Source organism: Gymnogyps californianus, chromosome 11 (genome assembly GCF_018139145.2).
Source record: "Gymnogyps californianus isolate 813 chromosome 11, ASM1813914v2, whole genome shotgun sequence".
NCBI classification, from domain to species: Eukaryota; Metazoa; Chordata; class Aves; order Accipitriformes; family Cathartidae; genus Gymnogyps; species Gymnogyps californianus.
In genome coordinates, this window is record NC_059481.1 from 2,410,097 (window position 1) to 2,531,021 (window position 120,925).

Genomic DNA, 120,925 nt, shown 5'->3' on the forward strand with positions numbered 1-120,925 from the left:
CCCGGTCCAGCCCAGTCCAGCCCGGCACGGCCGAGGGGACCCCGAGGAGGTGGGAGACGGCGCGGAGACACATCACCACAGCTACAGGCAAAGCACGCGCACACACACTATAAATATATATATATATTTCTACCCATACACCATACAGGATATATATGTTATATTTCTGTATTTATGTATATGCATATTATATATCATTCACACACATACTGTATGTATAGATACACACACACTATATATACACATCTATGCGGTATACACTCATTTTATATATACACATGCTATGTATACGCACAAATAATTGTTATATACACACACGATGCACACACATTTCGTAGGTACTCAGTCTGTACACACAATATAAATATACGTAAATACAGCATATGCATGAAAATATAATAAACCAAATACATACTCTGTAGACACACTCCCTATAAACTCACTATATAGAAAAATACAAACAATATTTTCCCCCTGCACATGCACACACACTCTCTACACACATACCAGTACTCATACACTATATGCATACATATGCAGTAAGAATACATACAATATATACATACAATTTATATAAGCTCTGTGTATCTATGCACACGCAATATGTATGCTCAATGTATGTACAAACACACGCTGAATACCCACACTACCCATGTATGCACATGCTCTTTCTCCGTGCACGCATACACCCGATGCTTGTCTCCTATACACACCCTGTACGTATGTACATACACGACTATATTCCCGGCACCGTGCCACCCCGCAGAGCTGTGCCGGGGACAGGACGGGGCTGCCTGGGCAGGGATTAGTGTCACCCCGGTCCCCAAGCGCTCCCAGCCCTGAGACTGGGGGTGCTAAGAAGGTGCCCGGTGGATTTACACCCCCCTCCCCAGCCCGGCCGGGAGCACTCTTCTCTCGTCCCGCTGATGATTTAAGCCTGCAATTACATGGCGAAGATTTAAGGTTGCCTTTGATTGCTTTTCTTATCTGGAGCTACAAAGCCACATGCCCTCCTTGTGTCCCTGCTTGAGAGGCGGTGTCCCGCCGTCGTCTGGGGATGGTCACCCACGGGTGGCCCCTGAGGCCCTGCTGATGTCCCTCACCTCCCCAAACGCAGCCTCCGCATCCCAGCAGAGCCCCCCCCTCAAGCAAACACTCATTTCTCCATCCTCCGGAGGACGGCTTTCTATTTTAAGTCCGGCCTCTGCATCTTTCTCCTGCAGCAGGGAGTGTGGGGGAGGCAAAGCAAAAAGGCGACAAAGCAGGTCGGCAAGCAAAGAGGCGGCGGGCAGGGGGGTGCCCACCCAAATCCACCAAATCCTGGGAATCTGAGGCAGCTCCGCAGCAGCCCAGGTGTTTGCTCCAGCTTTTAAAACCCCGTGCCAAGCAGAGACTCCCTCTTGTAGACAAATCCCCTTCTGCGGATACGCTTATAATTGAGTTTCACGCTTAGAAACATATAAGGAATAGAAAAAGAACAATCATTTCTGCCTCCGTTTAATTAGAGAGTAATAGATTTCCCTGCCTAACGTATCTACAGGGAATCTCGCCGTGATGAGCTACCTACCGACACTGGTTTGCGCTGAGATTTGCTCCTTTGCAGGAGGGCACTAATTAGCACCCGGTGCCCAAAGGCACAAGAAAGGGTCAGGGATGGAGCTCTGCATCCTCCCACCCCCTCCATGTCCAGGGGGGGCTGGAAAGAGTTTCTCCTGGAAAGGGTTAAAGCATCCCGGCAGGATGGCTCAGCCCCTCCTAAGGCATTAACCCTTCTGCAGAGCCTGTCACCAGCCGGGGGGAGTTGAGTGGGACGTGCCCACGCGTGACGGTGACAAGCTTGCGCCCACGCAGCCCGGGCTGTCACACACTTATGGTGTCACCTAAACTGTGGGAAGGCGTCTGGCACCCTTGGCGCAGGACAGCCCCAGAATAATGAAGCTTTCATCCCCGCCATCCCCAAATTATCTCTTATCCTAGATCAAAAAATCAAGGGAAAAGAGCATTGCCTGTTCCCAGCAGCACTACAGCCCTCACCCACTGCAGGGGTTGTGCCTCGGTGGGGTGACAGATGGAGCCTGAGGTCCCCGTAGAAGTGGTCAGAGCAGCATCTTTCATCTGCTCCGTGGGTGCGAGAGGGCAGAATTAGGCTTGGTCCTCTGCAGTCACTCCTGCTCTGCATCCTCCTCTGGTTCCGAGCCCCCGAACCCTTCTGGATGGGCTCTGAAGATGTTCAAGATGTGCTTCACAGCATGGGGGGCTGATGGACCATCCGCCTCCAGCCAGAGGCCAGCCTGCCCTGCTCTGGGGTGATGGGCACCGCCGATATCAACCCACGGGGGGTCAGGAAGCGACCCCCATGCTGGTCCTGTCCGTGAGAGCATCACACCCAAGAGGGGCAGTGACAGCCCCCACAAATGCCTTGCGAAGCAGATCCTGACCCCCATGGAGGAAACCCCTAGCTCACCCGGCACGCCAGCACGTCCCGCAGCAGCCATGCTGCGAGCCTGCCCGATGACCTGCTCTAGATTCAAAATAATCCCCTTCTCCCTTGCACGGCACTATTTTTAACCCTGAGCCTGTTCAGAGCCTGGCCTCAGCGACGGCTGCGTCAGCACAAGTGTGAAGACAGGGAGCTGTGGTTTGGGATACACGGAGCTGAAGCTCTCCTGGGGGGCTCCAGATGTTCCCCCCCCGCTCCACCTTCATCTTGCTCAGGGCCTTTTCCAAAGAAGATCTGGCTTGCTGCGGGGTGGAGGTCCTCGCACCTCTGCAGACACCTCGGTGCTTCCACGCTGAGGGCGATTCGCACCACGTTGCTCCAACCCCAGCACTGCAGCAGGCGGGTTTCCTACCAGAGATGCCCCAGTTTGACCAGTGGATGAGTATGGGAGGGCAGGGAGCATGGACCTGCTCAGCATCCCGATCCTGGATGCCCACCTCCACCTGAGTGGTCCTGCCAGACTGGAGGACAGCGGCTGCAGGATGAATGCCCTGTGATCTACTTTTAAAAGCTTTTATCAGTAGTTTATTGCAGGGCAGAGGAGACGGCTCCGGATGACCTCCCTGTACCTCAACGGCTCGTCCTCCTTCCTCCTGCCACCCTGATGCAGCCTCTGGGCACCCACCCACCCTCCTTCCCACCCTGCCCCAGCCCCACACAGCCCTACAGCGGGGGCATCCTGCCGCCCCCAAGACCCCAAAAACCTTTCCCCCCATCTCAGAGGCAACTCACCGGCCAGCAGCCTCCCCATGTCCTCCAGAAGCCTCTCACCCTCTGCCTTCTCCCTCCGATGTCCCCTGCAAGGAGGTGGGACGGGATGGACCCCGAGATAGGGGCTGGGGGGCAGAGGTTTGGATGCTCCCCCAGCTCCGGGGCAGAGGAGGGGGGACCGGGGGCGGCTGGGCTCCGGCAGCAGCTCCGGGGGGAGGCGGGCGGGCGAAGGAAGGGCCCCCGCAGTCGTTTTCCGACAGCGGGAGTGGGTCGGTGCCATGGAAAACAAAAAGGCCGGGGGACGGGGAGGGGAGGAGAAGCCCGACGAGGGCCGAGGGAACCGGCGGTCCCATTTTCCCCCGCTCCAGAGGAGCGAGGGCCACCGGGCTCCATCCCCTTGAAGCTGCCGGTGAAGGGGCAAGGAGGGACCGGGGAGGGGAGCGGGGGGGCCGGGGACCGGCGGGGAGTACCGGGGCCGGGGAGGGGGGGGTGGGGGGAACGGGCTGGCCGGGCCGGGCCGGGGAAGGAGGGAGGGAGGAAGGGCTGGATGGTTATTCACGGCTCTGGTATGCGGCGTGCGGGCCCTGCTCTCACCGCCCCCGGGCTGCCTCGGCCCGCCCCGGCCGCGGGGCAGCGAGAGAGGCGGCGGGGAGAGGTAACTGAGCCCCCGGGGGGGCCGCGCCGCCGGGCCCCCCTGGGGGGGGGGATGCTGGCGGTGGAGGGGGGTTTAGGATAGGAGAGAGCCGAGGTGGAGGGGTGCTCCGGGAGCTCAAGCGGTGCGGGAACCCCCCCCTCGGCGGGACACCCCCCCCCCGCCCCCCCGGTGCTGCCCTGGGGGTGCACCCCCAGGCCTGCTCCCCCTGCATCCCGCAGCGCGATGGTCGGGGTGATGGGGATCTGCCTCTGCAAGCCGGGACCAACACCTCGCTGGGCAGGTTGGGATGGGACAGATACGGGGCACCCCAAAATTACACCAGCCAGGGGCTATAAATGCATCAGCCAAGGGGAACCCCCCTGGCACTGCTGGGCTCTCACCCCTCCATCACCCCCAGAACCCTCGGGGCTCCTTCCCCATCCCTTGAATCCCAGCTCTGGTGTGGTCTATCCCTGCAGGATAGGACCCTTTGTGTCCCCTTTTGCCCCCCCCCCCCCCAGTTGTTGTGCAGATCTTATTCAGCCTCTCCATTGCCAATAAAATGTCTCTCCCCTCCTGCTCTAAATGACAGGGTTGGGGACTGGAAGGAGCAGCAAAACTTGCCTACAAGGCAGAGACAAAGGGGTCTCGCTGCCAGCTCCTCGCAGAGCCACAGTTAACCTCTTCCCTGGTGGGACACAGCTTCCAGACGCCGGGAACCGAACGTGTACAGTCCCCCTTTGCAAGGCAAGAAGAAGGGGAGTAAGGAGTTAGCTCAGAAATATTTCGTTCTAAAGACTTCCAGCGGCCAGGGACCCCACGCTCTCTTGCTGAGAAAAAGCACTTGAGAAGTTGTTTTTTTCCATGACATGGAAAAATATGGAGATGGGGGGTTGGTTTGAGGTCTGAAAGCGTGCTGAAAATCTCAACAACTGGATGGTTTAGGGGAAGGCTGCTTGTGAAAGAGCTGTAGTTGCTTCATTTCTCCTAATTCCGGCCTCAGCAGGGTAAACTCTGAACCCCCAGCTCCCATTTTTCATCCCAAAACCGGGGGAAACAGCATCCTGGGGGGTGGTATTTCATCAAAGATCAAAAAGAGGCATTTTCTAGTGCGGGAAGGAAAGGGTTTAGGGGGAAGTTCCCCGCTCACGTAGGTAGTCAAAGGCTCTGCTCTTGGCAAGGAAATGCCTTCTTCAGATTAGGGAATATTTCAAACAGCCTGCTGTTTGCTGGGGATAATCACATGGATGCTTCGCTCTTCTGCTGTTTCCTCTTAGTGTTTGGCAAGAAAAAGCAGATCCCCGTCTCGGCTAGTCCCGTCCCGTTCATTCCCCCCCGTCTCTGTTCCCAGGAGGAAGGATGAGGCCCCTGCTCTGCTGCCTGGGGCTGGCCGCACTCCTGGGGCCCTGCCTGGCCTGCCCCAGTGCCTGCTCCTGCTCCACCAAGAAGAACGGGCGGATGTTGGCCGAGTGCGCCTACAAGGATCTCCAGGAGGTACCCGAGGGGTTGTCCTCCAACGTGACCATCCTCACCTTGTCGGCCAACAGAATCAGCTGGTTGGGGCAGGGCTCCTTCGCTGAGGTTCCTGAAGTGCAGTCGCTGTGGCTGGGCTACAACCAGATCGGGGTGGTGGAACCGGGGGCTTTCGCCTTGTTGGTGCACCTGAAGAACCTGGACCTGAGCCACAACAAGATTGCAGATTTCCCCTGGCAGGACCTCCGTAACCTCAGCAGTCTGCAGATCCTGAAGATGAACAACAACCGCCTGGCCGGGCTGCCCCGGGACGCCTTCCGCTCCTTGAAGGACCTGCGCTCCCTCTGGCTCAACGACAACGAGTTGACCACCTTGGCCGAGGGTACCTTTGACAACCTGCCCTCCCTGTCCCAGCTGCAGATCTTCAACAACCCCTTCAACTGCTCCTGCAAGGTCTTCTGGCTGAAGAAGTGGACTGAGAACACCTCCGTCTCCATCACCAAGGGGGGGTCTACCCTGTGTGTGGCTCCCGGCAGGCTGAAGGGCAGGGCAGTGACGGACATCCCTGACCACCACTGCGTTGCCCCCTCCGTGCAGCTCACCTACCTCTCCAACCTGGACAACACCGTCACATACGATGGCCTCACCCTGACCCTACACTGCAGCGTGGCGGGCAGCCCGCTGCCGGAGATCAGGTGGAAGATCCAGACCTCCAGCCGCCGCGTCGAGATCAACGGGCCCAACGTGGCACGGGATGGAAACGTCAAGCAGAGCCAAGAGCGCTTCTTGGTCTTCAAGAACGGCACCATGGCCATCCCGAACTTCAGCAAGGAGGATGAAGGCATCTACACCTGCCTCGCTGTCAACGATGTGGGCACGCGGGATGTCTCGGTCAACGTGGCCTTGGCTGGGTCGGAGAATCCAGCTGAAGACCTGCTCCGAGATGACCCCCAAGCCAGCCACCTTGGGGGTCAGAGCTGCTACAAGGGGAATGAAATGGATCCCTCCGGTGCCGGAGAAAAGCTGGTGATCGTTTACCACATGCCGAGGGAGTCGAAGAGCAGGGCTGGAGCAGCGGTGCCCCAGGTCCACCTGGGGACCCTCCTGCTGGCTTTGGGCATCGTGCTCTGCTGTTAAAGGGGGGAGAAGGAAACGGTGCCTTGGGGGTTCCCCCTCTTTCTGTAGCATTTATCTTCACGTAGTGCCATGCCTTTGCTGAGCTTCTGGGAACTGTGGGTGGTCAGGAGTCAAAGGGGGCCAAGACTCAGGCCCAGGGCTGGTAGTTCAACCCCTCCTTAGATGGGGGTCAGGGCTGGGCTCCGTTAGTTGAGAGCTTCAAACAAGCTCGGGTGATGTAGGGCAGATCCTCACCGTGCTGCCGCTTTCCAGGCGTCCAAATCTGCCACCTCCTGACTTAACTCCCTCCTGAGACCAAAGTGCGGCTGCAGGATTAAAGTCCACCCTCAACAGGGCGGCCATCACCCATCCCCAGAGCCCACCACCACAAGCCCTCCTCCACCCGCAGCAGTGAGTTGTGACCAGGGAGGGGATCTCTCGCAAAGAGGATCCCATTGGTCCAGTGGCACCAAAGATGCCATCCCCACCGTGACCAGTGCCCAGGCCCTTGGCCGGGCACATCCTTCCTACCACCAACCTCACGTGAAGCACCAGGAGCAGAAGGACCAGTCTGAGAGTGGGGGAATAGCCTGGGCACGGGGTCCCAGGGCACGTGGCTCTGCGGGACAGAGATACGATGGTGCTTTGTAAGCAGGATGGGTACGGTAGGACACGTTGGATGGGGCCACGGGCTTGGATCGGGCCATTTTTGTGGAGCAGGAGAAGCTTTACCGCAGGCTTCATCCCTGCAGGAGCACAAAGAGCTCCCACTGACTGGGTGCTGGGAGCACCCAGGGTGCCTGCACCCTCCCTGCATATTGCAGGTTCAGGCCCTGCCACCCTCAGTGCCTCTCCCAGACGTGATGCAGATGATATTTCCCCCCCCTTCCCTTTCACCGCTGAAGCCTGCAGTCCAAAACGCTTGGCTGGGCTGGACCGACCGAGCTGCACTGCTCCGGCTCCGACCCCGGCGGGGAGGGATTGAGCCCAAAGAGACCAAAATAATTTCCCAGCGCTCCTCTTTGACGGGAAACCGAGCGGGGGCTGTATGATCAAGCGGGAGGAAGAAAGATTGGGAAAACCCAGACGACAGAGAGAAGCTGAGCTGACCTATAAGCCATAAACACATTCCTTAAGTGCTTTAGCATTCCCACGCCGGACATATATACCATACCCGGCTGCCCCAGGGTGCTGGAGAACCCCTTGTCTCATGGTGGGGGGCCGAGCATCTCCCCCACCCCTAGGCACGGGTGGTCCAGCTCTCGTGCCTTCTGCCAGCTCTCGCCTGCGGGAGCTGGACGGACCCCTGCAGCCACCCTCGCCTTATAACCAAAGCTGTACGGACAGCAATAAATACCTTTTTTTTTTAAACAAACTGGTGTGCGCTGCCTTTGTGCACCCCCAGATCCCCCAGACCCAACATCGTCTGGGGTACCCCAGCTCGTCACCAACCCTCTTTGCTCAGGGGGTACCCCCTTTCCCCCCGAGCTCCCCCAAAGCCCTCCCTGTGCTGTAGCATCCCCCCAGCTCCCACAAAGCCCTTCCAGTGCTGTGGCATCCCTCCACGGTGACCCTGGAAGGAGGATGCATTTATAGGGCACCCAAAACTCCCCCCATCGCTGCCTGCAGCAGGCAGGGGAAGGCAGCGACGCCAAAATCAGCTGAAAAGCAGCTATCCCGGAGCCTCAAGCCTCCACACAAGTTCTCCAGCCCCACGATTCGGTGTCCGGCCAGCTCGCAGGGTAAGGAAAGGGGCAGCCGAGGAGCTGCCATACGCCAACACCATCCGGGTACGGCGCCGAGGTCTCCGCAGGGTTCCCGAGGTAGAAACAGCCCAGAAACAGCCAGCGGCTCCTCGCACGAACGGCCTTTGATGCTAACAAGCAGGCGCATATTTTTTCCATTACTGGCAGAGAGGATGAAAAACATCACGGCCCCAACGAGAGTTTCGGTTTCAGTTTATAGGATACAAATTTTAACATCAATTTTATCCCAGCCGGCGTCCTCCCTTCTCTGCCTGCCTGGGAAGAGTGGGCTACAGGAGCTTATTCCTGCAGCCTCGGCTGGGAACTGGGTTTGGAGCCTGGGATAAGGATAAAAAATAAGATTTAGGCTCTCGGCAGCCCTCAGCCATGCCTGAAAGTCTCTGCCTGCCTTGCAGAGCTGCTGCTCCCCCTGGCTTTGCTGGTGCATGGCTGTTTTGTTGCCAGAAAGGTGAATTCCTCCACGTTCACCGAGTTTACTCATAGCTTTTATGGTAAATTATGAGCAATAGTAAGTGTCACTCATTCATAACAAACAGGGCACCCTGCCACATGGCTCCTGGGCTGGATGCTGCAGGTGATATCACACTTGGCATCACCATCCTGACCCACCATGGCCACTAGCCCGTGCAAGTCCAGGATGCCACAACCCCCATCAGCTCCTCACTGTCCCTCACGTTTGCAAAGCCATAGCATGACCCAGACCTGAATTTCTGTTCCCTCCATGGGTAATTTTTCATGAAGGGCTGTTTTCAGCCGGATCAGCTCCCTGAACCACCTCACCGTCAGTTCAGAGGTTGGGTGGAGAGGACTGTGGATGGGCAGAGCTATCCCATGGCCATACTGATGTCGGGAGTTTAGAGAAGAGGTGAGAAGCCACCATGAAGAAGAAGAGCTCAGTTCACCCCCAGGGCACCCTGCTTATGTCAAAGAAGGGAAAGAAAACAAGCAAATCAACAAAGCCACCTCCTGTCTTCCTCCAAGGGCTGTCATCTCTCACCTCAGCCCCAGCCTGCCGCCTGCCAAGACATCTCCAGGAAGCCTCGGGCAGGGCTATGTAAACAGACGCTGAAATCCAGCTCCACCCATGGCCCAGAGCTGCCAAAGATTTTAGGGATTACCAAGGCTGCCTTCAAAGCCCCAGGGCCTCAGAAGCTGGGGATGGGTTGGGATGGGCTGCAAGGGAAAGGCGCAGCCTTTGCTGGAGGCCATCCCTTCACCTGATAGGCGCAGGCCATCCAGCACCCACTGGCACCGCATCTCTCCGGTGCTCAGACGTGCAGACCCAAGCACGCACACCGCAAAGCCTTATAGAGCTGGGAAAGCAGCAGGAATTGCACCTTGGGCTCCTGCTGTCTTAAAATGAAAGCGACTCAGATCTGCCTCCGGTGCCACCCCTGTCACCCAGTTTGGTGACATTGTACTATGTGCCAGACAGTAATCAAATACGATTAAAACAGTGCTGGTTTAATCGTATTTGATTAGTGGGCAGTGGATGCAACGGGGTTTAGAGCATCCGAGCGCAGCGGGTGGCTGTTGGGGCAGCACATGCGGGCAGCAGACGAAGGCAGGGACCCCCCTCACTTAGCTGGGATTGAAAAAGAGGGGGCCAGGCTCCTGAGGAAAGGGACGGCTCCCACCCAGGGAGCTTCAGTGTTGTGGGGAGATGCCAGGACACTCCAGGCAACCCCCAAAGCACAGGGCTCAGCCTCACTCACCCCCAAACCACACCGGCGGTGCTGCAAGCACCCCAGCAAGAGGGCATGGGGTCCTTGAAAGCCTGCGAAGAGCAGGTCTGCTCACCTCCGAGGAGATCCCTGGGGCGAGGGGCTCAAACTCCGTTGAGCAGAGGGGATAGCCCAGCAGCCCTGCTCTGTGCAGGGTGGGCTGCAATGTCTCAGAGATGCCTGCTTTAGCAAGGCTGAGATGGTGTTGAGATGGAAGAGTAAGGAGCCACCAGTACAACCAGTACAAGAGCCCTGCTTGCTGCCTGCAATGGTGGGCTGACACCGGGCATCCTTCCAGGCAACGAAGGCAGGATTTTCAAGGGACACGTCATGGGAAGAGGTGATCCAGCAACACCTTGGACACCTACCTTCGGTGCTTTAGCCACAAAATGTCCTGTTTCAGTTCCCATCCTTCATGGGAGCTGTGGTTTAGGGGCCAAACGTTTTGATGGGAAAGCAAACTGATCAGCTTTGCATTAAAATTTCCCTAAGGTGGGGAGGGGGATCACAGATTTGGTCCCATCAGCCCCTAGTCAAGCAGATCTACCACAAAGCCTCTGCTGAGCAAGGTCAGTCCCAACCATCGCTCAGAGACACGGCTACGACGGTCCTCATGTCCCTCCTGCCAGGTCTGGCTTATTTGGGAACGGCCAAGAGACCAAGCACACCCTGAGCATAGGAATGAGGTATGTGATTTATTAACCTTCCCCGACTTGGCACGTCCAAGCGAGGTATAAAACTGCTTTCTATAGATTCAAGCTCAGCTCGCTCGGAGGGTCACCAGTCCTGGGGAACCGCTGGCTTTAAACAAAACAGGGGGTGGCAGCAAGAGGCACTGGGGGGCGAGGATGAGGGGTACAGGGAGCAGAAAACAAATGGCTCTGCAACCTCACAGCCCAGAGCAGGAGCAGAGAGGGATTTTAGCCTTCACAAAATTGCGGAAAAAAAAAAAAAGTCCCAGGGTTAGGTATGGTGCCCAAGGGGAGCCAGGATCAGACCTGAAAGGGAGAAGCTGGGGACGGGGTCGGCAGTGGGGACCTTCTCCGCAGAGAGACCACGCTGAGATGCAGGTAGTTCCTCCTGCTCAGTCTGGTTGAGGATCCCTCCACACACACAAACACACACCTTCTCCCTCTTTCCTTACTGCTCTGGTGCTGGGGACTTGTGCCTGCCTTGCCACGTGTCGGAAAGGCAACCGTTGAGAACTGGTGGGCTCATTGCAGGAGCCACTCCTAAGATGTTTCTGAGATGCCTGAAGGGTTTAACTTGGCTCATCAACCCCTCTTCCGTCCAGGTCAGGCTTGGAGGTGAGCCATTTGTCTTCACCTCTGGATCTTGGTAGTGGCTCAGCATGGACCTAGAGCTAAAAACCAGCCCTTGTCACCGCTGGAGAGGGACCGGAGGCTGGAGAGGGGCAAGAGGTGCCCAAGACTCCTGCCAGCACAGGAAGAGAGTCAATGGGAGACAGGGATGGGATGGGATGGGAGTGTGCGTGGGAGGCGGAGAGAGGTGGGGGGCTTCTCTGGAGGTCAGGGCTTGGGGGGGCTGAGCTGGGTGCCGTTGGCCGTGGGGTCGGAGAGGGCGGTTTTCCGGCAAGCAGTCAGCGAGGGGTTGTTGAGGAGCGTGTAGGCCAGCCACCAGCGCGCTCGGCTCTGCTTGAACCTGGCTCTGCTCGGAGGCATCTTCTTGGGCTGCATCAGCTGGATGCCTGAAAGGAGATGGAAGGTGGGGAACGATTTCAGCCCCAGCTCCCTGTCGCTGGGGCTGCCCAGATGTCATCTACACCCCGGGGCGAAAGCAGAGGAGCCCCGTCCTGCCCTTGCACGGACAGAGGAGCGGGAGCAGCTCCTGGCATGGAGATGATTACATGCCAAGCAGAGGTGGCATAAAAGTGGAGAGGGCACCAGAGCCACAACCCTCAATGGTCCCATTACCCCAAGGCACCACCAGCATCTCTAGAGGAGCAGCAAACCCGCAGAGGAGACCCCAATGCCACCCCACGGCGATGGCCGTGCATCCCCTTGGTTGGCCGTGGGAAGGTCTCACCTTCTTCCACGTTGTTGGCCCGCAGCCCCGGTGGCCCCTCCGGCCTGGCTAGCTGGAGGAGCAGCAAGCAAAAAGCTTTCATCACTGGGTGGGACTGGCTGACCTCGATTTTCAGATAGTGGCAGTAAGCGTGGTAGCCTGGGGGAACACAACCCACAGTAAATGCATCTGGTGGGGCCAGACTTCATGGTTCCCCCCCCTCCCTCCTGCCCTGGAGCAAAGGGGAGGGTTATTTGCCGGGCTTCATCTCTGCCCTGCCAGAGCTGCTCTGCCTTCAGAGCTGGGGAAGAGCTCCGCTCCCAAAATCCCAGCAGGAAAAGCAGAGGAAGGGCTGAGGTCTCCTCCCTGTTGCCTTTAGCGCAGGAGAGATGAGGGTCCGCTGCCTGTGGGAACGGGGTCTGGCCACTGATGAAGCCCAGGGGACCCCCAGAAGGGCATCACCTGCCCTTGGGGATGGATAGAAAAGGAGGACCAAGCAGGCATCAGGAGAAGCCACTTGCTCCAGTTGTCCCACCTGCCCATTTCTGAACGCAGGTAGTTTGAAGCCACCCTCAGTCCTGGCTGCTCCAGGTGATGGAAGAGCCCCAGGCCATGTCCCCCAGGAGCTCGGTGGTGGGAGAAGGGCCCCCATGTTCACCGAGGTGCTGCAGAGGGACCCCCTCCATGCCCTACCTGGGTCGAAGGTCTCCACGCCACGGTTCAGCAGGCTGATGTCCAGCTGGCAGAAGTGGATGGCATTATAAAGGCCAGAAATGACCATCCTCCACACCCCGGCCAGGACACCCACCAGGACGTTGATGGGGAAGAGCAGGTAGGTGACGATGTAGAGAGCTCGCCTGCGGGTGGAGGAGGAGGAGGAGTAAGGAGTAAGGAACACAAACACCATGGGACGGGAAGCACGGCCCTTCCCTGCCAGAGAAACCTCCTGCCAAAATAAGCCTCCCACCCTTCCCTCCCTCCTTGGCAGACACGGTCCCCATTTGAGGTGTCTCCGTCCCATGGAGAAAAGCAAACACCCTTCCCGACTCTTGGAGAGGAGACAGCCTGCTGCACTGTCTGGACTTCAAAGCTTGGCCTCCAGCACACATAGGGTCTCCATTTCTCCTTGAAGACTTAGAAACCAGCCAAAGCATGAGTCTGGTGGTTTGGGGTGGAGGACACCAGCTCCTGTGGAGGCCAGAAGATCCTACAGCAGCCTCCCCACAATGCTGGGCAAGTGATGGACGTGGTAGAAGTGCCTTGGCTGGACAGAGCAGGACACCTACATCCGTCACCCTGGTCTTCAGCGTAAGGAGGTAGCTCAGGCAGTGACACCATGCGTGAGCGAGGGACCACATCCATTGGCAGCATCTGAACCGACCCAGCCGATCCTGAAGGATCTGGGCTTCCTCTGAGGCTTGCAAATGGGGGTGGTGGAGCAGGGCACAGACCTCACCAGCTTCACCCCACTGAAATCAAGGCTGTAAATGGACCATGGCCCTCCAAAGCATCTAAAGAAACCTCTCTGGGAGCATGGAGCCACTTAAACCCCTCAAACCCACAGGCTTTCTCCCTTGAGCTCACGGCACAGAGGATGCCACGACATCAGGGGCACATGTAAACCCAACACAGTCGCGGGGTCTGGGACCTCGGGAGGGTCAGCTTTGCCCTGAAGGCCCCCCACATCCTCATACCTGTTGGTGAGCTCCTTCCGGAGGGGATGCTGCTCCAGGAATTGGTAGTGAGCTGCCAAATTTTGCACGATGACGGCAACAACCAGGGTCAACCAGAAGGGCCTGGGTGGGAGGGAAGAGGCAGGTTGGACACCAGAAGGGTCCCAAGCATGAGACACCACCCCAGGCAGCAGAAACCTCCAGCAAAGTTGAAAGAGCCCAAGATAGAGCCTCCCTTTGACAGAGTACCCCAAAACACACCATGGACATGGACATGGCACCCACTTGGGTCTTCCATCCCTCCCCGAGGGCTGCGAGTGCTCACCACATGTTCTGAATGATTTTGAAGAGGTGCGTATTTGTGCCGGACTGGAGTGGGATGACGAAGAAGAAGGTAAACCCCACCGAGCAGATGAAGAAAATCACTTGCTGGATGAGGAGGCCTGGGAGGGAGACACGGGGAGAGAAATTATGGCGGGGGAGGATGGAGAAGCGGTTCTTGTTCTTGCTCTTATTCCCCAAACCCGCGCTCGTTGCTGAGCATGTCTTTCATTTTAATCCCATAAAAAGCCTGTGAGATCCTTACCTGCCTCCCCCGCCCCGAACACAATGCTCTGCGCGGGATTTAATTACAAGTTCAGCCTTTCTTATCGCTCCCCACATTATCCCCGCCGAGAAGAGCCATCACTCGGGGCTGCAACTATGATGCCTCATCGTAAAAATCAGCCTGAGCTCTGATTTCTAATCATAAATCACACCGAGATCAGCAGCGGCTGTGGTTCCTTGTGCTTGAGCTTGTGCTTCACCTCCGCTGTTTTGCTTTAATGACTTGAAAACCAAGATTTTTAAGCATGAGGTAGATTCACGGCAGCACGGTGAGGTGCAGCCAGCTCTGCCAGGGATGCACCGAGTACTGGGTGGCCAAAGGAAGGCTGCTCCTCACTGGCAAAGGGGTGCAAGGAGCTCCTGGGGTGGTCCCCAGCTCCTACCTCCACACTAAACGCTGCAATTTGCCTGCAAAATAGGTCCGCTTTCCCGAGGGGTGGTCACCAACAGACCTGGTGGTCCCCCCTGTCCTTCCATTATGCCCCTGGACCCTCAGCTTGACTCTCCTGCGTAGCCTTGGGGTGCCGATATGGTTGGGTGTTGCACATGCATCACCGCAGACACTGCCCAGAGTCACCTCCCATGGGGCAGAGAGGCCATAAAATGTCTCCAAGCCATGGTGGGGTGAAGATTTCTACCCCCTTTGACATCCTCCACCCATCCAGGGGGTGGCCAGCCCTCCCAGCCAGGGAGACCCAGGCTGTGCTGGGGAAGATGCGCAGCGAGGAGCACCCGGGATGTGAAGATCGAGACCAGAGGAGACAGACAGTTCTTTGCACGAGATGCTGTGACAGCTTCTCAAATCAAAATATTTGGGCTTGAGCCAAAACAAGTCATCATGTGTGTCGTGTCCCCCCCCCCCCCTTTTTTTTCTTGCCGACCATTTGGTGTTCAGCATGGTCCTTCCCGCAGAAGGACAGATTGTGTTTGGGGCAAGAGGAACAAAAGCCTCGCAGCCGTCCCTTTGCAAAACGGGGCAAGAAAGGGGGAAGAGCTGCTTAAACCTGGGGTAGGCTGTGCAAGGTGGGGGTCCACCATCCATCCGCCCCCTCCTGCCCCCCAACATCCTTTACCCAGGCAGGCAAAAGCCGTCTGGAAGGCGGCAAAGCTCATCCAGCAGACGATGGCTTGTCGGGACGGGCGGAGGATATGGGCTTTGTAGAAAACATCCAGCACGGCCCCTTGGTAGAGCGCCTTCAGGTTGTTCCTGGGGAGAGAGACCAGCTGCATCCCGGCTCAGTGACAAGGTCAAGGCCAGAGGAGTGAGGACACCATACCTGTGCATCCCCAGCGTCCTCAGGAGCATGGCGCAGGTCAGCAGGCAGCACAGCACCAGCGAGCAGATGTAGCAGACTGTGGAGGAGCAGGGGGAGACGGCCGGGTCAGGGCTGCGGCCAGCCCCAGCAATGGGATTTTATTATAAAATGTTTCTCAGGAGCATTGGGGGGGGTTGAGTTACGGGGCTGCATGGATGTACCCCCCCCAGCAGGGCACTGTGCCTCAGTTTCCCTCCCTACCCCCTTTGCGATATAGGGATCTCCATCTCCCAGGCAGGCATGAGCTGATGAGACAGTGAAAGGGAAGGGGAAAGACAAGCAGCCAGGGGAAAGACAAGCAGTTAGGTTAGCTCAGTGCTGGAAAAATCATTGAGCAAGCCGTGATAAGCAGGCAGTGCGATGGAGAGAGCCTAGGAAGATGCTCTCAGAAAAGGGGATGGGGGGGGGGGGGAAGAAAGAGGGGGGAAGGAGGTCTGGCGGGAGGGATGGAGATGTCAGGAAAACAAAGAGGATGAGAGGGGCTTGGTGACTTGGCAAAAGCCATAAAAAGTCCCCCCTGGGTTGGTGGTACCCCAAGGTAGTGCCGTGGAGGGAGGGGGACACCCCTGCCATCCCCGCACCCCCCCATCCACGTCTTTCAATTATCCAGGGGGCAGGGGCCATCTGCTCGATTCCAGTACATATCAAAGCCCGCAGCCGAAGGGCAGCATCTGCGGAGCTGCCAGCTCTCCCTGCCTCGCCGTCTTGGCACACGGCAGCCGCTCGGAGATGCCTGGCACGGCACCAGGCTCACAGGGCCGCCTTTCATGTCCGCACGGCTACGGCTTCGGCAGCTGGTTTTTAAGTCCCCCTGGAAGCTGCCTCATCACCACCCAGTTTCCTGGACCATCCTCTGGGTTAGAAATCTCTCTGATAAGTTCTGAAATCCTCCGAAAATCACCTATGGATGCAGGACCTGGCTGGGAACCCACCTTCCAGCGACCACAGGTAGTACTTGACGGTGTTGAGCTCCTTCTCCATGTCACCCGGGACAGCCGGGCTCTCCGAGGGCACCAAGCCAAACTGGACCAACAACACCACGATGTCCTTCGTCATTCCCGCCCGCACGATCTGGATGGTGGGGATGACGGCTACCAGGAGCAGCAGGGCGACCTGCGAGGGAGCGGTGCCACGTGAGCCCCGGGTCACGGCATCCCACTGCTGAGCCATCGCCTTAGCTTAAAGACTTAAGGCTGGCTGAGCCCTGGAAGCACATGGCTGGTTGCTGCGGCTCAGCCGAGGGATGGTAATACTTTGAGGCGCGCTAATACCATCCCCGTAGCCAAAATTGTGGCGTGGCAATGACCTCTGGGCTCCTCTGCCTTGGGAGGACACAGCCAAGAAGGCAGGGAGGGGGCTCTGCTTGGCATTTAACCATCAGCATCACCTGGTAGACAGCGATCACGGCCGTGGTTATGGACAGGACGAGCTTCAGCGGGATCTGGAAACCTGTAAGGCAGAATCGGAGGGTTGTATTGGAGAGGAGCTGGGATGTGGGATCATGGGGGAAGAGTGGAGCAGGCTGCAGGTCCACCCAACCCAGCAGCCAAAGCAAACGCCCCAGGGGAGAGCGCTGGAACAGGGCGGTCAAATATTAATGGGGGTTTCCCCAGGGAAATCCTGCAAGGCTGTATAGCTGGGAGCGGTTTCTCTGTACGTCAGCTGGATGGGTTTCCTTCCTGTTGATCCCCCTTTCCCGCAAGCCCGTGAAACCTCCCGTGCCCACAGCACTGAGCCCCAGCAGCCGGGTGCCTGCTGCGTGGGGTGCCACGTCCCTTGGGGTGCCACCTCCCGGGACAGCCCGTGCTTCTTCCATGGGCAGAGGGGGCGAGGAGTAGTTCCCCTTTCCTGGGCTGTTAGGGATTTTATCCACTTACTGTAGATTTTATTCCCTTATCGTAGCCTTATCAAGCATCAGGCTGCAATATTAGCACAACCCATGCCTGAACCTCGCTGCCTCAGCCCACCCATGCCCCCACGGTGGTGGTGGCGGGGGGTCCAGCTCCCCACCCCGAACCGCAACAGTTTGTGCAAAGCCGAGGCGTCGCACGTGCGGCGGGTGGCAGCTGCCGTGGCACAGATGCTTTGGGGAAGGAGCCAAGAAAGGCATTTGCTCTCCCCGGGGAAGGGGAGGCAGCCTGTTTGCCGAGCTGCTGCTGCAGCCAAGAGCGCAGCCCGCGCCTGCCCGCAGCCTACCTTCCTCAGGAGCGTAGATGTAGGAGCATAAATACGTCTGGACCCTTGATAGGAGGCTCTCTTCTAACTTCGTGGAGCTGGAGGAGGAAGGAGAGGGTGAAAAGCATGTCCCTCGGGAGCAGGGACCCTCTCTGCCCCTGTTGCAGGCAGCGGGCTGCCAGGCAGGGCTGGCACAGGCTGATCAGGCAGAGCTGCGGGAAGGTGTCGTCCTTACCTCCCCTTCCGAGGGCGTTTGGACAGGACAGCCTTCAGGTACTTCTTGTAATAACCTCGCCCTGTAGCCTTAAGGAAAGCAGCAATAAGCTGCCTGATTTGAGCACAGGGATATGCTCAGGCACTCAGGGCAGGGAGAGGTGACTCTGCCTTTTGGGGGGCCAGAGCATCTGCATCCCACCCGGCAGCCGCCTTCTTGCTCCGCTACCCCCGGCCACCCACCCATCGCTAGCACGATGTCCCGCAGCACCCTCTGTATGGAATGTGGGTGATGGGCTCCCAGCACTCGTTTGGATAACGTGTTGGAGCGATGCTGGCAGCAAATCTTCCGGCACCGCAAAGGTGGAAATAAATCTGCCTTGTTCCCATCAACAAAGCAGCCCAAAACCAGGCGTACCGGTAGGACAGCTGAAAACCCTCGTTCCCATCAGCCAGCTCCCAGCAAGTGCCTGGGGGTCACTTCAGTCCACGCTTGGGCTGACTGCTTTTTTTTGAAGTAGGTTTTTCCTCCTCTCTTCCCAACAAAGCCCCGGCATTTCCCAAAGGGCCAGGGATTATTCAGCCTGCCGGGAAAACAAGGCGACCCCAGTCCCGGCCTGAATGGGACGCATTGATGCCTTAAGCCTCTTGTACTAAGGAGTTTACTCCAAAGATGGATTTTTCACTCCCTCTTCAAATCCAGCAAGATAAACAGAGCCATGACCCATTGCCGTCAGAGGGATGGAGGGGAGGCAGCTCTCAGTGCCGGAGCAAAGTGGGGAACACGTGCCCTCAGAGCACCCCAGTTCTCCTGGTCCCCAAGGCAGACAGACGGGCTGCGGGGCAGGAGAGCTCCCAAAACCATGCAGGTCCATCAAGGGCTTCTCCCATGCTACCATCTCCCGAGTCGCCTCATGGATCTTCATTACCTCCTTATCCGAGGTCTCCTCCTGCCTGGTGAAGCTCCTGATGAGCAGAGCTGGATACCAAAGGCTTAAGAGCACGAGGCAGAGGATGATGGGGATGTAAGAGAGCGTGGAGTAGTACCTGTATATCTGGGGAGGAGCAGAGATGTCACATGCCACACCACCCCAGCCTGGGGGCCTAGTGCCGGGCAGGTGACACCTTAATGTCACTTCAAGGAGGTGATGAGAAAGTCACCTCCAACCCTGGGCCACACCAGTCTCCTCGCTCCCTCCCCAGGCAGTGGGACACGTACCTTCGGCGACTGGGGACAATCCACCTTCTGCCAGATGTGGACGACGCAGTGGCACCAGGAGAGCAGGCAGCCCACGAGGTAGCTGGCCCTGTGCCGGACAGTGGCACAGGCGATCAGGGGGTAGTAGAAGGCAGGGTAGTAGAGCAAAGCCAGGATCTTCCAGTACTCTAGATGGGATGACGGGAAGAGAGGAGGAAGAGCAAAAGAGGCAAGAGAAGGCAGCGTTCTCAGTACGGACCAGGGTGAACAGGCTGCTCAGGGTGCCACCCAAAGCTGCACGCCTCCTGGGTGGGGAGGAGTGTGGTGCCCACAGGCCAGGAGGGTGCTCGCCTTACCCCGGGTGCTCTGGGAGGAGTGGGTGATGAGTGGCAGAGGGTCCCTGTCCAAGACCAGCACACACAGGGAGGAGAACAGGATGCCGAACACTGCAGCCGCCAGCCCTCGGTTGCCTTCCTCCTCCAGAAAGTTGACTGGGCTGCAAGCCAAGGAAGGAAGGAGCCGGTCACCAGATCATGGGCACCTTGTCCCCACCATCCTCTGCCCCAGAGCTGGGTTATCCCATCCTGCACCTCAGCATCCCTCCACCCGCTTGGCTGCAGGGTGACAGGGACCCTGGGGACCGGGGTGCAGGGCCAGGGTACCTGAGCAGTCCCGGGACGCCGTTCCAGCAGCTCCGGTGGAGACGCCTGCGTTTCACCAGCAAGGACAAGCCCACGAGCACGGCCAGCTGCCAGAAACCCAATCGAGGGAGCAATAAATACATGGGGGGGTGTCTGGGTGGGGGGCTCGGACATGCTGCTATGTGATGGGAGCCTCTACAGAGACACCATCTCCGCCCAACACCCTAAATCCAGCCGTGGTTGAAGCAGGGACAGGCACTTCTCGACCTGCTTTGATGAGTTACGGGCTCTAAATGCCTCAGAGGGACCATGCTGGGAAAAAGTAAAAATAAATCAAAGCCTTCCATTGACTACAGGCACGAAACAAAGTCTGGAGATGTGCGAGTCCCTTGTTAGAGCATCCCAGCTCAAACCTTGCTTGAGCTCAAGCTGAAGAGCTCAGACCTCCTATCTAGGAGTAGACGGGCATGACCCGAGGACAGCAAATACGACATCGGGGCAGATAACCCACCCCGCGGGACTTGGCGGGTACTTACGGAGACGGGTGCCATGCAGATGTGGTACAGTCTGGGAGAAATGGTGGGGTCGCAGTCTGGGATTACGCTGGGAAACATGCTAGAAAGAGGAGGGGGGGGGAGGAAAAATCACGTGTGGTTGTATTTAGTCCCAAAAGGGCAAAGCAAAGATGCTGGGGTAACGCCCACGTACACGGCGGCAGCGGAGATTTCAGTCTGATGCTGAGAAGGGGCAAACCTCCGAAGAGCTGGGTTACACAACCCGTCAATAACCAGGGATGAAGTCACCCTCACGAGATGACTTTATGATCAAGTGAGAGAGATAACACGCGGGAGCGACCCCGAGCTGAGCCCCGCAGGGGCTGGGTGACCTCCCTGCACGCACAGGGATGCCAAGGCTGAACAGGAGATCAGCAAGGAAGGACGAAGCCCCCCTTTACCTCTTTTACACCCGTATCCATTCCGGCTCTGTCTTTTCAAGGGATGCAGCCTGCAAAGCAGCAGTTCTCCTTGCTGCCTAAGGCAACGCACTTATTAAATGCCAGCTGGGAGGCTGAAGACCCCTTGTAGGGTGTTTTGATGCCTTTCCCACGGGAGAAGGACCAGCCCCAGAGCTGGGGGGATGGCGGAGGTGATGGCTGCCCAGGGTAGGTGCGTGCGGGACCCAGAGCCGCATCTCCCAGCCAGCCAAGGCCGGCCGAGCAGGCGTGCCAGGCTTTGCTTTATTTATTCCCTCTCTGGCTTCCATTACATCCCTTAATCTCTGCTTTGCCGCAGCCCTCCTCCTCTCCCCAAGGCCAGACGCGATCGTGCCCAGCCACCTTCACCCAACACTGGGCAGCAAATGCCAGGGAGCTGAACACCCCGAGCCCCGTAACTCGCAGGGGGGGACCCCCCTGAGCCCCGTAACTCGCAGGAGGGGAATCCACAAGAGCTCTCGTGCCCTCCCAAACCCCGCAGCGCTGGTGGGGCGGGCAGAGACAGGAGACTAGCTGCAGAGCTCCCATCAACAAGGCTGCAGGGAAGGGTCTGATAGTGAAATTAGGATTTCTCGGGCATATGTCCAAGGTTGTCACCAAACTGCCAGAAAAGGCTTTATAGGACCAGCTGCCGTTAGCAAAGCTCTGATTTCTGCCTTTTTTTCTCTGCCAACGGCTGGCCTTGGATAGACCAGAAAATTCCTGCTGTCCAAAAAATTTCCAGGCTCTGGAAATCCAGGGCACCCACCCGCAAGGTTAAGAGCACAGGGATACCAAAACCCTTTTTGGTATCACCAGGGCTTCAGCGTCTAAACCCAGAGCATCCAGGAGCTGTCAGATGGGCAAACCCCCCGGTGCTGCCTCCATCCCTTCACTGACCACGGCTTCCTGCAAAGGAGGACACCCAGAAAATACCCCAAAGGTTTCTAGCAGAGGTGTGGGTCATGCAGGAGGGGCTTCGCCTGCGGAAAAAGGGGCTGGGCAAGGAGATTTCAAAGGCTGTTTTGCAATGCAGAAGATTAAGGATGAGGAGGAACTCTTGGGGCTGGTCACTGCTGGGATCTCCTCCTGCTTGCCCTCAGGATTCGGTATCAGTCAACTGAGCGGTGTAAAACCCACCCGCAGAGGACTAAGTCAACAGAGGGACAATAGGTGCTGATAGACGGGCCTTGGGATGCCCAGCTTCGAGCCTTGTGGGACACCTTGGATAAATTGCCCCGCTACTCTGTGCCTCAGTTTCCCCTCCCTATAGCACTTCTCTTGTCCTTGGGAAAGGCACTCAGCTAGGAGGGCATGAAGTGCTGGGTCCTTGCTGCGAGGTTGGGCCCTGGGGTCCTGTCCCTGGGGCAAACACAGCACTGCTCTTGGGAGTATGCTCAGTTAAAGAGCGGAGCATCACGGATGGAGAGGTAATAGGCTGTACAAGACCCGCTGATTACACCAGTTTGGGGGGGAAAGGAAGACATCCATGCAAGCCCAGGGATGCTCAGCTCTATTTTGCAGGTAGGAAACCTGTTCAGGGTTGCCGTACCATGCAGGGACCCGGCCGAGCATCCCAGCCCTGCCTCCCTGCCGGTGGATCGGGGTATGCTGCCAACTCTCTTCACCCCTAGCCGAAAATCTGCACCGCTGCTTGCGGGGAGCTGGAGTGGGATTAAGGCAGGGGACCGATTTGCAAGGCTGTGTCATGAGGATGTCTTCAAAGCCAGAAGCATGGAGCCAGAGTAGCCCTCTCTAGGCCAGCAAAGGCTCTGGGGGCTTCAGAGGGGTCAGGGCAACAGGTTAACCCCACGCACTTGACTTTGCATGTTGGGGAAGGCTAAGCGAAAGGGAGCATAACTAGCAGAGATGCCCGCTGCAGGATTTACCTCAGCTCTTGCCAGAAGCAACCTAAAGAAATGATTTTTCTCTGATTTAGGGGGCCAAAATAAGCCTTTTTAATCACCTCCCGCTCACCGGGGAATAAATCCTGGCTCTGCTGCTCAGGGGACATTGCTCTCCAGAAAGGGGATAGAGCAGCCGGGCAGGAGGCTGGCAGCCACCCGGGGTGACCCCAGCAGGGACAGGGGGACACGTGGCACCCGCTAGCAGGGCTGGACACTTACTCATCCTGTGGCATGGCTGGCTCCATGGTTTCGTAGATGTACCAGTCAGAAACAAGATCGTCGGTGCCGGCGAAGCCATTGTCCAGCAGAGCATCATGCATCCCACCGGAGCCGTTGGCCGCCATGGCTGTCTCCTTCCTCCCTCCGCGGGCTGGAGAGAGATGGTGAGAGGCAGCCCGAGGCAGAAAGCAACCGGGCTTTCCCAAGGTGGGTCCTCCTGGGCTCTTGGAAATGCAGGGATGGAGGCACTGAGCCAAGAGGCTTTATCTTCTCAGGTCACTCCCGCAGCCGGGGAGGGGGGGGGACTGAGAGCTTTCAAAATCCAGCTGTGCCTCCAAGAATCCAGCTTTTATCTGGACTCAGAGGGAGGGAGAAGGGACGAACCCCCCTCCGCCGCACAACTCGAGCGCTCAGGGCACACCTAATCATCCCCCGGCCGCTCCCTGCCCGCCACGGGGTGCTGATAGACTCAGAGCCTTTGTTTGGGTTAACAGTTTTTACGCCAATGACTCGAAAACCAGTGCAAGGGTCAAGTTTTGGGCTCGGCGGCACATACTGGCCGGCAAAGTGGGGACGAGATCTCACCGCGGCTGGGGAGCCCGTGACCCGTGTCCCCAATGTCCCTCTGTGCCACCAGATGCCCCACACAGCATCCAGCCTCCCCCAGCCCCGGGAGGAAACCTCAGCCCCTCTCCCTTTGTAGCAATAAAAAAGAAGAAGGATTTGTCGCGGTGCCAGACTCAACAAGCTCTCGTTTCTCCTTCTCCCTATTATTTTTTGATGACTTTGGCCCAGACAGTCCCACACCCTCCGCTGCTGTCCCAGAGCTACATCGCACAAGCTGCAACGTGCCTCATTTACCATCGCTATCGGAAAGGCAGTGCCCAAAGACGTCCCCAAATGCCAGGCAACGATGCTCAGTGCAGCCTCCAAGGCCCAGGAACCAGCCCAGGACCTGGGGACGCCTCATCCCACAGCTCGGGGACGTCACCAAACCCCCCAGGGCTGCTCGGTGGCTCCGAGGGGATGGGTAGGAGACGGATGACTGAGCCAGCAGCTTTGCTCCGGGCTGCTGTTTGTACAGCTGGTGTTCGCCAGGGACCGTGATGGATATAGCATGCCAGCTTCAAAGAGATTCCCCAAACCAGGGCTGCAGCCCTGCAGGCAGCCCCTGTCTCTGGACAGACAAGTGGCACTCGCCACCACGACCACGCTGCCCCGTGGCCTGATGCTCTGTTGGATATCACGTCCCCAGCCAGGTTTTGGGTCCCCTTCAGGGACTCCCTCTAGGTCACGACATGAGACCTGGGACCTTCACCTCCCTTCCCAAAGGACCAAAACTCAGCTAGAAAGCAGGTCCCCCCCACCACAGCATTTGGTCCACGTCAAGGTGCCACCACCATCCCGCTCCCCACCAGCGCAGGCTCCAGCAGAGGAAGGATGGACCCCACCAGCCCCAGGCGAGCATCCAACTCAGACAGACCCCAGACCCCGTCCTCGACCCACCCAGCGCACGTCCCAGCCTCAAGGCATCGACTCTCCAGCCATCCCTTGGTTTCGCCTGCGCAGGGAAGCAGCTCTGACCTCATCTCCCAGGAATGTAGCACTCCGTAAAAAGGTAGAAGGAGCCTGTAAAGTTCATGGCAGTGCACACGCACATCTCCGAGCCCCTTTGCCCTCCCGTGGCATCACCGAAGGCTGGCAGGGCTTGGAAGTTGGGGCTGGGGTTCAGGCAGGTAAAGTGAGCCATGCCAGCCCTGGCATGAGGCAGCATCCTTCTGAGGATGCTGTTTCCCCCACCAAGCAGCATTCGGCCGAAGGCCCAGCTCCAAAAGCCACCGTGGGATTGCCCGTGCCCCTCTCACCTCCCCGTGGGCTCACCCAAAGAAGGGCAACCAGCAGCAAGCAAGATCTACCTACCCACCAGCCCAGCCAGGCAGCATTACCCCATATGATCCACCTCTGAACGAGCCAGCAGATGCCACCTTGCCAACGCCCTGACTTGCAGCCGCTCAGGGACACGGCGGCCACAGAAAAGCAGGAAGGAAAGGAAAGAAAGGCTCAGTGAGAGGCACGGTGCACGCAGCCGTCAGGGAGCCCCGCCGGGCAAGCCGCAGCCTGAATCCACGCCAGGCAGCAACATCACAAGACCAAGCTGACAAGCTCCCTGGGTGGCGTGTCAGCTCCCCTTCCAGCACATCCTTGCTCGGAGTATCATGCACCCCTGGACCCCGCCTCTGGCTGGGTATGGGACCGAGGTGGGCCAACACTGTCCCAGCACCAGGTGATCTTCAAGTCCTCCAGCCCAGCCTGCTCATCTTCACGAGATGGACGCAGTCCTGCTCCAGGGGAAGGTCTTCTCTTGTGATCCACCGAGCAGGGCGGCAACATCTTGGTTGCCATTCATGAATGGTCTGGAGAAATCAGGAGGTGCTTCAGAGCCTCCCACACGTCTGCTGGACACCATCGGGCAAGCCGTGGCAGCACAAGGCTGAATGAGCGATGGTGGGACATGGGGACATCCAAGCCTGGACCCCAATGGGTCTCATTGCCCTGGCCAACAGGGCCGGTGCTGTGCTGGAGGAGACACCTCGCTGGGGATGGGCATTTCAGCTGGGGAGAAGCATGCAATGAGGGTCTTCAGCCTCACCGCGGCAGAGGGAAGAGTTAACCCCCCCTGTTCCCGCACAGGCTGCAAATCCCGGTGTCCTGGAAGAGGAGGAGGAGAGGCAGGTGTGCCAAAACCTCAGCGGGATCAGCATCCCTAGCAGGGCAAAGCCACCGCTCTCCACCCTGCTCGGCGGGCGCTGGCTCCTCCGGCCGGGACCCAGCCAGGAGCTCGCTGGTTTTGCAGCCCCTCCGTGCCCTGGGTTTCCCCGAAACCTGATCTCTTTGCTCCTCTGCATAACCTCTGCCGAAACAGGCTGGGCCTTTGATTGCAGCAGCCTCGCCCGAGATTGATGGGTTCAATAAAGCTCTTTCATATTCTTCATTTCCCACTATCCATCACTCTCTGGGGAGCTTTTGCATCCCACCACTATGAATTAAACTTGGGGGGGGGGGGGTGGAAGAAGAGGGGAGCCATAAGGGAATTACCCCCCTTTCCCTCCTCCCATCCAGCCTAATGGTGATGCCTTGTGTACAGCTTTTAATAAAAATGATAAAGATCTCATTTCACAATTGTTCAGGGAGCCCTTGGGCGGGGGGGGGGGGAAGAGTTGTTTAAGTGAGATCTCCTCTAATTCAATTGCCATTCGGGAGCCATGCTGGTGGCTGCTGGGCTGGTCCCTGCAAAGCCAGGTGGCACAGGGATGGCTTTGGAGGACATCAAAGAGAGGACGGCCTTCCCAAAGGTGGATTTAGCAGCTTCAGCTGCTGCTCCCAGAGGCAAAGCCCAGTCTCACATCAGCACAAGCCGAGCCAGCCAACTTTGGCCCCAAAGTCCACCAAACTCAGTGTCCCAGCCCCAAAAAGAGATGAAAAAGTTTGGTTTGCAGCCACTTGTGCTCAGCTAGGAAGAGCAAGGGGACAGTCGGTCCCATCCCTTCCCTCCTCCGGTGACTTTGAAGCCCTCCAAGCACCAAAGATGCTCCGGCCAGCCCTTGCCCAGAGCTTTTTGAAGACTTTGATCATCTTTCTGGAAAAGCAGAGCTTTTTCCAGTGTGAAGATCCCTTGCTGTCCCCAAGTTCCCCAAAACAAAAGCACCGAGGAGCCCGCACACACCCTGGACCATCTAGCCGGAGGCTGGGACCTCCGGGAAGTCGCTGCCTGCCCTTGCCCCGGGACAGGCTCAGCCCCAGGGGATTGAGAACGCCAAACTCATTGCACTGGTGAGCTGATGCGGGAAGCCCAGTGGCTGGTGAACTCGCTGTGCCCCAGCCCACGGCTCTCCCCATCCCCTCGGGAAAGCCCCTTCCCGGGGCAGGGAAAGGTCCGGAGGAAGTTTTTCATCCCACCCAGCCATCCCGCTCTGACAGCGTTTTCCTCCCTCCTCCCAGCTCAGACACAGCGAGGCCGGTTCTCATCCGATCCAACCCCCCCTCTCCCCCAAATTCCTCCCGCACCCCGACCTCCACCACCCCGGGGAGAGTCGTGGAGCCGCTCCAGCTCTTCACAAACCCTTTCCTCTGCAGAGCTGGAGCCTGCAGATAATAAATCCACCACGGAAATCATAAACGTACTCACTAGAAAGCCGAAGAAGCCCCTTTCGCATTTTAAAAGCAAAGGCAGCTTAAACATTTAAGCCAAGGAGGCTGTTTAAGGTTATTTTTAGGCTCCTGATCCCCCCCTCCTTCGTTTCAAAGCAAAGGCAGCGGCACCTGCTGCTCACAAAGCCCCCCCGCAAGCCAGGGGAAAGGGAAAAGTTGGGAGTTTGCAGGATCGCACCGAAACCTGCTGACAAAGTCATCCGTCGGCGTGGAAAGCCGCGCTGGGGGGGGTTCAGGGCAGAGCACCCCATAACCTCTGCTCCTGCGATGCTGGCGGGGAGCGAGCATCTCCCAGGAAAAGCCCCCCTGGGATTGCTTCCCTAGAGGGAGGTGAAATCCCTGCTTAAGGGCAGAGCTGGGATTTTTGGGGGCTCCTGCACCCCCAGAGCAGGATTTGCCCCACCATAAGCAAACAGGCTGCAGATTGCAGCTCGCATTTACAACCTGGAGCAATCAACTCCGCGGGTTCGTTAAGCCCGGCTTCCCCCGCAGCACCAAGTTTGCAAGCAGCGACAACAAAAAGGAGGGGAATAAGGAAAGACAACAAAAAAAAAGTTACCTTCTTCCAACCAGCGACCTCCTTGCAAGGCACTCAGAGGCTTGGCTTGATGGGGGTCTCGGAAGAAGCGTGGCCTTGCTAAGCGGGGTCTAAAGCATCCGCTTGCGGGAGCCTGGCGCGGATGCGGCCATGCAAGCTTAAAGGCAAAGTTCAGAGCACCGGCGAGCGAGCGGAGGCTTGCGGTGGCTCAGGGAACTTTATCCCCTCCATCGCCAGGAGGCCTTGGCTGGGGGCCACCCTGGGGTTTAGAAAATTAAAAACAACCAACCCCGTGCTCCGCTCTCCTTTTGATTAGGCAGAGCTTTTCGGGAGAGGAGGCAGCTCGACCCAGCCCCCTTCTTCCCCAGCTCTCCACTGGCTCAGCTGGGTTTTGGCTGCTCCCTCCACCCCCCCTGTGCCGAGATTTAGAGGGAAGCCTAGGGACCGCGATGCTGCTGTGTCCCCGCCACGGGATGCAAACATCTCTGCTTCCTCCTGGGGTAAATCAAAGGGTCAGCTCCTTACTGGTGTAAATCGGTTGAGCGCAATCCTTTGCCCAAATCTTGCAGATTTATTTGGTTTTGCCCCTACCTAGTGCAACTTGGGAGGGGTGAGAACAGGGAAAGAAAGTTTTGGTTTGGTGCAAGCTTGGGGACAAATGTCCCTGATTTGGGGACACCACCACCAGAGCATCCTCCCCTCGGAGATGGCCGGATCCTGCCCAGGGCTCACACAGCAAGTGCCATGGGTGCAGAGTGACGGTCCCACAGCAGCGGGAAACAGCCTGGAGGAGGTGGGAAAGGGACGCGAAACATCTTGGGGCGCAAACCGGAGGATGCTTTGCCCCAGGGGGGAGGGCAGGAGTAACCAGCCCCCGTGGGCGCAGGCAGCCGGGAGGAACAGGCGGCTTTGCCACGCTGCCCTTCTCTGTCTGCTCCTCGGCCGACATGTCCTGCCCACCAGCTACACACAGTCCAGGAGACAGCAGCTTACAAAAAAAGAATATAATCTGGACAAATACACACACAGTCCACACGTGACAGCAAGTGAAGCAAAGGAAAATTAATCAAGGTTGAAGATTTAGCTTAATTTTTAGCCAAAACCTTGTGGCAATGCTGAACAAAATGACCCGCAGGTTTTTTTTTTCCCCCTTGCCTGGGATGGTTTTTAAATGAGAAATGCTACTGTTGGATCCCAAAGGTGCTGCCTGGGAAAGCTGAGGGACTGGGGAAAGGGCCAGCAGAGAGGGAAGGGGCTGAAATTCAGAGTCACGGGTTTGTTTTTTTTTCTCCGCCAGACAAAAATATTCCAGTGATGTCCATCCTGATCTTAGCAAAGCGATCCTTATACAGATCCACACCAACCCTGGAAGGGCTTTGTTGCTACCAAAACATCTCAAGGCACTCTAATGCCCTGCAAAAAGTTGGTATTCCAGCAGTTTGGCATTTTTGAGTCAAAATGTTGGGAGACCAGCCACAAGCCTTGGATGTGCGGTTCCCACCCAGGCTCTGATGGTACACCTTGCCGAGACTTGCTGCCCTCTTCTCAGGCAGCAGCAGTGCAGGCAGCAGGGACCAGGCTGGGAAGATCCCTGCAAGGTGCGGGTGAACCAGGAGCTCGGTGGCATCCCCAGATGCTGCTGCTTGCGCTGGATAAGCATGGAGACGGGATGGTTTTCCTGCTCCTTACACCTCTCCCAGTCCCGAGCAGCAGCTGCAGGGTGCAGGGACCCTCTGACACCACAAGCCCCTCACTACGTACATCCTTGGCCTCTGCCCCACACGATAAGGTCTCTCCCAAATCCCTTTTCTGCTTCTGGAGAAGCGTCCTCTCCTTGTATGCGTTGATATCCTGAGCCTGTTTTATCTTCTGACACTGGATAAGGTGCTGGAGCATTGAGATTCAGGTACAACCCAGCAGCCACGAGCAAATCACTGCCTCTCACCGTGCCTATGGGCACCCTTCCCTAAGGGAAAGGACTTTTGCATGGAAGAACAGAGCTAAGGACAGCAGGAACCCACCTTTGGCCAAAACATCCAGCTCTCATCACTATTACACAGCTTTCCAGACCCAAACCTCGAGCTCATTACACAGGCAGAGCTCCAGCCATCAAAGGCCACCTTTCATTTTACAGAACAAAAATCCACAGGCTGCCAAAATAAACAGACCTCACACCGTCCTATGAATCAACCTCGTTCCCAATAGAGCCATGGAAATTGGTATTTAGTTTGGGGGGGGCAAGGGAGGGTCTCAAGCCCAGGTTTGGCTGTGCCTGGTGCCACGTTCGCACGATGGAAGCGGCACCTCCAGACCTGCTGCACGCTGCACGTGCACCTCTGGTACAGCTGGGAAAATGCTGCGTGAATGAACTGTGCCTTAGATTAGATTATGGGAAAATTAGTCTTTGATGATGCTGTCATTAGCAGCGGCTCCATAATGTGTTTGCACAAGGGCAGGAAGGAAATTAAGCAGGCTAGTTAAGGATGAAATAGCTCCCATTTCCCCACATTAGAGCCTGGCAGGGTTTTAATTGAGGCAGAGTAAACTTTCAGAAGCGTTCGGGAGCTGAAGACCAGGGCACGATCCTTCACACAGACACCAATTTGATCACCACGATTACTCCTGCTGCTGTGCCCCAGGGAAGCAGAGCCCAGCTCAGCAGCACGGGGTCCCCACCATGGTATGGGGGTGCAAGGGGGGTTGGAGCAAGTCCCAGCTGCACATAAGCACGACAGTGACACCTCCAGATGAGACTAGCAGCCCAGATTGCCACGATTTTGTAGGTGAAACGGCTCAGAGCAGCATCACACACTCAGTTGAAACCGTACTTGGGCTCTCGGCTGGGAGAAGCCACCTTGCTCCAACGCAGCTCTGCTTTGGGAGCACCAAGCAGTCTCCAGCCATCAGGGGAAAGAACCACCAGTTCCTCTAACAGCATTAAAAGCGTTTATGCTCTCAGCCCTCTCAAGGAAGCAATCCAGCCGCCAGCATATCCAAGCACCCTGGAGACATCAGCACTCTTCCCGACAGGCTTGACTGGCGGGGGAATGACCCCCCTGCTCCATTTCACCAGCTCAAGCTTAGCGCCACACAGAGCACCCTTTTCTTCCCGTTAAACCCAACTCAGTGCCCAAAACCCCCTAAATTATGACCCATTTCCCTCCTGTCCTCATCCTGACCTCCGCAGCATCCTCACCATAGCAGGAGGTTAAATGCATCAGCCAAGGTTGTGTTCAGGATCAGTACCTCAAGACTTCAACCTGTATTTTTCTTTCCCAAATAGAAACTGAGGAAGGACCAGGAGGTACAACCAGCCTCCCTGGAAGCATCAGGGAGGTGCGGGAGACCAGGATTTATTTTCCGTGAGTCCATCCATGGCCCATGCACCCTGCCAAAGGGATTCTTGGAGGCAGTGATTTTGGTACAGGTCTTGGCTGGATGCCTTGCAGGTCCCTGAGCAGCTCCCATGCTAGAAAAAAGCAAAAGTCTTATGCCCCAGGGTCTCAGATGCTCTTTTATCCCCCAGCCCGCTCCCCCTGAGGATAATCTTGTTGTTTCAAGCTTGCACCAGCGTGAAGAGACAGGAATGTGGCTTTTTATATGGAGTGCGGAGCTGTCTTAGAGAAGGGCCACCTGCTAGCCCGGCTCCGGCTCACATTTCACTGGAAACATCCCGAAAGCTGTGGGAACGCACTATTCTCAGCAGCAATGGGGGAATGAGATATGACAGGGCAGGGGGCTCCTGGCGAGGATCAGACTGTGCCGTTCCAGCTCCTGCCCGCCCCAGATCATCAACCCCCTTGATGTCAGTCCCGAAATATCCTTGGTGGGACTAACCTCCGGATGCTCAGCTGGCTCGGCAGCAGGTTTAGCAGGCAGGGAGCTCAGCTCCAGTTGCACCAGCCAGTAACACGCGCTCCTGTGCAGGAAAGAGCAGCCCATGTAATGCTGAGCTGGAGGAAAGCAGACCTGGACCAAAACCCCTTTGCAGCCAGCTTTGACTCAGGACATCACCCCTGAAAGGCTCCTGACCTGCATGCAGGCACCCCACCGGCCCCAATTTCCCTTCTGCAGCCCAACCGTGACTCTCAGGACATCCCCAGCCCTCACTGCAGCAGCGAGACCCCAGCTCTGGGTCAATCCCTTGGTGCCCAAAGCCCAGCGAGCTCCCGGGCAGGCTGCGAATGCACGTCTCCAAGCCATGCACGCAAAGAACCATTTCAACTGGTTTTTTTTTGTAGAGATGCTTCAAGTCATGGGGCAGTTTCTGCCTTGGGCTTGTCTGCAAAGTTACCAGGCATTAGGATTAGGTGGGTGAATGCCCCCTGTCCCTTTTGGGAGCTGATCTAACAGCCAAGCACTGCTCCCCAGGCTCATCCTGTTCCTCTCCCTTGGCTTGCCTGACCCCGTGCCACAAGCAAACCCAGCTAAAAACTTGCCTTAGAGACAAACCAAAACATGGCTGCAGGCTTGGCTGCCTAGTCCCATCAGGAGGAGATCCAGCAAACAGCTCATGGGTGCTGGAGGAGCAGGATTGTCCCACGAGGGTCAGCAACACATGGGAGCAACTGGCATGGCTTGCACCATCCTCAACACCGGCATCTCCTGGAGGCTCTGCAACATCCAGCAACCCCCTTTGTGGTGAATATCCCAAGGAAAAGGGCTCGAGGAGCCATCAAATCCCCGCTGCAGGGATGCACACCCCCCCCAGCACACCCTGTATGCACACACGTGCCTGTGTTGCATCGCTCGGCACCACCCTGGATATCCCGGGCTGTTTGCTGGAAGGCAGCCACCGCTTCGCATCTAGTTACCTGGTTTCCCAGCAAACAAACTGGAGTTCAAAGCCCCTGTCCCTGCCATTGCACAGGGGCAGGAAAGCTCTCAGCATCTCCCTGCGGCACCGAAGGATGCTTTTTCAGGAACGGGGATTTCTTTTCCTTTTTTGCTGCCTTTGAAAGCTGCCTGCATAGATGTGAAGCCAACACATACCCAAAGGCACCCCCAGGCACTTTCCCCGCCGGAGAGGAGAAAGGGAGAGCGGCAGCAGAGCCCGCTTGGCTCAGAAACCTGCCCCAGGCTGCCCGGAGGGCTTGCTCTGGGGCAGAGACCTGCAAGGTCCTTGCTATCACGGAGGGTTCATCTCTAGATCCCACCTCTGCCCCCATGGCGAGCAAGGCAGGGGAGCCTCGCATCCCCCTGACCCTGCAGCGCTCCCGGCTGAAGGCTGAGGAGAAGACCTTGGACTTTGAGTTTGAGGTGGTCAGTGCCCAGTTTAACCAGCGGGGCCGCTACGCCCTGCGGCTCACCGTGGAGAACCCGCTGCTGCAAGGCTCCGGCGCTGGTGTCCGGCTCCGCATCAACAGCAAGGATGTCATCCAGAGCAGCACCGGCACCACCGACATCATCGAGCAGAGCGACCTCAACCAGATCTACTCCTTCCAGAGGAAAAAATTCACCTTCACCCTGCCCAGAGGTAAGAGGCTGGATGCCACGGGGATGGGCTGACAGGGGAGGTGACCCAGGAGCATGGCTCTGCAGCAGCACAACCTGTCTCAGGCTTGCAAACCACTGTATCGTGCTCACACCTTCAACCCTGCAGCAAAACCCTGAGCTGGAGTCAAAGCTGTCTGAGCTTAGTGGGGTGGATGGGGCAGGTCCAGCTTGGAGAGTGGGGCCAACGCCACCAACAATGCAAACACCCCCACCCACGATCTAGATGTATCCAGGCTGGATAACCCATTTGCCAGTGTTCACAGAGCAGAGCTAACCAGGGCTGCTGATGGATGAGCCCAGGAGATGCTCCTGGGACCACCAGCCTTCCTAAGCAAGACTTCACCCCCCACCACTCCCGGCAGGTTTCTGCAAGAACGACAAGAACCATGATGTGCGGCTCCGTATCGAGGCCCTGCACTTCCCCGGGAGGGCAGAGAGGATGAGGAGGAGCAGGCAGGTGGGCGAAGCCTTCTTTGCCATCTACCCCCGCACCAACCAGCCCCGGATGAAGCTCTCCGCCGGGAGGGACGAGGACTGGTATCGCTACAGCTCCGTGATGGCTTTGCTGCGGGTGGGCAGCGAGCAGCCGGCGATGCACTGCGGCCGACTGGCCTTCACCGCATCCCTGCACGAGCACCGGCCACCCACCACGCTGGCTTCAGCCCCACCACTCTCCCCCGGCACCCGGGAGGAGGACCAGCAAGCAGGAGGCACAGCCCCAGCATCCTCACCCCTGGACATCCCTGTCCCCAGCCGCTCGCTCCGTACACCCGAGTCCGCTTATCACTCGCTGCCCACCGAGGGCCGTGCCCGCTCCCCTGAGGTAGGAGAGCCCAGATTTGGGGGTCAGAGATCCCGTGCCCCAGCAAAACAAGAGCATACCAGTCTGCTTAGGACAGGATCTGGCCCTAGGCTAGCTAGGTGGCCCCACACAGGCACCAGCTGGAGTAAAAGCAAAAAGGGAGAGGTCTCTATGGCTTTCAGGGGAGTCTTTAGTAAACAGCACAGCCCTGCCTCAGTTTCCCCTCCCTCATTCCTCAGCATCGTTGGGTAGAAGCCTGGTGCCTGTCCCCTGCCTGCCACTAAAGTTAGGGACTCTCTTTGTCGGGGACAAGAGCAAGCTAGGACAAGCTCAAGATGCTGGCAGGGTCTTGGCGAGACAGCCACCACCCAAGCAAAGCCAGTAAAGAGGGTTCTGCAGTCAAACCACGCTCAGAGCTGTAGGGAAAGGTCCTTCATGGGGTAGTCACCCAGCTCTGCCCACCCCGCTATGTTCCAACACAGCGTTAACCATCCCCTACCAAGCACAAGACCTCCAGCTTGCCCCAGACCTCACCCACAGCACTTGCAGCAGGACCAGAGCCTTCAACCCCGCTGCTTAACCCACCCAAACTCCCCCTCACCTTCCTGGCTGGCGCAGGGCAGCCTCTCCGGCAGAGACCCCCAGGGAGGGTGTTCTTTTCTTTTTTTTCCTGAGGCGGTTGGGGCTGTGGAGGAGCAATCCTTAGGGATGCGTGGGGGGGGTGTGTGTGAGTGTCTCTAAGTCTAAAATAAATGTTGTTGGGGTGGTTATGGCTGGTTTAGGTGGCTTTTTTTTTTATTTCTTGCAAAAGTGCTGCCTTTGAAGGGTGAGGTCCTGAGCCCAAGTGTTAGAGGATGGAGCTGGGATGTGGGGGGAGATGGTATGGGGGACACCGGGGGGGACTGGGAAAGGAGTGCTGGACCCCAAAGCTGGGCTTTCAAACCCCTTCTCTTACTCCCAGGGGCTGCGGGCTGACCCTGTGCTCAGCTCCTCCCCGGAGCTCCCCGGTGACTCAGCAGACGAGCATCCTTCCTCCTCTTCCTCGGTGCCTGCCCCAAGCCGAGCGCTGAGCCGCAGCAGCTTCCACCTCTCCTCGCCAGGCTACAGCCCGGATCTGACCTCCTCGCCAGCACAGGTGAGTGTAGCCAGAGGAGAAGACACCATCCTAAATTAATAACAAAATGCTATTATTCATAGTAGCTTCCCATTAGAGCGTTGCGGTGCTGGAGAGGAGATGGAGGGGTGCAAGGGGACGTGGCCACCTCCATCCTGTCCCTGCTTCAGCCTGGGTACCAGTGCTCCTCCTGCTCCCAGGCCATCGCGTCCCCAGCCTGGTCGTGGGGCTGGGGGAACGAGACACCAAACTTTGCATTTCTAGTACCAAAAGGCAGCCCTGCAAGCTGACTGTCCTCAGGCAGCGGGTGGTGTCACCTAGAAGCTCTTAAAATGCTGACTGCGGGCATCTGGGGCTGACACTTCTTAAATATTTCATCTTTGCAGCTCAAATCTAGACTTCTAAAAACTGCAGAAACCATAGGGCAGGGCTAACGCACTCCGAGAGGCTGCATTTCTCTTTCCTTAGTTACGATAAAAGCTGTCTAAATAAAGGAAAAAAAGACAACCCTTACCCCAGGGGCTCCATTTCCTGCATCTTGCTGTAAGAATAACACGTCCGTTGATGAAGACGCTGTCTATGCTGCTTTCAGAGGTGTCTCATACATCTGTGAAAACATTGCTTGAGAAAGCTGAATTACAGCACCGGAGATGGGGGATTGATCTCACGAACCCTCCCCAGGCATCCTCTGGGCTCTCCTCTCCTTCCAGGGAGTCCCCTGTGTCCTCCAGCTGAGCTGGTGGGAGACTTGGGGATGGTGGGCTTGACGGCAAGGTCTTCTGCAGCCTCTGAGCCACCGGCAAATGCTGCTGGCTCAGGGATGGGGCTGGCAGCCCTTACTTAGCCCCCCAGCTAAGGGCTTCTGCGGTGGAGAGGTGACAAGGGACTCCACAGGTGGTGGCTTGTGTCTGGGGTGCAGTCACAAGGATGTCCTCAATGCTGGACATGGGTTTCTTGGTCCTGGTGACTACGCTGGTGTGGCTGTAGGGTAAAAATTGGGTTGGCATCCCTCTCCCCTGCGGTGCGCCCTGCACGGGGGCTACCTGCTGCTGCAGCGCTGCAGGACACCTTCGTGCCTCAGCTCATTCCCTTGTACAGGAGAAATGCGTTTGCTGATGGCTCTGAGGCACTTGATCCATGTATTTCACAGGAGTTATGAGGTGCCCGAGCCCTGCTGATCTGCCCAGCCCCTCTCCAGGGCAGCTGCCTGCTCCTTGCGCCGCAGGCAGGATGCTGAGCGTTGCAAACCCTCAGGACCCTGGAGCAACGCCTCGCCTTTCGCAGCACTTGGCCTCTCTTGAGTTTCAAGTGGATGTGCTATCCCCGCCCCGATCAGCCGAAAATTTACTGGCCAGAAACGCTTATTAGCGAGGCCTGATTGAGTTTGCTCAGCAAACGTCTAGACGGAAACTCTTTCGAGCTGCGGAAATCGATAGCAATCAGCTGGGATGCGGAGCGGGATGCGGAGCCGGGCCAGGGGCGTAAGGCGAGGCATTAGCAAATGCAATTTTGCTCCTGGGCCCCCGGAGGGAATGCAATAAATCACCTGCTGCTGATGTCACCCGGCAAGTATTTGCCAGGATGGTTTTTATTTAAAAATCAAAAGCTGAGAGGCAGCGGGGGGGGGGGGGTGGGGGGGGGTGGATGTTGGCTCCCCGCCCTCCTGGGAGGGCTGGAGTGATGGAAAACGTGTTGGAGGGTGGCTGAGCTGTGCTGGGTTATGGGGAAGGGGGGGTGGACCAGGTGGAGCTAGGAGGGAGTTTTAATCTCCAAAAGCACTCCTGGGCTACTGCAGCCCGGAGCAAGCTGAAGCTATGGGAGTTGCTTGTCAGTCTGGAGCAGTTTTGGCTCTTGGGGGTCCAAACCTGAGCATATCAAAGCATCACATGTTGATCCTGCAGTGCATGGTGAAGGTGAACCCTAAACTGAAGTTAGAGAGCCTAAATATCTTCCTAAAGTCAGGTGGGACTTGGGGGATCAATAGTTTGGGGAGTCAGTAATGCTGGGGCATGGAGAGGGGCAACTTCTGAGGGGCAAGGGGTCACATCGCAGGGCTGCTGCTTGGACTGGCGTCCTGAGAAATCTGGATGCCGGGATATCGCATCCATCTGTTTTGCTTTCCCAAATGGGAAAGACATGCGGGCGCATCCCAGTGGGGGACCAGCTCCTTGACGCTGCCTCCGTGCCGAGCATCTCATCTGCGGGACGGTGGGGGTGATGGATGGGTGCTGAGCTCCACCCGAAAGGCCAAGGCACAGGGATAATGATTTTTCTCATCTCACCGCAATCTGCAGATAATGTATTCCTAGGCACGAAGCGGGAGGCTCTGCTGGCTGTTCAAAGGCCTCGCGCATCTTGCGGAGCCAGACGGCTCCCTAATTGTCCCAGGACCTGGGCACGGCACCGAGCAGATCGATAACGTGCCATGGATGATCTCTCAGTCGCTGGGATGGCTGAGGTTGAGTCTTGGAGCTGTCAGCCCCAGGGATACCTCCTCCTTCAGCGTGGCAGGGATGGAGGCGAGGGGACTGGGCTCACCAGGACCCTTGGGGACTTTGCAGCAGAGCACAGGGCTCAGTTAAAGGGAATCAGCCCCCAGGTCAGCAGAAGTCGCTCCCTTCCTCCGGGAACCATTCCCATTTCACTTCCAGCAGGTCTACGTGGTGCTGGGGGGAAGGAGCCAGCTTTTGGAGATCTCCTTGGCAGTCGGACTTGGTTGCAAGCCCACAGAAGATGGTTTGTTTCCAGTCTCCCTGGACCAGCTGGCAGCGAGGCGCCCATCCCAAAACAGCAATCTGTTGCTGTCAGGGTACAAGGAATCGCAGCCTTTCCGCAGCAAACAAATGGGTTTGCACACAGCTTGGGTTCCCGCTCGCTCGCGCTTGTTTACCAGGCTGCAAGAGCGCGGGGGGACCAGGCAGCTGGGTGAGACGCAGCTGGTGCTTCCCCTGGTAAGCACGTCCCAGCCACGCCGTGCAAGGCCAGCTGTGACTTTCTTATGGAGCTCCAACAGGTCTGAAAAATGGGAGCAAAACCGCTCCTGGCTCCATTTACACTGTGCTTTATCCCTATGGATTCCCCGTGGAGATCAATAGGTTGCCTAGCAAAGCGCGCGCGGGTGCAAAGTGACTTGGTGTAACACAGATCACAGGGACGAGCAAAAAAGTTGCTCAGGAATAAAGCTCACCTTCATTTTTTAAGCAGGATACAGAAAGTAAAGCAGTGACTCCTCAAGCACGGAGTGCATTTCAGGCACAGGGCCCTGGGGGAGTCTGAGCCGCAGCTGGACTAATTTTGGCCCCTTTTTTGGGGGGGTGGGGATCAGGCTGGGGCTTCCTTAATGCATGCAGGGGGTATCTCAGGAGTCCCTTCCCCACCGGTCAAATGTGAACGACAGGCTGTGAACCGAATTCGTTTGCCAGCTCTGCTGCTTTTCGGTGGGGAGCAGAGCCCAGCCCTGGCCTCTCCTGAACGTTTCAAATCAAACCCTGACCCGATGGCAAGCCTGGCTCAACCATCCGGCTTTGCCGAGGGGCTGGGGGATGTTTTTGGGCTGAGAAGTTGCATTTCTGTCTGTCGGCGGTGGTAGGGGGAGCAGGGCTGCAGGGGCAGGGCAAGGATGCTTGCCCCCGGGATGCGGATGCCCTCGCGATGTGCCCCATCTCGCTGAGCGACGATGGGGGATAAAAGCTTCTGTCTTCCCATCACCGGAGCGGCAGGGCTGGGGCAGAGGTCTCTGTTAGCGGGTGATGGATGGCGTGTGTCTCCCGTCTGTCCCCCGGCCGGCTCATCCATCACTCATCCCGATGACAGCGGCCGTCACAGGGAAGGTGGCAGGGGTCCAGCCCTTCTCCCCAGCCTGCCGCCCTGACGGCGGGGTGAGGGGCTGGAGCTGCCTCGACTCACTGCAAGCCCAATGAGGCTGAAAAACAAACTTTGCCGGCAGGGCTCGCCCCGGGATGCGGGCGAGATGAATAACGCCGCTTCGGCGAGCAATTTGTAGGGCTTTGAAAAGCTGTCAGCCCAGGGAGGAGCGCGCCTTGACGGGTTCATCGGGGACTTCGCCTTCCTCCGGCAGCGCCCCGGCTCTCGGCATCCCTTGATCATCCCCGCTCCGTGCCGGAGGGAGCCGGGAGCAAAAGGAGACCTGAGGCAAATAGCTTTGAGGTGCTGCTTGCATGGCTCTGATTTACTGAAAGATGATTTTTTTGGGTGTGAAAATGCATGTTCCTAGTATTGCAAGGAAATGATATCCCCTATCATAACGCTGGGGAGCTGAGGCCGCCCTGCTTGGTCCAAAAGTCCCGTTCTCTGCATGCTTCTCCCTGCCCAGGTGGAGATCTGGCATGGAAACGGGCCAATGCAGTGTGGCAATTCACATTTTCTTAGCTAAAATGGAGAAAAATCTTCTCGGATGGAGAAGACAGATCCTCAAGAGGTTTTCCAGGCTGCTTCTTGATTTGCTTGTCCGTAAAGCACAAACTCTTTGGATGCTCGGAGGAAACGCAGGCAGGAAAGGAGCGGCTGCTAGCTCTAATTCCTGCAATTTAAGTCATCATGTCCCTTTTAAGTGTCAAATAACTGCCTTGATGAGAAAAGCAAATGGGGTTAAAAAGAGAAAATTGCTCCATTTTAAGAGGCGGGGGGGAGGAAATTGCACTGGTGCCACTGATAAATATAGAAAGTGTAAAACTCTCCTAATGGAGCAGACGAGGCGGTGCTGGGCTGCCGGCCCATTTAATTATTTGACAGGTGAATTGGGAGTTTTCTACATAAATGGAAGCAAAATGAATTTGGCAATTTTTAGCCCAAAGGGATTCCCGGCCGGCGGCAATGGGGTTCCCCAGGGAAATCGGCTCAGAGTCAGCATCCCTGCGTGCCGATGGGAGAGAGCATCCTCCCTCCCGGCGCCCCGAAACTGCCCTGTGATCTCTAATGAGCTCCCGCAGGGTCCCCTTGAGGAAACAACTTGCTTAAAAATAATAATAATAAGAATACATCAAGCTCAGCCAAAATCCAAGGAAAAAATCCCCCCCCCGTCCCAGCTGCTGACTGGGAAATGGGAGCAGAGCAGCGGTGTCCGCCTGCAGCAATGGGGGTTACTGGAGCAGCGGGGAGAGCTGAGGCTGGCAGGATGAAACGATGAATAAAACAGTGTTTGCTTTCCTGCATCGCTTTTCTTCCTCTCGCTTTTGTTTTGCCGGGGAGCTACTAAAGGGCTTTAACCACTTGAGTGTTTTTCCTTGGAGGGTGGTTTGAACCTGCTGCCGTGAAGGTGTTGGGAAATACCCCTTGTAATACAATTGGGTTTGCTTCAAAAACAAGCTTGGGCTGCCTGGGGCCATTGGTGGAGCTGAAGTTCTCCAACCGTATGGCTGTTTATCTTAGGGCTGTGTTTTGAGCTGCGCTTGCCAGAGTCTAGAGCCTTTGCAGGGGGGAGGAGACGCTTGCTAGCTCCTAGAAATGGAAACCATGTGCGCTCCGGCTCCTTTCATTTGGGAAGCTGCTGGTTGTTCCCCGCCTTGCGTGCCCACCTCTGTGTCATCCTAGAGGCTATTTTTCAAGGGCAAGAGCTTCTCTGTCAGATGCTAATTGTAGGTGTCATTACAGGGGGGCTGTGTTCTCCTCCCACCCCATGCCAAGCAGCTCCAAGGCATCGGGGAGGAAAACCTCAGCGGTGTCTGAGCAAAGAGGGAGAAAGCATCCGCGGCTGGACCCAGCAGGATAGCACCTTCCCCTGCTGCATCAGCAAACCGTGGATGAGCCCACGTGCCTTCCAGCGATGCGGGGAGACTGTGGCATCATGCAAAAGCCCTTTGCTTTGAAGGGGCAGCATCCCGCTGCAATTGCATCCCTGCTTGAAGGACCACGGTGCTGGGGATGCCCGTCGGTGCAGCTCGGTGCTCCCCTCCCACGAGCGGGAGCAGGGGTCGGAGGAAGAAGAGTGCTGATACTGTTTTAATCTTCCTTTTAACTGTAATTGCGTTTGGCCGGCTCCCCCGAGCTTGTTCCGGGAGATGCATTTTTCCCGGCTAGATTGCTTTCCTTGTTTTGCTCATTGGAGACAGGCCGGGGCCTGTGTCATGCCAGCTATGCATTAATAGAGCCTCAAATGAGATTTCACAGCCTCAAATCTGATTAGCGCCGAGGCTCCGGTTGCTTTGGAGAGCGGGGCAGACAGACAAGGAGCCGTGATGCTTGGGGGGGGGGTTGCAAACCCATACGGATGCGGGATGTCACCCTGTACCCCAACACCCCGGGCTTGCGGGGACCGACGCAGAGCCTGGGGATATGGGGACACCAGGACACGGGGCAGCCGGGGTGCAACGCATCTCCCACCTCCAGAAACCCATGAATTCAGGATGCTAAATTGTCCCTCGCGCAGCATGTTGGGAGAAGGCTGGTCTGGACGAAGCAGCTGCATCTGCTCACCCATCAGCCGCCGAGTCCTTGCTGTAAGCAATTATTTCACCCCGTTTTGCTGCCTGATGACACGTAAAATCCCCCTCCCTATCCCAGTTCCCCGGTTCCCGGAGGTGCGTGCTTGCTCGCTGCTGTGATGGAGCCGATGGGCCGTTAGCTGGCTGCTCGCCCCCGTTATCGGGAGATGCTCAGTGGTGTCCCGGGCGCTCTTGGTGTGCTCTTACATCCCAGAGCCCTGAGGTCCAGCCCTGAGAGGTGGCTGGATCTGCTAGGATGTCCCAAGGGACACCTGGGGACCCAGCATCCCCTCAGGCTGGCCTGGCTCCGGGATGTCCTGGCCTTGCTCCAGCCCTACCTTGTGTTCAGATCCCCCATGGCGCAGCGCTGGAGGTGTAACCTGTGGCCGGATCCTGCTGCTTGTTTAAAGCCAAGTGGCATTTTATTTCCCATCCTCTCGGCCGCCGGGGGAGAGGAAGCGGCTTGCCGGTGTTTAGCTGCCGTAAGGAGGCTTGAAAGGAGCCTGGGGAGACATCACATAGGAAAACTCACACCAGCCCCAGTCCATCTTCACTCATGGAGCCTACTATTATTTTATGAAGTCTCAGGAGGAGGATAAAGCTGACACGTTCCCAACAGCTGCTCATAAATTGCCAGGGGCAGGGAGGAGCTCGGGGCTGCGAATGCTCTCACCGTAGAGGAGCGGATCCCTGCTCCTGTGGCAGCATCGCTCCTGGCTTTAGCCGGGGCTGGGGGGCTTGTGGGGCTCGCTATGAAGGACCAGGAGGGTCTGGTGTCTTCTCCTGCAGAGCAGCGGTGCATCGTCCCAAGGAGGACTGGCAGGGTTGTTTTTGGGGTCGAAGAGGTGAATGCTGCAGGTGTACAGCCCCAGGCGCTCCCCTCTGGTCTTGTGTTGTCCGATGCACCGGAGAAATCAAAATTCAAGGAGCACCCTGCAAACACCCACCTTCTGCCAGGGGGAAAATGCAGCTGTGGCGTCCAGCTGTGGGCAGGGGCCAAGCTGGTACGGAGGAGCCCCCGCAGCGCCGTGCCTGGAGGTCCCTGCTGGCTCCCAGCCCGGGCTGCCCTCCCCAAACTAAACGCTGGGCTCTTGAGGCTATTTATGTCTTGTCAGCTCGCAGCCAGGAGCAATTTAATCTTGGCTGAGCGCTGCTATAGAGGAGCTGCCTGGGCCCCGATGCTTCTTTCGAGATGATAAAGAGTTGATAGAAAAACAAATTACGATGATGGCAGCTCAGGCACCGTTAATCAACCTCCCCGCAACACTGCAGTGTGAATAATTAATAATCATCGTTAAGGATGCTTTAAGGGTGGCTTGGGGTTAAGGTGCTGCGTGGGATCAGGGCAGGGGATTGCGTGAGATGCTTGAGATGCTCTGCAGGAGTCGGTGATGCTCCAAGGGACCTCAAAATGTTTTAAACATGTGGTGTCCCCAGCTGAGACCCTTGGGGACATGGGAACTTTATTTTTTCTCCGCCTCCGCAAGCTACAGGTTGCAAACTCCTGGGTGAGAGCGCTTGGCTTGGCAGGGACGGAGAAGTATTGCTTCCCGCTGTGTGAGAGAGCTGAAAAACAAGCGTGGGCTCTACCTGGAACTGCAGGCACGCTCCTTTCTGGAAGAAATACTGAGTTTCCTCCTGGCTTTTAATAGTGACTGGGGTTTTTTTTTTGGTAGTTAATCGCAGCCTTGCTGAGGGTTTCTGGTACCGGTTGCTTGCAAAGCCTGGCATTGTTCACGCCTGCTATTTTTAAATGGTTTGTTCTCCTGCTGAGTTTTACTTACCTTAACCGCTCGTGAATTTGCTATTAAAACCCCTCGCTAATTATCGTGGTGTAACCACTGCTAGCGGTAAAACCTACTTGCTTTTTTAGGGAGATGTAAATATAAGTGGTGGGTATGAAGATATGCGCTAAGAAACCTGCTTCTGTTATCTGGAATGGGAAAGAAAATAGGGAAAACATAGGAAAATGTCCCAAAATAGCCATCTGGAGCTGTAAATAAGGGTGTGGTGTGGGACATCCAGTCCAGCATCACAGCTTAGGTCCTGGGGTCCCCCAGAGCAGGGCTCCATCAGCGAGCTCGGAGGTGTCCGTGCAATTCAAAGCAAGGTTGTTTCCCAGCTCTGCCAGCTGGAATTCCTCTGGATTGGGTTTTTAGTGGGTATTTGGGGTGCAAATACTCACTTAAACTCCAGAGCCAGAGCCTGAGCAGATGCTTTCTTGAAAGGGGAGAGGGGTCTCCAGGGAGAGCATCCCTGCCTGCCCTGCCTGCACACCCATGCGTGCTTCCTGCCTGCAAATCCGGCACCCTGCCTCTTCGAAGCCCCCAGCCATTCTTTCCCTCCCTCAGTGATGCAGCTTGTGTTGATATAGCCCAGAGGTCTCAAACCCGAGTCTGTGCTTTCCCCCTCCATCCCGCAGTTTGACCTCTTTGCCGATGCTGGGATGGGGCAAAATCATGCTATTTTTTTTTAGGATGGTGTTTATGCTCTTCCACATCCCCCCCCCAGCTCCCCGCTTTTTCCTTCCTCTCTGGAAAAGCCTTGGGAAGGTGCCAGGGCTTGCCGTGCTCTGCTTTTGGGGGTGCAGGGAGAGCTGGGGTGCTCGGGCAGGGAGCGGAGCAGCTCTGGCTGCCAGCGGGGAGAGCTTGCGCCCGTGGGGGGAGACGCGATGGGTATCATCTCACATCAGGTCAAGAAACCCTGTAATTTCTCCTCTCCATCAACGTCGCTGGGTGGGGGGATAATTGCCATGGAGCTGCAGCCGGGGTGGGATAGGGATCCATCCCCCCCCATCCTCTCTGCAGGTCGGGGAATCCTCCCCAGCTTTGTGTTTCTGCTCCTTCGGTGCCGCTTTCTGGCTGTCACGGATGCCGAGCCTGTCCCCAGCACCCAGCCCCAAGCTCCAGCTGGCTTCTGAGCTGACAGCAATAAAAAAAGGGCGAGAAAAAGCTGATTTAAATATTTTTCGGGGGGCAGAGCACCCAGGTTTCCATCCCACAAGCGATCCTCAGGTTTGGGCTTGTTATCCCTCACGATGACGGGTCACCTCCCCGCTGCCAAGCCCATCACCGCTGCAGCCGGGCGGCCTCTGGAAAGACAAGGGAGAGGGCTTAGGACGAACCAGCCCCTCATTACAGAGTTTGGAGGCAAAGGCACGCGTCGGAGGGGATTTGGAGGCAGCGGCTTTGAGAAGCCCGCGGGGTGGTTGCTGGGCTGGAGCTCTTGCTTCAACCGCAGGAGGTCGGAAGGATGCACGCAGGGTTTGCTTTTCAGGGTCTGAAGGGGTGCGGGGTGGGTTTTAACCCCTTGTAGCCGCAGCAGTATGCAATATTAGACGCGTTAACGCTGCGCGCTGCCCAAGACGGTGGCACGGTGAGGATGCAGCCAGTGGGGGAAGGCGCCGTCTCTCGCTTGGACGGGGTGTGATGGGTGCGGGGACGGTCCCCCCGCGGGTGAGGAGCGGCAGCTTGCGGCTCTGCTGCTCCTTAGCACATCAGCTGGTGCGAATTAATGAGCTGGGGCGGGGGGAGCCGCCGCGCTCTCCCCTTTCCCCCTCGGATTGGGCTGAGATCCCAATTCCTGTGGAGTCCCTATAAATTGCAGAGATGCCTGGGCTGGCGAGAAGGGGGAGCAGGGGGATGGCAGGGGCCGGGGAGGGGTTGTTGGCAGGTCAGAGGGCCGTGGGGGAAATGGAGGTGCTTTAGATGGTTAATCCCTGTTTTGGTGACCTGGCTTGGGGTCTTCGGTTGGACCATGGTGTAGCTGGCCCCCATGGGATCACGCTGAGCGGGGATGCTGGGCTGGTTTCACCCCATGCAGGATGCTCTCATGCTGTTGGGTGTCCTCCCAGAGAGCCAGGCACCCGTTGTGGTCCTGCCGTGGCATGGTGGCATCCATGGTGCGGAGCCGCAGCTGGGCACTGGGGACAGGGAAGATGGGGAGGTGCCAGGGACACCACCTCCCCAGCTTGTTGTCCCTCATGTGGGCTCTCAGCATCAAACAAAGTCTTGGGGACCGGGCTGGGCGATGGAGATGTGCTGGGGACACCATCTCCCCAGCTTATTCTCCTCCATCCAGGCTTTCAGCATTAAACAGGGGTTGTGGGGACAAGTTTGGGTCACGGGGATGTGCTGGGGATGTCATCTGCCCCATCTGGGCTCTCAGCATAGAGCTGGGGCCATGGGGACGAGGTTGAGCGATGGGGACATGCCTGCAGCTTTGCAGGAGCAGCCAGCCCGCTCCCCACCTTGAAGTCTCTCCCGCTTGCTCCCGGCAGGTATCCAGGTCCCCCGCCGGGACGGAGGAGCCTGGGCATGCACCAGCGGCTGCCAGGGGACACGTGGCCCGCGTAGGGAAGGAAGCCATCGCCGTCACCCTCCATGGTGCCAGCAACCTGCCAGCCACACGGGAGGGCCGGGTGCCATGGCCGTACGTCGTTGTGTGAGTACCCAGCATCCACGAAGGGGGACAACGGAGATCATGGGGACACAGCGAAAGGGTTTAGGAGCTGTCACCCTGTTATTAACTCTTTGCAAGCCCCAGGGAAGGGGGAAACCTCTTTAGCAGCGACACACACAAGCACCACCTCTGTGGCATGCTCGGTGCGGGGAGAGGAGCCGGGACTCCTCGCTGAGATGGAGGAAGGCAGGGGACGAGGCATTTTGGCTCACTGGGAAGCCGGGAAGAAAGCGTTCCTAATATTGAAAGTATAAAATGATGTCAAAGAATCCACAGGGTAATGCTGCCTGGATTTCGAGATGATATCACAATAAATAAAAGAGTGTTTTAATAAATAAAACAGGATGCTTGGGTAAGGAGAACTTGGCTCCTCGTGCATTATGCATGTGCCAGGGGACTCAATTAGCCGGTCATGCTTTGGTCTGTGTTAAGAGGGAGGCCGCTCCGCTCGGTGCTGCTGCAGGGTGAGCCTGCGATCCCAAAGAGCCCTTCCAGGAAGCAGAGAGGCTTCGGCATCGCTTTCCTGGAAAAGGGGGGAGAAAGCGGCTGTCGGTGGCTTCGGAGCATCACATGGCTGCGGAGTTTGGTTTCTCTGGGGCATCTCTCCGGGGCAATGCTGGGCAGGCTGGTACGCAAGCGGGTGCATCAGTGCCAGGGAAGAGGGAAGCAGGGCCAGGACAATCAGCAGCCGGGGCTGTGAAAGCCTGGAAACATCTTCTCTGCAAGCATGCAGAGCAAACTGTTGCTTGCTGGGCATTTTCGAATGTAGAAACCCTAAACTCCATGGTGAAGGGGGCCCCAAGGTCCGTCGGCGTGGCACGGTGTGCCTTTTCTCCACAGTGCCCGGCGCCAGCCGCGTCGGACATCCCAGAGGCTCCCTGGGCAGGAGGGATGTGGCTCTCCATCGCGGGGACAGCGTCTGTTGGGTTTTCGGGGCTGGCTGCACCTGCAGCCCGGCAGGAGCCGGCTGGCACGTGGGCTGGCAGCCCCCACTGCCACCCCTCCATCACCCCTTCCCCTCTTTCCCACCCCTCCCCATGCCAAGGACCCACTCTCCGCCCTGACAGCCTGAGTAACTCCACCGCAGGAGTTGTCTCTATTTCCATAAACCAATTATACCCAGATAATCTCAAGAGATTTAAACATCAATATCCTAAATGATAGCACGAGGGTGGCGTGTGATTGTTGCGTCTCTCTTTACATTCTGGTGCTGCTCCATCACCGCATTGCCATGGTAACGGGGGAGTGATGGAGGGGAGGGGAGGGTGGTATTAGGGATGCAGGACACATGAGGGGCCTTTTAGTAACCATAGTGAGGGAGCCAAGGCAGAAAGAAATCAGTTATTGTTTTTCAGGGCACTTGCTTTTGAAGGAGAGTAGCATGTTGCAGTTAAAAGGTGGGTTTTTACGGATGGGAAGGAAAAGCGGTCAGTGGATGTGCCGGTGGGGACCTGGTGGCAGCCGATCCCCCCAGAGCAGCTGGGTACCACCAGCAGAGCCAGCTCGAGCTCAGACTGCCGGCACCCAGAGCATCTCCCCCAAAATCAGGAGTGGGATGGGAGGAGGGGAGCAATACCACTCACACCAGCCCTTTGTGGCTGTGCCCAGTTGCTCGTGCCCGGACTCAGCATCCCACAGCTCTCCAGAGTTGTGTGCATCGCTTCCAGCTCTTGGTGCAGAGGATCGGGGAGGGAAAGGCTTAGCAGAGTGAATCTGAAAGACCTCGAGCAGCAGGAGAGCCCACACAGGCATCCTGATGGGCTTTGGCTTATCCCTGCCCTGGAGAGGATGGGGCTTCTCCTCCGGGGATGCTCCGGGGACTTGGCAGAGGCTTGGCTCTGCTCCTCATCCTCTGAATGCTGAGCAAATCTCCCCTCCCTGCTTTCAGGGGCACCCGTGGATTTGCTCTGCATCTTCCTTTCACTCTCTCGTGTGCACAGATAAATTGCTCCCGGGCCGGCATGATGCAGGGATGACCTTGGCGCGCCGAAGCCGGTTGTGTTTGCAATTAACGGCACAAAGCGCCTGGCTCTGGCCGGCTTCTCCTCTCTATTGAGTACCGCGGGTGGGTGAAAGTACCTCCTCGCTTCTTCCTTTCTGCTCTTCTGCGCCGAGAGAAGAAACTCAAGGTCGCTGCTGAATGCGCCATCTGCTCCCAGCCTGGGGGATGGGGGCTCCCATGTCCCCCCGCCTGCGGGTTTGCCTGCGCAGGCAGCGGTCCCGGTTGTGGTGCGGATGGGATGCTCCACCTGGGAAGGGCTTAGGGCGTTCCTGCAAGCGAAGCCTTTTGGCTCTGCGAAATGCCGAAAAATAAACCAGGGACTCAGCTGATAACTCCAGAGCAAGGGGGTGAGGAATGTGGGACCAAGCGGGGTTTTTGGGGGTCCCCTCCTTGCCCCAGCACCCGGCTTAGGTCATGGTGGGATGAAGATGGACCGTCGCAGGGTTAGAGGGTCAGGAGCAATGTAAAAATTGGGGTTCTCAAAGGAGAGGAGAAATTATAATTCTTCCTTTCTCATTCTGAATCTTCAGAAATTGCTCTTACACCTCTGTGATTTATTTATCTGTATTTATTTACCCAAACTGCACCTGAGCCCCCCCAGGCTCAGCACCGAGCGCAGTGGGGCTGCGTGGTGGGGGGCAGCACTGCCTTCCCCAGGGCCGGATCCTGCAACCGCCGCCTAAGTAACACCCTGCCTGTCGGTCCTGCGAACCGTGGCCGTGCTGCACGGGATTCTTCTTCCCCGAGAAACGATGCGCCTGCACCACCGCGTTGCCTCTGCAGGGATGTCGACCCCGAGAAATAACTCACCCTGTAGAGATAATAACTTACAACGCCGGATAAATAAATATTTACAAGGGCTGGGCACAGCCCTGCCAAGCCCTTTGCTGGGTACCCGAGTGTCACACGCAGCGGGGTGGCTGCGTGATGCTGTCCCCAAGCGCTGTAGCCGAGACGCTGATGTGTAATAACTCCCCGGGGGCGGCCGTTTTTATCTTTTATCTTTATCTTTTATCGCAGCGGTGGGCGGCTGGTGCATCCCCGCACGGCAGAGCGAAGTGCCTGCCCCGGTGCAGGCGGGGAGGGATGTAAAGCATCAGAGGAGCATCTCTTGGTCCATCCCAACCTTGTCCTGCCCCAAGGCGTGCGATCCCATGGGCAGCTGTCTGCAGCGCCTGCTCACTGCAGACCCCATCTCCTGCCCCACCAGCGGGTCTGGAGCTGGCTGGGGTGAGGAGGAGACATCAAACCATCTTCGCTCTCTGCTGTTCCTGCTGCCCCCAGCCTATTCATTTGATTTGGAAGCACATTCCCATGTGTGGTACTGTTGTGGGTTGGTTTTCCCCCACCCCCTCCCCACTTCACAGCTCCTTTTGAATGCTCTCTCGTCCTTAGGCAAGTCTATAATGAAGGGGGCCCAGAGCAGCCGGTTCTCACCCTCCTCCTCCTCTTCCCACCCCCCCAGTCCAGGTCTGGCTTCATTCGGACTCCGAGCACGTTGCTGGTAGAGCAATCCCCCACAGAGCTCATTACTGGAGAGCCGATTTTCTTCCGGCCCCTCCACAACGATGCCAGCCCGATGCTAATTCCCACCTGCCAGAGCTGGCCGGCTTGGCTCCATCCCTGCGGGATGCAGGTGGGCTTCTCCAGTGGGGAAGGGGACACGTGGGAGATGGGAGAGGAGAACGGGACGCGGATGCAGTGTGGCTGAGGGTCCGTTAGACCGATCTCTTCAGCAACGAGAGGGGATGGAGGTCTTGCAAGCATAGAGCATCCTCCCATCCGGCTGGGATGAACCTGCTCAGTCCCACCACTACCTGGAGCTCACCCTGCAGCTGGAAGGACCTTTATCTTCTCCTTTCCCCCAGAGCTGGGGTCTCCAGCTCCCAGGAGGTGGCAAAGTGGTGGCCATCTGCTCTCAGTCACCACAGTGCTCTGGTAACCTCTTCCTAAGAGCAATGTTGGCTCTGCTCCAGCGAGAGCTTTCCTGAAGGAGCCAGCACCGGACACTTTATCATCTTAATATCCAGAGCAACCCGTTGACAGGCCTGGGGCATCTGTGTCACGTTGGCCTGACGCCGTGTCACTGTCCCCCTTCACCCCGTGGTCGGGGATGGAGAGGACTTGAGGTCACCACGTCACCAGGCGGTGGGACCCTGCAATTGTCTTGGGACTCCCAGGATAACACCAAGTGTCTCGCTGGGCAGTGGAGACCCCCTAAAAGATCTGCCAGCCCCCCTAATGGTGGTGGTGGTGGGGGGCGTTATTATCATTAGCCAAGCTCGTGAGTAATTGATGATCAATTGATAAAAGTGGGAGGAACAACCCCAAAACAGCCCTGATGGTGATGGCCCTGCACCGGCACGGATGAAGAATTACCCGGGGCCCATAGCCGCTAACACCACTGTAATTATTGCTCAGCCTCGTTATTTGCCAAGTTTAATGACGGTGGTCGTTAACATTCAATCTTCTCCCTCTCCTTTCCCAGCAGCCTCCTCCCTGTCCCTTCATCAATACAGCCGGATAATTAGCCTCTGGGGTCTGAAATAGCCTTTCGGATAAAAGGGGCTGCAAACCCCATCGCTGGGGGCTCGGCAGGATCCGGCAGCCGGGAGTAAAACCGGCCCTGGAGCCCCAGCGCAGCCCCCCCCGAGCAGAGGCAGAGCTTTGCTGAGGGTGGTGGGAGAGTGGGCTGGCTGCTGTTAGCTGCACCGAGCGGTGACGGTGCTCATCCCTCTCCCAGGCCCAGCTCCCTGCTGACACGTTCCCCTTCCTCACCCAGTAACCGGCCTGTTTTGCCTCCCTTTTCCTCCCAGTAAGACCAGCAGAGGGAATGAGCAGAAGCCAGCGGCGACGCGTGCATCCTCGGCGCCCACCCACGCGCCCACCTGGGAGGAGGAGGTGACGGTGGAAATGGATGCTGAAGATGCGGGCTGGGCAGGTGAGAGCATCGGAGGACCATGGGGACAGGGAAGCTGGGGACCGGGACATGGGACTCATCTCCTCAAAGGGTTAATTTTGGGATATTACGGAGCCCGTGCTCTGAAGGATCCCGAACAGCACCCAGGCAAAGGGTGACCCTGGGCAGCACCCAGGCAAAGGGTGGCCGTGATGGGGACAAGCCGTGCCCCGAGCCCTGCGTGGCTGTGGTGGCTTCAGGGTAGGACCAGGAGGGACATGCCCCCAGATACGGTGCTGCAGGATGGAGCAAGCAACAGTGCCGAGCTCCGGGTGTCCTCCAAAGCATCCCATGGGAATCGGCATCAGGGGGAAGCACCCCAAATCTTTCCCCGCTGCCATCCCGACCCCGACACCTTGTATCGGTTGGATCCACATCATGATGCTGTTACTCGCCGCGCAGGGCCGCTGAGCCTGTAATTGTAATAAAACTTATGGCATTAGGGGCCGGGATTTGATTCTAATCAGGCCCTTGCAAAACAAACCGTGGGAGCCAATCTTCACATCGTACCTAATCCCATTAGGCCCCGACCTTCATGAAATCGAGGAGCTTTTGATGTACTTTGGACCTGCCCCGTGCGGTACCGGGAGAGATGCGGGGAGATCCGATGGGACCTCCGGCCCCGCTCGTCCGCCTCCCAGCATCCCCCAGATGTTCGGCGATGTTCATCCCCAAGACGTTCAGACCCGAGCTGTCATTTCAAGGTGCAGCTCGCACCTTTTCTTGCCCAGAAATAGGGTTTCCATCCTTTTCTTGCCCAGAAATACGGTTTCCACCGGTGGGGCTGCTGCGCGTGATCTATCATCGGTGATGACTAGCAGAAAAGGCACTTGTCCCTCGCTCGACCCCAGAACATTTTCCCTGGTCCTCTTTCCACAAGGGGCTGGGAGAAAAAGAAAATCTCCGTATAAATTGAGCACTTGCTGAAAAGCACGAGCTCGGGAAAGGGTGGTCCGTGCACTTGCCTGGTCCATCGTCTTTGTTTTGGGGACGTGCATGACCTGTGGCATCGCCAGGTTGGCCAAGCAGGAGTTAAGGCGGGTGCCTCAGCACAGTCATTAAGCTGGGGGAAGGGAAGGCCAAGTCTTGATGGCAGCATAAAGAGAGGGCGGTTTTCCCTTCCATCAGCTCCTTTTTTTTGATAAAAAGCTCCTGCTCCTGCTTGTCAACTAAATTGCAGCTTTGCTTCAAATTAAGGGAAGAGGTGGGGGTGATGCTGCTGTGTTGGGGAACAGACGGGGACCGGGCACCCCCGAGAGGGCAGATGCCGTGGTGGCAAGTGTCTGCAAAACCCACCCGTGGGCTGTGGGCTGGCCCCGGGGCAGGGAGGGCTCAGGGCAGGATGGCACCCTGGCAGCTGAGCGGGGTGGGCTGGAGCCAGGGAGGTGGATTAGATGGATCAGCGGGAAATCCCGGCTTCTTAAATGGGAATCTGAGCTGCGTTGGTGCCGGTTGCCCAGGGGCTTCGCTTTCCTGGGGATGCCTGGGACATGCTCTCGATGGCTCCTTGGGATGCATGCGTGTGTGTGTGCATATAAACCCAGGATGGGTGTAAATCCTGCCCCTGTCCTTCCCACCACGACCTGCAAGGGGAAGGGGCTGCTGAAAATGAATCAATCCCCCCCTCGCCTCTGTCCCTTCTTCACCCAGACCTTCCCCCAAACCTCTCCCCATCGCTTCACCTGCTCTCCCCTTCCCCAAACCCCACGGCCAGCCCCACTCATCCTGATGGCCGACCCTCTCCCTTCCAGCCCTGACTCTCACTGTGGCAGACGAAGCCACCAAGGAGGCGTTGGGGACCTTCCAGCTGCCGGTGTGGCACCTCCAGCCCTTCCAGCCCCACCATTGCAGGCTGGTGCTGGTAAGTACGGCTCCTGCCCCTCCTTCCCGCTGCTTATTCCTGCTTATAACTCTGATTTTCACCCCAGCGGTAGTTGAGGGTTGTGGGCGAAGGGACCCTTGTGTAACGGCGTAATCCCGGTGGGAAACCTGAAGTTGGCAAGTTGGGGAAGGTGCTCAAAGAGGCTTGTGAGCAAAGAGCTGCCCGGGCTTCCCGCGAGGTGGGAACAAGGCAGGCGTTGTGCTGGGCTTTTTAAATCTCCGGTGGGAAAACGTGGAGGAAAAGCGATGGGATTGCAAGCTGGGAAGTGGTTTTGCCCTCAGCATCCTGGGGAAGGAGATGCGGGGCCCGGCCACACATCAGAGTGTTCGTTAAACAGGGGCCACTGCATTAATTAATGCAAGCAGGTACCCAGCTCCAGAGAGACGCCGCTTCCCAAGCCCCTCAGTGAGGATTTCTCTGTCCCAACATATTAACAGTCCCGGGGACTTGGCTGATAGCTGAGTACAGCTGAGACCTGACAAACTCACTCAATACATCCCCCAAATCAGCCTCACCTATGCTCTGGCTGGCAGAAATGAGTTTCCTCTTCCATACACAGAGATTGTGAGCGATTAAATATTTAAATGCAGAAGGATTTATTATATTGAACTGTTCCGGGAAGGCTCCGGGGGACAGTGAGCTTTAATTATCAGTTGGTGCTTTATTGTCAGCGATGGGCTGTCTGCGCGCCCAGGGCCCACGTTTGGTGGCCTTGACCCTTCCTCCTCCCATGGTTCGCTCTCCTCCGCAAACAGCCGAGGACGCGGGACCCCGCAGGAATGGTCCTGCATGTCACCGTCATCCGCAAAGGGAGCTTCATCCCTCGCTGCGATGGATTGAGCTACGTGGCCTTGGAGGTGAGAGGTGGCCCTGGGGACAGGAGGTGGCAGGGGAGATTTGCAGGGTCCGGGATGGACCAGAGCATCTTGACCAGGGGAGGATGCTGCTGCATGTTGTCTCCTGCTCCGGCAGCCGTTGATGCTGATTTAGGGCAGCTTTTTTTTTCCACCACATTTGCTGGCCCCTCACCATGGACACCCCCCCCCCCACTTCCCAGGTGCTGCTGCAGGGGCTGTCGGCCCCCCTGGCCACCCCGGCCGGGGCCCTCGTCGCCGTGGCCAGAGTTGTGACCAATGTTCGGGAGTACGAGTGAGTGACGGCTGTGGGGGGCTGCTGGTGACATGGGTGGGGGGCTCTGGGCTTGGGACAACCCGAGCATCCCTGGTGCCATCGCCCCCTCCCACAGCACTTGGCTTGCCGGGAGCGGCTGTGGCCCCCCACATGCTGACTCTCCCCCTTTCCATCTCTTCTCAGGCACCGCATGGAGAAGCATCCCATCTCCTGTCCCAGCATCAGCCCCACCACCATCACATTCCCAGACCCTCCGGCAGCAGCCTTCAGCATCGCCCGAGCTGCCAACCACGGCTGCCCGCAGGTATGAGGCCGAGTGCATCCGCGGGGATGCACGGGTCCGGCAGCATCCGTCCCACTTGGGTACAGATGAGCATCCCTCCTTCGGCAGGGGAGCTGAGCACCCCGTGCAGGGAAAAGCTTCGGGGGCAAAGCGATGCTTTGAGTATCAAAGACGCGGTCCCCACATCCGCCTCGCCCTGCCTGCAGAAACCCACAGGCAGCTCCTCGTTTGTCCCTTTGTCCTTCGTTTTTCCCCCTGCTCCGCTCACGCCTCCGGCTCGAGTGCCGCCTCTCGAAGGCAGAGACCTTCTCCTCCCCGGGCCTCAAGTACCGCCGGGAGAGCTAGCGATGCACATCTTCAAAATAGCTGTTGCCAGGGAAACATATGCTTTCGGCACGCGGCATCATCGGCGAGCAGGAGGAGGGCCCCGCTTTTGTTCCTGAGCCCTGCCAAAAAATTGGCGGGGAGGGAGAGGCAAGGGGACTGGAGGGATGCTGGAGCAGGGAGGAGGTGTGATGGGGCAGCCGAGCCAGAAGCCAGCTTGAAGCTGCCGCCCCTCAAAACCAGACCTGCTCCATCCCTTCACCTCTGAAAAGTGCCAGGCGAAAGCGTGGAGAGGGCAGATGTCCAGCCGTCCCGAAAGGACGGCTCCAGCTGGTCCTGAACGCCGGCGCAGCACACGTTGCTCTGTCTCGGTCCTTCTCCCCCGTGCGTTGAATTTTGATCGTCTCGGAGCGAAACGCCCTGTATCAACACATTCGGGGAGTCCATAAATAAAATATTACTTAGAGGAGGCCGGCCAAATGCCAAGTTGCCCACGAGGCGGTGAATTATCATAAAAATCGCTAGTGCGTTTTATTCATTACAATAATTGTTGTTTTGTTGCCCCCCCCCCCCCACCTCCCTGGGTTGTTCTTTGCAGGTGAGAGGCGGGGGGAGCACCAGGGACCCTCTGCTTTGGGTTTGCACCCGCTTTAGGCCCCCCTGGGACCAGCACCCCCAGCCCCACCATGGCAATGGGTTCAGGGTACGGGCTTCTCACGCCGGCTCCGGAGCAGATATTAGGAAAGAAATCCCCGTGCGCTTGCCCCCGCGTTATCTTTCCCGCCCCCATCTCTGCTCCAGGATGCAGCACCCTGCGGCTGCGGTTTCCCAGCCAGAGCAGGGATATTTCTCTCCTCTAAATGCAGCCAAAATGAATTTCCTTTGGATTTATATGGATAAATACATACACAAACCCCCACGAAGTTGTGGTACCCAGGCGCTGGGCGAGCCCAAGCCAAGCCCCACAGCCCCGGTACAGGCGGCAGTGCCAGCACGGAGCCGTGGGAGCCCAACGCGGGAAGACGAGTGATTAAACCTGGCCATCTGGCCTGCGTGCATGCTGCTGCCTCCTCCTCCTCCTCCTCCTCCTCCTCTCCGTGCCCGCATGGCTCTGTCTGTCTTTGCACATCGCTGAGGATGGTCTCCCCAGGGACGCAGGGACAGGTTGCCCTGGGGAGCTGTGTAACCCCCATCCACTCTCTCCCCTCACCTCCTGCCTCAGTTTCCCCACCTGTAGGATGTGGTTCCTTTCCAGGGAGGAGGAACTCCTAACGCCTGGGAGGAAAGGTTAGGGGAAGGCTGGGAGGAGGAGGAGGGAGCGTTGCTGCTCTGGTTCCAGAGGTTAATGGCTTTCCCCGAGCGAACTCCTGGGCAGGCTAATCGGATTCGATAATTCTGCCAGCCCAGCGTGACTCTCGCCTGTCGGTTCCCATCAGCGTCTGCAGAGAACGGCGCTTGGGTTCACCTTCAGCAGGGTACCCCTCTTACTTAGGGGGGTTTGGGGTTTCCAGGTGGTTAACCCTTCCCTGCCTGGCTGGGGCTCCCAGACACCTGGTCTTCCTGGCCAGGAGTTAGCTGAGACCTGCAGAGAGTCACCTGCAAGAGCGTTGGGTGCTCTTCTTGGGTGCTCTCGTTGGGCCAACGGCCCCTTTCTCACCAAAAGGGATGGGTTTGGACATTCTGGTGGTAATGGCAAATGCGTGGGGTAGATGGGCAGCAGGCTGTGCCTCCTACAGAAAGCCACGCTGCGTCTGTCCTCCCACCACCAAGCTCAAGCCTTCGTGATGTTAGTCCCCTCTAAGCTGAATCTTCTTTTGGGCTCTTTCCCTTGGGGATCCTCCAGCTTAACCCACTTATCTGGAGCTTCTCCCTCTTTTCTGGGGTCCGCACTCTCCAGCCAGGCAGCCATGAGGACCAGGGGATGGCCCCATCCCTTGGGAAGGCAGGAGAGATGCTGTGGGCTTGGCCACCTCTGCCTCTGCTCGTGCCAATGACGCTGCCTTTGAGCCAGCCTTTGTATGGGAAACGAGCTGGAGTAGCCAAGGAGGATGAAGGCGTCTCCTTCCTCCTCCTCCTCCTCCTCCCCATCCCCTTTGTTGTGTTTCTCCAGGTGGCCCTGGGCAGAGGCGGTTGTTGTGCCAAGACGTCTGCCCAGATCAGTGCATCGGCTCTGACGCCCCGCCGCAGAGCATCCATCTGTCCCGCCGAGCCGGTGGGAGACAGCCCGGCCCCGGCGAGCGCTCCTGCCCACCCCTCCCCAGCCCCCAAAATCAGGGGGAGAAATCGGGAACGTCATCTCGCATCCCTGTCGTGGTGAGAGGAGGCATGTGGGCTCAGGACCTCCGACAATTGGGGTCAAATTAGCAATATGCTCCCACATTTGACTTTTCCCTTCCCTGCTGAGTCTAAAACGGCACCATCTCACAGCGCCTTGTACAGGTCGATGCCAGGAAAAGTAACTGGAGGCGGCGTTTGGTGTTTTTTAGGAGATTTTCCCCCCAAATTGGGCTTTCTGAGACTGATGAAACAGCCCTGTGGGCTGGGATGCAGGCTGGGAAAGGAAAGGAGCGGCTGGAGAGTGCTGAGCCAGATCCGGCTGCTGGGAGCTACCCCAGTCCGTGTGGGTTTTTCCTAAGGACTTACAGGCACAGACTGGGCTCCCTGCAGTTAAAGCAAGCTGCATCCCAGCTAAAAATCCCAGCTGATGCTAGGGAGCCCCTGACAAATTCCCGTCTGAGAGAGCCAGCCCGGTGCTGAGCCAGCACTAACAGCGCTGCCCGATGCAGCCCATCATGGAGGTGTTTTGGGGCTCTGAAGCATCCCAGCCCGGCGCTCCCCTTGCTAACAGCCCCCAGGGCTGGGTAATGCACCGCTGTGGGTCTCCGAGGTGCGTAATACCCATTAACATCCCCAAACGTGAGCAGAGGGAGACCCCCCCCCCTTCCCCGCTCTTCCTCCCACCTTCCCCGACGAAGCAGAAATGTGCTGATGCAGAAAAGCCGATCGGCTTCTCGTTCCCCCCGCCGGGTGATGCTGGCCGAGGGGATGGAGTAAACGGCATTAAAAAGGAGCTGCTGTCAATAATTTCTTGGCGCTGGGCAGGCGGCGTTAAGGCTGACCTTTTGGAGAGCTGGCGGGGCTCTGCAAAGGCGAAGGGGAGCAGCTGCTGGCGGGGATGGACCGATGCCATTTCCAACGACAGATCGCGGCTCTGGGGATAAACGTGTTGCCCGCTGTTCGATATTTATCGGGCAACCCAGGCCTCACGCTCGGGAAAGAGGGTTTTGCGACGATATACGGACCCCGAAAGCCTGCAAAGCAGGCTTTCGGGGTCCGTATATCGTCGCAAAACCCTCTTTCCCGAGCGTGAGGCCTCAGTTGCCCAACAGATATCAAAAGGCTCATCCTGGAATCAGCGCTCATCCTCCAGGCTCTTCCCATCGTGTTTTTAAGCATGGGTTAGTTGGTCCGCGTGCCGTTTTCCTCCTCCGGCTCTGCGAGGAGGAAGATGCTGGCAGGGATTAGCCAGAGAGAAACAGCCAAGCTCGAAGACCCAGTGAAAACCAGTTCAAGCAACTGGGATTCGGGATTGCTTTTGAGCCAGGGATGGGATGCAGGTGCACAGGGTGTGCTTTTCTTTACCCCCACGTCCCCTCTCCCTCCTCTCTGGCTGCTTATTTATCTCTAGAGAGAGCAGGTATCTGAAGGATAATTTTCCTGTTGTCTCCTAAGATGTCCCAACCAGCCGGGCCCTCAGAGCAGCCGACCTGGGACACCTCCTTCCTCTTCCAAGGCCAAGACGTGGCCACCATCTTCTCCGAAGACACCGCCCTGGTGATTGAATATTATCCGTACAAAGCCAGTGAGTCTGGGGACCCCACCGAGGATGCTCTCCCTCGTCCCTGGGTTTGGCCGAGGGCAGATCCTGGGCTGCCGTGCCCCTAGCCGGCTGCTCTCATCCCTTCCCCAGTGTGGGATTCTCCAGGCACCCTCGTTCCCGTGGGATACTCGGTGCTGCCCCTCACCAGCCGCATTTTCCGGGAGCTATCGGCACGGAGCGGCGGGATGCGCGTGGACGGCTTGGCCGTGCAGGTGAGCCGGGGGCTGCGGGGTAATGCTGGGCAGGGTGGCACGGTGATGGTACCTATACGTGATGGTACATATAGCTGCTGGCATGGTGGGAGGGATCTCCATATCTGGGTGGACAGCCTATCGCAGAGCTCCCGAGCATCCCGCGGGAAGCTGGGGTCCCCCGAACCGCAGCCCCGGACCCCTGGATGGCATCTGAGTGATGCCAAAGCCACCAAGAGCCCTGGTAGAAACCCAGAGGCCAGAGCAGGCTGTGACCCTTCCTCTGCCTCCCCAGGGCACGGACCTCAAAACCACGTCTGGGGCCATCCCTACCGTGGGGCTCTGCCTGCAGCTCCTTCGATCGGAGGTGAGATGCTGGGGGTGGCGAACCCCGAGGCAAAGAGGGCTGGGGACGGGGACAGGGCAGGAGATGGCACTTTAGAGCTACCACCCTCTCTCCAAACCTCTCAGGCGGGGATCAGCTGGGCTGGATCTGGGTTTTATCCCTTGTGCCTGTTGGCTCAGGGCTCTGGATCGCGCCGCCAGGCAGCTGGAAAAAGCAGCATCGTTCTTGCCCTCGTGCATCCATCGCTTTCCCAGGGCTTTTGGCATGTGCTAGTATTCCCTGGAAATCCCAGCTGGAGGCAGGGGGGCAGGCAGAGCACAGGCAGGGTATTTGGAAGAGGCTGTTCACCGTCTCCGTGCAGAGAAGGGCCCGGCTGGTTAACCACGGTGACAAATGTCCAGCTGTCTTCATCCTTCAGCATTTATGGTCCCCAGGGATGTCACAGCAGGGAGGGAATTTGGCTGCTTTTCCCAGGGAGGAGGGAACCCCGCTAGCCCTTGGCTCCAGGACCGGCCTTTGGGCAGGTTAGGATGCGGCTGTGAGCCCGATCGATCTAATTACTGCAGCCGCCAGCCTCTGCTTCCATCTGCAAAAAAAAAAAGCCTACCCATAAAGTGAATTTGGGACAGGTCTGGATGCTGCACTGGTGACTGCATCCCCGCCGTCCCCGGGGAGCCGCGGCGGGCCGGGGCCGGCTGGTGGGGGTCTTTGGAGTGATTGCCCAGGGGGGTCAGCGAAAAGGGGTCTGCGTGTGATGAATTATTCACATGGGTGTCACTAAGTGCAGAATTAATCCTTTTGCTTCCAGCTGGCTGCTGCACTAAATTATCACTCGCAGTCATGCGGGAAAATGCTGCGGAATTCATTTAGCTGATTATTGTTTTGATCTGGGAGCTGTAATTTTTTTTTTTCTCCTCTTCTCCAACCTCTCCCTTTCCTCCCCTCCAGCCCTGCCTTCCTTAATACATGTAAGAGCTGGGAGTGGAAACAAAAAACAGGAGAGCCAGAGCCGCCCTTGGGCTCCGTGTCTGGTTAATTCAACCGGCGGCAGCCCGGGCAGACGGACCCAGAGCGATGCAAATCAATGAGCGAGCTGCTATCGAGCAGGGTGAGGGCAGGCTCCGCTCCTCCCGGCTTTGCCGAGGCCCTTGTTTCTCGCCTGGAAGTCAGGATTTTCTGAGGAAGATGCCCCAGCCGGCTGGCTGTGATAGCCCAGCAGGGAGGGAAGATGTCGCAGTTGCAGGGGCAGAGCCTCTCCTCTCCCTCTTTGGGCAGCCTCAGGCTTCCAGGAATGCTTGAAGGCTGGATTTCCAAGTCCTCAGCTCATGAATTAGTCCTGAGCTCGGCTTCAGGACAGCAAGAAGGGACCAAACGGGGGCCAAGAGGCAAAGACAGTCAATACAGGACCTGAACAGACCTGGCGAGGCATTGGGGCAGCCTTCATACCAGGGTTGCCCTTGCGCTGCGAGGAGCCCCAGCACCCCTGCCCGTCCTTGGGGTGCGAGGATCCCCAGCATCCCTGCCCGTCCTCGGGGTGCGAGAATCCCCAGCACCCCTGCCCATCCTCAGGGTGCGAGGAGCCCCAGCATCCCTGCCCATCCTCAGGGTGCGAGGGGCCCCAGCATCCCTGCCCGTCCTCGGGGTGCGAGGATCCCCAGCATCCCTGCCCGTCCTTGGGGTGCGAAGAGCCCCAGCATCCCTGCCCGTCCTCGGGGTGCAAGGAGCCCCAGCATCCCTGCCCGTCCTCGGGGTGCGAGGAGCCCCAGCATCCCTGCCCATCCTGCCCTGTGCTCCCTCGCCCCACAGCTCTCCCCAGCCAGATGGCAAAGGAGAACAGACTCACCGAGCCCATCTCGTTTCTTTTCTTATTTTTTTGATTTTAATGTAGAGAGCTGAAAATGCATAACCTAGATTGGCTGGGCTTTTTATAACAAACAACAGCTAAATAAACCCTGGGCCATCTGTACTCCCCGGTGCACTCGGAGCCGGGTGTAAATCCCAGCTGCTCTGTAGCCTCTGCAGGGATTTCACCAACTCCTACCAGGGGTCTGGATGCTCCCGAGCTTGGCTTCAGATGCTCACATCGACCCTCCGTGCTGGGAAAATGTCTTCAGCACCAGGGTTTTCTAGGGATAAGGGGCTCCCCATAAATAGGACTCATCCCCCAGTATTTCTGCAGGGTCTCAAAACCCTGCTGCATTTGTAATAGCCACAGGGAAAGGGTTTGGAGCAGCTGCTTTACTAAAAGCCAAGAGCCCCGACACCAGGGATAAGCAAACAGGAGTCGTGTTATCCCAGGGAAAGGGCAGTGCTGGGTTGTAGCCCCCCCCAGTAAAGGCACCGAGACCCCGAGGTTTGCCCCCACCCAGCCCGTTTCCCCCCTGCCTTCATCCTCCTGCGCTCTCTCTTTGGAGCCCAAAGGAGAACAAAAGACTTTGATCATCTCAGGGAGACAAAGAAATCAAAGACTTCAGCAAAACGCTGGCGTTTTAGCAGATTAACGGCTGTCACTGAAAAACTGTTGCAGGGGGAAAACCTGCAGCCAACTTCATCCACCTCCGTACTGGCTTGTGGCTCAAGGCAGGGCTCCTGTTTTCCCTTCCTTCTTCTTCTTCCACCCCAAATTTGGTGTCTTACCCAGGAAAGATGAGTTTGACCATGCAGTAGCCAGCGGCAAATCCACGTGCAGGGTCAGCAGGATGCGGTCCCCGATGTGCCCAGGGGATGCTGAGCCCCATCCAAGGGCTGGAAAATACACACTGGAGGCATCTTTATTCCTAAGGGATTTATTCATCGCCCCTGTTTATTAACCAGCCCTGTTTTACACTTCGTTTTGGCACGACCCCACCTTGCTCAGCCCATTAACTCGGCACTCGGGACCTTCGTGGTCACCTCAAGCCTCTGCCACCCGCTTTGCTGAGCGCCCTTTGGTCATGTCAGCCGAGATGGGGTCTGGGGACGGGCCGGCACGTGGTGACAGCCTCTGAAAAAAAGGGAAAAACCAGTGCTGTTTTTTTCCAGGCAAGGGAAAAAAAAAAAATCAACAGGCTGGCTATATCGTTGCTTAAACAGCCTTAATTTATGTAACTGCTGCCATTTACAACCAGAAGCAGATCGGCGCCTGGTGTAAATTGTCACCGTGCCAGCCTGGCTATCAAACCCCTTTTGGGCTGGCAAAAAAATGGGTTTACAATTGGTTGGGGAGCGGGGAATCGCCACGTGTTTACCGTTGTTTCAGCCTGTCTGGCCAGGTTTGTCCTCCGCGAGCACCGAAATTGGGTTTTTATCCCCAAACCACGTTGCAGGGGATGCAGAAGCTGGTGAAAGGCTCATTTTGGGGAAGCATCGCCCTTCCCTGCCGAGCATTTTCTCTCGCTGAGCCGGCAAACCCTCCGAGGGCTTTCGGCACAGCCGAACTGCTGGCAGCCGAGCTCCTGCTTGCCAGCTTTCGATTGACGCCCGTCAATCAAACACATCACCCATTCCTCTTATTGCACGGCGGATTACAAGAGGCGTTATGGCATCGCTGCCGGCCAAGGAGCATCGTTAGCCGGGGAGAGCCAAGCCAGCGAGGAATCAAAAAAAAAAAAAAAACCCAAACCAAGGCATGTCTTTGTTAAGGAGAATTGGTTGGTTTCCGCCCGCCGGTCCCGGGGGAGCGTTCAGGGCAGCGCTAATTGAATTAAGAGCACGTGCGCTCCAGCGAGCAGCTCTCCGATGGGCAACGGTGGCAGGGCCAGGCTGGCCATCGCTCCGGCGCGGCGGGCAGCAGCTGTACGTCGGCCTCGGTAATTGCAGGCAGAGCCTTAAACTGTTGCATTTTGCATGACGTTGTTCCCCGGGGAGGGGGAGAGTGGTGGGGCGGGGGGGGGGGTGTCTTCACCCCGGCTTTGATGCTGGAGGAGCTTGGTTGAGGTCGGGGCTGGCGGCGTAATGAAATGCGGCGGCACAGGGGACGATGATGCTGATGGTGTTAATGAGGCAGCGATGAGGAAGGGCACGGGGACGCCTCCAGCCACCTCCTCTTCCCCCCCTGCTGCAGAGAGGGGGATGCTCACTGCCCTCGTTAGCCGCACTAACGAGGCGAGGCCGGGCGCAGGCACGGAGTAATACCCAGCGAGGGCCACTTCGCCGCTGCCCATGCCCGTAGCCAATTTGGAGAGGGCGCCCAGCCTGATTGCTCGGCTGGCGAAGCGAAGAGAGCATCTGGGAGGTGGGGAGGAGGCGGGGGGAGCCGAGGATTTGCCAGGTCACGGTGGTTGGACCTCGGGTGGTGAAATAGGTGGGTGCCGGGGTGCCATGGCCTGATGCAACGATCCCAGCGGCAAGGCAGGTCCTCAGCACCCAAACCTGCCCCAATACTGGGAACCGGGATGGCCAGGACAGGGCGAGGGTCCCTGTCCGTGACCTTGCCATCGTAGGTGGCAGCGAGGAGTGCGCGGACTCCATCGTTTATTCCATTAGATCCGACTTCCCCCTCTAACCAGATTAGAGGGGAGTCTATAAAAGCCAGGCTGGCGGGAGGAGAGCGGGGTGCACAGAGCCGGGCGCGGGAAATGAGGGGCAGGGAAATCATATTACTGCTGCCGGCAGCATCTGGCAGGGGGTCTGGCAGGGGCTGCCGGTGTGCCGGCGGTGCATTACCCGGCAGGCACCAAAGCCGAGAGCAGCGCCAGGCAGCAAAGCGGCTTTTAGCATCCCCCTGTGCCCGCAGGACCTGGGTACCCGCCTCCTGCCCGCCCGGGGAAGGGGAGAGACGGGGTGAGCTGGGCACGGACCTGCTGTTTCCACCAGCACAGGTTTCAGTGCGAAGGACTGCCTCCTCCACCTCCTCCTCCTCCTCCTCTTCCTCGCCTTGTGCATCCAGTGCTGGTTCACCCCAGGGAACCCCTCTCTGCCCAAAGCTCCCCTTGCACCTTGCAAAGATGAGATGAGCGTGGCCAACCCACAGCTCTGTCCCATCACGCCAGTCCTGGTGGCATATTGGGGACACGGATGGTGGGAGAGGGGACATGCAGTGGGGGCAGCTCAGTCCGGGTGCCCCCTCCTTGCTCCTGTCATCGCATCCATCCATCCTACAGACCATTGCCTCTCCCTCCCCAGAGACCGGCGGCGTTCCTGACCCGATCGGGCAGCGATGCCCTCCCCAGCCTGGACCCCGCCGCCGGCGGCACGCTCGAGAGGGGCGAAGAGCTGCGGGCAGCAACCGTGCGCCCATTTTATTGCCAGGTAAGAACCCACGAGAGCAGCCAGCGATGCCACGCCGGCACCCTGCCCGCTGCATCGCCCGGCCAGCCTCCACGACGGCATGCACCCGGCCTCGTAATGCCGAAAAACTGGCATAAATCCCCAATTTTAATCTCTCTTCTAACATATGCATTGCTGGGAGTGGCGGGTTTTATCCGTAGCCTGGTGGTACCAATAATTTCTTGCGTTGTGCCCAAGGAGGAGCCTTTCCATCGGTGTTCGTATCCCTGGTCCCCGGCTGTTTCGGGGTGGCACGGGGGCTGGAGGGGGGACAGCGTCCCATCACCTTGCTGGGGGCAGCGCTCGCCGGAGCAGCCTGGATGCACCAGCTTCGATCTAATTGCTCGATCCCAAACCCATTTAGCAAATTCTCTCCTATTACCGCTGCGTTATGTTGGAGACCCCAGGCACCTCCAGCTCATACCTTTCGGCTCCAGGAAAAAAATAAAAGGCAGCTGTTCTCCTCCTCCAGCCCTTTGTACTGATAAATGGAGCCCTTGGATGAATTCAAACCCAGCCCTCGTGGTCCTAATATCTTCCCGTACTTTAGGCCATCTGGCTTTAAAAATAACAGGTCGTTAAACCCCAATTCTGCTTATTAAATAGCTGAGAGGGAAGGGGTGGAGGGGCCCTGCGCTGCCCAAAAGCCCACTAATTTCCCCATCAGCAGCTGCCCAAACCCCACCTTCAACCCAGTCCCTCTCCTTGCGATTCAGGCTGCAAAGCAGGAAGAAAATTAGCAATAAAATAACAACCATAAAAATACAGAAAAGCTATTTTTTTTTTTTTTCCTCCAGCTGTTTTAATTCCTCCAATCCACTGAGCTTTATTGCTTTCTTTTCCGTGGCCGTGGTGGCTGCTTTATGCCTGGCCTAATGGAAACCCGTAATGGGGCGTGCGGAGGCGGGTACCACAGCACAGCTTAAATGCGATGAGGATGCGAGGTCCAAATTTGACTGCCAGAATTGCCCCGGGGCTCCCGAGAAGCCCCAGCACCCTTCAGACCTGCACAGGATCAGGCCCTTGCATCACTACATGGTCTGTGCGATGTGTTTTCACCCCCGGCTTTGCTCTTTGCTTGCGCCGATGCCCCGAGCAACCTCAAATCCAGCTCGCTGTAGCCTCACAAGAGCATCCCTGTGTTGATAAAGCGAGGGAGGGTGGGAAGTGGTCTCAAGGATGCTTCCAGCATCCAATTTTAAAGCCTGAGCGGGGCAACGGGAGCCCAGAAAGGGTTTGCACAAACCCTGGGCACTCCTGCCCTGCCCGAGCATCTTCTCTTTTTCTGGCTAAAAATGCTAGAAAGCGTTGCTGGTAGGATGATTATTTTTCCCCCCAACCTTTGACAGCCATTTTCTTTCTTTTGCTTTTTTCTTCCCCCTAAAGCGCAAATTATTTTCACTCCGCTTGCATTGCAGCGCGGGGGATTTGCTCGGAAAGCCCTGGAAAGCCCATCTCCTGACAGCCCCGGGAATCAGGGCTGACACCCTACTAATGGAGCGTGCGTGTGGGATTGGAGCCAGGACATGACAGCCCCCCGCCCCGGCAGCGGGATCTGGGGGGGGTCTGGGGGGGAGCACTCGGCTGATCACAGTCCTGTCACTTCTTCCCACTCCGCTCCGGCTGATCAAACCCGGATCCCCATCCCTACCCTGCAGCTTTTGAGGTCCTGCTCCGGATCCGCTCGTTAATGCCTTCATTAAAAAGGCGGGGGGGGGAGGAAAACAAAGCGATGAGGAATATTGTCGGAGATGGGGTAACCTTTCCCTGCCCCCCCGGTCCCACGGAAGCAGAAAAGCCTCTGTGCAGGTTCGTGCTGGGACATTAGACCCCCCCTTGGTCTTACCGAGGTTTGAGGCTGATTTCTGCTGGACGAGCTTTCTGGCCTTAGGCTGAGGTTTACGCTGGACTCAGCCTAAGCGTGTTTTCCTACCCTCCTGCCCTCTCGCTGAATAGATTTGTGCCTCTCTTACCAGTCGATGAATAATTTACAAGCAGCACTTAACGATTAGGGGGGCGTTTTCTCCAACCTCTTCAAACATTTGCTTCTTCTTCAAGCCTTTCTCTCCCCGCTCCCATCACCCATATTTCCCTGACCTGTTGACGCCGGGGGTTTTACAAGCCCAAGGGCCTCTTGTGGGGCTGGGAGAAGTAAATGTCATTTTTTTTCCTTGCTGGCATTTTGTTCCCAGCACTGCACATGTGCCATCGGCTCCGTCACATAAGATGAGAGCCGAGATGTGCAGATTGTCCCCCAAAAACACACCGTGGCGTGGCAGAACAGGCAGCAGCGGTGGGGGCAGGATTTCTTGCTTGCCAGCAGCATTGGGGTCCCTTTGCTGGACCCATTTCCAGCTGCCGGGTGACCTCCAAGGAAGATGGGGGCTCCTGCGCCCGCTGAGGGGGGTCTTCTGCCTTGACGAGCTGGGAGGGGACCCCCAGCATGGTATGGCACTGCTGAGCCCAGCAGCTCCTCAGGGCTGGTGCCTGTAAAGGTGGCCTGCTGGCAAGGGGAGAGGGGGATGCGAGGGGAGAAGGGGATGCAAAGGATGAGGGTGCTGTAAGGGGAGAGGGTGCTGTGAGGGGAGAGGGTGCTGCAAGGGGTGAAGATGCTGCAAGGGGAGAGGGGGATATGAGGGGAGAGGATGCTGCAAGGGAAAATGATGGTGCATGGGGAGAGGGTGCTGCAAGGGGTGAAGATGCTGCAAAGACGGAGGGTGCTGGATAGGGGAGAGGGCACTGCAAGGGGTGAGGATGTTGTAAAGCATGAAGATGCTGCAAGGGCCAAAGGGTGCTGCAAGGGGCAAAGGTGCTGCGAGGGGAGAGGGGGATGCAAAGGATGAGGATATTGCAAGGGAAAAGGATGGTGCAAGGGGAGAGGGTGCTGCGAGGGGAGAGGATGCTGCAAGGGGTGAAGATGCTGCAAGGGGAGAGGGGGATATGAGGGGAGAGGATGCTGCAAATGATGGTGCATGGGGAGAGGGTGCTGCAAGGGGTGAAGATGTTGTAAAGCATGAAGATGCTGCAAGGGTCAAAGGGTGCTGCAAGGGGCAAAGGTGCTGCGAGGGGAGAGGGGGATGCAAAGGATGAGGATACTGCAAGGGAAAAGGATCGTGCAAGGGGAGAGGGTGCTGCGAGGGGTGAGGCTGCTGGGAGGGGTGAGGGCGCTGTGAGGGGAGAGGGGGATGTGAAGGATGTGGATGCTGCAAGGGAAAAGGATGGTGCAAGGGGAGAGGGTGCTGCGAGGGGCTGAAGATGCTGCAAGGGCCGAGGATGCCGGAAGGGGAGAGGGTGCTGCAATTGGTGAAAATGCTGCAAGGGACAAGGGTGCTGTAAAGGGAGAGGGTGCTGTGAGGGGTGAGGGCGCTGTGAGGGGAGAGGGTGCTGTGAGGGGTGAGGGCGCTGTGAGGGGTGAGGGTGCTGTGAGGGGAGAGGGCGCTGTGAGGGGAGAGGGTGATGCGAAGGATGAGGGTGCTGCAAGGGGGTGAAGATGCTGCGGGGGGGGGGGGTGAAGATGCTGCAGGGGCCGGGGGTGAAGACGCCGCAGGGGCCGGGGGTGCTGCGGCCCCGCTCCCGCCGCCGCCGCCGCCGCCGCCGCTGCCGCTCCCGCCGCCGCCGGGCGGCCCCACGCGCGGCCGCAGCCCCACCTAGCGCCGGCCCCGCCGCCCTGCCCCGGCCCCGCCCGCCGCTGCCCGTGCCCCGGGCCCAGGCTCCCCAGGGAGGGGAGGGGAGGGGAGGGTGCTCCCCCACCCAGCCGGGGTGAGCTGCTCCTCTTCCCAGGGCCGGGAGAGGCCGGGATTGCCGGCAGGAACGGTCGCAAGGTCGGGATGAGGATGCCCGGCTCTGCCCTGGCCCCGCCTGAGGCTCGGTTAGGTTTGCCGGTGAGCTGGGTGCCCACGGGTGCCCCAGCACCCACGGGCACGAGGCTCAGCGCGTGTCGGGCTGGGTGGGTAAGGGTGCGTTTTCCCAGCACGCCCGTTACGCAGGATTCAGCCAATTAATAAAAGAGGCCCGTAAATCAGCTAATGTGACCCCAGACGATATTTATGCCCGTCTTACTTCTCTAGGAGATTAAGGATTCCGCAGTTTGCTTCCCCTTTTATTTAAGTAGCTTTTTGCCCTGGTGATGATGATGAACCCGGTGCACGAGGATGCCGTGCTGAGGGTGGGTCCCTCACTGTCCCCCCCGTGTGACACCGGGGCACGGATGGGGTGATCTCTGCATCACAAGGACGGGGAGAAGCTCTTGATGGGATTTAGAGTACGGCAGAAGCCTCCCAGCCACCCCAAATCCGGCCGCAATATCCCTGGTCCCTGCTCCCAGCCACCCCAAATCCGGCCGCAATATCCCTGGTCCCTGCTCCCAGCCACCCCAAATCCGGCCACAATATCCCTGGTCCCTGCTTCCAGCCCCAGCTGGGCTGGGGGTGAGTAAAAGCAGCTGGAAATGCTGTTTTCTTGGGGGCAAGATGGGGCGAGGTGGGATGGCGAGGAGGGGGACAGAGGGACGTGGTTTTTGCGGGGCAGCAGAGGATGCTGGAGGGGCAGGGACCCAACGGCGGAGGGGTGGGGGAGGCTGGGAGTGGGGTTGGGGGTTTGGAAATGATCTGAGTGCCGCAGCTACGTTGCATTGAGGGTGGTTTTGGTGATCTAGGCTCCGGGCAGGGGTGGGAAACAGGTCGGGCTTGGTGGGCTTTGCATGTGCTTCTCCTGCTTGGGTCTGGGTGGCCGTGGGTGCAGCTGCGGCAGGTATGGACCAGGGGCCCCAGTACTGAGCCAGAGCAGGGGAAAAAGAGAAAACTGGCTCCAAAATACCAGTTTTTGTGTGTTTGGGTGTGCATGCGTTGGCATGTGTGTGCCCTTGTGTGTCCTGCTCCAACCCAGTCCTGGCAGCACCACTAAATTCTCCGTGAACGTAGCACAGAAGGGCTCATCCATCCTTGTTTAGGGACTTCTCAGCCTTTCCCGGTGCTGATTAATGAAGGACGGGGCCTGATGGCCAGGGGGAGATGCTCAGGGTGGTGGGTGCTCAGGGCAGCGGGTGCTGCACGGCGCTGGGTGCTCTTGGCACGGTGGCTTGGGGTACTGATGGATTTATGCTCGCTGCTGAAACGCAAGGGGCGTTTTATCAGCAAATAGAGTCAATATATAAGCAAACATGAAAATGGATGGGCACAGCGCCGGCAACAAACCGCCTGCCAGGCCAAGGGCAAGTCACGGCAGCGCCTGTCACCAGGGATGAGGGAGATGTTTGGGGTTTATCCCTCTGCAGCCACTTATTTTTCAAAGCTAGGGGATGAAAATGCTCTGAGGGCACTTAAAAAGTGTGGGGCTAGGGGAGGGTATTCAGCTCGGGTCCCACGCACAGCTTTTAAAAGGTGTGCTTGGAAAACAGACCCTTCAGGGAGCCGCCAAGTGCTGCCAAGTCTCCCACTGGTACTGGGGCTTTTTGTGATATTTCTCCACTTCCTCACATCCCCAGCTGCTGGAAGCGTGTTTATCTTAAAACACAGATGAGGATGTTTTCCTAGGAGGAAAAAACCACCTGCAAAGACCCAGCAGGAGCCCAGGGTAACAGTCGTAACCGGTTTCCTTCATTTTTTGATCCCAGGAGGGGGCTTTTTTAGGTCCGGCCCTGGTTTGTGGTCACGGGTGAGCAGCAGCACTGGGGGATGCTCTGACCCTTGCTGGGAGGAGAGACCCATGCCGGGAGGCTCTGCTGAGCTCCCCTTCCTCCCTTTCCCCCTGGTCACCGTGAGCAGCAGGACATCACTTGGGGACATCGCTCTGGCTGTCCCCATCCCTCCCAAAAGCAGCCCCGTGCAGTGGGATGGGGGAAAAATTGTTTTCCAGGAGGCGGGAGCTGACTCCGCCAGAGTTTGCTCTCAAAAGTCATCCTTCTTCTTCCTAGCTGCCGATTTTCCTTTTTTTTTCTTTTTTTTTTTTTTTTTTCCTTTTTCTTTGAGCAAAATAAACCAGCAGCGACTCGCAGAGGAATCACAGTCCCTGCTGGTGGCCCGACTGCTTTCTTGAGCCTTATCTTGAAGAAGCAGGCAGGCGGGTGGGAGCCCGAGGAGCAGTCATCTCCTCACTGAGCATCTTGCCTCCCCGAGTTACCCAGTGTAATCCAGAGGCTTTTATTTCCTTGTACGACACAATATCAGCAGCCGGCAGCTGGGCCCGGAGTCGGATAGCGATGGTAATCGCCCGCCCTAAATTCAACGTCCTGGTTAGGAAGGGAGCAGAAGATGTGGTGTCTCTATTAAATCGAACTCGGCTCAGATTAAGCGCTTTTCAATGCAATCCAATTAACTCTTAAATTGAATTGTAATGCTTTGGTTAATATACCCCCCTCCAGCAGAGCCCCCCCCCACTAGCCCCGATGTATGGGAAGGGAGTTCAGCCTTGGTTTAATCAGATAAAACCCCGCTTATTTGCTACCTTTCGCCGGCTGCATCCTGCCAAGGTGTGTGGGGAGCAGCCGGGCTAAAAATCTCCGGGACCTGCAAATCCCCCGGGGGTTGGGGTGCTTTGATTTTGGAAGTAGAGGGGGAAAAAAAAAACCATTTGCCCCACTGATAGGTCTGCCCAGATGTTGTCCTGAGGATGGGTTTGGGTACCGGTGTGTCCCCAGGGAGGGGCTGGGGGCATCGGGGACCTGACGTCCCCCCCTCCGAGCCCCAGTCGGTACCTGTGTCCCAAGGGGATGGGTAAGGTTGATGGGGGCATCGGGCAAAGCAAATGAAGGCATCACTGTCTCCTGACGGTTTCATGAGCTTTTGTTACGGAAAAGAGGGAAAAATGGGATTTTTTCCCCTCTGATCTTCCTAAGCTGCTGCAGCAGTTTTTTTTTTTTTCTTAGATATGTAAATCCGAGCTTATCCCATCTTCATAACAATTAAGGAATTGGGCTTAATACTCAGCCAGGGTCATGTTATTTGTTGAGCTGGAGGGAGACTGTGTCGCAGAAGAGGCTGGTGCGCTGCCAGGGGCTCAAATGCCTCCGTGCTCACAAGTGAAACGAGTTGGCTCATCCTCAGCTTCTCTCCGGGGTGCATTGCTGTCCCCTCCCCGGCCAGGGACGGGGTCAGACCATGCCACGTGGACGCAGAATCCTCTGGCACACCCTACTTTTGGCCACTTTTGGACCTTTCTGCCTCCTGCGGAGGTTTATTGCTAGCCCCCGCCCCGCCTCGCTTTGCTCCGTGCTGCTCCGTCTAGAGATGAATTGATTCCAGCAGTCGAAGCTAATCGGATACATCAAAGCGTCTTGGAGCAATTTGTTAAGTAAATAAAAAAAAAAAAAACTTGGCCTAAGCAAATATGGGAAGGAGGGGGGCAGCTCATCAGGGCGGATGAAAGGCTCTGAAGGCAGGGGAAGCTTCAGAGGCTTGGAAATGATGGGGAAAAAAAAAAAAATTAAAAAATAAATAACGCGTGCCAGGAGTTTCAAAGCTTCCATCATTTCAGACGTGGATTCCCAGCCTTTCATCCAGGACCCCTGCGGGAAGGAGAGACGCAGCTATCTCTGGGTGGATTTAAGATAGGAGGTGTAGGGGAAAATGTGTTCAAATACCCTTAACTCTGCCCCCGTCCCCGGAGGCAGCGCCCCGGGGTGATGCTGCCTGCCGGGAGTGGGAGCGCGGGCAGAAATATGGGACTGTGGGTGTCTGAGCGGCATTGGGCTGGGACTAAAGGCTGGGGATGGTTTTCCAGCCTCTGCAGGTGTTGTCTGAGCCTAGCAAAGCCGTGGTTGAACCCAGCACCTTCCAGCGCAGGCAGGGAAAGCAGCTGCCCAGCCCAGGCGAGCCAAGTGCAGTCCCGTGCATTATTGATGGAGCAGCTAATGGCACACTTCCCACTGGCTCTTTGATGAAAAATTGATGGCATGGGACGAGGTAGCGAGGGGCTCCATCGACTTACACCGGCCCCTTTGTTCCTTAACAAACACCAAAGGAGAGGTGGACGCGGAATGCCGCAGCGGGTGGGAGGCACAAGAGCCTCTGTGGGTACCCTGAAAGGGGGACGGGACTGGGGGACCAGTTGGGGCAGAGCATCCCTTGCCTTGAAATGCTATAAATTCCATCTCGGGATGAAAGTGGGGTTTGATCAGCGAATTATTCAGCAAATTATTCTCTGCTCAGGATCAGGCCAAACCCCAAGGCAGAGCTGAAGCCTGATGCCGCCCAGCATCTCCAAGACGTGGGTCCTCAGAAGTTAATTGAGTGTTTGAAACATCAGAGGAGCGTGCTGGGAGGGGAAAGCGTTTCCATGCCCGCATCCAAGGCATGGAAATGAGGTGCTGTCACTGCCAGAGCCACCTGGCCGCGCTGGGACCCGGCGGTGGCTGCCACCGAGTCACCTCCTTGGGTCTGCGCTGCTGGGAGCAGGAGATAAGGCAACAGCGGCTGAAACTGGGCTGGGGATGGGGAGGGAGGGCTGGGGGCAACGAGGGGCTGGTGTCTCAAAGGGAGTGCTTGCAGGCAGGCAGCACTGCGGGCAGGCGCTGCCTGCTGGCCCCGATGGCTTTGGAAGCGGCAATGCGACGTGCAATGGTCGAAGGGATGCTGAAGGGGAAGAGATGCGGGTGCCCGGGGCAAGGAGCAGCAGAGCCAGCTGCCTGCACCTGCCTGCACCCGGAATGCACCCATCTGGGTGCAGCCGGGTGATTTTAGGCGCTGAGCTGCTGCAGGGAGGAGTTGCTAAGAGAAGAGTTGTGTTGTAGCAACAGCCATCGGCGTGCCAGGCTGCCGGGAGCTCCCGTGCCACCTAAATCCCTTTGCCAGCAGAAAGGGCCTGGGAAAAAACAGCTTTTCCTCATGCTACAACCCGCCGGCATCGCCGTAAGTCCACCGGCTGGCAGCTGGGGTGGCGGTGCGGGGACGGGATGTTTGCCCGGGGGTGGCAGAGCCGCTGGGGAGTTTGTTTGCGGCGGGCAGAGCCTGGCAACCCACCGACGGGCAGGGCTGGCTGCCGGGAGCGGGGTGCCGGGGGGACCGGGGCACCCCAGGAGCAGGGATGATGCTGTACTACAGACCCTTCTCCTCCACTGTGAGTGCCGGGGGGGTGGTGGGTGGGGATGGGGATGTCACCCTGTCGCTGGTGTCACCAACGGGAGCTGAGGACCCAGAGGTCCCTGTTATAGGGACAGCACCCGGTTGGGGTTGCTTTCGATCGTAGCCAAATTTCCTCCCAAGGGTGCATGGCTTAACGGTCCAGCCCTGAGATGATGCTCAAAGCCAGGCATTCCTAAGTGTCCCCATCCTCAGGAGAAGGTCTTCCAGCCCTGTGGCCACACCGTGTTGCATCCAGGCCCCAAAAGGAGATGCTTGAAGCATCGCAGCCAGCGATGCCAGAGGTTTTTGGGGCAGAGCTGGATCCTGACCCCAAAGCAACGATAGCAAAGGTGTTTTGCTCCGGGTGAAAGCCAGGAGAGCTGCTCCCGGCTGTGGGGAAGGGGCTGAAGGAGCTTGCTGCTCCTCTCGGAGGGCTTTCCCCAGCCTGCTCCTCATTCTCACCCTCTGCTCTGATGTCTCCTGCCAGCTCCACCGAGACGATGTGTCCCTCCCAGCGGCTGATGCCGTGGCCAGCATCCTGCCCAGAAAGCAGCCGTTCCCGCACGGGACGGGAGCGCCGTCGGAGGAGCAGAGGTACGGGGGCCACACCGGCTTTGCAGCTCCCTCTTGGCTGCTGCTTCTCATCCTCCTCGGGGCGGTTTCCTCCTTCCTCCATTCTCCCCACGTTTTCCCCAGCAGCTTCTCCTCGTGCCCCATCGCTGCCGATCTTCCACCTCATCTCCTCCGGGCTCCCACCTTTCCTGCACCCCCATCCCCACCAGCACGTGCCTTGCCCCCGGCACCCCAAACAGTCTCCTGTCTCCTACGGAGCGTTCCTCGGCCAAGGCTTTGCCAGTGTTTCACTCCGGCAGGAGCAGCTGGCCATGGGTGTCCCCCCGGTCTCTGCTCCACAGGTCCCAGGAGATCATCGGGGACCACCAGGAGCCGGTGAGTGCCAGGGAGATGGGGGGAACGGGGGGCAGTGGGGGCACCGGGGGGGACAGCAGCGTCCCCGAGGTGGGTCCTGGCTCCCATGGGGACCGAAGCCAGGCTTCTGTCAGCTCTACGCTGCCAGTGAGTGAAGGTCTGGGGTGGGCAGCCCTCGAGTTTGGCTGGAGGGGGCTTTATCCTGGGCATGAACCGAGTCCTGGATGAAACAGCTCTCGGGCAGATGGGGAGGAAGGAGCCGAGCCTCCGGCTGCACCTGCCCCCCCTTTCCCTCCCCTTCCCCAAGGCTGCGTGATGCTGCTGCACCCCCTCCCCGTGCCCCGGCCCCCCCCTGCGGGCCGCTGGCCAAGGCCATCCCCAAGGCTGGGAGCGGGGGGCCAGGGGAGCTGGAGGCACGTGGCTCCCTCCGGCCAAGGTCCCCGCTGCCGGGATCCTTTCTGCAGCCCAGCGTGGCAGGGAGGGATTCAGGAGGGTCAGCCTGAGAAGATGCAAACCCTCAGGGAATTACTGCCTCCCAGCATCACCTGGGAAGGCATCCCCCGGGAAGGCATCCCCCGGCCATACGGGAGCTAAAAAACCCCCAGGCTCATCTGTATAAAACATTCATCCTTCCGTTATTCTTCACCACCTCCCTTCTTTTAAAGACCTGCAAAGCCTCGTAAGGCTCAGAGCTTGAGGTTGACCCCCAGCTCCAACACTGCTCCACCCCATGTCCTTGGGAGAGTTGTTTTTCCCCCAAGGGGGTGGTAGGAAGAGGTGGGGAAAGGGGGGGGGGTGTCTGTTGGGTGGAGGGAGAGGTTTGGAGGGACAGGAGAGAAGGATGGATGGTTGGAGAAGAGAAAGATGTGTGGTTGGAGAATAGAAGGATGGATGGCTAGAGAAGAGAAGGATGTGTGGTTGGAGAAGGATGGATGGAGAAGAGAAGGATGGAGGATGGATGGATGGATGGATGGATGGGAAAGAGAAGGACAGATGGTTGCAAGAGGAGGGGAAAAACTGGATGTTTCTTAGCTCCTCCATGGTGGGTCTGATCCTCAAGACAAATATCCTCAGCTGAGCTCTTGGTGTCGGGAGAAGCCCTGGCTGGCAGCAGGGTGCCAGCAGCTCTGCTCTGGGCTTGCAGGAGGCGAGCAGCTACCGCCTGGCGCTGAAGCGGATGGCCGGGGACCTCCTGTCCCTGCGCCAGCACGTCACCAGCCTGGAGGTGGAGAACAGGCACCTGCGGCACAGCCTGGCCTCGCAGGAGGAGCTGGGCCACGCTCTGCTCGCCGACGTGGACCTGGACGTCATGACCCGGGAGGAGCTGCTGGACAGGCTGGGTGCGTGATGGGGAAGGGGGAGGTGGAAACTGGGGGGACCCCTCTGCCTGGCACAGCGGAGGGGACCGCGCTGTCCCCTGGCCGGGTGACGAGGACGTGGCATGGGCTGTTGCAGCCACCCTTAAGCGCAAGCTGGTGGCCGGCACGGCGGAGATGAGGAGGCTGAAGGACCGCGTCCAACGGCTGCAGAACGAGCTGATCCGGGTATGGACATGGGCAGGAGCAGGCAGGGGCTGCCCAAGGGATGGGGTGGGAGTGGAGGAGCAGGGGGGCAGCAGGAAGAGCATCACGACACCCCCATAGCCAAGCAAGTGCCTGAGAGCCCCAGGACCCCCACCATGAGGCTCTCCTAGCCCTACAAGCGATGCCCCAAGGCTTGAGGCTTGGCACAGAGGTCCCTGGGGGTTTTTCCCCTTCCTCCCCCCAGAAAAATGACCAGGAGAAGGACCTGGTGCTGCTCCAGCAAGCCCACCGGCAGCAGCAAGCCATGCTGAGGAGGTGCCAGGAGAAGGTGGCCAAGACGAAGGGCTTAGAGGAGATGGTGCGGCAGCAGGAGAAGGTGAGTTGGAGGGCACGAAGTTGGGGTGAGAAGGGCAGGTTGGGGGGCACGAGGCTTTTTGGAGAAGATGGGACCCTCTGGCCTGTTCCATCCCTCCATGAGCACTACCCAGTGCCAGGACCATGGCAGCTGGGGAGATGTGATGGTCACCACAGCTTGGCATTGAGCTGGGGACAGCTCTGCTCTCTTCCGCAGGTGATCGAGGCGATGGAGCGGGTGCTGCAGGAGAAGCTCGGCAGGGCGGGCAGGAGCACTGAGAAGCCAGCGGGTGGGTGCAAGCGGGGACAGGGACCCTTGGGGGACCCATACACAGCTGCTGGGCTCCGCTGGTGGCCGTCCCCTTCTGATGGTTTGCACCATGGGATGTTCTGCGGTGGGGGATCGGAGGAGGTCCTGAGCCCCCTGTTACTCGTCCCTGGGCATGGGGGAGGTGGGAGCTTGCTCCTAGCCCCCATCTCTGCACGGGGGGGTGTAGGACACGTCCCAGTGGCCCCCCCACCCCATCCCACAGGCGAAGCCCTCTCCGGGGAGGTGTACGCCGCGCTGCTGGCCGAGAACCACAGGCTGCGGGAGGAGCTGGCGAGGCCCCCCCATCCCTTACCCCCCATCGCCCCGCGGCCCCCAGCCTTGCCGGTGAGACCAGGGAGGGGGGCGCAGGGCTGGTACGGGGGGCAGAGCTGTGGCACCCCAGAAAGCAAAGCCGGAGGGTAACCGGGCACGCCGGGGGCATCACCCAGGCGGCATCTCCGGCTCCGTGGGGTGACAGCCACCCCCGTGGCTTGCTCCCCCCATGAGCAGGGGGTGGGAAAGGGGGGGTAATCCGGCATTGCCTTTCCCCACTCCTGCTTGTCTCGTGGCCCACAGGGTGCTTTTGGGGGTGCGGAGAAGCTGTCCTTGCTGGCCAGGCTGGAGGAGGCACAAGCCCACGGGCGGGTGCTGGAGAGGCAGGTGGGCGTCACCCTCCCGCACCCCACTTGATGGCGTGGGGTGTTGGGCCAGGGTGGGGGGGCACTTCTGGCCCCCACACCTTGGAGAAAGCCAGCCTGGTTTGGGTCTGTCCCAGCTGGAGGAGGCGGCGAGGAGGTGGGGACGGGAGAAGCAGGAGCTCGGCACTCGTCTGCTGGAGCGGGAGCATGGCTTCCCCCACGCCCCCGCCACGGTGAGCACCCGGGGGGGGACCAGGGCCACCCTGCGCAGGGGCTGGCAGCTGGCATTTGCTGCCAGGGGGAAGGAGGGGGACTCAGAGCCACCCCTCTGCACCCAGGCAGCTGCGGTGGGGGGGATAGCGGGGGTCTCCATGCCCACTCCCACATCAGGGGGGATTTGCCTCAGTTTCCCTGCAGGACCCTGGGCAAGGTGGGAGGGTGGTCCCTACGTTTGCAGGACACACACACCCCCCAGCATCCCAGGATGCCCCCCAGGGTCACACAATCCCCTGCCATCAACCCCAGACCCCCTTATCGCAGCCCTTTCATCCACAGCCAATGCTCCCAAGGGGAATGAGGAGGGGGGGATGGATTTATAGCTCCCTGAGACCTTTTCCCTTTTCCCACCAGAACCTGCCAGCCATCTCCACAGCCCCCCTGAGAAGACCCCAGCCCCTGGCCCCCCTGCCCTAGCCCGTGCCCGGAGGGAGAGACGGAGAAACCCAACGCTGGCAAAAAGGAGCCGGTGCTTTTTCGCATGATGAAATTACAGAGCAAATTCAAGGCGAAGCAAAACATTAGAGGGTGTCGGAGGAGCGTGGCCGCGGTCCCCAGTGTGGTCCCTGGGGACCCCCGAGCAGCTGGAGGGGTGCAGCAGCACCCACTCACCCCGCACTCCCTTGGGGGTGACAGGGGTGGCAGCGGGGCTGGGGTTGCTCCGGTTTATCTCCCCCGTGGCGTAAGCGCAGCCTTGAGCGGGCTGGAGCGAAGGCAGGGATGCGCCAAGCCAAGGCTGTGGCCATGAAAGCATCCCAGCCGTCCCCCAAATCACATCCCCAGGCCGGAATCTGGCTGTAAGGAGCTGAAAGCGCCTGCCGGGCTGTCGGGGATGTCCCCCAAACCAGGACCAGCTGGGTGTCACCCAGGATCGGGCTCCTCACGCCTGGGACTCGAGCGGGCGTAAGGTCAAGTAAATGGGTTTATCCGGGATCAGGATGAGATCGAACTTGGTCCCGACTTCCACCGCTCTCATGGTTTCGATCTTGAAGTTCTCTAGGATCTGGGATGGAGGAGAAAAGAGCGGATGGAAAATGCTGGAGGTACCAACACCCATGTGCCACCTCCCCCGTCCCTTCCAGCGCCAAGTCCCCGGTGTCCCCAGCAGCAGGATGCTCACCTGCATGAGGAAGAGCTGCATCTCCAGCTCGGCAATCCGGCGCCCCAGGCACTGGCGGGGTCCGAAACCGAAACTCAGCCCCTTGAAGTGCTTGGGGCCGGCTGCCAGCCAGCGCTGGGGGCTGAACTGCTCCGGCTTGGGGAAGACCTCAGGATCCCGGCCCATGGCGTAGAGACCGACCTGCACCAGTGTCTGCGGGGAAGGATCAGCCCCTCAGGGGTCTGGGCTACCCGCACGGCTTCGCCAGTGCTTGGGGTGCAGGAAGGGGCTGCAGGGATGGGACCCAGCCCCAGATGAGCCCCACGGCTGCTTCCCCCATGTCACCCACCCGTGCTCCAGGTCCCACCTCCACTCAGAGCCCCATGCGAAGCGGTGGGGGTGAGGAGGGACCCGGCGGCCGTGCTCACCTTGGGGGGGATGAGATAGTCCTGGAGGATGACCTCTTGCGTGGTGTACCTCTGCAGGGTCACCGCCACGGGGTGCAGCCTGGGGGGGGACAGGTCCCACACATCTGATTTTGGGGACAGCCTGGCCCACCCGCGTCCCACCTCGACGCACGACATCCCAGCGGTGCCAGCAATTTGGGGAGGGAAGGGGCTGGGGGGTTTTGCAGCAGGGGCTCCTCCTCACCTGAGCGTCTCCTTGATGGCGGCTTTGAGCAGCCGGATGGTTTTCAGCATCTTCACCCTGTCCCCCGCTGCCTCCCGCTTGGCAGCCAGGACCTCTGCCCGCAGCTGCTCCTGGATCCCCGGGGACCGCGCCAGCTCGAACATGGCCCACTGCAGCGTCATGGAGGTCTGGAGCGGGGCAGGGGAGCGAGGCTCGACACCAGCCAGGCCCTTCTCCCTGCCCAACAACCCTGCCCGCTCCTTACCGTGTCCACCCCACCCGCCATCATCTCGGTGACGCTGGCCTTGATGTCATCCAAGGGCAGCTTGTCCTGCATGATGAGGCTGCAGAGGATGCCCATGTACTCCTTGGCGCTCTTGCGTTGCAGCCGCAGGTCCCGGTAGACGTTTTGTATGCATTTGTCCGCTGAGGAGACATGGAGACACGGCGTGGCCTTCCTCCCCCAGGGCCGTGGTGGAGGAGGAAGGCACCAGATGTGGCACCTTAGGACATCGCTGCCCCATGCTGGTGGCTTTTCCATGGGAGCTGCCCCTACGGCGGCTTGGGACTGCGTTCCCTGCTGCAGGACCCAGCAGTGGCTGGGTGGGCACAGAGGGTGGGGGGTGAGGGTGCCCCAGGGAGGGACACCCTGCAGGAGGGTTGTCCCAGGTGCCAAAAGCTCTCTGAGGCCACAAGCCCCTCTGGGAGAGCTGCTCCCCTCAACGTGATGCCCATCATCTGCCCTTCATCGCTCCTGGATGGTTCCCCGCTGCTCCATCCCACAAGCTCCAGATGTGGAAAGCCTTCCTGGCCTTGGTGGCCCTGTGCTGGGTGGTTGGACCCAGGAGAAGGTCTCCACTCCAGTGAGATAAGTCTGCACAATGGAGCCAAGTCCTCAAAGGGGCCTTGGGTGACACAGGGAGGTGCGGGCAGGAGGAGCACTCACCCTGGGAGAAGATGGCATCCCAGGCCTCCACGTGGTCCCGCCACGTCTTGGTGTTGAGGTGTCGGAGGAGGGTGGGCGGCAGGTAGAGCATGGGCGAGGTGGTGTGGAACATCAGGGTCACGGCGTCGATGAAGCGCTGCGCCTCGGGGTCCACGAAGTCCTGCAGCAGCCCCAGCCGCTCCCCGTACAGCACGTGGCACACGGCTGCAAGCACAGCACCTGTAAGGGGACCTGGCCAGGGGGGACCCCGTCCCCGTCCCCTCCACCCTCCCATGGCCAGCTCCAGCCTTTCCATGGCTACGGTGACCTGGCTTGCCCTCCTGCTCGCTCCAAGCATCATGGGGCCATGAAGGCATCCCTTGTTGGGTAGGGTTGGCTACAGGTTGATGACCGGCAGATGATAAAACAGTGTTTTATCAGCAGTGTTGAGTTGTTCTCTACTTGTGTGGAGAGAGGACATCCCTCTAGACCCTACAGCTTTGGGGGAGAAGTTTGTTTGCCCATCCCTGAGGATGAAGCTGGGGGAAACACAGCGTGTTGCCCATCTCGGGCACCCTGCAAAGGGGTGTTTCGGGGGGGACATGTCTTCCAGAGACACATGCCCCTGACACTCACACTCCAGGGCGAAGCGGAAGAGCTCGTGGGTGAAGTCGGCCGTCCAGCGCTCCCGGCCACTCTTCTCCACCTGGGCTCGTGCCCGCCGGATGAAGTCCTCGCCCACCTCGCTCAGCAGAGGCACGAAACCCTCCACCACCTGCGGCGACAGCACCTCCTTGTTCAGCATCAGGCGGTCCGAGCGCCAGGCCTCCCCCGTCCTGCGGGACACCAAAGTGGGGGGGTCAGAGGCATCCCCCGCCATCCACCCCCTCCCCTGTAGGATGCCAACCCCCAAAGCACGGGGCCAGCCAACGTCCCCATCACCCTCCTGATGCTCCAGCTTCTCACCACCCCGTGTGCCGGGGCTGTTGTAATAGGACCTGGGAGCCCCATTTTGAGGGGACCCCCCCCGGCCCCCTGACTCACTTGAGGAGCACGCCGTAGGGCTTGTTGCGGTAGTCACGGTAAGCCACCCAAGGGGGCACGCTGAAGCGCTCTGGCAGCGTCCCCTCCGCCTGGAAGAGGGTGGCTGCGTCCCGGGGACTGATGATGTTCACGCTCTCATAGACACCCAGCTTCTCCCTGCCGGGGTGAGGAGGGGGGTCAGCCCCGCACCCTGACACCCACCCGCATCCCCCTGCAGCCCTTCGTCTCCCCAGATCAACCACCCTCCCCCTCGCACCCCCAAATCAACCACCCTCCCCCTCGCACCCATCGAAATCCTGCCTGCAGGTCCCATCCCAGGGGATGCAGCGGCTCAGCACCAGGCAGGGTCAGGCCCCCAGGGCTCAGGCAGGCACAGTGGGGGGTTCTGGACCTGGACACCCCTTCCCATCCCCTTTTCCCCCCCAACCGTCCCCTCTGCCTGGGGATTGTCAGCTCCAGACCCCATGGAGATCACGGGGGGCAGAGTCCCTCTCCAGCCCTGCCGCCCCCTCCTCCCGACATCCCACATCCGCAAGGCATGAGGAGGTCTCGCCTCTTGCCCCTCACCGTTGCGTCAAGCCTGGCCGCTGCACGGCAAGCTGGGCTGCTCCGGCAGCTCAGCCACCTATTTACCCGCCTCTCACCCGGAGCAGGGCTGGGAATAGCAGCAGAATCCCAGACTGGAAGGGCTGCCGGAGCCGGGAGGCAGGGAAGGATGCTGGGGCCAGACGCTGCCTCACCTGTAAATGGGCCCGAACTGCTGGAACTTGCGAGCCATGATGTGATGGACGTTGTGCAAGCCGCCCTCCTGCCAGAAGCGGTAGAGGTTGAGCCAGCCGGCTCGCCAGTCACCAGGCAGTTGGTTGAAGGGTCGAGGAGTTGGTGGGATGGGGGTGGCAGCCCCCCCAGCCCGGCGGCATCCCCCGGCTCGGGCAGGGGGACATCCCCGCAAGGCGCCTGGCTTGGGCGCAGCCCGGGCGAGCATGGGAGCGGGCGGAGGGAGAGGGAGGCGAGGGTGGCCTCGCTCTTATCCCCCGGCTGGCCTCGCTCAAGGCGAGATGCTCTCGCCCGCCTCCCGATGAGTCACGGCCGCCCCAGGGACGGGGACAGGCGCAGGGCGTTTCGCCCCGGCAAGAAGAAGGGAGACATTGGGGCACGGAGCAGGCAAAAGGGGTTTGCAGAGCATCATCCCCTCCCAGCCTTGCCGTAAGGGGGTTTGCCAGGTGATGCACAGATCTTGAGCGGCATGGGGTGACAAGGGGTGACGCTGGCAGGTGGCCCGTGCCACCCCCACAAAAGCGGGTGCTGTTGCAGGCGCCGAAAATGAAAACCCAGCTGCCAAGGGGAGAAATTTTTCGTCTGCAAAATAAATGATAAAAATGGTCTAGGGGACAAAAGAGCGTGGGTCAGACTTAATAAAGCTCAGGCCTGATGGGTCACCGCAGGAGGGGACAGCCTTGGGGACTGCCTGGCCATTGCTGGGGGTGTCTCACCTCTGCTCTCCCCAGGGCAGAGGGTGCTGGGGGTCGCAGGTCCCCCCCCTTCCTGGGCTCCCCTGCCCCAGAGCATCGGCTGCCATTTAGTGCAAGAACCCCAAACACCCCCTGCTGCAGGAGGGAGAGGCTTTTTGGGGTGTCATGGCCCCCGCCGAGCCAAGGGCAAAGGCTCCAGCCCCCGAGCTTGGTGGCAGACAAGGCCCCTTGTTCCCAGGCCCAGTAACACCCACTGGCAACCAGTTAGCAATGGGGGGGTGGGAGAGAGAATGGGGAGGAGGTCACCGGGGGGTCCCCGGGCCTTTCTGGGGCATCCCTTTGGGGTGTCCCTGGAGTTGGTCTTGAGGATCCCTGGGGTGTCCCTGGGGTCTCTGGGGTGTCCCTGGAGAGGGGGGGGAGGATTCCAGGCAGGTCCCTGGGGGACGACATCCCACGGCCTTGAGGAGGAAGAGGAGGAGCAGCTCCAGGAGGGCTCTGCTGGGCTTCTTCTGGTTTTAAACCTTAGGTTTTAGTTTAACCCGGGAGCTGGGAGGAGGAACGAGGCAGCGGGGGATGCCTGCGGCCCACGATGCTGAGCCGGGCTCCCCGGCGGCTGCGAGAACGGCGGCGGGCACCGGGGGGCGCGCCTGCCCCGTCTGCTGCCACCGGCGCCGGGGACAGCCGCCGGTCTGTGTGTGTCCCCCCCCCCACCGCCCGTCCCCGGCACGTCCCCTGCCAGGCACCGGCTCTGTCCCCTCCTGCCCCATCGTCCCTGTCCCCTCCCGGGGCACTGGGTCTGTCCCCTCCTGTCCCAGCCACCCTTGGCTTGTCCCAGCTGCCGCCATCTCTATGGAGATGCCCACCCTGGGTGAGTGCTCGCCGGCTTGGTGTGCGCCCCGGAGCAGCCCCACACCCCGGGGACATGGTGGCACGGTGCCACCCCACTGTCCTTCACCCCTGCGCTGTCACTGTCCTGGGTGGGACCTGCTGCCTCCCCTCTGGCCGCGGGAACGGGGTCAGTCCGGAGCAGTTTGGCCACCTCGGTGCTCGTAAAAACACGGGCGTGGGCCCAAGGGACGCGGAGGGACACGCGGCCACGCGGCTGAGCTCTGCCCTCGCGCGGGGCTGGGTGGCCCTGTTGGCCACCAGCTCCAGCCCCAAGAGGGGACAGCCACCCATCACACTCAGTGTCACCTCTGCACCCCCTCTTTCCACCCTCTCCCCAAAGCATGGGGAGCCAGCTCATGGCCTCCATCACCCCGTGCCTGTCCCCCGCATCTCCTAGGGGTCCCACGCACACCCTCCGCGGGGGCCCTGCCCGCCTCCTTCCGTACCCCCCACCCCGGGAGGTCTCCAAATTTTCGGGGCACCTCCCCAGCAGTGTTGCCACCCCTGCAGCGTGAAGGAAATGTGACAGTTTGTCCCCCCCTCCGACAGCCCCCGAGCACGCCGCTCGCAGAGGAAACCACCGGCTGCTGCGGTGGGCACAGGAACCCGTGCGGTTGGGGGGGCTCTGACGGAAAGCGGAGGGGGGCAAGAAACAAGTCGAGGAGGTGCTTAGAATCCCACAGCATCACTCTTTCCCCAGCCAGCAGAAATCGCAGCGGGGACGGGGCTCTGACCGCTTGTGCTGATGGCTTCAGCCGTGATGAGCAAAGCGGGAGGCACGTGGATGGGAGGAGGCGTTTCCCCTGCCTCCGCAGGCAGCAGCTCGCCCACGAAGCCCGCGTGACTCAGGCATATCTCCTACTATTTTTGGATGAGCCGAAACAAAGAGTCTCTCCCCTCCCCGTGCCACCCATGCCGGGGACAAGGAGGGTCCCTCCAGCAGGGTTTCCTCCTACTGAGAGGTGGCATCCGGGGGTGTTGCGCTCTCGCTTTCCACCTGTGGGGCTTTCCCGGCGAGTATCACCTCCCGAGCAAGCGGGGTGACTAACCGCCTGGCCCCTTCACACCTTTCCACTGGTAAGTCACACCTCTGAGAGGCTGCTGAGAAACCCCCTCGGCTTTCTGCTCCGCGGCAGGAAACCTCACTGAGCCAGTGCCGCAGCCCCAGCCCCAGCCCCAGCAAAAGCCCAACCTCCCTGGAAAATCCCCCTCCTCAAAATCCCTCGGACACTTGGGGCTGGGAATGCCAAAACTGCAGCGATTTAGCAGAGGGAAGGTGTTTTGGTGGAGCAGCTCATCCTTTCTGCATCTCTGCCCCCCAGAGCCGCTGGGAATCCACCAGGATGGGGCTGACTTCAGCCAGGGTGATGCTGGAAGCGGATCTGTTTTGGGGGGGAGAATAAAGGGACTGCATCACATCGCTGGGATGGAGAGCGGAGCGGAGCAGGCGTGAAATCGGTGGCTGGAAGAAGGACATGGAGCTGACTGCATAGCTTTCTTACCTTAAAAATACAGCCTGCGTCCTTACATGGACCCTTGCTGCTCGGCTCCCCGCTGCTCGCACCCATCCCTTGGGAAGGACAGTGTTCTTCATGTATTTTCCAACAGGGTCTTTTCTTTTCTGCAGTGATTTCATCCTGGGGTCTTCCCTGCTCTCCGCCTGAGCCAACCCATTCATTGCAAGCTTTCAGCTCCTGCCCACGAGCAGGTGGTTGGGAAAATTTCAGTAGTAAAACTTCTGCCTAGAAACCCCCTGTGATTCAGTCTGGGGCTGGAGGGGAGGGGGAAAAACTCATTTTCATACTACTACATTGAAAAAGAGAAAACTTTTCAGCTGCCTACAGACCGTAGCCATGATCAAGCAGTTCTTGCTGGAGGGTTTCCCCCAGGAGCAGAGAGAAGGGGATGACTTGGCACGTGTTGGGCAGCATCCCTGAGGCACTCGGGGCTGAGCGCGTGATGCTCGAGGAGCTGCCAGGGGCACCCAGAGCAGCTCCGTCGGGAGGACGGACCCAGCCAGGACAAGCTTTAATCTGAAACAGGGGCAATTCTAGCTTGTTTTTATTGTCCTGCTCCATTAAACTGAATCTCCTCTTACTAATTTATTGCATGCGGTCCCAGACCTAAAAATTGCCGGGCTGATGCCTGGTTTTTGGGGTCTCCGTCGAGCTGGGATGGGATGTCTCACCCTGATGGGACGCATCCTTTGGCCACGATCGCCCCTGGGAGATCTCGGGGTGGAAATTCATGGCTGGAGGGGGAAAAGCATTTGTGCGTGCAGCTGCGGGGAGGAGGAGCGCGGCCGCGTGGGAGGAAGACACAGTGGTTTATCCCGTGTTTAACTTCCTCCAACATCTCCCGGGTCATCTCATTTCTAGTAAGCGGCTGGATTTCCCACTCGCATTGCTCGTCACGGCCGGCCCTGACCCACCTCAGTGGCATAGCATCACTCATGCCGTGTCCCTCCATGCCCCAGCGTGGACCACGGGCAAAAGAAGCCGAGAGCCATGCACGGACAGACAGACACCTGCCTAAGGCTAGTTAAATCCCGAGATCCTCAGGGAAAAGGGGGAAATAGCCGCAGGGCAGCAAACACCCCTTGCAAACAGAGCTGCCACGTCACCGACAGGAAAAACGGGTCGGACGAAGAGGAGCGAGGGGTGAAGGCAGCCGGGAGCGAGCGAGCGGGGTGGGTGGCATGGTTTCAGGCACCTGATCCAGACACATGAGCTGTTTATGGCTCCCTTTTGCCAGCCTGTCCCAGGGGAAGCGGGCGGTGACACCGGCTGCGTCAGGCGGGATGGGCAGGACACCCATGGGTGAGCTGGCCCCGGGGGTGACGGCACATGGGAGTGCTGCTGGGCCGGCTCCAGCTCTAACTGCGGCTCGGATGTGGCCGGGAAGGACAGAGTGTGCTGGACGGGCCGAGCCCAAGATAAGATGCAAGATAAGAAAAACACGGGGAGAGGGCTCAGGCTGGTCTTCTCCGGGGGACGGGGAGGATGGAAGGTGTTGCCATGACGCGGCAGCACCTCTCACTCCCTGGGATCCCAGCTCTCGTGAAACCAGGGGTGGCCATCGAGGCATCCCAATTCTAGGCTCCAGCCGGCTCCTTCCGGGGATGCTCTGTATCCCCATCCCACCAGGAAAAGCTGCCCAGGGGGATGCTATGGCTGGAGACAGCATCTCGGATGAGCCTACAGTCAGCACGTACCCTGGGTGCCTTGCATGGAGCAAGCAGGCAGCTACTGTGGGATTTCTCACCAGCTCTTGCATCCGATTCAGACGGATACAGGATTTCCTGGGTCTATTGTCCTGCCCAGCAAACTCTCCTCCCAGAGCAGCCTCCAAGGCTGCCGGCGAGGCTGGAGGCACAAACAGCCCCCAAAAAAGGTGCTGGGAAAAAATCAAACGCTCTTAAGGCTTTTGTTTCAGGCATGCGGCCATCCCCGCCTCCGCCTGTGCCGGAGGAAGCCCAGAGAAGCTGCTGCAGTACCTGACCTTCCTGTGCGTGCAGCTCCCATCGAAACAAGGCTCTCAAAATAACTCACTCGAACAATGTGGCCATAGTCGGGGTGAAAGCGGCGACGCCTCGGCTTTCCCCTCCCCACGCACAGCTTTTCCCGCCAGCAGCCCCAAAGCCCACAATAAACCCCAGCGTACGTGTTTGCCCACGGCTTTCGGCTCATTGTATTTACAGGAAACAGCCGGCAGCCAGGGAAAATGCGGCCCAGAATAAAACACAGCCCAAAATGTTCGGTCTTTGCTGCTTTTCTCAGGAAATTTAGCAAAAGGTTCCATTTTTTGTCCTGGCTGTCCCCAGGGAGTGGGGACGGGGACCCGCTTGCAAAGGCTGGGCTGGGGAAGGACCACTTTGTGGGTCTGTGGGGTCTCTATGTTACCCAGGGACCTGGGGCTGTCCCTCTGGCACTCGGTCCCATGCTCTCAGCCTGCTTCTTGGGCAAGAAAACGGGAGCCCGGGCAATCAAAATGGCCTTATCGCAGGCCTGCGCCCCGCACAGCCCCAGCCCATTGCTTCCAACCCGCTCCCGGGGGTTTCGGCATCGCCTTCACGCGCTGCTCCCAGCCCGCCCGCTCGCCTCTTCCCAGGGCACCGCGAAACGCTTCAGTGTCCGGGGTTTTAAGTGAGGGTTTTTAGAGCTTTGGTAATCCAACGCTTGGCAGCGATAGAGCTGGAAATGCAAACATCTTGGCAGCCGCATACAGCACCTGAGCGATAACGCCCGGGTGCTGGGTTTCTTTCCCTTCCCGTCCTGGGCGAGCTCCCCACCTCCTCCCACCACGCAAGGGGGGCTGCCAGAAATCACACTTCTTGTTTTAGCTCCGCTGAAACCCGCCTGCCTTTCGGGCTCAGTTCTCCTTCTTTACGTCAAGATGCCGCTGCCGCATATGCTGCCGGCGCCAGCGGGAAGTTTTCTGCCAAACCCAGCGCTAAGAAAGAAATAAGGCAGGGGAGGCTTTCGCTTTCAGCTGCCAAACCCTCCCCCCCCTGCAGATCGGGGAACCTGCAAAACATCCTGCAAATCCTGGGTTGGGACCTCTAGCGCAGGTCCCAAGGGCCATCCCGGTGCCCTTGGCTGGTCCCCCATCGCCTCCGATGCTTTGCAAAAGGAGCTCGTCGGTGCATCGCTGCAAACCGGGGCTGGAGCTCGGGGGGCTCCTACCCAACCGCCAACGCCTAAATATTTTCTGATGCTACCTGCAGGAACAGGTCCAGCAGCAAGCACTAAGAGCAGCGCACCTGAAAGGCAGCTGGGCACGGGTTTAGATAAAGCCGCAACCCTTTGAAAGCCCTGCAAAAGGAGGCCGAGCGCTGCGACAGGTCTGCTGGGCTCTGCAACCGGTTCTGCCTTTGTGCCAAGGTGCTTTGACGGAGGGTTTTAGATGCGCAGGTATTGTTCTCTCCCGCTTTTGTTGGCACGTTTTAAAAGCTTGAATACCTATTCCTTGCTTACCTCCATCCCAAGCCCGGCCTTTTTTCTCCCCCCCCCGGCTGTCAACCATCAGCTCATTTTTCCCCAAAACCAGCCAAAAGAGAGCCGCGAGTTCAGCACCGCCCCGTTTCACGGGCTGTCAGCCCGCCAGCCCGTGCGTTCGTTCCTAAAAGCCATTCCCGACGTCAAAGCCAAGGATGCGCGGGAGCACCGCGCTGCCTGCCCCAGCTCCCGGCAGAGTCGCAGGCAGACGGTGCCGGGATGGCTCCGTGCCCATGAGGACCCGCCGCCGCTATTTATATCCCTCGCTTTCCGCGGGTGGTGGGCGGTGATGAGCGGGGTGCTGCTAACACCCCCCCCGCTTCGGGTTTTTCCAGCGGGAATTTGCCCAGGCTCCCGACAGTGCCAGCCTGAAGCGGGAGCAGCAAGCCCAGGGCACGAGGGGTGGCCTGGCGCTGGGCGGGGGCTGCTGCCGGAGAGGAGAGGCAGGTGAGACATGGAAGAAGGTGTGGGGAACCCTTGGTCGTGGGGGGAAGAGGGACAGGGGAGACCCCGGCCACTGTCAGCAGCATCCCTCGGCTCCTGGTGAGAAACACGGCACTTGCTGGCTCTTTTCCTTTCTTTATTTCAATGATCACATTCTCACTTTGGTCACAGCTCTGAAAGGTTTTTTTTTTTTTGGTAGCTGTTGTGGTGTTTGTTTTTTTCTCTTCTCTAATTTGAACCTACTTTCTATAATATTATAAAATTATACAAGTACAGTAATAACGAGTTGATAATAAATAGGTATCTGTTAGTTCACAAAGTTAAAGTGCTTTGAGAAGGGATGTAAGAAGCTCTATCCTAGATTCGGGGGGGTATCTTGGAAATGTAGTGCAGTAGGAAGCTCTGGCCCGTTGTCTGTAGTCACAAGAAGCCGCCTTGCCAAAAAGAGCCCTCGGGCACTCCTGAGTGTCTCGGAGCAGGCACGGAGCAGGAGCTGTGCTGCTGTGACAGGTTATTGGAAGCATGAGATACGATGCCCCCTCCGCTACACGGCCTGAGGCTGGGGCGTTTCGGTCCTCGAGAGGGCTGGGAAAGGTTTGGACAAGGTGTGGGATCACCCCTTGCCCACAGGCGCGGGGAGAGCATCCCATTTTTCACAGTTTAGTCTTGCTCGGAGACCTCAAAGCCCGAGGGAAGCAAAGCCTGGTCCTCCCCCGTCCCCTCACTGTGAGGGAGAGGGGCAGATCTGCTCTGGGCGGTGGGGACAGCCACAGCCCCCCTGAGCCCGTCGGCATCGCCCTGAGATCAGCAGGCTGCCGCCTCTTTCCCTGAGGAAGCCCGGTCCCTCTCCCGGAGGAGAGGCGCTGGGAGCAGGGGCTGCCTGCTGCCCACAGATAAATGCCCTTAGCTGCCTGCAGAGTATTTGTGCGCTTAAAACTTCTTCCCAGGGCCTCCCGGGTTTGGTTTGGGCTCTGCTTCCACCTTCCCTTCCTGTCCCCTTCGGTCTGTCCTTCCCCACATCCCAAATCTAGTCACCTTCCGAGGCTTTTCCATGCAAAACGCTAACTTTGTGCCTGCCCTTGCCTTGCAGGTTTCCAGCGGTAGTTCCCGATCTCCCTCCCATGTCAAAGCCAGCTGCGAAAAAAAAACCCCAAAAACCCAAAACCAACCCTAAAACCCTTCCAGAGCCCAATTCTCCAGCTCAGAAGGGGACTCACATGTGACACTGGGAGCGTTCCAGCTGCTCGCCAACCCAAACAGACATTAGCCACTAAAAACTTGCAGGCGTCCGTCCCCGCTGGGAGCGAAGCACAGATCAACCAGTTAGAAAGGCCAAGGGCTGGCTCCTCTTCTTCATCACATGCATGTTCCCAAAGAGAGGAGTCATCGTGCCCTGAGGATCAGTGCATGCACATCGGCAGAAGTCCCCTGAACGTCCGCACCCAGGGCAGGCTCAGGACGATAACCAGTACGGAGCTACCAGCGCGGGCTCGGGGAGAGGCTGACACCACTCCCTTCACGCTGCTGGGTACAGCGAACGTCCCCCGCGTGTTAGGGTACCCCTTCCCTCCCTGTCCCCAAACCCTGCTCCATCTGGCCCTGCGGTCGCATCCTCCTCGCCGTGACTCTTCCACCAAGGCCAAAGACGGAGGGGTTGCTGCCCAGGACCCCCTTTTGGGACAGTCAAAGATTAATGTCCAAGGAGTGACTAAGAATGGGGATCCCGCCTCAGGAGCGGACAGCAAGTGCAGGAAGAGCAGCAGCAGCCAGGACGGTGGGAAGACAGTCCCGTCGTGTTCAGTGGAAGAGCCCCACCAACACCACCATCAGGAGCAGCTGCAGCCAAGAGCCAAACGTCATGGTGGCCTGGCCCTTCTGGGACATGAACCTGAGCTGGTTGACCAGGCGTTCCTTCACCAGAGCCTGCTTGAAGCCGTCCTCCTCCGAGATGCAGACGTAGTGGCCGTAGTGAATGTGGCTCACGTTCTGGATGAAGTGGAAGCAGTCCTGCTGGGGGTGGGTGGTGTTGCAGGTCTTGATGAGGCTGTTGTTGTGGTACCAGTTGTAGGTGGCATAGTGGGACTCGATGGGACAGTTGAGGTAGTAGCGGGAGAAAGGGACGACTGTGATGTTCTGATAGTCATCTGCTGGAAGAGATTGAGAAGGAGGGGATGAGACAGGCACGTCCAGGAACCGTGGATTCCCCCACAAGTCTGGCGGGCAGAACAGTTGGGTTGATGGGGACACGTTACACAGCCGTTTAACAACAACGGCAGGGCCTGACCCACACCTGGTGAAATCCGTGGGACTCTCCTCCCAGGACATCAGCAAACACAGAGTTTAAGCCCTCTCACCCAGCTCAGAAATACATTATCTAGCAATTAACTCCAAGCTGAGACTTGCCTGGTGTCTTGGTTTCAGCGTGGTCATTCCCAGTTCCCCAGCAACGAGTTGCAACACTTTGCACAACCCATACAAAGACTTGAGAATCAGTCACCCTGCCCCAAACACCCCCCGGATACACGGCCTACAGCTCAAAACCTTTACCTACCTTCCTTAATATCCCCCTTTTGGCACTTTCCTCGCCACGGGTCCAGGTTCAGGTTCTGACGCACCTCCCTAGCAGACAGGAATAAGCACGAACAAAGCATTAACATCAGGGAAGCAGCGCTTCAGGGCAGGAAAGGTATTGCCCATACAAGATGCGGTGGATCAGATAAGGAAGAAAGTTTAAACACCTATTATCTGGGTAGGGAAAAATACACCCCACCCTCCCACTTAGGAGGTTGGTGGATGACAAATGTGAGACCCAGCAACTCACCACAAGCGACTGCTTTAAACAGCATCACAACCAGCAGAGCTACGCACATTTCTAACAGCAAAAGAGGGGCTGGGTGCTCAAAACCCATTGACCTCTCCCTCTCCAGAGCAGGGGTGCTGCGGGAGGGTCGGATCCCTTCAGAGGCAGAGTTTTTGGGGACAGCACAAACGTCTGCGCTGCTACTGCCTGGACACGATGGGCTCATCTCTCTCTCTGATGGGAAGATGGCCTCAAAACCATGTGCGGCCCTGGCCAGGAAGGGGAATACTGAGGGTCTGGGTATTTCTCACATGAAAGCAACCAGCTGAAGGTGACTGTCGTGGTTTAACCCCAGTCAGCAACTCAGCACCACGCAGCCGCTTCCCCCTTCCCCCTCCCAGTGGGGTGAGGAGGAGGAAAGAGGGGAAAAAAAAGTAAAACTCGTGGGTTGAGATAAGAACAGTTTAATAACTAAAGTAAAATATAATACTAACAATAGTAATAATGAAATATAATAAATAATAATAGTAATGAAAAGGAATATAACAAAAAAGGAGGGGGAGGAAGGGAAAAAAAAAAACAACCAAACAAACAAAAAACCCACCAGCGATGCACAGTGCAATTGCTCAACACCCGCTGACCGATGCCCAGTTAGTTCCCAAGCCGCGATCCACGCCGCCCGGCCAACTCCCCCCTGTTTATATACTGGGCATGACGTTCCATGGTATGGAATACCCCTTTGGCTAGTTCAGGTCAGCTGCCCTGGCCATGCTCCCTCCCAGCTTCTTGCACACCTGCTTGCTGGCAGAGCACGGGAAACTGAAAAGTCCTTAACTTAAGCGCTACTTAGCAACAACGAAAACATCAGTGTGTTATCAACAGTATTGTCACACTAAATCCAAAACACAGCACTGTACCAGTTTCTAAAAAGAAAGTTAACTCTGTCCCAGCCGAAACGAGGACAGTGACGGAGAAACAGCAAGCTGTCGGCGCCACGTACCGGTTCAGATAAACCGACTGACAACTCCCGTTGAACCACCCGCAGTACGGGTCCCTCGCCAGCAAGCAGCTGTCACAGTTGTTGCGATACACCCTGCACATGTCCATGGGTATCTCTATGACTTTATTTGTTGAGCCGACGTACAGCATCGCCTGCGGGAGGGAAGCAGAGGGGCTGATCATCTTGGCACTGCGTCCCAGTGCCACCTTATGAGTGACTAGCACTTCTCCTGCAGCGTCACGGTGATATTGGGGTGGATTTCACCAGTGGGGCTGGTAGGTCTCCAGGCAATGCTGTCACATGTCCCTATCGTGGGAGGGGAAGCAGCCATCCTTCCCCCACCAGCCCTGCGTATAAATGAGTTTGCTCCATCAGTGACAGCAGTGTTGTCACCTCCGGGATGGAGCACCAGCGCTGTCTGACAGCTCATCTGCCAGCAAGGCTGGACAACGAGAGGGAAACTGCAGAGGGAGGAGAACAGCGTGCTGGGATTTGGCCCAGGGAGCAAACAGCCTCGTTCTTCCCTTGCCTCCAGAGGAGAGGAGGTTTCCGAAAAGCCCCGTTGCCCACTGACCACACAGAGAGTTACCCAGGACTGGGGACATCAGCCCAGCTGTTAGGATTCAGCAAAGCACGCTGCGGGACCCTCCACAAACCCACCCAGAGGCTACTTCCAGATCCAGGGGCTGTCATTAAACCATCTGTCCCTGCCTCCCCTGCTGCCTGCTTTTAAAGCTGCAGCCCGACCCACTGTTTTCCTCTCTACGGAGCAGGCAGAGACTCACCCTCTCATGGTCCAGGATCATGGACTGGATCGGGTCCTTCTTTGGGAAGACCTGGAGCTCCATGATGTTCTGCACCCCATCCGGCAGCTCCACGATCTTGTGGATAGATCCCTTGTCTAGAAAGAAAGAGGGGAGAGCCCTGATGAAGCACGCTGAGAGCAGAAAGGCAAGGCAGAGGGGCTGCAGGCAGGGGTGGGGAAGCCAGGCAGAGAACCAGCTCTGCCTCCAGCCCTCGCTGTGGCAGACAATACCCACTCTGCAGAGCCAGGCTTGACTGGATTCCTGAAACGAGCCACCCAGGGAAGACAGGACCTTTCTCAGAAGGAGCCTGCTTGCTCTTGCTAGGAAATTGTCCCCCAGACAGTACTGTTTCCCACAGCAGAGCCTTGTCATCCTCCCAGCCAAGAGCCAAGAGGAACCCATTTCCCATTGCCCTTCGGGATCTGGCTGTGCCTGCTTTGATCAGCTGCGCTGTAACGGCCTCAGCAAGAAAAACCAACCGCTCTCGAGCTCCACTCTGCTTTGATCACTGGCCTGTTCTTGCGTGAGCCTCATCTCACCGCCCGCCTGAGGCTGAAACTTGGGGTTTTGCCTTTCTGTTTTTCTAATTAAACTGACTATCCTCCCCAGTTAAATGACTCCAAATGATGTGAGAAAACAAGTCAGTTTGGTGGAGGGGTGGAAAGGCAGATCCTGAGGGAAGAGGGCTCAGGAATCCTCATTGTTTACCCTCTTTTAAGTACTTGCACGGTTTCCCTTTCCCAAATAGTCGCTCCCTTCTCCACCATCACCCAGGGGGAGGTGAAAGATGTGACCCCAGGTCAGGCAGGGATTAGGACCCCCCAAGTGCTGGCCCTTGCCTCCGCACCCGCCCCAGCGAGGGTGGGCAGCTGCCCTGCCAAGCCCTGCATCTTGGAGCAAGCTCCCTGCAAGCGGGACTCCGCAAGGCGTTAGCTGCATTTAAGCTAAGGCTTTCGGCAAGACAAGAACAATCTGAGCGTGCGTGGGCCCTAACCCAACCCAGGCCACCTACTGAGAGCCGTCTGCATTTTTTTTAATCACGCATTAGTAAACAAAAGCCCCAGAAAGTCCCTTCACAAGTGCCAGCGAAAAAATCCCAGCACAGTGCAGAAAAAGGGATGAGCACAGCTGTAGGGAGCAAGCCCGGGGAGATAGGCAGGCAAGAGAGGGAAGCGCTGGGTTAGGGACCTTTGCACCTTCTGGGCAGCGAGTAGCTGGCGCTGCATGGGAACCCCTTGCCGCCTGACTGAGCTCGCCAACCTTTTGCTCTCCATCCTGTTCACCTGCAGCTCAACTGCCTTGGCCCAGCTCCACAGCACCTCCGGCTGCCCCAGGACCGCTGTGATCAGCTGGCTGTGGCCGCAGCCAGAGGTGCTGACCTCGCAGGAAGTCTGCGCTGCTGCACTAGAGCAAGCAGGGACAGGAGATGACAGAGTGGGTCCCTTTGCAAAGGATTTCTGCTTGACAGTGTGAAGCTGCACCTGGGGAGAGCTGTGCTACCCCTTCCTTGCCCTGCAAACACTTGGCCTGAGACCTACCACAGGCTGAAGCAGCCCAACTGGGTAAATCCCACGTGCTGCGATTCTGCTTTTAGCCTGTCTTTGCCTATGCAGCCAAATCAGATGTATTTAGCTGTACTGGGACTTGGCAGCTCTTTTCTGCTTGACAAACATATGCCAAGCTGGGAACACAGCCCCTAATTTTGCTCTGCACTGAGGGTCTCGTCTGCTTCCCTCGGGTTCCCTGTGCTCGAGGGGAAAGCAAACTCTGGGGAACTCCAAAGGGAATGGTTCCCAGTACCTGTTGCCAGATAAAGCACGTTGTAACGACGTCCGTCACCCACAGAGACCTCGTGCACTCCAATCTTCTGGTAGCGGTGCTTGTTGTGGAATAAGGGGCTCTTGGTGGGGGAGAGGGGCTCCACCCGGTCCTCCACCTCTGGGTGGCTGTCGGCTATCTTGAAGGTCTCGCTCGGGGTGTGCTGTCCAGAGGAAACGCACTGCGGCAAGAGGGGACAAAAGCCACTGTCAGAGTCCAATAGGTCCCTGAGGATGAGGCTGGAGGGCAGGAGAGCAAGGCAGGGCACAGCGCGGATCCCTCAGCCCAGAGGAGGATGCCCAGGCACGGCACACAAGCCTGCCCTGAGGGTAAACACAAGCCCTGGGGCTGCTGTGATTGTGCTCGTGCCAGGTTCTGCCAGCAACCTCCCCTGTGGAAGTCGCAGTTTAGGAGACTCATGCCCTGTCACCCCCCCGAGAGCCTTAGGGGAGCCTCCCCCCCACCCTGCTGTTTGCTGCCAGGTCAGTGGTGCACTCGTAACCGCAGGGCTGGGCTGCAGGTTGGCTCGGCGAAACCCGTGGGATTAGCAAACACAAGGCAAGACGTCGTCCTCCAGCTTCACTCACGAGAGCTCACAGACCTGTTTGCCGAGGCATGTAAGAGCCCATCTCCCCTTGCTTTCTATGAAGGCGTTGGACCTTATCCAGCCTCCTTCTGTTTCCAGCAACAAAGCTCAGATCCTTCCTGCACTGCCTACAACCTTCCTCGCTGCCCCAGCTCTCACGTGGCTGCTCAGCGGTGGGACCGTCCCCTCACCTGGCCCAGCTACTCTGACAACTGCAGTGGCAGAGCAGGGACCAGCTCTCCTGGCCTCGGGAGGCCTCTCCACTTCATACGGGCATCTTTTATCACTCACTCACCTGCCCAGGCTTGATCTCTGGGTTGGGACCATTATAGCCTTTGAGTCTGGATGTCTGAAACACGTTGTCAATGTCCCCAAAGGAATAGACGCAAACAGCAGAGCTTCCCCTGCGGGCAACGAGACAAAGAGAGGGTCAGGGAGACACTGGCCATCACCCCTATGGCTAGAGCATGGCTGTGTGCATTGTGCCTTCGCTGACTGTGTCCACTCTGGCTGTTTTCCACCGATGTGCCTGCCAGAGAGACTAAAGGGCTGAAAGAAAGGATTTGGCCCACGGGACAGGACATCCCCCCGTTTTGCAAAGTCGCTCACCAGGTGTTTGTGAAGAGCCCGTAGACTTTGGAGTGCCGCCAGTTACTCGCAGGGACAAAGAAGACATCTTGCAACCAGTTGAAGTTGCCCTTGGTGACTGGGTCGACACAAATCAAGCTGGCCTTCAGGAAGGTGGTCCACTTGGAAGCAGAGAGCGAACTGGTTCCCCCTTTATCTTCCTGGAAGAAAGGAAAAGCAGGGAGTCAGGGTTTGGCAGACAAGAACACAAAGTCCCCCCCGTCCAGCATCTTGGATGGATAACTGGGATGCTCCATAGGTATATTTGATGCTGGTCACTGCAGCAATCAAGTACCTCTAACATCCCAGCGAGACAGAAAAGGGCTTTCTTGCCCCTACAGGCAAGATTGGAGCCAGAGGATGGGAAAGCCAAAGGAAATGGCCGTACCCCACACGAACTCTGTGGCAGAGGAGAGAATTGAGCCAGAGGGGCCAAATCATGTGCCGATAACACCAGCTGACCTGGCATGTCCATTTGCCACCCCTGTAACACTCTTGCCTCCCCACCATACACTGTTCCCGTGTTACCTTACACAGCTGGGCCACTCGGGAGATGTTTCTAGGGGCCTCGGGACTCTTATCCGGGTTGTCTTCACGAAAGAAGTAGTAAATCTTGTCCTGGTGAGGCTCTTCGTGCCTTAATGTGGTGGCTTTGACAAACTGAGGGTCTGAAAAGGGAAATGAGCCATCAGAAGACGTTGGCCTGAACACACAGGTTTCACCTGAAAAACCACCAGTGGGGACCAAACCAGCGTGCTCTGCAGCTAACCACTCACCCTCAGACAAGATGAGGAAATGCAGACACCGTCTGTGCTCCAGGCAAAGGACCGGCCCAAGCCCATCCTCTACACCTCACCGGTGCAACGCACTAACAACCGCTCTTCACGTGCCACCTTCCCAGTGGGTTCCCCCTTCCTCTCCCTCCTGCCCAACTCCACGCACCCATTCCCTCGAAGGCCAAGTCCCCGGAGCCCGGTGAAGCCTCGGCTGCTTAGCAGCAAAGGAAACCCGTTCTCCCTTCTTGCGCAGGGGAGCTATAATCATATAGGAAGGCTTCCTCAGTGGGAATAAGCCGCGCTGTTGTTTGTGTTTGCTGTGGAAAACCCAATGATGCTCTTCCTATTAATACATCGCTGCCACAAAGGGCATCCCCAGCAGCGGCAGGGTCCCTCTGAGCATCGTTAGTTGGTGTCCCCATGGCAGGGAGTTCTGTGTAAGTGTGGGATTGGCCTCACGGCTCTGCATCTATCAGGTTTGTTTGCCGGTGCCTTGGTTGCCCCCCTCCACTGCCCTGCATGAACAAGTCCTGTTTTGCCCTGGTGTCATTTTGATTTGATTTTGTCTTTGGCCAGGGGTTCAATAATCTCCCATTCCCCAGTGTCACTGGGGAGGCTTGGGGGAAGGCGATGTAATAAGCTCATGGAAATTGAGGAGGGTCCTTTCTCTCTATTCCCCACCCTGTCCCATGCACAGCCCAACATGTTCCTGCCTCAAGGTCTCACCCCGACTGGGGATTTGGAAAGAGTCACTGCCCGGAGTAGAAGTTGTTCTTCCTGTTTCCACCGCCGCATGGCAGCTGATGGGCACCTTTACACAACCATATTTCCTTCCAGCATCTGACAGGGGACTTGCCACCCATTTCTCTCCATTTCCCCATCTCCTCACCCTGTGCAAGAGGAACTCATTTGTCAGTTGTTTTGTCCCAGAAGCAAAGAGGTGAAATTCCCGCAGCTGGCAGCAAGAGAGCTGGAGGGAGCCGCTGGGTCCCTCCTCACCGGCATTGCAGATCATCCACGGCTCGAGGGGTGACCGAACCCAAGCAAGAAGCTCTGGAGCTACACCCCAGCTGGGCAGAGAGGATGTACCCCTCCAAGCTGTGCCGTGTACTTATGGCCCACAGTTGTGGACTGACAAAGAGTCCAACTTATCTGCCTGGTGGGGCAAAACAGCGGGTCCCACGCCTTCAGGATCTCCCCTGTACTTACTCTGCATCACTGTGTCGCTTGTGTACAGCTCTCCACCCCCTCTCACTCGACGGAAACGGGGTATCTTGCCGTTCTGCTGGCTCTTCTTGATGGTGGAGTAGATGTCATGACCTGTGGGATAGGAAGGCTCATTTGTAGCGGGCTGTTTCCGGAGGTGGCAGAAGGGTTTGTGAGAAGAAAACAAAGAACCAAGAACTCTCTGGGCACATGGACTCACAGAGATGGTGGATACAGGTCAAGAAACCCAGTCCTCACTGCCTAGGACTGAGCAGGCCTGGCAGGACTCCCCCAGTCCTTTTCCTTAAAGAGTGGCAGGGACAGATTCTTGCTCTACCTCTGGGAAGGATCCTCATCTGTCCCTCTGCCAGCTCCGGAGCAGTGGAGTTACTGCAGGACCCTCCTTCCCCGCTGTTTCCGTTGCACTCTACCCTCCCTCACAGAGACTCAACCCCCATGCCCTGGACAGGAATAAACAACCTTGTGCCATGCTCTGTCCTAGAAGGATGTGCCTTTCAAGGAGGCAAAAGCAAGAAGCGCTAAGGCCAGTCGCCAACCAGAGCAGAAAGACAAAGCCCTTGGAGCAGCCTCAAGGTGCCCCTTTTCGTTACAGAGAGCCCAGCCTTCCTGCACAGCACTACGACGGAAAATATGTGAGCAGTCAGACTTACCGTCTACGACGACGAGGGTATTTGAGTCAGGGGTGAAAGGAGCAATACCCCTCCCGTCCCACGAAGTCCTCTCCTTTCTCTGCGTCTGGGTAAGGACAGAAATGGTTCCTAAGCGTGATTAGTTCAGGGAAGGCAGGGGAGCCAGGTGCCCACTGCCACCCCTGGGACAGGAGGAAAGCAGTTCTCCTTGGCTGGCACAGCCCAAACGAGGGAAGGACGCAGCCCATCGTCGAATGGGTCAGGCAGAGCCCCTCCTGCAGGCAGGAGGTGAGGAGAGGGAGGCTGCGACAAGTGAACACAGAGGTGGCACGTGCAGACCTCTGCTCGTGCAGGCTGTCCCGTGCTGTCACGATAAGCTCCTCGAGGGAGCTGGCATTTGGGCATTTCAGAGCACTCTGAGAAGGAAGGGGGATCAGGGCACCATTTTACAGATGGAGATAGCACAAAACAAAAGAGCAAGTGCTTTGCTCTGGTCTCATCACAGGCGGCCACAGCATACCAAGTTCCAGCAGGTGGGAGCACAGGCGCCGGTCCCACACACTAACATCCCGTCTCCATACTTCTCCACTAACGTCAGGTAATTTTTATTGTCATCCTGCAATAGAAAGAAGAGGAGCATGAGCGGCGGCGAATGGCAGAGCACAGCCCCACAGCTCCAAGCCCACAGCACTACCAAGCACGCTGCTATATGGCTTCCTAGCTTTTTCATGGGTCTTAAAACCAGAGGAGGAAACCAGTATCATCTCATCTGATCTCCTGCGCCACAGGCACTGGAGGTGTTCACCCAGAGAGAGCACGTGAGGAGCATACACAGTTCCTTCCCCGGCAGTTCTTCAACCCAAGTCCTCCAACCCTCGCCCATCCAGCTGTTCCACATGCTGTTCCACCACAGGTAGGACCTACCGAACTCCCAGGCATCGTGCACTGTCCTTCATTTTTCACTGGGAAGTCTTCCTAGGATATAAGAGAAAGAGATATGCTTTAATTCCTTCCCTCTAAAAGCCAGCTGATGTGGGCTCAGCCCCATGCACTACATGCTAGTCACTCTCTTCGCAAGAAGCAAAGCAAGCACGTCAGTGAGAAGGTCATTAAACACCGCAACGCCACCTTTTTCCCCACCTCAGCATTTGAAAACCCTTGGGGAGGCTGGGCTGGATCTCTCAGGCTCTCAAGGCGATGGGGAGAAGTGGGGATGCAGGGCCAAAGCAGCAGGCATGACTGGCAGCCAGCCTGAGCTGCTCTCCAAAGGATTTTGGGAGAGGATCTGTCGTTGTGAGGAATGGGTGTTCAATAGTGGGGGGTGGTGTCTGAGGGTTGGGACACACAAACCACACTGATCCCGGGAACAAGAAGGGAAGTATCTGGGCCCAAACTTCAGCAACCGACTTGTTTGAGAAGGACAAGAAGGGGTCACGAGAAAGCCAACTGGGGGGGTTTCCTGCTGTATTAACTCGGTGCCCAGCTGATCCAGAACTTCCTGCTTTTGAGGAAAAGCAGCCTGGGCTCTGACAATGGAAAGGGACGGGAGCATAGCTTCTCTCCACTGACGTGAGTCTGAGCATCCCTTCTCAGGCTAAAGAAAGGGTCCCTCACCGGAAAAATCCTCCCTCTGGGGCAGCAAAGACCTCAGGAGGATCAGAACCTAGGAAGAACCCACCCACGGTTAGCGTAGGAGACTTCCCCCTTGCTGCAGCCATTCATCATACTAACATTGCGGCTTCCCGGATGGATGGGGCAGGCTGGGCAGAGACCAGACCCTTCCAGGCCTGACTTCGCTACTGGGAAAGACATTGAGCAAAGTATCTAGCGTTTGGGCTGTGAGACAGATGTTGGACACTTTCTTATAGGGCTCCCAGGGCCAAACTTGTTAGCAGAGCATCCTTACCGTGTAGTTCTCATAGGTTGCAAAGTCATAGTAATAAAGCTTTCCCTCTCCCCCGATGTAGATGGCTGAGCTGTTTTCTTTATGATAGAAGACCGGGTACTTCTCACTCCTGGGAAACGCATACTCTTTCGCACCTAGGAACAGCACAGAGGAGACCCTCACCAGGGGAACCGCAGCTGACTGCGGAGAGCACCCGCAGCCACCTCAGGCTGATCAACTCCCTTTCCGTGTCCTCGGTGCGAGCGATGAGAAAAACAAGGACACGGGGCCGGGGGCCCTCTGGGATGGCTGGCCCAGCGCCAGGCAGGCAGGGAAAGGCAGCTCCCAGGCTCAGAGCTGAACTATTGTCCCCTTGGCCTCAGGGGACAGGAGACCTGCACAATGGAGCGGGCCCCGCCTGGCCCCTGCAGGGCTGGTGATGGAGGAGGAGGAAGGGAAACTTTGATGTAGGAGCTCTTGTAGGAGAGCAGAAGCTCAAAGTGACTTAGAACAGGCTCTGCAGCAGCCAAGCGAGTGCTGCCTTCCCACCTGCTCTAATGGCCGAGTGCCTCCTGCCTCCCAGCTTTGAGATGAAGGGCTCCCTCCCCTCTCTGTCCATCCTCTGACAATCACTCCAGGCAACTGCCTCGTAGATTTGGCTCCTGCATCCTCTTGCATTTGACGTGCCAGCAGCTTTTTGTGCCCCGCTTTAGGACCCCGCACATGCTTAATTGGAGCTGTGAGTTCTTATCTGGCTGAATGGAAGAGGAGCTGCTGTGCTGCCTTGCAGCTGGGGGTGAACCTCCCCGTGCCCACGGGGTAGATCATCTCCTACCAGCCGCAGTGCGGCATCACACCTCTCCTCGCCAGCCTCCAGCTGCACTGTCGGCAGCCTCCCTCCAAGGGCCAGGAGGGATGGACAGGGTTTGGAGTCCCCAGGCCAGAGCCCACATGCGACAGAGGAAGGGTGCAGGCAAAGCCACAACTCATGGGCTCCACGCCCCCACGTGTGAACAAGAAGTGAGCTGCAAGACCTAGGACCCACGTCACAACCTGTTGCTGCAGATGGGAAGCTTTCCAGGCCCAGCTGGGAGGAAGGACTGCCTGTCCTCCATTCTTTCCTTCCTCTTTCACCTTCCGGCTTTTCCAGCTCCTCTTTCCTAAAAAGATCCTCCCTTCCCCTCTGCGTTGCCAGCTCAGGTGTGGGAGGCTGGCCCTGCACTGCCGCACAGTTGTGAGCCTCCTCCCCTGGGGCTTTCGCTGTCCCTCGATGGGGTCCGCTGGTCCTGCGTCCCTCTCCAAGATGGTCCAGCTGCATCTGGGCAGCTTTGAGCAGCCGTGCCGGGGCCCAGCTCCGCAGCAGGGTGCAACGCACGTGGCACATGTGCACTGCCGTAGGCTACCCTGTCCCCTACCGTAGTTTGCAGCAATGACATGAGAGGGATTGCTCCTCCGAGGGGGAAAAGTCTTCGATCAGGACTGACCTCTGCTCAGCGTGACAGGGCACTCTGTTTTCATCTCTCTCTCTTTTCCCTTTTCCAAAGAAGAGGGGGCCTCTCTCCTGGCAAGTGCTGCTGCTCCCAGCAGACAGACAAAGGCTGCGTCTGCCTCGGGAGCTGGCTGTTTGCACAGACAGGCAATTAATCAGTGGCACGTGTCCCTCTCTATTTATAGGGGCACTTGGCAGGACAGGCAAAGGACATACTTTGCATAGTCCAGCACTCCCCCTCTGCCCAGAGCATGCCACGCAGGGGTCCTGCCAAGGCTCCGCAGAGCTGGAAGTAAAAAAGACTTATTAGAGGTCACTGGGGCTACTGAATGCCTGCTTGATTTGCGGCTTTTTTCTTCACTGGTCTGGTCGCACCTCCTTGGGGTCTCTAATCCCTGCAGGGTTAAACGGCACCCAGCCAGCAAGGCTTTCCTATCACCGGCTTGGCTAACGGGGGGTGCTGCCAGCCACCACCTTGTGATGGGAAACCCTGCCAGACCCACGGGCCGCTGTTTCGCAAGGGCACCTCAGCCGCAAACACAGAGGGTGGAGGTGTGCCGTGGTATAGAAACCATCTCTGCCCTCCAGCCTACAGCTTCTCACGAACGCAACACCTCCGGGCCGCACTGCCCCTGCACTGCGGGACAGAAGCCAAGGGGCGGCACGGCAGCGGCGGGGTGGGGGGGATTTGGCAGTCGGGACCCCGGAGTCAGGAAAGCCCAGCTGGATGACAGGCCTTGCCTGCTCCCCGTCCTCTCCCTGAGCATGTGCTTTGCCTGCTGGAGAAGCTGGTATTGAGTCTTCTCAGACTGTGCAACTCATTTGCCTAAGTGGCCCTACAAGCAGGAAGCCAGCTGGGCATGCCAGCTAGCTCGGGCACCGCACCAGCCACAGACTCAGTCGATGCTCGCTGGGGAGGAGAGGACTAATCCCCTTTTCATCAGCCCCCTTCCCAGCTGTCCTCAACATCCCCCTCTTGGCCCAACCTGTGAAGCAGGCAGGCAACAGCCCACGCACACGGGAGCCCCTAAAGCCCTTCTCCCCCATCCAGCTACCACTGCCAGCACAACCCATCGTCAACACGCCGCAAGCAGGTCTGGCCGGACTTCAGCAAACTGCTCTTGTTTGCAAACCTCCAGCCCGGCCCCTAAATTTACTGCTAATCCAGGAAAATATACATCTGCAGCCATTCCCCACTCCCCTTCCTCCACCTCACCCTTTTGCATACTTCAGCCCCATGTGATCTTATTACCTTTGGTTTCGTTTTGAGGGTTTTTTTTTTTTCACAACACTGCCTTGAGTTGTTTCTTAAGCTCAGCTTTCAGAGCCGTGCCAACCTGCAAGGACACACTTCTCTGCAAACAGCCAGAAACAACCAAGCCCAAAACAATAATTTGGTTGGCGCCAACATATTATTTATCCTACTGCTCCCCAGGGACTGCACTGAATCACTAAGCTAAGAGTAAACAGCTCTGCTAGCCAGGGCCCAGAAGTGTGTTTGCAGCTCCAGCGCTGATTTAACTTGATCTGGAAGGGAGCCTTTTAAAGGTGTTTCCGTGAGCGGTTGCTGGGGTCCCTCTGCCTCTGCATCAGCCCTCTGGCTGACCTGCAAAGCTGGCCTTCAGCCCCTGCTCTGCCTTAAACAGCTCGGCTTAGGCAATTGGTTTGATCCCCTTCGCCTCTGCTTCTCATCTGGCAGGATCAGGGGGAGCAACCCTGCACCCCCGAATTGGGGGCCTGGGGTATAAATGGCTTCAAGAGCCAGGGATGACAAGGCAGAGGGCATCTATGGCCCACACTATGTCCCCAAAGAAGGGGACATGCCTCTCCTAGCAAGTCCAAGGCTCCTTTTGACACTGCAAAGAAAGGCTCACCCCCCTGGAAGGGGGAAGGCACGACCCTGCCACCACCCTCCCTTCGAAATCGAGTCCAGAGCTTCAGAAGACACAGGGCTTATTTCCAGAGCCTCGCTAACCCCGCCGAGTCCCTTTGCCTGGCATTTACTGCAAACCCCACCGTCAGCATGCAAATCAATGGCACAATTGTCAATTGAAATGCTAACCCCAGTCAGGAGGAATGAATGGGAGAAAGAGCGGCTTTGTGCTTTGCAGGCGAGATGGAGAGTACCAGACCAGATTGAAGAAGAAGAATAATATTAAATGAGGGAGAAGGAGGGAGGCTGGTGCATCTCGGAAGGATGCCTGCAGGGTGAGGTAACGGAGGAGGAGGGAAACGAAGAGGGAGATGCTCTGGATGAGATGAGGTCAGGGAGGCTCGTCCTAAACACAGAGCAACACAGATAACAAATGGAGCAATCCTGTTTCCTATCTGACAGGGTGAAACAGGCCTGCCTCCCTAGGCACGGCGTGGGCAAATCCAGCTCTAATGACACACCGAAGGGCTCTCTGGCTCCCTTTGGGTTCAGGAGCCCCTTCAGAAAGGCACCAAGAGCCTGAGCAGAGCCTGGACCTCCCCAGCACCACGGCAAGGTCAGGCTCTCAGAGCATCCCAGAGCTTTGTGCGGGGGAAAGCATGCTCCCCACCTCCAGAACAGATGTCCAACTAGAGAAGCAGCGTGGGCACACAGCCTCGCTGCACGCAAACTCAACAACCCAGCTCTCATCCCGGCTGGAGGGCTGACTCAGCTACAGCGGTCCTTCTCCCCTCCACACTCCACTATTCCCCGGTCTGGCAACTAGCTCCAGCATCCCAGACACTCAGCTCAGTCCACCGGCTTGCACGGTTTTCAGCACCGGCAGCGGGCGAGTCTTTGCGGGTCTACAATTCACTGATGCTGGGGGAGGACTACGTCTCCCTAAAATGGAGGTGACGGTTTGAATCTGCTCTGGTGCCAGCATTTTAAAACAAGGAACTGAAATAAAGCTTTGGAAAAACAAAAAGGGAAGGAGAACGAGATAAGAACCTGCTGCTTCTTGAGAGCGGCGCTGATGCAGACGAGAGGCAGATCCTTTACTTGCTGCTCATAAACCCCTTGTCAAGTGGGACCCCCCTTGGAATATGAAGAGGGGAAACCGGGCAGGGTATGGGGTTTACCTGCTCCCTGGCATTACCCGCTCCACACCACGGGGCCTGTGCTGCCCTGAGCATGGGAAGTTCCTCTAGCTAAGCTGCCTGTGTTCTCCCCAACTCTCCTGCTGCTGCCATACGATGGGGACACGGGGCTGGGCCACCCGCCAAATGGCAAAACGGGATTTAAACTGGTGCAGCGCTGAAGCTCGCCACCACGGCAAACTCAGCCAAGTCTCCAGCGCCGCTGCACTCCCCGACGCCCAGGCAATCCACCCAGCAGCCCCGGGAACTCTTCTCGCTATAACACGTTACAACGCTGTCAGTCGTCACTGTCACGCATCCTGCCCTCCCCGGCACGACGCTGATGACACTGCCACCTGCTCTGCTGCCTGTAGGTCTGGCAGCCAGCACGCTCCTGCCTGAATCACGGCACTGGTCGGATCCTTTCCTGGTTCCCTCCTTTTCCAAACAATTTCTCATTTCCCAGGTTTTATTTCTTCCTTCCTTTTTGAATAGACTGAACAGATTACGACCTTGATAGCAGCATGACTCTGCTGCAATCCAACTGGGATTGGCTCTGACGGCAGAAGGAAAAGCTGCCTGCTCGATGCTGACTCAAGGGCTGGCAATGCAGGGGGGTCCCCCGGGTCTCGTCCCCTACACCTGTGCCAGGAGCCCTCATCCCCCAGGAATGCGAGCCCGGCCGTGAGTCAGGGCTGACTCTGTGCTCCAGGCTCCTGCACATCACCCCGCTTTTGGGAACATGAGAGCCATCTCGACTCAACTCGATGACATTGATCCCTCTTCCGCTCCCCCAGCCCATGCAGGATGCATGACAAGCAGCCCAGCATGGGCAGATTGACTGCTTTCCTTTAAGGGCCAGGAATGTGACTCAGGTCCGCTGCCTTCGTCACCCACTTTGGGGTGAGGACTCCAGGTCCCAGCTCTGACATCACTCCGCAGCACGGTTCCAGTTTCACTATTCCCCCAGGCGAGACCGGGAGGATGACTCCCGGATTTCCTACCTGCTTGGCCAGATACCAGCCCCGGGAGCCCCACCAGCAGACCATCCCCTCCAAGGGGAGCACGGGGGGTCACAGCACCCACCCCAGAGGGATGGAGGCACCCCATGGGGCTGCCATGGGTCCCCTCCATCCCTGGGAGGAGGACTGGACTGAACCACACTGCTCCCATCCAAGAGCCACGCACCATCTGCCTCCCCAGCTCTGCCACGGATGCCAGCAAGAAGCCAAGCTGCCTTTTTTTTTTTTTCTTTTTTTTAGATGATCTATAAATTCCCAAGTTGAGACATTTCGGAAGGAGGAAGTATGTCTCTGGGGAGCTGCTGTGCTTACCGAGCAGCTAGGTTTTCCTTCCCCCGTGACTTTGCCCAAAGGGAGCAATGTGCCACAAGGAAACCACAGTCAGGCCGGGGAGGTGCTCCCCAGAGCCCTGCTCGCCCGCCAGCCGACCCCTTCCCAAGGGATGGACGCCTCGAGCAGTCTGATGGGCTTCTGGGACCTGGCAGATCCTGCAGAAACAGGGGGGGGGTTTATAGGAACAATTTGTCTCTAGATGAGACGACCCAGGAGGGACACTCTGGGAGGGTTTGCTCTGACCTGCCACGGAGTAAATCGAAGGGCTGTGAGTTGCAAGTTCTCCAACACGCCACCGGCCAACACACCTCATGGAAAGTGATATGCTTTTGCGAGAGGGGTTTCTGAGAAAGGTGCAAAAAGGCAATGCATGTGGGAAACCACTTCCTTCTCATTGCTCACGAAAAAGCCTGGCCCGTCATTCCTTCCTCTCCCCAGCTTTCGGCACCAGCACGCTGCCGAGGCATTTACCTGCCTCCCTGGGAGCCGGAATCCTTACAGCCACCTCTCAGCGCTGGGGAAGCAGCGGCACAGGCTGAAGGATCACCCCTTGGGGAACATCGCTCGGTGTGCGGGGCAGCCCCGCACTATTTCAGTTCAACCTATGCTCCAACATCAGTCATTTCTCAAAGAAAGCAAAATAAAAAGAGCGGAACCAATACAGCCCCATCCCCTATAGATTTCTATCCCGGACCCCTAAGAGCTCCCTCCAGAGCCCTCCCAGGGCCAAGTATCATCCTTGTCCCCCTTTCACTCCCTCCCTGTCCCCTACCTATTCAGCTTGGCATGACGTAGCAGACTGGGAGCATGGCCATGAGCTGGTGCCCATCAGCCCAGTGCCTGGCATGTCTCAGAAGGGGTTTATGCTGCCTGCCTTCCCCTCCCGGTCTCCCCTGCCTTCTTTTCAGGATGCTTGCAGGGACCCCCCAAAACTCCTCTGCGGTATTAGTCTGCCACGGGCCAAAAGGCACTGGGGAGCAGCAGCGGAAAACAGGCAGCCAGAAAGAGTGCTAAAAATGTCTCTTGCTGAAGTAGGACCAGACACAGACACGTGGTTCCTGTTCCTTAAAGCCCTCCGTGCTCTCCTAGGGGCCACGCAGCTCCCTGCCACGGGGAGACCCCTCAGCTCGTGCCCACCATGAGCGCTTTACACGGCAGCCACGCTGCTTAAATCTCTCCTCTTCCTGCCCCGAGCACACAGCACAAGCAAGAAAACCACTGAAGAAACATAGGTACACTCATTTCTCGTACCAAGTGCCAGAGTCCAAGAGCAGTCACCGGCTGTGACCAGAAGTTCTACAAAGGGCAGGGTCTGGAAAGCAGATCAAACAAGCCCTGTTGCGGGCATCAGTCATGTCCTACATATTTCCTAACTGACATAGCCTCTCCTACCGGGACAGGGAAGGGCGCTGGCCAGGTAGGGCAGCAACTCTGAGGTCAGAGCAGCTGCCTTTGCTTTAGCCAGACACTCCCGCAGATGCATCCCAAGAGCTTGTGTGTGCCCAGAAAGGATAGAGTAAGTAAAATGGTTTCCCAGTGAAGGCAAAGTGCTTTCTCATCAGCCCAGGGTGGGTAAAAGCCCTGACTGTAATTTTCCCATGCCCTCCATCCTGTAGGAAACGTTGCGGTTTGGTTCCCGAAAGCAGCACAGCTGAGAGTGAGGACTTGGGCTGCGTGCTGCTCTCCTTTTTGTTTTCCATCTGGGACCATCGTCCTTCACACGGAGAACCGGTGAGCCCAGCATTGGGCAGCACAGGCAACCCGCAGGAGGCTGGAGAGCACCGGGGGACATGTAGCCCTGAGCCCTTGCACAGGCATCCACGCACTTGTGGGAAACCCAGAAGAGGTGTGAAAGCACAGAGGGGAGACGTGCAGCTGGGAAGCCCACGTTACTCAAACCCAGACCCGATTGCCTTACACATTTCACTCCTCTTTCTTATTTTAAGTTCACAGCAATTCAGAGCAACAGGTTTAATCAATTTGGTATTTCTCATCCTGTCTCTCCCCCAAGAAAGCGTGGAGACAAGCAGCATTTAATCATCTGCCAAGAAACCTCACGCTATCTTTTCTTATATCCCTCCCTGACTGCTTCCGACTCCCTCTAAGCACCCCTCCGAAGGAAGGGGGAAGGCCATGGATGTATCAGTAACATCTACATCCTCTTCGCAGCGGGACTTGTCTACCCTCGGCCAAGCTACATTCCTGGCTGCCACCATACAATGCTGCTTGCCTTTTCTTTGGCTTCTTCCCCAACCGCTCCTGAAGACCCTGCAAGCACGGGGTGCTCGTGCGGCTGCTTTCTGCTGCCCTCAAGAGATCCCTGCCATCAACAGCAAAATGCTCCGGAGCAGAGGAAACAATTCAGCTCGCATTATCGCGGATATATCCTACAAAAGCTCTCAGCCCGTGTGCAATCCAAATGCCCGGGAGGGCCGCGCTAGCACAGAGGAAAGGCTCAAAGCTCGCAGAGTACACTCTAACTAGACAAATATGCTTTTTTAGAGTTACACTACAGAAGGCAAATATTCTGGTGCATTAATGATTTCCACTCTATTTCTGGTAAGCTCCGGAGCATCTTGGCAGCAGGCAGCAGTATTCAGCGCAGGGGTGAGCTAGGGCAGGAAGAAAGAGGAAAAAAACCTCTCGGTTTAGTAACCCAGCTGCTGGGCATGAGCATGCCCACTCAAAAGCTCTTCTGAGAGCTATGCAGCCTATATCCCCTTTGCGAGGGGCCTCCAAGCTGGAGCAAGAGCCAGCAGCAGTCCCAAACGCTCACTCAGCAAGCAACAAAAGAGACCCCTAACCTGCAGCTGGGAAGGAACAAGCCTTGAATTCAAAACCTCTGCCATCAGGCAGGGCTTCATGAACACGGGCAGCATTGCAGGGCTCCGCTTACCCTCTGAAGGCTCAAACCAGCGCGCTTCGTGCTCCAAGAAAGATGGGTTTCTCCTTTTTAAATACAAAATGACTACATGACAGGCACGGCAGCGTTTTCTATGCATACTAACACATTAGCAATATCCCCCAGCCCCCCCTGCATGCTCACCCCCCCAGAATTATGCAGCACTGAAGCCTGTGCCACTGCAAGATGAGTCCAGAGCCTTTGATTGCACGGGTGCAGCTTGTCATCTAGCAGATACTTTTTTCCCTACCAGCCCTGAAGCCGAGCTGCTTGCTGCACCCTACGGATTGCGGGCGCTAAATTTAGAGCCAGGTTTTGTTACTTTCCAAAAGCCGTTCTCTGTAATGACAGTCCTGAGCTGTGCCGTGTTCCTGCTGGAAGCTGGGGAACTTTCTCCTGTGATTACGGTATTTTATTATACGGTCACTGGAACAACGGCAGAACAACAAAAGAATGGTTTTAGCAGGAGAGCTGCTATCTGGAGAGCACGGCTGCCCCTCCCACTAGGAAGATCAGTTTCCAGAGACTGATTTATCATAAAAAGCCTTCCAGGATAAAAATTGCCCCGAGCACCTCTATGAGCATCCACCAGCAAAACAGCCGCTTTACCTTTTAGCTTAATTGGCAGCCATCTCCCACCTCCCTGCTGCTGGTTAGGGCAGGGCAGCTGAGAAACCCTTCTCGGGCACATGCCCTCTTCTCCCAGCCCAGGGGAGGCTAGCCAGGAGGTGGACACAGGGTAAGGGGACCTGTGCAGTCCCCTGTGGAGCCTCCAGCCTCTGCAGAGGTTTAAAGGTGGGAAGAAAGATCTGTGGCTCTGGAGCGAGGATGAAGTTTCAGTTGCCTTATAGAAGACAGATGAGATTATGCATGCAGCAAAGGGGCTTCCTCGCTAGATTGGGAAGGGCCCTGTCATGCTCTTTGCAGCCCTCCTACCTGCTGCTGTAGGCTTCCCACCCCTGTAACGAATATCAGCTAGGTCCCAGCCCTGCAGCCTTCTGGGTTTGTGCCGGGGAAGGCCATGCAGACCTTCCTAGCATCCCCTTTCTGCCCGCTTGACCCCCACCAGCGGGAACACACAATACCCATTCTTCTCACGTCCATCTTTGGCGGCAGCGCCGCATTACTCAGACTTGGAAAGCCAAACCACCGCGCTGCAGTCAGTCATTTCAAACCAGACGCTCAGATCGGACTTTCCAAAACTTGCGCTATCCAAGATAGGAGCAAACCCATGGCCAGGGTTGTTGCGAGCAGCCCAAGGGCAGGTGTCTGGCTGGGACTGTCCATGCGTTCCCCAAGAAAACTCCCACAGCTCCTTAAACTTGCAATTTCCTCTCCCTCCCAGTACACGCACGCCCTATAAAGGAGAATAATTTAACCCAAGTGGGTAATTAGATGTGGAGTCATCGCTGCAGGAGGATGCTGACACCAGTCAACAGGGTTCAGACTGGGGACTGGATAGTTACAGTACTAGAGAATCAGAGCTGTCATCAAGGGCAATATTAGGTTTATTATACGAAGCCTGTTGCTCCAGACTTAAGCTGCTCTGAAATTCGTAGAGACGGTAGGAGATGCTTCCGCATCCAGCTCCTGTGGCACTCTTACAGCATTCCTCTGTCACATCAGACACAGACACAGCCTACTACACCGGGTGGAGCTGGGACTGAAAAAAGCGCCCAACAGGAGGAACAAGTCCTATTCTTGGAGTAACCAGGAATAGCCGCACACCATAGGATGTAGCTCAACAGGACAGCGCTGGCTGCAAAACAAGCAATTTCTTCCTTCTAACTCACCTTCCAGCCCTTTTTCTGGATACAAGCATCTTTAAAAAGCATCTTGTGCTCAGTACTTAGATTTAGTTTGTACTCAAGTACTCAGGCTTAGAGTTAGTTTGTCCTGCTTTAAGGCACCGAGCCTGCCTACATCAACTACAGAACACCTTCCCAGGTCAATTTTCTGCAATTCTGACCCTGAATCAGCCCAAGGTCTGGCACAGAGCCGGGCAGCGGGTCAGCAATTCGCATCTGGCTCTCTTTCCCAGCCCTGAGCATTTCAGTGCAGCAGCCACAACTTTTATTAGTTCATCCATGCCTGTTGTTTTTGTGTCACGCTTTTGCAACAGGAGGTGGTTGTGATTCACGCGCTTGGTTTGTTTGGTTTCTCTTTTTCAATCTGCACAGAGCAAAAAATATTTTCAACCAACATTTTATGATACCAGCGTCACCCACCCTGTGAAAATGAGCCGTCTGCAGAAAATCGCATTGCTAGGAAAGTGAGAAGCTTTCTCCTGGAAATGTCAATGCTCCGAGAGCTTCATGTGAAACTGTCCTACAAAGATGTTTCACACTCGTGGCATCATGACTCCTGAGAAAATAGTGCCACTGTCACTGAGGAGTAAAAGCTGGTGCTAGCGCCACAATCTCTCATTTTGCCACCACTCCCCATCAGCATGAGTTCGGCCTCATCTCTGATCACCTCTCTTCCTCCTTTGCTAGCTGAATGCAAGCACCATTGCACTGGCGGGCATGAAGAGCTCCTAGAAGACCTCCTACAGCACTCAGAGATGCTTGCTGGCACAGTTTTCCCAGGGCAAGGGGAGGCGGCTGAACTTGGCAAAGCCCAGGAGCTACTATGGGCAGTGTGGGCAGTTTCCAGGAACTGCCATTTTGACATCCCCCCCGCCGTGTCCCAGGACAGGCTAGAGCCAGTTTACCCAGTCAAGGCAGCCAAGGGTCAAGTGTATAACCTTTCTTTTCCCCTGCCGGACCCGCTTATCTCCTGTGAGCTACACACCAGCTCAGAACCCGTCCCCTCCAGCTTCACCTGTTACTGAGAAAGAGGGGAATAATTAAACTGTCAGACCCCATCCTACCCCAAGCTATAAATGCAGCAAGCAACCAGAGAGGGGCTGTGAGTTTGTCTCGGATCTACGCACGTGCAAGTAAACAGGGACAAGACAACCTTAAGCATGGCAGTAGCTAAAAATTATTCCTGTGCTACAAAGGCCCCAGGCTATAGCAGCCTGACCCAGCTCTCGGGTTCCTCGCTGTCCTCACTGCACTCCTCTGCTCTCCCAATGCTCGGTGACTTTCCGGTCACGAGACAGGCAGCCTGGGATGCCACCCTCCTGCTCTGTACAGAGGGGCTGTATCTGCTCGCTCTGTCACCCAGACAGCTTTGCCCAGCCCCGGGACACAGCGGTCAACGTCTCTGCAGATGGATCAGAAGAGTAAACACGGTATCTGCGCTGACAAGCAAAAGCTCAGTGTGGGATGCGAACACACCTTTTTCAAAGCAAAGCCCAGCTGGTCAGTGTTTAGTTAGAGAAATACATGGAGGCAGGGGGAGGATGGAAATAAAAGGGAAGATAAGCAAGAACACAGTGTGCAAGGTTGAAGCACTTGCTTCGGCGCCAGCGCAGGCTGCTAAGGCTGAACTAACTCCTACTCTGCAAATCTCAACAGATACGGAACTTGCCATTTACAATCTTCCTTCATTAGAACACTGGGGAGGGTAATAGCCAGAACAGACCCTGACCCATCTGTGTGCTGGGTCAGCTGCAAAGGGGAAGGGGGGGGCAAAGTCCTTGTCAGTAAAAAGGATCTTAAGCACTTTAGATATGACCAGTGGTCCGGAGCTGACCTCAGCCCTTTGCTCCGAGTGTCTTTCCCCTAAGAGGAAGAAATCCTGCAGAGTCAGACGTCCTTTCAAATAACTGCTTACCCAGCCAGACCCGAGCACCGGCCACCTGCGCCGGCCGCTGGGAGGGCTTCAGGGATCCCTCACCCTGCCTTCGGTGGCAAACGCTCCCAAGCACGGGTTCAAACTGGGCCGATCTTTGGGAAAAGCGTGCCCCTTCCTCACCTCCTCCTGCACTGTGCTGTGGCATCAGGGAGGCAAAATAAAGGCAGAACAGCGGCCGAGGCCTTGGGGCTGGCTTTATACGCACTGCATTCATAAAAAGGCAGATCTGCAGAACACTGTGCTCCAGCCACCCACCGCCACAAGTCCAAGTCCCCAGGACTGTGAAATCACTTAAATCCAGGAGCTCCAAGCACTGAGACAGGCTGACTCTGTTCCTTTGCCTTCAGATCCAAGCTCGAGATTGTGCTACCTAAGCCCAGCTACATTTTTTTTCCCAGCTCGCAATGTCCGCTCACCTATTTCTTGCTACGAAACCGGACAAGGGACCACGGGGCAAAACAGCGGAGTAATTCAGGCTGCCTGCAGCGAGGCCAGGGCTCTCTCCCTGGGTCTGGAAGGGTGCTGGCGAGCGGAGCAAGGCTGAGACACAGAAGGGCAGCTGCAGCTTTGCCCAGCACCAATTTCCTCCTCTCCCCCAAGCGCCGCAGCCCAGGGAGGGATCCCACACATGTACTCTTCCCTCCTGGAGAGAGTTGGGCTGTGGCCAGCACCAAGAATCTCTCCCTTCACCCGCAGGGCTGTAATGTCTCCAGGTGTCTTTGCTGAGGCTGCCATACCTGGTGCTAGTGATGGGCTGTGGCGTGTAAGAAATTTAATTATGTGAAGAGCTGCCAGCTCCCGCAGAGCCCAGGGCTGAGGCCAGCACTGCACCACTGCAAAGGCAGCACACCAGGCCCAGCCCTGGCATGAACACCCATGAAAATGTCCCGGACTGCTGCTCTTCTCCATCCAGCTCCCAGCCTCCAGGACCAGGGCTTAAGCCGCAAATCAAGCCCTGTAACACCGTCACCTCCATGGCGAGGGACGAGCCTCTACACTTGGATGCAAACAGCAGCAGAGTGCTGACCTACAGGTTTTACTAAAGATGTTGTCCTTGCCTTTCACTGTGTCTGGAGCACTGGGGAAGTTAAAGAGGGCTCCCTGTCGCATCCCCTTTGCCCCTGTCCCATTTCTTCGCCATCCCCCAGAGCCTCCTCTCCACCCTCCTCCTCACCCACAGACCCGCTTCCTAAAGGGCAGAGGTTACACCGAGCAAAATGCAATCTGCTAAATAGGACACAGGACTGACTCTTAATGAGTGTGCCACACAGCTACCTCTGATACCTCCCTAACTAAAATCCCTCTCGGCCTGTGTCCTAGCTAAGCTCGCTCGCTCTCTCAAAAAAAAAAAAGAGAGAGAGAAAGAGATAAGCACAAGCTGATCCCCTTGCAGGGAAGTGTCCTAACATTAATTGGCTTCGGTGTTTCTAGGTGACAGATCCTCACTGTGTTCAATGCCAGGAAAGCCACCCTCTGACACAGATGCAGGAAAAGGCCAAATGACCGTACTGCGTCAAGCACAGTACCATGGAGCACAGCCAATATAATAATGCCAAGCACAGCCCACAGAGACAGGTGGAAGTCAACCACCCGAGCCTCCTCTTCCCCCTCAGCACAGTTTTACTCCAGGACAGGCATTTCCAACCACACCAGACCCCGGCAATTTAACTTTCCCCCCCCCCCTCCCCTAAGCGGGGCAGGGGAAACGTCTATGGAGAAATGCGTGACCCCCACCCTCTGTTCAGTCTCAGGCTCTGTGCCTTCTCCCCCACTGGCATCCCCTTTTCTGAGCCACTTCATTTGCCAGCAGATAAAACAAATGACGCAATACTAGGAGCAACCTTTCGCTGCCCTCCCTGCCGGTGTTTCTCCCCTTCGTGCGACGGTCGTGGCAGGCAGAGGCCACCTCCGAGCCACGCGCCCACCGTCCTTCCCTCTGCTCCTGGCCCTTCATCTGCAGGCAGCAATGGGCCTGAAGAAGAAGGGCATAATAAATAACGGCAGAAGAATAACAGATGGCGCAGAATAAACCATGGGAAATTTGTGTCCTCTGAAGTTGTCGGCGAATAGGAAACACAGAGGAGCTGTTGTACTGCAGAGCAGCGTGAGATCCGCAGCTCAGCTGAACCCGCCGGCTTAGCCAAACACCAGAACCACCAGGGACAAGACAGGGTCTTTTGTTAAAGCCTCCCTGGAGGGTATTAATCCAAAAGCTCGGAAGACACATGATAACCAGTAAACGTTAGTCTGCTCTTTTCAACGCGCGAAGCTTAGGCTGTAGTCTAAGCTTGCTCCTTGAAAACATTTCTTTGTTCAGTTTCTGCTAAGATTGGATTTGATTATAAGTCCTTGCATGCCATTTCAGATGTATATATTTTCTCAGAGAACAGAGATCTTCTGCAAATATTTACTCACAGAACTCATTTGCAGCTAACAGGGTAAGTACATCAGATGAATAAGAAAATTAACTTATGCAAATACACTTCTCCATTTCTGCCTGCAAGTTACGGGAAACGGTTACTGTGTCTGTTTCAGGGCTTTCCAACAGCCTTTAATATACCCAGCTTGTAGGAAAATGTTTTTAGAACATAAAAAGGAAAGGACTGGGCAAGAACAGGGATCTAAAAATTCAATCAAAAGCAATCAAGGAAGCCAGAAGCCCCTTCCTGAGATCACAGGCGTTTTAATGAGAGCCAAAATTCTCCCCAAAGAAACAAAAGAAATAAAGACCAACTCTTCTCAAAAGACAAGACATAGGTAGAAAATACACGGCGCAGGCAGTAGCTGTCAGCTGCAGACACTGCTGCTGCTGCTGCATCTCAAGGTTGCAGCCGACCGCAGCCCGGGACTTACCTTGCGGAGCTGTGATGATCCTGGGGTTCACCTTGGAGCGCCCCGCTGCCCACATGCCCAGCTGGCTGGCCCACAGGGCCACGAAGAGGGCGACGGGTGACCTCCTGTCCATTTCTACTTATTCAGCGGGCAGAGATCGTGAGCTTGTGAGGCTGACAGCTGCATCGCTTGCCTTATACAAAAGAGTGGGCAGCATCCAGGACAGCCAATGAGTGAATCAGAGGGCGGGACTGCATTTAACTTCCTAGGAAGCAAACCTCAAAAAAATCCAAAGCGACTCTCTTTATTTAGCATCTGATCTTCAGCGGTTCGTACCTGCAGCCTTTGCTGGGGTTTTTGGTCCTTCTTTCTTTTTGCTCCCTCCTTCTCTAAGGGGAGGGGGGGAGTCTGACGGCTTTGTTCACCTTCAGGCTCTTGAGAAAAGCTGCGGCTGCCCAAGGCTTGCAATCAACTTATCACAGAGACTTGGAAGAGGAGTACTAAGGTTGATACGAATGAAATAAGACTGAAAATACGCGTGTGTAAGAACGCACAAGAAGCAACAGCAGACCAAGGGCGCAGAGACTGATAACAAAGGATTGCCGCTCCCACTTGCTTAAACAGAAGGAAGCATCGAGGCCAGAAAGCCGTGCTCAGGTATCGAGGCAGCAGGAACAGCTGGCTAACAGAAGACCCTGCTCTACCATCAGCAGGCTGCGGCAAGGCTGCAGCATATCTCACGTGCCAGCCCTCTTCCTGCTAGTGCTACAATAAGATAATAGTAAAGGGCCACTCCTAGCAAAATAGAACACTGCCCAGAAATAAGTTTGGCATCACAAGTCACAAAGACTACGAGACAAATACCAGACACATGATGACGACTCAGCTGTATCCCTTATCCTCTGTCACACATCCCCTCGCCAGACCAGTCGACTTGCATCATGGTGCTTGCGAGCGTGCTGGTGCGAGTGCGGGAGTGAGTGACAGCCCAGAGCGCATGCGGGAAACCCACTTGGAGCTGGGGTGAAGAAATACTCCCTTCCCTAAGATCCTGCCCTTACTTTTGTGATGCTAACATTGTCCGAAAGGACGGGATGCTGAGCACGCCCCGCTCACGGGGCTGGCCTGCCACAGGGCTGTGGCACAACCTTTGGGAAGTCACTTTGCTTTGCCAAACCTCCCCATCCTCCTGATTGCCCATCGGGAGGCCAGGAAGGGCTGACGGTCTTTGTGAAGCGCCGTGAGGTTTGCTAATGAGAAGAGCAGGGCATTACATGCAAGGAAAGCGAGGTCGGACGTGACCAGAATAGGAAAGCCCCACGGGGAACTCACGAGGATGAGAGACGCAGCTGCACTCTTTAAAGTTGGTATGAAGCTAGACCCAGGACTGCTCCGCTCCTGAAGGAGATAACAGTGGTAGGGCAAGGGGGGCATTTCGGAGGAAGCAAAAAATTAATGAGATGGCTAATGGTGAATTTTAAGGACCCACAGGAACTTCCCACCAACTCTGAAGTACAGGGTTTCATCTTTCTCTTTAACCAAATATCTGCTTGGGTAATTACAGTATGATAACATACAGATCATTCTGGTTTTTCACTTTTGGACAAGGTGCTTCCCAGCCTTGAACCGTTTGGCTTTCTTGCTCACCTCGAAACAACTGCCCATTCCCTCCCAGAGGTAGCTGTATTTCTCTACCTGCCCCATTGCTCCCAGAGGTAGTAAACCCTGTTATCAAGTGTTTTCTTGGAGAGAAGGCTTCCTGAAAAAACATCTAATTCATTAAGACTCTGTCACACAGTCAGGATTGAAAAAGAAACGTCGTTTGTAAATCAACAGCCTAAGCCATACAACCCATGCTGGTTCCTTAATAAACATGAGGACTTAGCATTTTGCATCCACCCCAAATTTGGACTACACTATGAGAGTTGCATACATTATTATCTGCTTCGCCTTTTATGACACGACGCAGCTGGCGGGCTGGGAAACTGGCTTTCAACTCCCACTCTTGACAAAGTTGCCAACTGGAAACACAGAAGGGTTCTGATCAGAGATGAACGAGGAGAGTTTCTGCCTTATTAGAACAGTAAATCCTTTGCTTTTCCCTTTTCCTTGCCCCTAACACACACAGCTGGGGACTCTGCATGGTTAGCTTTTAGGTTTTTTTCCCCACCTACAGCTAAATACAATGCTCCTGTGTAGAAAATTCAGCTTCCAACTCCCCCAAGACTTCAGAAGTGTTCAGCTCTGGGCTCTTTCTACTTCAACACGCGATACCACCCCATCTCCTAGACCAGGAGCTGAGCCACCCCCATGAACATGACTGTACTGTGGTCCTGGATTCAGAATGATGCTGTAGCACCTTTTGCTAAGCAAGAGACTCAGCAGACAGCTTGGTGTGTATCAATTAAAGACAAAGCTGTGTATCAATTAAATACAAAGCTGTGTGAGATCTCTGCATGCGGCTCACCAGCAAAGGAGCCCGCAGCAGAGGAGAAAAAAGTGATGGTGGAAGAACACGCAAGTATACAGGAGCATCCCACTCAAAATGCTGGTTACCACTCTTAATGAAGACCGTTCATTTGAAAACTGAGCTTTCACCCAAATGCCTTTCCTCCCTCCAGAAGCTACAGCTCCCCTTAGCGTCCTTTTTCCTCCCCACAAGCTCCTTCAGGGCAGCAAAAAGTGACTGATCAGCCGGGGTGAGCCTGACTCCCACAGATGCAGAAACATTAGATCACTGCACAGGACAACATTGGGAAAGTGACTTCAACACACAGGCAAGATCTGGAGGGTCAAGGGAATGGCATGACACACACTGTGCAATGCATTGGGAAAATAACCCCACCACGAGTTCCCCACGGGCAGGGCTGTCCCACAGACGTACAAAGCAGCACAGTGCAATGTTGCACACATTTGATCAAGGAGCAGCCCAGCTTGTACGGCTGGGAGGAGCGCAGAGCTGATTTCAAGGTTGTTCCAACCCTGTACCAGCTTGCAGCGGGCGCTGAACGCAGGACAGTGCCCTGAATACAGCCAGAAACCCGCTGTGCATTAAGTACACGCACCCCAAGGAGGGCAAGCACTTCTGTGAGAGAATTTGTTTGCTCAGGACCTGCTCAGCAACATGCCATGTTCTCTGCTACCCGACAAGGAATGCGTACACAAGCGATCAGATTCCAAGCACGAACTCCCCCCCTCCTGCAGAGGTTTCCGTCTGCTTCACTCAAATATCAAAACTTCCACAGTGCAAATTATGTGCAGTTTTTTCCAGATCATGCTACTCAGTTCCAACACAGATCAGAAGGCAGCTTTCCCCAAGTATCTTGTAAAAATCATAAAGCACAGATTTTCCTTAAGAGGAGACAGACTGCTTGAATGTTTGTGGCCCAGGCAGTCTAGCTATTATGAAACCTCCCATTTTAGTCGGCATCTTTCCATTAGAGAAGAGCAGGTATGTTAGAACATTATTCACAAGAACATATCAATTACCTTCTGCTAACCCCAGGCCAGGAATGTGACTGTGGGAAACAGCCAGTAGGCGTGATGGGTTTGAACACAGACAAATCTTCCACAGAAAAAAAAAATATCACCACCACAAACATTCTTATCCCTGTGAAAGCCAGGCAAGATCTTTCCTGTGTTGCGCCATCTCTTCCAGAAACCTAAGTGCATCTCGATCTCTGGCTGTTATCAGCCATGGCAGCTTCAGAACAGTACAAAGAGGGACCTTTTTGAACATAGCACAAAGGGCTGAGGATGTTCACCAGCTCCATCGTGCCACATATGTGCTTGCGTTTCCACAGTCCCTCCCTAGACAAGATTGAGGGACTGCGCGTTTTGACACAGAGCATGGGAAATCCTCTGTTAAACCCTGCCTGCGCAGGGACCCTGCTGTAGGATGGACTGATGTCCCGTGAGGGTGGGACACAAGTATAAATGACCATTGTAGAGCTTTGGAAGATCAGAGCTTCTATTTCTTACCCCTTGCATCCTGCCTTTGGGAACAAGTCGACTTATAAGCATGGACTTTGAGAGGAAAAACGTGAAATTCCACTCACTGTTTCTTTTGGCGCTGACCAACAGGGCTTTCAGTCCTCAGATGACAAAGCGAGGTGAGAAGGAAGCAAAGCGGATCATTTATCGGCAAGCTGCTGCATTCTATTTTCAACACACAAATCCTCCCCCGCAACTCACATTCCCTGCAGACAGCTACCACAACCTCAACCATCCCCTCCTAAAGCCACAGCCCTGCAATGGCCGTCAACGCTTCAGCCTCTCCAGGCATGCTGTTTTCATGCAAGCTCATCTCCATCTGCTGTTTAAGCTGGACTGAGTCTGGGGGGGCTGATCAGTTGCTATCCCTCCCCCTCTCAGTTCTGCCACGATGCTGAAGGACAGCACAGTAAATCTACTGCCCCAAGAAGTATCACTAAAGGGGTTCAGAAGTCCCCATGTGCTAAATGCCACCCCCAGGGCTTTAAAAGTGAGTCAGGGAAGGGGTGAAGGAACCATGTGCCCCAGGACATCTTTTTCCAGTAGATCAACCCCTTTGACTTGCCAAAGGAAACCTGCGGCAGAGTCGTCTCGCACTCAACTCCTTGGAGAGCAGCACAAAACCCCTAGCTGGGACTCCCCTTCTT

The 120,925-nt window shown here is 57.3% G+C and overlaps 5 protein-coding genes across 6 annotated transcripts; 2 read left to right on the forward strand and 3 right to left on the reverse strand.

Moving 5' to 3' along the window:
* Positions 1 to 5,140: 5,140 nt before the first annotated feature.
* On the forward strand, positions 5,141 to 7,090 carry LOC127020558 (immunoglobulin superfamily containing leucine-rich repeat protein-like). Its single transcript, XM_050903233.1, has one exon. The coding sequence runs from the start codon at positions 5,205 to 5,207 to the stop codon at positions 6,453 to 6,455; it is 1,251 nt and encodes a 416-aa protein (XP_050759190.1). The 5' UTR covers positions 5,141 to 5,204; the 3' UTR covers positions 6,456 to 7,090.
* A 4,363-nt stretch (positions 7,091 to 11,453) lies between these two features.
* STRA6 (signaling receptor and transporter of retinol STRA6) lies at positions 11,454 to 27,678 on the reverse strand. Its single transcript, XM_050903616.1, has 18 exons — positions 27,639 to 27,678; positions 22,871 to 23,021; positions 20,308 to 20,386; positions 19,793 to 19,878; positions 19,487 to 19,626; positions 19,152 to 19,318; positions 18,862 to 18,987; positions 17,955 to 18,022; positions 17,741 to 17,817; positions 16,932 to 16,993; positions 16,477 to 16,657; positions 15,506 to 15,581; positions 15,302 to 15,435; positions 13,948 to 14,065; positions 13,644 to 13,745; positions 12,643 to 12,806; positions 11,971 to 12,108; positions 11,454 to 11,632 (listed from the first exon to the last, which is right to left on the reverse strand). The coding sequence occupies exons 2-18, from the start codon at positions 22,993 to 22,995 to the stop codon at positions 11,454 to 11,456; spliced, it is 2,022 nt and encodes a 673-aa protein (XP_050759573.1). The 5' UTR covers positions 22,996 to 23,021; positions 27,639 to 27,678.
* Positions 27,679 to 32,783: 5,105 nt separating this feature from the next.
* On the forward strand, positions 32,784 to 77,676 carry CCDC33 (coiled-coil domain containing 33). The gene is made up of 23 exons (XM_050903489.1): positions 32,784 to 33,093; positions 33,476 to 33,936; positions 34,877 to 35,050; positions 45,749 to 45,912; positions 50,749 to 50,873; positions 52,643 to 52,752; positions 53,529 to 53,630; positions 53,831 to 53,922; positions 54,088 to 54,208; positions 58,244 to 58,373; positions 58,482 to 58,603; positions 58,878 to 58,949; positions 64,032 to 64,157; positions 73,719 to 73,825; positions 74,146 to 74,322; positions 75,311 to 75,498; positions 75,614 to 75,702; positions 75,926 to 76,057; positions 76,253 to 76,325; positions 76,569 to 76,690; positions 76,922 to 77,005; positions 77,121 to 77,216; positions 77,614 to 77,676. Exons 1-23 carry the CDS (start codon positions 32,784 to 32,786, stop codon positions 77,674 to 77,676), a joined length of 3,240 nt encoding a protein of 1,079 aa, XP_050759446.1.
* Positions 77,677 to 77,720: 44 nt separating this feature from the next.
* Positions 77,721 to 81,942, reverse strand: LOC127020662 (cholesterol side-chain cleavage enzyme, mitochondrial). The gene is made up of 9 exons (XM_050903424.1): positions 81,698 to 81,942; positions 80,958 to 81,113; positions 80,550 to 80,749; positions 79,935 to 80,138; positions 79,254 to 79,414; positions 79,010 to 79,176; positions 78,787 to 78,865; positions 78,380 to 78,571; positions 77,721 to 78,262 (listed from the first exon to the last, which is right to left on the reverse strand). The coding sequence occupies exons 1-9, from the start codon at positions 81,940 to 81,942 to the stop codon at positions 78,140 to 78,142; spliced, it is 1,527 nt and encodes a 508-aa protein (XP_050759381.1). The 3' UTR covers positions 77,721 to 78,139.
* An 8,362-nt stretch (positions 81,943 to 90,304) lies between these two features.
* On the reverse strand, positions 90,305 to 116,422 carry SEMA7A (semaphorin 7A (John Milton Hagen blood group)). Of its 2 annotated transcripts, none has more exons than XM_050903580.1 (14): positions 116,307 to 116,422; positions 100,934 to 101,067; positions 99,952 to 100,002; positions 99,548 to 99,643; positions 99,049 to 99,133; positions 98,381 to 98,491; positions 96,924 to 97,063; positions 96,378 to 96,556; positions 96,064 to 96,172; positions 95,165 to 95,363; positions 93,344 to 93,459; positions 92,559 to 92,710; positions 91,310 to 91,377; positions 90,305 to 90,902 (listed from the first exon to the last, which is right to left on the reverse strand). In XM_050903580.1, exons 1-14 carry the CDS (start codon positions 116,416 to 116,418, stop codon positions 90,556 to 90,558), a joined length of 1,899 nt encoding a protein of 632 aa, XP_050759537.1. In that variant the 5' UTR covers positions 116,419 to 116,422; the 3' UTR covers positions 90,305 to 90,555. The 2 variants fall into 2 exon arrangements, with proteins under 2 accessions (XP_050759537.1, XP_050759536.1); XM_050903579.1 differs by having other exon boundaries at positions 90,305 to 90,905.
* Positions 116,423 to 120,925: the final 4,503 nt, after the last annotated feature.

Coding starts and splice junctions, on each gene's coding strand:
- CCDC33 (XM_050903489.1), top strand. CDS start 32,784: ATGGCGAGCAAGGCAGGGGAGCCTCGCATCCCCCTGACCCTGCAGCGC. Junction 58,950..64,031: donor TGCAGCTCCTTCGATCGGAG/GTGAGATGCTGG, acceptor CTCCCTCCCCAG/AGACCGGCGGCGTTCCTGAC. Junction 76,691..76,921: donor CGCGGCCCCCAGCCTTGCCG/GTGAGACCAGGG, acceptor CGTGGCCCACAG/GGTGCTTTTGGGGGTGCGGA.
- LOC127020558 (XM_050903233.1), top strand. CDS start 5,205: ATGAGGCCCCTGCTCTGCTGCCTGGGGCTGGCCGCACTCCTGGGGCCC.
- SEMA7A (XM_050903579.1), bottom strand. CDS start 116,418: ATGGACAGGAGGTCACCCGTCGCCCTCTTCGTGGCCCTGTGGGCCAGC. Junction 99,644..99,951: donor GCACGATGCCTGGGAGTTCG/GTAGGTCCTACC, acceptor TTTCTATTGCAG/GATGACAATAAAAATTACCT. Junction 96,557..96,923: donor GAGTGGCCCAGCTGTGTAAG/GTAACACGGGAA, acceptor CCTTTCTTCCAG/GAAGATAAAGGGGGAACCAG.
- LOC127020662 (XM_050903424.1), bottom strand. CDS start 81,942: ATGCTCGCCCGGGCTGCGCCCAAGCCAGGCGCCTTGCGGGGATGTCCC. Junction 80,750..80,957: donor CCCTACGGCGTGCTCCTCAA/GTGAGTCAGGGG, acceptor GGTGTCCCGCAG/GACGGGGGAGGCCTGGCGCT. Junction 80,139..80,549: donor CTTCCGCTTCGCCCTGGAGT/GTGAGTGTCAGG, acceptor CTGTGCTTGCAG/CCGTGTGCCACGTGCTGTAC.
- STRA6 (XM_050903616.1), bottom strand. CDS start 22,995: ATGGCGGCCAACGGCTCCGGTGGGATGCATGATGCTCTGCTGGACAAT. Junction 20,387..22,870: donor CCAGCCATGCCACAGGATGA/GTAAGTGTCCAG, acceptor TCCTCTTTCTAG/CATGTTTCCCAGCGTAATCC. Junction 18,988..19,151: donor ATTGTCCCCAGTCGCCGAAG/GTACGTGTCCCA, acceptor GCTCCTCCCCAG/ATATACAGGTACTACTCCAC.